Here is a 116380-nt window from a genome sequence, read left to right as displayed (position 1 = left end):
AGAACCTAGATAGAGTAACATTATCTATATATCTATATATCTATATAAGCATAAACCACATGTCTTCACTCTCTAACTATATTTAGGCTGTATCTTACATGTCTGAAGTTGAACATCATCTTTTCCATCTAACATTCGTTTTGGTCAGATTTATTTTAATTTTCCCAGTCAACCAGGTTTGACAATTTAGAATAATTACTGGCTGTTCTTCATTCTCCAAAAATAATGGTCAACATATTGTGTGTTTATTCAGTTCCAAATTATATGTTAAGCCTTTACATAAAATATTTTATAAACTCACAAAAATTATTTTAAGTATGCACTGTTATTCACATTTTATAACTGGGGAAACAGTCTTGTAGGGATTAAGTGACTTACCGAAGGTCACATAGTGGGGGAGCCAGGATAGGAAGCCGGGAATGCAATGCAAGAGCTTATGTGCTTAACTCATTTTTCTATTCTACCTCTCGATAACACCATCATATTGATCTATAGATTCATTTATTCATTCATCCGTTAATTGATTCATTCATTCCACAAACACTTTTTTAAAAAATTTTACTTTCCATTGCAACAAAATCCACATTCGACACAAATGCTTCTTAAGCAATCATTTACAAATCAGAGACTGTAGACAGTGCTAGGAATTGATCAAGACAAGGTCCTTGCTCTAACAATTGAGGTAGCAAATTACATTAACGAAAAATTGAAGCCTGATATAAGTGTTTTAGGAATGTTGTTTCTGTTCCTTTTTCCATAAATTTGGATGCTTTTACCTGCAAATAACTGAAAACCTCACTAATGAAATCTTAAACACTATGGAAATTTAATATCATATAGATAAATTTAGTTTGTTAATTTCAGGACCTCTTCAGGGGCTCAGTGATGTCATTAAAAATTGGAACACTTTTAGTTCTTCTGTTTCACTATCCATAGCATATCAGAGAGATCTGTCCTCATGCTCACAAAATGGCTGCTGTGGTAGCAACCAGCAAGTTCTCACATTACAGCATTTATCACATTACAGCATTTAAAACAGAAAGGAAAGAGATAAACACAAAAGAGTGCTCTTTTTATATCTGCTTTCTCTTTTATTAGGGAAATTTTTTTTTCACCAGAAGCATCCAACAGACTGCTCCTTATGTCTCAGTGGACAAAACTTGAGTCACATGCCCACCTCCATAGCAATTTCTGACAAAAGGGAACAGTACTTGGCACAATGCCTTCTAAACAAAATCAGAGTTCTGTTAGCAATGAAAAGTGTGGAAGGATGCCTAGCAGGTAGGCAACAATGGCCCTATCCCTCTTCCAATATGAGTGCCAAAACAGAGGTATATAGAAAGTGCTGTGAAAGCGTAAAGAAATGTTATACTCTGCCTAGGATAACCAGAGATAGCATTTTAGAGAATGTGACATTTAAGCTGGGGCCTTAAAGGATAGGTAAGAGTTTATCAGGTAAAGGACAAATATCTCAGAAATCAGGGCTGAGTGGACCTTAAAAAGTGTTTAGTACAAATTCCATTCAACACTTGCATTTCCTTCATAGTCATTTCCAAATCTGACATATTCCTTTCTATGGCCTCCAGCCAACTCAGAGCCATTTAATGCCTAGTCTCCTTGCTTTGACCAACAGTGATTAGACATGCTTAGGAGATCCAAGATAATATAAATACAAGAACCACATTTTTGCTAGCTGATTAAATGCTCTTTTGATCAAAAGAGATAACAAAAGACATAATAGAAACACTGCATAGGGCCTCAAATATCTTTTCCTTTTCCAGATACCTTTCTCCCTCTTCTCATCCTTCTCTTTTATTAACTATGTTATTCTTTTATTTTAGGGAATGCCAACACTGAAAAACTACAACTTACTTTGATTTTTCTGGTAGCACTGTAATAAAAATGTAGGACACCATGTGATAGAGACAAGAGCTCCACTTGCTCTTTATTCAGTATTAAAACTGTATTCATTATTCTTTTTTGTGTAACAAATTATCCCAAAACTTGGTAGCTTAAAACAAAAATAGTCCAGGCACGATGGCTCATGCCTGTAATCCCAGCACTTTGGGAGGCTGATGGGGGTGGATTACCTGAGGTCAGGAGTTTAAGACCAGCCTGGTCAACATGGTTAAACACTGTCTCTACCAAAAATACAAAAATTAGCCGGGTGTGGTGGCACGTGCTTGTAGTCCCAGCTACTCTGGAGACTGAGGCAGGAGAATTGCTTGAACCTGGGAGGCGGAGGTTGCAGTGAGCTGAGATTGTGCCATTGCACTCCAGCTTGGGCAACAGAGTGAGACTCCATCTCAAAAAAACAAAAACAAAAACAAACCAAAAAACCAAAAATAAACATTTATTGGCTGGGCACGGTAGCTCATACCTGCAATCCCGGCACTTTGGGAGGCCAAGGCGAGTGGATCACCTGAGGTCAGGAGTTCAAGACCAGCCTCGCCAACATGGTGAAACCTTGTCTGTACTAGAAATACAAAAATTAGCCAGGTGTGGTAGTGCAAGCCTATAATCCCACCTACTTGGGAGGCTGAGGCAGGAGAATCACTTGAACCCAGGAGGCAGAGGTTGCAGTGAGCTGAGATTGCGCCACTGCACTCCAGCCTGGGTGACAGAGTGCGACTCTGACTCAATAAAATAAAATAGGCTGGGCGTGGTGGCTCACACCTGTAATCCCAGCACTTTGGGAGTCCAAAGTGGGCGGATCATCTGAGATCAGGAGTTGGAGACCAGTCTGGCCAACATGGTGAAACTCTGTCTCCATTAAAAATACAAAAATTAGCATGTGTGGTGGTGGGTGCCTGTAATCCCAGCTACTTGGGAGGCTGAGGCAGGAGAATCACTTGAACCTGGTTCACTGCAACCAAGATCACGCCATTGAACTCCAGCCTGGGCAACACAGCATGACTCTGTCTCAAAAAATAAAAAAGAATGACAATAAAATAAAATAAAATAAACATTTATCATCTCATACAGTTTCTGTAATTCAGGAATTCAGGAGTAGCTTAGCTGGGTGGCTTTGGCTCAGGGTTTCTCATAAGGTTGTAATTAAGATGTCCGCTGGCCTTCCATGACCTGCAGGCATGACTGGGGCTAGAGTATCTGCGTCCAATATGATCACTCTGATGGCTGTTGGCAGAGGCTGCCGTCCTCTCCATGTGACCTCTTTATAGGGTACCTGAGGTATTCTAAACAGGCAGGTTAAAGTAGCAGAGAAAACATGGATTGTTAGAGGCTGGTAGGATAACTAGATCGCTATATAAAATGAACTTGGATCCCAATTTTGTATCATATATAAAGGAAAACAGAATATAGATTAAAGATCTAAACATAAAAGGTAAAATTATAGAAGTAATAGAAAAAATATTAAAGAATGTCTTTGAGAACTTGGCATGGGAAAGGATTTCTTAAACAAGATCCTAAAAGCACAAAATATAAGGTGAAAAAATGATGAATTTGACCACATTAAGAATTTCTGTACAACAGAGGATATCAAAAACATGTTAACAGATGGGTCACAGACAAGAAGATATTTGCAATGTTTGAATATCTGTAATAAATAAGAGACTCTTGCAAATCAACATATAAAAAGCAGGAAACACAAAAATTAAATTGTATGTGATTTGAATGTAAGTAAACATCACAGATAGGGAAAGCTAAAAGACTAAGTTTGTTTTATTTTATTATTTTTGTTTTGAGACAGGGTCTCACTGTTACTCAGGCTGTAGTGCGTTGGCTTGATTTTGGCTCACTGCAACTTCCGCCTCCTGGGCTCAAGGGATCCTACCACCTCAGCCTCCCGAGTAGCTGGGACTACAGGCTCGCCACCACGCCCGGCTATTTTTCTTTTATTTATTTATTTATTTATTTATTTATTTTTGGTATTTGTTGTATAGCTGGAGTTTCACCATCTTGTCCAGCCTGGTCTCGAACTCCGACTTCAAGGAATCTACCCGCCCTGGCCTCTCAAAGTGCTGGGATTACAGGCATGGGCAGCAGCACCCAGCCTAAAAGACTAAGTTTATGAAGAGGTGCTCAACCTATCCAATCATCAGAGAAGTGCAAATTATTAAAAAAAAAACACCAGACACTTCTATGTACCAATAAGATTGGCAAAACTTAATTGAGTTAAACCACGTGCTGGTATGGGAGTGGGAAAAGGCAAATCCTCCTGTGCTGCTATTAGGAATCTAAAGAAGAATAGCCATGTAGCAGTGAATCTGTCCTGTAGTGAAAGTGTATGTGCATGCCCATGACACAGCAATCCCACTCGTAGGTAGATCTCCTGAGAAACTGTCAAACAAGTTTATAGGGCACATGTCCTTGACAATGCTGCTTCTAGTAAGAGCTCACTGGAGGCACCCTAGGGATCCATTATTAGAGGAAAGGAGAAGTAAAAATTGAGCTTCATAAAGACAGAAAGCACTACTCAGGAGGACGAGGCAGAAGAATCGCTTGAGCCCGGGAGGCGGAGGTTGCAGTGAGCTGAGATTACGCCACTGCACTCCAGCCTGTGTGACAGAGTGAGCATCTGTATCAAAAAAATAAAAATAAAAAAAGAAAGCAGATTAGTGATTTCTAGGGACACGGGTGGGGTGAGGAGTAAGGAGGAATGAGGACTACTAATGGATTTGAGGTTTCCTCTTGGGATCGTGAAATGCTCTGGAATCAGATAGTGGTGATTGTTTGACAATGCTGTAAACATACAAAAAACCACTAACTTGTACAATTAAAAACAAAGCTAGGCCTGCTGTGGTGGCTTATGTGTGTAATCCCAGCACTTTGGGAGGCCGAGGCAGGTGGATCACCTGAGGTCAGGAGTTTGAGACCAGCCTGGCCAACATGGCAAAACCCAGTCTCTACTAAAAATATAAAAAATTAGCTGGGCCTGGTAGAGGGCTCCTATAATCCTAGCTACTCAGGAGGCTGAGGCAGGAGAACGCTTGAACCCGGGAGGCAGAGGTTGCAGTGAGCCGAGATCGCGCCACTATACTCCAGCCTGGGCCACAGAGTGAGACTCTATCTCAAAAAACAAAAAAATAAATAAAATAAATAAATAAACTAAAAAAAAGTAATGAACATACCCACTGTAGAAAAATACAGATAAGAAAAAAAAATGTGGAAAAGATAAGAAACAGATTGTATACATCTAAGAGGATATGGGTAAATTAAAACACAAATACATACATCCACCAAATACTGTATTCACTCAGTGATACATATGTAACTGACACATATTAAGCATATTAAAATGGGTGCCTGGAGCATGAGGGTGAGGGAGAGTAGAATTAGAATAGGAACAGAAATGGTAAATGGAGGGAAAAATCATAAAATAAAATAATAAAATAAAACAGGAATGGGGATTGTAAAGCACAACAATGGTTCATCCAAAGATATCCATATACTAATGCTAGGAAGGTGTGAATACATTACCTTACTAGCAAAAGGGATTCCACAGCTGGGATTAAGATAAGGATTTTAAGATAGGAGGGCTATTGTGGATTATCTTGGTGGGTCTAATACAGTCACAATTGCCTTAAAAGGTGGAAAATGGAAATAGATGGGCCAAAGCAGGAAATGCAGGGATGGAAACAGGGGTCAGTCAGAGTGATGAAATTGTTGGCTTTGAAGAAGCAAAAGGTCCATGAGCCACGCAGCCTCTAGAAACTAAAAGTCAAGGAACAGATTGTTCCCTCGAGCCTCTAGAGGGTAAGTTGTCTTGTGGATACCTTGGTTTTAGATCCATAAAGACCATTTCGAACGTCTCACCTTCAGAACTGTAAGATAATACATTTGTGGTATTCTAAGCCACTACATTTTGGTAATTTGCCACAATAGCAATAAGAAACTAGTACAAGAACTTGTGCAGACCAAAGAAAATGCTCTGTTGAAACTGTTGAAAATGATTAACTCAATTCTCTGCACCGGAAGTCCAAAAAGAAAAAAAAAAGTCCCTCTACCCTCGAAAATTAGCCTTAGGGAGAATTAGCCCTTCCCCACCACACACACACACAAATTAGAATTGATTAATACCTCGTTTGTTCTAAGAATTAGCACGTAGTGGCAATTATAACCCCAAATTTCTTAAATATAACTTTAATTAAATTAATTTCATAATGTTTTAAGGATACAAAATATCCCTTTTCCACCAATTACTCTGAATTGGTTCCTATTTGTATTCATCTTCATGAGCTGCTATACGGAAATACTGCAGGCGGGGTGGTTTAAACAACAGAAATTAATTTTTTCACTGAAGGTCTGGCAGGATTGGTTTCTAAAGAGGGCTCCCTTTCTGGTTTTTAGATGTCTGCCTTCTCACAGTGTCTTCACATGGCCTTTCCTTGGTGCATATTGGGGTTGCGGGGAGGAGAGCTGGAGTTTCATTTTAAAAGACACGAATCCTATCAGGGCCCTATCCTTATGACCTCATTTTAACCTTAATTATTTCCTTCGAGGTCTCATCTCCAAATACAGCCACACTGGGGGTTAGGGTTTCAGCATATGAATTTTGGGAGGAAACATTCAGTCCATAACGCTGATTTAATAAGATCACATTAAGAACCTTCTTAGGAGACGTTGTTGTGACTTTGGACAGTTTTCATATGAATTTAAGATTTCTTTGTAAAAAGGTAAGTTGTATAAGAGAAGAAGCCTCATTTGTCCTAGTCACTGTTGTATTCTTAGAGCCTAATACAGGGCTTGACACATTCTAGGGGTTCAGTAAACATTAACTGAATGAATAAATGAATAAATCAGTGAATGGAAACTCTCTTCCCGGCCTTAGTAATTGAGATTGTGCAGTCATAAGAAAGAACTAATCCCAGAATTCTTTGCTGCACATTTCTATTAAGAAAGAGAAAGAAGAAAACAGAATGTATTAGTTTCCTAGGGCTTCTGTAACAAAGTACCAGAAACTGGGTGGCTTAAAATGACAGAAATTCACTCTCCCAGAGTTCTGGAGATCAGCAGTTTGAAATCAAGGTGTAGACAGGCTGGCTCTTTCCGGAGGCTCTGAGGAAAAGTGCATTCAATGCCTCTTTCCTAACTTCTGGTGGCTCCTGGCAATTCTTGGCATTCTTTGGCTCATAGTAGATACATCACTCCAATCTCTGCTTCCATCTTTACATGACCTTTTCTGCTGTATCCTCTCTTCTTCTTATAAGGACACCAAACATTGGCTTTAGTGTCCACTCAAATCCAGTATAAGCCCATCTGGATTCTTAAATAATTACATCTCCAGAGACCCTATTTCAAATAAGGTCATATTCTAATCTTCTGGGTATGAATTTCTGGGGATGGTACTCAACCCACTACAAGGAATCAGATGAAAATGATTATTGCAGGTAGGTTTCCATCTTAACTACAGAAATAAATGAATAATAACTCCTGCTATAACTTATGTAAATCACCAAGGAAGCCTTTACTGAAGTATATACCTTATGTTATTGAACAATTATTATTGATGCCCTTCCATGAAGGATGAGAGAAGACAGCAAAAATCTGGTCGGGCGTGGTGGCTCACACCTGTAATCCCAGCACTTTGGGAGGCCGAGGCAAGCGGATCATGAGGTCAGGAGTATGAGACCAGCCTGGCCAATATGGTGAAACCCGGTCTCTACTAAAAATACAAAAATTATCCAGATGTGGTGGCATTTGCCTGTAATTCCAGCTACTTGGGAGGCTGAGGCAGGAGAATCACTGGTACATGGTAAGCGGAGGCTGCAGTGAGCAGAGATCGTGCCACTGCACTCCAGCCTGGGCCACAGAGCAAGACTCTGTCTCAAATAAATAAATAAATAAATCAAATAAAAATTAGAAAGGAAGACTTTGATAAACTAAAAAAATTAATTAAGTTTCCACTTTAAGAAATGACAAAAAGAAGAGACAAAGTAGAATGAAGAACTAAAGACCACAGCAGAAATCAACAAAAAAAAAACCGCAAAACAATAGAGAAAAGTAGTGGAATTTATAGTTGATTCCTTGAAAAGATCTATGAAATTGATAACATTTTAGCCAAATGACCAAGAAAAAAAGAGAGAAGACAGAAATTGCCAAAATTGGGAATAAAAGAGGAGGCATTCTGAACCCTACAGAAATTAAACGGCTTATAAAGGAATATTTTGAACAACCTTATGCCAACAATTTGTCACCTTAGATGAAAGGGGCAAATTCATAAACAGAAATGATCAAAGTAGACTCAAAAAGAAATTATAAAATTTGCATAGATATATATCAGTGAAAAATGTTAAAATATTTACTAAATTATTTTAAAATTTTCTACAAAGAAAAATCTAGGCCTGGATGGTTTTACTGGGAACAGTATCAACATCTAAATAATTAGTAATACCAATCTAATGCAAATCTTTTCAAAAATAGAATAGAAGGGGACACCTTACAGTTCATTTTGCCCTGATACTGGAAGCCACAGACAAAGATATCACAAGAAAAATATAGACCAATACTGCCCATGAATGTAAATGCTAAAATTCTTTAAATAACAGCAGATTAGATCCAATAATGTACACACTATTACCAAGTGCCGTCAGTTTATTACAGGAAGACACTTTAACTTATCTGAATATCAATTAGTGTAATACACATATTAATAGAATAAAGCAGTGGTCAGCAAACTATAGTCCCTAGGCCAAATCTGGCATGACTTTTCTTTTTGCAAATACAATTTTACTGGAACAAAGCCAAGCCCCTTCATTTACAAATTGTTTATGATTGCTTTCTGCTACAAAAGCAGAGTTGATTGGTTACAACAGAGATCATATGGCTCAAAACCAAAACTATTTACTATATAGCCTTTTCTGGAAAATGTTGCTGACCCTTAAAAGAAAAAGCCATATAGTCTTCTCAATAGACACAGACAAAGCATTTGATAAAATTGAACTACTATTCATGGTAGAATTCTCAATAAACTAGGAATAGAAGGAAACTTTCTTACTTTGATAAAAGGCAGCTACATAAACCTGTGTCTAACAACACGCTTAAAGGTGAATGACTGAATGCTTTCTTCCTAAGATTGGGTACAAGGCAAAAGGATGTACACTCTCACCACTTCTATTTAACCTTGGACTGAAGGTTCCAGCCAGTGCAATAAGGAAAGAAAATAAAAATACAAAAATCAACATACAACCAACTAAAAAGGAAATTTAGAAAACAATTACATTCACAATAGTATAAAGAGAATAAAGCATTCAGAAATAAAGTTAATGAAAGAAGTACAGGACAGTACACTGAAAATTACAAAACATTGTCAAAGGAAATTAAGACCTAAATAAATCAAGGTATGTTCCATGTTTGCGAATAGATTCAGTATCTTCAAGGTGTCAGTTTTCCCAAAATTGATCCATAGATTCAATGCAATTCCTATCTAAATATCATTAGGGTTAGCTTTTCTAAAGAAAGAAAAATTGGTAAGACGATCCTAAAATTTATCTTTTGAATCCAAAGGACCAAGAATAGCCAATACAATTTTGTAAAAGAACAAAGTTCAAGGACTTACACGATTTCAAAATTTCAAAATTTACCATAAAGCTACAGTAATCAAGACTGTGGTACTGACATAAAGATAGGTATATAGCTGGGCATGGTGGCTCATGCTTTTAATTCACCCTGGGCAACACTTTAAGACCCCATCTGGAAGAAAAGGAAAAAAATAGATATTGTAAACCAAAAATAAAATTCTAAGTTCCCCAACCAAAGGACTGGACCTCTCCTCAGGGGCAAGGGCATTTTATTTTATTTATTTTTTTGAGACAGGGTATCACTCTGTTGCCCAGGCTGGAGTGCAATGGCACAACTTCAGCTCACTGAAACCACTGCTTCCTGGACTCAAGTGATTCTCCAGCCTCAGCCTCCTGAATAGTTAGGATTACAGACACAGGCCACCACACCTTGCTAATTTTTTTTTTTTCCTGAGATGGAGTCTCACTCTGTCATCCAGGCTGGAGTGCAGTGGCACTATCTTGGCTCACTACAACCTCTGCCTCTTGGGCTTGAGCAATTCTCCTGCCTCAGTCTCTCAGGTAGCTGGAATAACAGGAGTGTGCCACCACACTCAGCTAATTTTTGTATTTTTAGTAGAGATGGGGTTTCACCATGTTGGCCAGGCTGGTCTCAAACTCCTGACCTCAGGTGAATTGCCCACCTCTGCCTCCCAAAGGGTTGGGATTACAGACATGAGCCATGGCACTCAGCCATGCAATGATTTTCAAAGTACCAAAAAAATGGTTTTGCACCTCAGCCCAACACCTTCCTCAAAGTTTTCTTTTTTCTCTTTCTCTTTTTTTTTTTTCTCCCCCAGATGGAGTTTTGCTCTTGTTGCCCAGGCTGGAGTGCAAAGATGCAATCCTAGCTCACTGCAACCTCTGCCTCCTGGGTTCAAGCAATTCTGCCTCAGCCTCCCAAGTAGCTGTGATTACAGGCACATGCCACCACACCTGGCTAATTTTTGTACTTTTTTTTTAGTAGAGATGTGGTTTCATCATGTTGGTCAGGCTGGTCTCAAACTCTGGACCTCAAGTGATCCACCTGCCTTGGCCTCCCAAAGTACTGGGATTACAGGTGTAAGCCACCATGCCCTGCCCCTCAAGGTTCTCAAAGAGTTGGTGAAAGAGAAAATTTTCTTTGGGGAGGTGCTCAAGTGCTTTGCAATTTCCACCTTTCTCCCTCACAAAGGGATGCTCCCCACTTCAATATAAGCTCGAGAGCCGAACTATGTCCTCTGGAGTCTCTGAGGCCCAAAGTTCTATATCAAATACAAACCAGAAATAAATGAAAGTTGAGACTAGCCAACTAACTGCCTGTCTGATAAAGAGGTGTCTACCTAGGGACAGCTTACACTACCTGGATCTGTGAAGGCACAGTATGCACATTTCATAGAGAACTGGCCTGTTGTCTTTTTTTTTTTTCCTTTTTTTTTTTTTTTTTGAGAAACAGTCTCGCTTTGTCACCTAGGCTGAAGTGCAGTGGCACAATCTCGGCTCACTGCAACCTCTGTCTCCCAAGTTCAAATGATTATCCTGCCTCAGCCTCCCAAGTATATGGGATTACAGGTGCCCACCACAAGTCCTGGCTAATTTTTGTATTTTTGGTAGAGACACAATGTTAGCCAGCCTGGTCTTGAACTCCTGACCTCAAATGATCTACCCTGTGCCCCCCAAGTGCTGGGATTACAGGCATAAGCCAAGGTACCCAGCCAGTTTTTGAAACGTAAGTTCTCTCTCCAGCTTCCCATTTGTACTAAAGACAAATCACGGTAAGACTGATTTGCTTTATTATGCTTGGCCTGATTATTTGTATAAAGTGCAGCAAAAATAATTATTTTTTACATAATCTCTTTTTAAATTGGCTTTGATGGAACTCTGTTCCATAGAAGGTATCTCAGATAAGACTTTTTTAGAGCTGAGCTCTGCCATGGGTTTGTACCCTCAAATACCTATGAGTTGAGCAAATTCCTCTCCTCTTGTGGTCCCAAGATAACTTGGGGACCAGTCAGAAAGTGACTGGTCAGAAACTTTCTGGACCAGTCAGAAAGTGACAGTTTTTTACTTACCATAGGTCAGAAACGCTATACAGGGACTGTTGTAGACAAGGTCTGAGGCCAGTTCCCCCAGGGGCTTTTATTGGCTTTACAAGTCAAGTTTGATTCCTTAAAGGAAAACACACCATTCCAGTCAAAGCCTTGGTAAAATAATCAGTGTTTCCAATTGTGTCTTGTTGCAAAAGAAAACAGATTCTTATTGCACTTATGCAAATAACTATATTGCCATAATGTAAGAATACTCACAAATAATTTCCAAATTCTGGAGAAATTAGGTAGAGAGAAACAAATATGCTTCAAATGTTATTCACAGCAATATACTTTACTCAATTGCTACAAGCTCCAAGTAGCTCAAAAGAAAAGTTTCTTTGACTCTGAAAAACAAAACAAAGGATCAGCAGCATTTTAAGCAAAGTTAAAAAGATTATTCCTCTATTGGTTCAGTCAATTCAGTTAACTCCTGTTCTGCTTGATATTCAGGAACATTTCAGCTCTCCATGAGAGTTCTGAAATTGTTTTATTTTACTGTCACAATTTCCAAAGTTATCAGAAACCTGCATTTAAGAACACTTGTTAGAGTTCTATAGTCGATAACACACCATCTTTTGAAGAGGATTAAAAGAAGACAACAATTGTGTGTGGATGACAAAAAGTCTTAGGACAGCCACTATTAAAGTCACATTTGATAAGGAAATTTGGTTCCTTCTGTGGCATATAATGATTTTTTGTAACAATTATTATTATTCATAACATACACTAAGTCATATCAGAATTATGAGGTTTTTTATAATTGTGGAAGACACACCAATAACACATTTATACAAATACAGCCTAAAGAAATCCAAACACCATTTTACACTTGATAATGCTTCCTGAATGATTTTTGTGTCAAATAAGCCAAATGTCACTGTTGCATTAGAGCATTATTGATGACAAACCCAATTCTTTATAAAACCTTATAGGCAAATGTATTCAATCTTAATCAGTTTGACCACAAAGTAAAATTTTCACAAACCTTTTATAACCCTTTACAAATTTTTGTTAAAGAGCAGATCATAAGCAGATTTTTGCTCTAAGAACATGGTGAAACCCCGGCTCTACTAAAAATACAAAAAAATTAGCTGGGCGTGGTGGCAAGAGCCTGTAGTCCCAGCTACTTGGGAGGCTGAGGCAGAAGAATCGCTTGAACCCAGGAGGTGGAGGTTGCAGTGAGCCAAGATCACACCACTGCACTCCAGCCTGGTGACAGAGCCAGGGTCTGTCTCAAAAAAAAGAAAAAACAACAACAAAAAACCCCACAACCTGTTGTGCTTTTATTCCAATGTTTAATTTGCAGGAAAATTAAATACCCCTTTAACTTTAGCCAATATGTACGCACACAGAATTTCTTACAATTAATTTTCCACAACTTTCCATAACTTGCTTAAACCTTCAGCTTTATTCTACCTAACTTAAAACAATCCTTTAACCCTTTAATCTAGGCAAGAAAATTTACAGTCACATGACTTTTTATAATCTTGTACCAAAAAAACACATTTCACTTTCCCTACACACCTTACATGTAGAACTACTTCTTCAGTAGTCTCAATTACATGTTACAATGATAACTTCCAGCAATTTTGACTTTTGGTGAAAACCCTGGTTAGTAAGCAATTTTAACTATGTACTAGGTGTGGAGCCTAGGACCTCAACAGAAGTGCAGATAAGGCCTGACTTTTTCTAGCATTGCTAGGGGGTATGGCTAACACCCCATATCCCTAGACCTTATCTGGAATTTAATGTCTTCAAGGTAGGTAAATTGAACAATTTTCAAAAGTCAAAGAAGCAGTTTATGACCTTAAAGTATTTAGCAAACCTAATATCTGCCCTGCATAATTTAGGACAAATGTTTACATTTTTAAAGATATTTTTATTTTACTAATAATCTTTAAAACCGTATTTATTTCCCTAAGGTTACTTAAGTCACATGAACTAAATAAAGGGCATTACACTTTTTACTTTTCTCACAAAACATTTGATTTAAGCACTTAATTATTATAATTTTTTTTTTTTTAGATGGAGTCTTGCTCTGTCACCCATGTTGGAGTGCAATGGCACAATCTGTGCTCACTGCAACCTCCACCTCCTGAGTAGCTGAGATTACAGTACGTGCCACCACACCCGGCTAATTTTTGGTATTTTTAGTAGAGACAGGGTTTCACCATGTTGTCCAGGCTGGTCTCAAACTCCTGACCTCGTGATCCACCCACCTCATCCTCCCAAAGTGCTGGGATTACAGGTGTTAGCCACCATGTCTGGCGCACTTAATTATTTTTAAGCCAATTAATCAAAGCTCTTTCATATGTAACCATCACACACATAATACATACAAATACATAGACAAGTCTGGGTGCGGTGGCTCACGCCTGTAATCCCAGCACTTTGGGAGGCCGAGGCGGGTGGGTCACCTGAGGTCAGGAGTTTGAGACCAGCCTGGCCAATACAGTGAAATTCCACCTCTACTAAAAATACAAAAATGAGCTGGGTGTGGTGGTAGGCACCTGTAATCCCAGCTACTTGGGAGGCTGAGGCAGGAGAATCGCTTGAACCCGGGAGGCAGAGGTTGCAGTGAGCCGAGATTGCACCATTGCACTCCAGCCTGGGCAACAAGAGTGAAACTCCACCTCAAAAAAAAAAAAAATGTATAGACAGATAGATGATAAACAACTCTTTCCCTAAGCTGTGAATTGAACCCTGAACCTGGGCCACCACTGTGAAAAGAGAAAGCACAGCCACATGGTTAGCTTACAAGGTCAAGCTCCCAAGGACATACAAGACAAGAGGGAAACCTCACCCAGTTTTTTTCAGGGACCTGCAGCAAAGTTCATAACTGACCAGTTTGATGGGCCATCTTGAACAGCAGGCTTATAGGTGTCCTAAGCCCATGTTCTATCCTAAGGTACCCCTGTTTATGACAGAACAATACAGAACGACACACACAATGCACCCGATTTGACTACAGCTTAAGACTAGCCTCACAAATCTTTTCTTCCATTAATCAAAACTTTGCAGGAAATAGTGATTTTTACCATTCTTACAACCAATTTGCAGAGAGAGAGAGAGAGGAAAGCATTGCTTGAGGCAAGGTGGGGAAGGTGAGGCGCTCAGGCAAGCCAGAGAAAGACCCCACCCATTGCAGCAACTGAAGTTCAGGCGGCCTCTTCTCGGTACGGAAGGGATCTTTTCCAGCAGTCCCATCAGCTCTCAAGTGTCCCCTTTAGGGGAGGAAAAAGCTCCCTGTGTCCCACGATCCTGTACATGCCTAACCCTGTCACCTACAGCTGTCAGCAAAGAGTACAAGGCAGAGTATTTCAAAGAGAATAGCAGTTAACATCCCGTAGTGCCAAACCTGTTCTCAGCCAAAAGGGACTTTAATGAAAGGGGCCTCTAACACTCTAAATCTTAGAAGGGACTCTAACCCTCCTAAGTCGGGCCTCTAACCCAAGGATGGTCAAGCGTCCTTGCCTTTTATTAAGAGGGGCCTCTAACCCACTCTGTCTTAGGAGAGGCTCTAATTCTTCCAAGTTGGGCCTCTAACCCAATTCCATTCTTTATCTGGGTACCCTACCACTTACCCAAAATCGTCCAATCAGTGCTGCAGTCTATTTCCTTTGGGATGGGAGTCTCCTCAGTATCATGCCTTCAGGGTTCACCAGAAAGATGTTACTAAACCCTACCACATACCCAAAGTTAGCCTTTGGGTTGGGGTTTTCCACAGTATAGTCCATTCTGTGTCAAGAAAAAGATGTTACAGGACCCCACCGCTTACCCAGGGTTTCCGCACTAAATTCCCATCTGGGTCACCAGAAAGATGTTACAGGAAAGGGGTCCAGATCCAGACCCCAAAAGAGGGTTCTTGGATCTCCCACAAGAAAGAATTCAGGGCGAGTCCATAAAGTGAAAGCAAGTTTATTAAGAAAGTAAAGGAATAAAATAATGGCTACTCCATAGACAGAGCAGCCCCAAGGGCTGCTGGTTGCCCATTTTTATGGTTATTTCCTTTTTAGACCATATAGGGTAACTTCCTGACATTGCCATGGCATCTGTAAACTGTCATGGCACTGGTGGGAGTGTAGCAGTGAGGATGACAATAGGTCATTCTGGTTGCCATCTTGGTTTTGGTGGGTTTTAGCAGGCTTCTTTATTGCAATCTGTTTTGTCAGCAAGGTCTTTATGACCTGTATTTTGTGCCAGCCCCCTATCTCATCCTGTGACTTAGAATACCTTAACCATCTGAGAGTGCAGCCCAGTAGGTTTCAGCCTCATTTTACCCAGCACCTACTCAAGATGGCGTTGCTCTGGTTCACACACCTCTGACAACTTGATTTATTTGTCTGCCTCTTTTATTAGCTTTTTCTCATGCACACAGTTGACTCTCCCATTTAAACCTTAGTACCGTGGTTCTCAAAGCGGGGTATGGGGATGGACACTCTTAGAGAGTCGGCTAGATTAAAACTATTTTCATAATAATTAATCCTAATGCAATATTTGCTCTTTTCACCTCATTCTCTTGTGAGTGTAATGTGGGGGAAAATATCATTTTTTTCCCCATGAAAATGTGTTAGCATTATTATTGTTTTAAATGAGTTGATAGCTATTTTTAAAATTTCAGTTTTTATAACATAGTAAATATTGATAGATAAAATCCAAATGAACAAACGCTCTTTGGGGATCTTCAGTAGTTTTTACGGGTATAAAGAGTTTTTGAGATTAAAAAAAGTTTGAAAATCATTGCCCTTGTCTATCTGCCAGGTATAAGAACTCCTGTTGACCACATTTGATACCACAGGATTAGACAATGAATTGGAGTTGGTCTTCTTTGAGTGATAACTTGCCTTGATTGCAAAAATCATCTATGTCAAGATAAACTATAGCTTTTGGCCAGAATGTCATTTGGAAATGCAGCAAATGTTAATACAGGATTTCTTTTTGTTCTTCTTGGTGATGTTTAATGGAAACAAACACAATCCTAGTAAAAGGAGAAGCATAAACATGGAAAGGATTTGGAAGAGTGTCTAGCATAAGAGTAAGCCCTTAACACAGGTAGTGATTATTACTGTTTTATTATTACCCTATCACAGTCGCTATTCATTTATTTATTCAACAAGTATTTATTGAGTACTACATGCCAGGCTCAATGGTCTGCATTGCGGATTCAGTGATGGACAAAACACAAACAGTTCTGCCTTCAAGGACTTTATAGTCAAGTGGGAGAGGCAGTGGAATAATCACATTAAAAATTCTAATTACAAATTGTGGTAAGAAAACGAAGTGACAGAAGCATAAGTAGACCAAGATTTGATCTGATTTTCAGAGTCAGTAAAAGCTTCTCTGAAGAAGTCCCAGTTGAGCTGCATTGAAAAATGTGCAGGAGGAATTAAGGAGACACAAAAGAAAGAGTAGCACGCTGAGCATGTTTAAAGACCCTTCAGTAGAAAGAGAATGATGAGGGGGCGAATGTGGCTTAAACCCAAAGACTCAGGGCTAGAGTGGTAACTGTTTAATGGCAAAAACCACAATTATGTTTGCACCAACCTAGTAGTAGTAGTAGTAGGTTAGATCCCAAGCCATTTGGGGATTTTAAGGCTTTGCCAAGGATTTTAGACTTTTATCACATATCAGTGGGCAGCCATGGAAAGCTTTAGGAAAAGTGTGACAACCTTAGATTTGTATTTGCAAGAGACAGCTGTGTAGTGTAGTGGGGCAAGGCTGACAAACAGGGAGATTACTTACAGGGCTTCGGCAGTATCCAGGTGAGTGATGGTGGGATCCTGGAACAGGGTAATGGCAGTAGAGACCCAAAAGAGTGGATAAATTTTGGATGTATAATATTTTGGAAGTGGGGCCACAGGGCCTGGCGATTAATCGAAAGCTTAACTAGCACAAGAACCGCACAAAGTCGAAGACTCTTCCCAGCAAGATCAGCTAATGGGTTATTGATAAGTTGCAAAACCTCCCCCATTCTCCCTTGGCAAAGATTCAAAAGTCCTGGTGATACTCAGGGCCCACAGATTACTGAGGCCGCACAAAGCCCGCGCACAAGGCCGTGCGCATCTTGAGACCCAAGACTTTATTCCCTGGAGGTCAGCGGCCTGGAAGCACAGCGTTTCTTGGGCAACACCATTGTCGCAGCTCAGGGCGGGGAAAGGATGACTAAAGACAACGGCCAGGAGAGAACTCCACAAGAGAGGGAGAGTCAGAGTGAAAACTGGCAACGCATCCTGAGGCTCCCGCCATCACGGGTGATTTGAGGACTCAGCATGACGGAAGAGTATGGGCCGGAAGAGCCACAAAACCCGCCTGTGATTGGTCGGACGGGGGTATCGGTCGCTTGTGATTGGGTGAGGCCGAGACATAGAGCTGAGTTTTGAACCACGTAGGATTCTGGGTAGCAAAGGCCTTGCAAGTGTCTTAACCGAAAGGGGGAGGGGGAAGGTCGCCAACAAACGGCTGAGCTCATAATCCGGGCCGGGGCGTCCCCCAACCGCCATGGAGAGAGCTAGGCGGGAGCCGCCGCCTCAGCCGCACCCTTTGAGTCCCGCTCCGTCCCTGCTGCCGGTGGAGGGCACCTCCTTTTGGGCAGCAGCCGTGGAGACCCCTCCGTCGCCGCCCACGCTGTGCGCGGCCGCCATGGCGACCGTGGCCTCCTGGTGTAGGGAGGCTTTGGTGCCGTGTGCGGCGCAGCGGCTGCTGGAGGTGAAGCCGGAGCAGGTGTTGCTGCTACCACAACCCCACGCTCCGGGCAAGGGCGCCGCTTCCTCTCCCAGCTGCAGTTCAGGCCCGACCTGCGGCTCCTGCCGCCGCCAGCCTCTTCCGAGGGCGCCCCCTGTAGGCCCGAGTTACACCCGGTACAGCCCCGGGCGCTGCACGTCAAGGCCAAGAAGCAGGAGCTAGGGCCTTGCCTGGACGCGTCGGTGAGGCCTCGGGAGGCTGTGGAGACCGGTCGTAGAGCCTCCAGAGCGGTCAAGTTGGAAGGCCTCGGGCCGGCCCTTGACTACTTCCGAGGGAACGAGAAGGGCAAGCTGGAGGCGGAGGAGATCATGAAAGACGCGATGCAAGGCGGGGAAGGCAGAAGCTCGGCGGCCATCCGAGAAGGTGTGATCAAAATGGAGGAACCCGAGAGACTCCTCGAGGACTGCAGGCTCGGCACGGAGCCCGCATCCAATGACCTGGTTCATGGCAGCGCGGAGGTCATCTTGGCTCCAACGTCGGGTGCCTTTGGGCCGCACCAGCAAGACCTCAGGATTCCTTTGGACTCTCCACACTGTTTCCCCTGGGGCCCGGATCCAGTTTCAGAGAGCTCCGCCTTCAGAGTTGATAAGATTGACCAAGGTCCCCCTGACACCAGTGCCTATTAAAATGCAGTCCCTACTGGAGACTTCTGTAAAAATTGAAACCAAAGATGGCCCCTCACTGTGCTGCCCTCAGATGCAGGTATTAGACAGCAGGGGAGTCTGGTTTTCAAAACTGCGCCTGTGTTGCCCCATAGGGTATATCAGCAGTTCCCAAGTCTAAACTACAAAAGTAAAGTAATGGAACTGATTCTTTTCAGGGCAGAGTCTGCACAGGTATCACTTCTGATCGACTTGTACATATAGCAATAAAATACACGAACGACTTCAAAATTCTCAAGTATTTTTTTAAAAATCGATTTTAAGGCCTACTATTTAGATAGGACTAATTTTTGTGCACAAAAATAGAAGTATTCTTGATAGACATTTTCCTGGTCCTCTAGCTAGAAATTGGGGTCTTTAGTCTCCTTGCTCTGTTACGTGGCTTCATGGCGAGGTGTACTCTTGGGCCAAGTGACAGGATGAGGAGAGAAAAAAGGCAATGGAGATTTTCCTCTTCCACTTTTCAGAACGCAGATCCTTTGGTCAGATAAAAGGATTCTGCTCTGTCAGAGTTTTAGGTGCTTTTCTGGCCACCATTGATACTGCTGCTACCAAAAAAAAATTATTTTTTCTTTTTTTTTTTTCTTGAAACGGAGTCTCACTCCGTCGCCAGGCTGGAGCGGCGCTCGGCTCACTGCAACCTCCAACTCCCTGATTCAAGCGATTCTCCTGCTTCAGCCTCCCGAGTAGCTGGGATTACAGAAACGTGCCTCCAACCCCAGCTAATTTTTGTATTTTTAGTAGAGACAGAGTTTCACTGTGTTGGCCAGGATGGTCTCAATCTCCTGACCTCCTGATCTGCCTGCCTCGGCCTCCCAAAGTGCTGGGATTTCAGGTGTGAGCCACTGAGCCTGGCCAAAAAACATTATTTTTTTCTAGAGACAGAGTCTCACTTTGTTCCCTAGGCTGGTCTCAAACCTCTGACCTCAAGTGATCCTCCTGCTTCAGCCTCCCGAAGTGCTGGGATTACAGGCATGAGCAACCACACCAGCCTTGTTAATATTTCAGAGTCCTCAGATGGCTGCTTCATGCATCCTGTCCAGGGCCTTTTAGTTTCAGCCAGTGGGAGAGACAGACTATGCTTACTCTATCTTACTTAGAACTGGAACCCCAAGAAATTTATTTATTTATTTATTCATTTATTTTTTGAGACGGAGTTTCTCTCTTTTTGCCCAGGCTGGAGTGCAATGGCACAATCTTGGCTTACTTCAACCTCTGCCTCCTGGGTTCAAGTGATTCTCCCGCCTTAGCCTCCCATGTGGCTGGGATTACAGGCACATGCCACCATACCTGGCTAATTTTGTGTTTTTAGTAGAGACAGGGTTTCACCATGTTACCCAGGCTGGTCTTGAAGTCCTGACATCAGGTGATCCGCCTGCCTCTGCCTCCCAAAGTGCTGGGATTACAGGCACGAGTCACCGTGCCCAGCTGAAAGTTATTTATTTATTTAGAGATGGTCTCACTCTCTTGTCCTGGCTAGAATCCTGTAGTGTGATCACCGCCCACTGCAGCCTCAACCTCTCAGGCTCAAGTGATCCTCCCACCTCAGCCTCCTGAGTAGCTGGAACTTAAAGGCACTGGCCACCATGCTCAGCTAATTATTATTTTTTATATCTTTTTACATTTTTTGTAGAGACAGGGTCTCACCATGTTGCCCAGGCTGGTCTCAAATTCGTGGGCTCAAGTGCTCTGCCTGCCTTGGCCTCCCAAAGTGCTGGGATTATAGGCATGACCTACCACACCTGGTCAGAAATTTATTTTACATGCTGATTTGTAGAAAAGGGAAAACAAATATAGTCCAACCACAATATCCCCATCCTCCTAACCTAGTCAACATCTTAGTACTGTGATATATTTCCTTCCTCCTGAGCATTTTTTTCATAGTTGAGAAAACATAATTTTCATTCCTTCTTTTCGAAGTTTTAATTACTTTTTTTTTTTTTTTTTAGATTTTTATACAAAATAGAGATCAGGTTTTGCTATGTTGGCCAGACTCGTCTCGAACTCCTGGGCTCAAGTGATCCTTCTGCCTCGGCCTCCAAATGTGCTGGGATTACAGGCCTGAGCCACTGGGCCCAGCCATTGCTCCTTGCTCCTTTTTAAATCTTTTTTTTTTTTTTTTTGAGACGGAGTCTGGCTCTGTCCCTCAGGCTGGAGTGCAGTGGCGCAATTTCTGCTCACTGCAAGCTCTGCCTCCTGGGTTCATGCCATTCTCCTGCCTCAGCCTCCCGAGTAGCTGGGACTACAGGCGCCCGCCACCATGCCCAGCTAATTTTTTGTATTTTTAGTAGAGACGGGGTTTCACCGTGTTAGCCAGGATGGTCTCGATCTCCTGACTTCATGATACGTCCGCCTCAGCCTCCCAAAGGCTGGGACTACAGGCTTGAGCCACCGCGCCTGTCCTAAATCTCTTTTTAAATATTCAGAATTGGACATGGTGTGACCAGGATTTCATATCCTAAGTGGGAGAAGTTAAGGTTGAGGGCTTTTGAGAGTGTCCACATCCTTTTCCTAAACAGTTCACTCTGTTCTTTTGGACTCAGAGTAGAGCAGCCTTTTACTCAGACAACCCAGGAAGAAGGTCATGTTGAGGTTTGAATGCAGTCCTATAGTAAGGGAGAATGAAATGGCCCCATCGCCTAATAGCCTGGCTTGGAACAGGGATTCTAGGCCTCTGATTTCATGAACCTTTAACTTTTCAACTCCAAAAGTGAGGAATCACTTTCTTTCCAAAGTCAATTAAATTTGGTTTGAGAAGTTTCTGTGAAGTTTATAATACCCTGTCAGATAAACTGGGACATGCTGTTGGCCCTGAGGATTTCTCAGAATGACCTCTATTGAAATGGTGATCTCGTTACAAATCCCAGGGGCAGGTAACTCTTGACCTTGAAGCACACAGCCCTGCTTTCCTATCCTGGAATGTTAAATCCAAATGCCCTTAGAGGCCAAGCGCAGTGGCTCATTTCTGTAATCTCAGCACTTTGTGTGGCTGAGGTGGGAGAATCACTTGAGCCTAGGAATTTGAGACCAGCCTAGGTGTAGGGAAAAGAAAGAGAGATCAGACTGTTACTGTGTCTATGTAGAAAAGGAAGACGTAAGAAACTCCATTTTGATCTGTACTAAGAATATTGTTTTGCCTTGAGATGCTGTTAATCTGTAACTTTAGCCCCAACCCTGTGCTCATAGAAACATATGCTGTATGGGATCAAAGTTTAAGGGATCTAGGGCTGTGCAGGATGTGCCTTGTTAACAATATGTTTACAGGCAGTTTGCTTGTTAAAAGTCATCACCATTCTCCAGTCTCGATTAACCAGAGGCACAATGCACTGCGGAAAGCTGCAGGGACCTCTGCCTGAGAAAGCCTGGGTTTTGTCCAAGATTTTCCCCCGCTGAGACAGCCTGAGATATGGCCTCATGAGAAGGGAAAGACCTGACCGTCCCCCAGCCCGACACCCGTAAAGAGTCTGTGCTGAGGAGGATTAGTATAAGAGGAAGGCCTCTGTCTCCTGCACGTCCCTGGGAACGGAATGTCTCGGTGTAAAACTTGATCGTACATTCGTTCTATTCTGAGATGGGAGAAAACCGCCCTGTGGCTGGAGGCGAGATATGCTGGCAGCAATGCTGCTCTGTTACTCTTTGCTACACTGAGATGTTTGGGTGGAGAGAACTATAAATCTGGCCTAGGTGCACATCCAGGCATAGTACCTTCCCTTGAACTTATTTGTGACACAGATTCCTTTGCTCATATGTTTTCCTGCTGACCTTCTCCCCACTATCACCCTGTTCTCCTGCCGCATTCCCCTTGCCAAGATAGTGAAAATAGTAATCAATAAATACTGAGGGAACTCAGAGACCAGTGCTGGTGTGGGTCCTCCGTATGCTGAGCGCCGGTCCCCTAGGCCACTGTTCTTTCTCTATACTTTGTCTCTGTGTCTTATTTCTTTTCTCAGTCTCTCGTTCCACACCTGATGAGAAATACCTACAGGTGTGGAGGGGCTGGCCCCCTTCACCTGGGCAACACAGGGAGACTCCTTCTCTACAAAAAGTTAAAAAAAAAAAAAGCCCAGAGTGGTGGTGCACACCTGTAGTCCCAGCTACTTGGGAGACTGAGGTGGGAAGATCACTTGAGCCCAAGGAGGTTGAAGCTGCAGTAAGCTATGATGGCACCACTGCACTGCATCCTGGGCAACAGGGTCTCACTCTGTTGCCAAGGACACAGTGCAGTGGTGCCTCAACGAATAAATAAAAATAGGAAAAAAAAAAAAGTCCTAGGAATCCATTGCCCTCCACCTCTGAATTGTGGCCCAGGATCACCTAGGAAGGAGCTTGGGATGAATACTGAGAGCTGTGGATTCTCATCCTGACTCATCCACCAATTGGCCTTTTTTTTTTTTTTTTTTTAGACAGAGTTTCACTCTTGTTGCCCAGGCTGGAGTGCAATGTCGCGATCTCAGCTCACTGCGACCTCCGCCTCCCAGGTTCAAGTGATTCTCCTGCCTCAGCCTCCCGAGTAGCTGGGATTAGAGGCATGCGCCACCATTCCTGGCTAATTTTATATTTTTTACTAAAGACGGGGTTTCTCCATGTTGGTCAGGCTGGTCTCGAACTCCTGACCTCAAGTGATCCACTCGCCTCGGCCTCCCAAAGTGCTGGGATTACAGGCATGAGCCCCGCGCCCGGCTCCACCACTTGGCTTTGACTTTAGGCAGACCCTGGAATTTTTCTGAAATTCTGCCTACTCTGTAAAATGGGAATCACAATGCTGTCTGTGCACAGGAATGCACCCCACAGACCTCTAATTACAGAAAGCAAATTGACTACGGGCTCCCAACTGTTGCACTGTGAAATCCATCATCATGTTTATACTGAGACCAGATTTCCTTCAAGCTTTTTCTAGCTAGTTCCTGGGTATAGAAGGGATACTAAGGCAGGCCCATTTCTGGGAGACATGCTAGACCTGCCCTTGGCCAAACATTTGTAATGACTTTTCCCGAAAAAAAAAAAAAAAAAAAAAGGGTGTTTTGTTGACTGAGCTGGGCAATGCCAGGCTGGTTGCTTCTTTTTTTCTGTTTCTGTTTTTTTTTTTTTTTTAGATAGGACCTCACTCTGTTACCTAGACTGGAGTGCAGTGGTGCAGTCACAGCTGCCACCTCAGCCTCCCAAGTAGCTGGGACTACAAGCATGTGCCACCACACTTGGCTAAATTTTTTTTTTTTTTTTTGAGTGACAAGAGCGAAACTCTATCTCAAATAAATAAATACATAAAAATAAAGTTTTGCACATAATTTATGAAGCCCATAAAGGGCATCTTAAGGGCCTACGCTCTTAGAACATTTCTGGAAGGATACACAGAAATGGTTATTGCTGTGGCCCTGGAGAGGAGGAGGGGAATTTTCCTTTATTGAATACCCTTTAAATGGAATTTTATATATAGTGCTTGTATTACGATTTTAAAGTTTTTAAAACTTGTTAGTTATTTTAAAGGAACTGCTGTTCTAACACTTTGGAGTGATCACAAACTCACATACCTTCAGGAGCCAGGGAGATTAAGTGCACTTGGGTTTAGGGAGATGGCAGTGGTGGGAGCTGCAGCTAACTGCAGCTTCCATACCACACCCAAAGTACTTAAATTCAATACCATGAGAAGCATAGTGTTTGATCAAATCAATGCCCCGCTATTGGTCCCAGGAGGACTATTAATTAGCGACTTCTGCTTAGAGTGATAGTGACAGATTTTATCTGAAAACCTTTCAGAGGAGTCAATGATTCCTTAGTGAAGTATGCAGAATCTCTAAAGCAATGAGGGGTTGGGGGGACCACCATGGAAATTACCTGAGAGCTCCGGAGAATATGGCTGCTTCTGCATATGCAATTTTTACAAAGAAAGGGTTATCCATCCAAGCCTCTGTTTTCCTGACGTGTCCAGCCCCTGCCTGGTGGAAACTCCTAGTCTGATGGGAGATGGACAGAGTCTAGTCTTGGAAGGCAGAGCTCATGTCAGGGCAGGCCCTGAAAGGTCTGAGCTGAATTTCCTCAGGTAGAAATGAGGGGAAATCTATATTCCTTTCAGGGTGAACAGTAGAATGAAAAGTTCTGAGGTGGGCCAGGCATAGTGGCTCACACCTGTATTCCCAACACTTTGGGAGGCCCAGGCAGGAGGATCACTTGAGGCCAGGAGTTCAAGACCAGCCTGGGCAACGCAGTGAGACCCCTGTCTCTACAAGAAGTAAAAAAAATTAGTGGGGCATGGTGGCACATGCCTATAGTCCTAGTTACTCAAGAGGCTGAGGTGGGAGGATCACTTGAGGCCAAGACTTCAAGACTGTGATGAGCTATGATCATGCCACTGTACTCCAGCCTAGGCAATGAGAGGAAGAGGAGGGGAGGGAAGGGTGGGGGGAAGTGAGGAGGGGAGAGGAGGAGGGAGGGGTGGTGGGAAAGAAAGGAGGGAAGAAAAAATGGAAGAAAGGAAGAACAAAAGGAAGAAAGCAAGGAAGGGAGGGAGGGAGGAAGGGAGGAAGAAAGTGAGTTCCAAGGTGGAAAATCAAGGGGCCTGTTTGGAGAAGTGAGAGAATTCATGGGATTTGGCTCATGGGAAGAAGTATGGGAAGTCAGGTTGAAAAGGCAGGTTCCAGGGAATCAGGCCCTCCCAGCCCTCTAATATGACAAAGCTAAGGAAGAATTCTTCCTGGTGACCATTTCATTCTTGTGGAACGAGTGCACTCAGCCCTCAAGAAGTAACTGTGGAGGGCTTGGTTGGAACCCCAGTGACCAACCATTGCTCCTGACCAGGTTCCCAACAGGCACATGCTGGCTTGGGATGCTCCAAGGCCCCCTGGAGGATATGGATGTATCTCAACCCAATCTCCTCCTCCTAGGGGATTAACTGAATATGAGGGAAGAGAGTAGGTCAGTGCTCGGAAAGGGAATGTATGTTGCTCAGGGTCTCAGAGGAAATTGAGGAGTCATAGAAGCTGAACTCCCACCTCTAGATTCTTATTCCAAGGCTCACTCCCCAGCACCAGGCTGCCTCTTGAAGTGTATGTGTCAACTCCAGGTACAACGCAACAATTACAATTCCCAACAAAACCCCCTTCCCATTCACCTACAAGATGCTAGGCCTTGGGCTAGGTTCTTGTCAAGCTAACTGGGTTCTCAGAACAAGCCTATAAGATAGGTACTACAATTATTCCCAGTTTCCAGATGAGGAAGGTGAAGCTCCAAGGGGCAAAATGACATTCTTCTGCAAGGCAGAGCCGAGATTCCAAATCAGAGCCATTTGACTGCAAAGATCATGCACATCAGATAAAGGAAATCTCACTGAAGCAGGGAGGGACACACACAGCCTTCCAGGCTTGTGAACAGCATTTCCAGACACCAAAGGATTGCACAGAGAAAATACTGTGCAAACCAGATTCTCCCCGTAAAGCCCAAAGGAGGCATCCTGCCTTCAGCCAGAGGCACCAGAGTCCAGCAGCTGATTCCTGTTTCATCTGATTTCTGTTCTTCCTACTCCCCTCTCCACCACCCCGAGACTATTCAAATATAAGCTTTGGCTGGGTGCAGTTGTTCACACCTGTAATCCCAGTACTTTGCGAGGCTGAGGCGGGCAGGTCACCTGAGGTCAGGAGTTCAAGACCGGCCTGGCCAACATGGTGAAACCCTGTCTCTACACAAATACAAAAAAAAAAAAGCTGGGCATGATGGTGAGTACCTGTAATCCCAGCTATTGGGGGGCTGAGGCAGGAGAATCGCTTGAACCCAGGAGGCAGAGGTTGCAGTGAGCTAAGGATCGTGCCTTCATGAAAGCAGAGGATTTGAGTCCGTTTTGTTCACTAATGATTTCCAGCACCTACAAGAGTGCCTGGTACATATATGCAGCTATTAATAAATAAACATGTGTTGGATGATGTGGAAGGTGAATGCTTTTTAACTATAGGGAGTTTTTTTTGTTTTTTGAGATAGGGTTTCCGCTCTCTCACCCAGGTTGAAGTGCAGTGGTGCAATCTTGGCTCACTGCAGCTTTGACCTCCTGGACTCAAGTAATCCTCCCACTTCAGGTCCCCAAGTAGCTGGGAGTACAGGCACATGCCACCACATCAGGCTGATTTTTCATTTTATTTTTTATTTTTTGTAGAGACAGGGTCTCACTATGTTGCCCAGGTTGGTCCCAAACTCCTGGCCTCAAGTAATCCTCCCACCTAGACCTCCCAAAGTGCTTGGATTACAGGCATGAACCACTGCGCCTGGCCAAACTTAGACGATCACACAAAGCTCCTGTATAGGGAGGGGTACTTCCATTAGCTGGGAGACCCAACTTGAATGACAGTGGCTTGGTGACAGAAGCTTTGAAAATGCTCCTGGATGAGCAGACTGGGTAAGGAATACCACTGGGAATCACTTTGTAAAGTGATTAGTCAAGTTAAACTCTCCCTGAGTGATCATTTTGGATAAGCCTGGACTTTCTTGCTTTGCTTAGAGCAGGATTTGTTTCCTTCCACTCAGCAGACATTCATGAAGCATTATGTGTGCAAAGCTCTGTGCCACATCTCAGGATCTGAGAAATGGAAGGAAGTGCAGAAACCACCCACCAGCCCCACCATTCCTGAAGAGCAAGTGGGAGAGCTGAAACCCAGAGAGAGATTACTGAGGGAGGCAGGAGGTCCAAGTCCAAGGCCTGCCCCTGGCTCTGTCCCCTTGGCCCTTATAGGTCTGCAGACTTTCAAAGTCAGCAGCTGCAGACTTTCAAAGTCAGCAGCTGGACCAGGCCCAGAATTCTAATAGGCAGAGTAACACTTCTGACTTAACAAAGGGCTGGGCTGGAAAGTGTTCCTGCTAGGGGTCTCCAGGAATTAAATGACTTTGGTGGCCATGCATGGTGGCTCATGCCTGTAATACCAGCACTTTGGAAGGTCAAGAAGGGAGGATCACCTGAGGTCAGGAGTTCGAGACCAGCCTGGCCAACATGGCGAAAACCCTTCTCTACTAAAAATACATAAGTTAGCCAGGTGTGGAGGTGCATGCCTTTAATCCTAGCTACTCAGGAAGCTGAGGCACAAAAATCACTCGAACCTGGAAGGCGGAGGTTGCAGTGAGCCGAGATTGCGCCACTGCACTCCAGCCTAGGCGACAGAGTGAGACTCCATCTCAAAAAAAAAAAAGAAAGAAAAGAAAAAAATGCCATGTAGGAAGTGACATACAGATAAGCCTTGAAGGATGAAGAGAGAGCTAAAGGGGCGTTCCAGATGAAGGATCTTCGCAAATAAAGCTACAGTGTGGGGACTATCCGGGTGTGGTGTGGAGAGTACAGAGTGGGGACTACTGGAAGGCTACTGGAGCCATCATGGCGAGAACCACTGGAAATGATCAGCCCTGGGCTCAGCACTTTACATCCTCATGCTAGACCTTGGAGGTAGGTTCCCTTACTATTACCACATTCTTTCAAATAAGGAAATGGAGGTCCAAGGAGGTGACAAGGTCACAAGGCTGACTGGTGGTAGAAATAGCACTTAAGCCAGGTCCTTCTGATGCCTCCCCCTGACCTCCTTACCACTGGAATGCCAGGCAGTGGCATTACTGAGGCCTTCCATCTAAGGTACCACTGTCCCAGCACACTTGGTCTGGCATGTCACCTCAGACATGTGGGCACCGAGAGGTCAATCTTCGCCTTAAGCATGGAAGCTAGCTTGATCCTACCTTTTTGAGTTGAGCGTCTACGAGACTATCAGACCTCCTTCACCAGAATAGAGGGGATGCATGGGCAAGGAATATGAGGATTGCTGAGGATTTGTTGTGCTCCGCTGTCTGCTGGTCTCTGTTTATTGTTCTACAGTTGTGTAGGTTGTAGTTACTGGTTCTCCTCGGGTCACACTGGTGTCATCGTGACCCTGGGGCAGATCCCTTTGCCAGAACTAGGGTGGTTGGCCTTTCTTGGGAGATTGGAGTTTAAACTGGTCGTGGTATACCGAAGGTTAAGTACCGGTCGATGTTCACGGATTCCTCTCTCCATCGCCCCAGCTTTCTGAGCTGCTCTGTCATGAACTTTTTTTTCAGGTGTTCATAGTAGTGGCTGATCTTTTTCTTGGTCTTCTCTAAAGCGCTCACCTTACAAAAAACAGAGGTGAGGTTAGGATCAAGATCCTCAAGAGGTGAGACTAGGATTACTTCACAGCAGGGCAGGCATCTGTGCTACTGACGTGGGAGTGGGAAAAGTGTCAGCTGGACCCTATGTACATTCCATATGCTTTGACTCACAGGGAGCCTATTTCTCTATTTGTAAAAAGCGTGCATTAAGCTAGATAACTCCAAGGCCTGGCGCAGTGGCTCACGCCTGTAATCCCAACACTCTGGGAGGCCAAGGAGGGTGGATCACTTGAAGTCAGGAGTTTGAGAGCAGCCTGGCCAACATGGTGAAACCCTGTCTCCACTGAAAATACAAAGATTAGCCAAGCATGGTGGTAGGCACCTGTAATCCCAGCTACTTGGGAGGCTGAGGCAGGAGAGTTGCTTGAACCCAGGAGGTGTGAGACCGCACCACAGCACTATAGCCTGGACAACAGAGTGAGACTCTGTCTCAAAAAAAAAAAAAAAAAAAAAAGGCTAGATAACTCCTATGATACCTTCTGACAGTTTGCAGCCTGGGAGCCTGACTTTGACCTTAAAAACATCTCTATCTGGCCAGGCGCGGTGGCTCACACCTGTAATCCCAGCACTTTGGGAGGCAATGGCAGGCAGAGGTCAAAAGATCAAGACCATCCCAACCAACATGGTTAAACCCACTCTCTACTAAAAACACAAAAATTAGCTGGGCGTGGTGGTGGGTGCCTATAGTCCCAGGTACTCCCGGAGGCTGAGGCAGAATTGCTTGAACCCGGGAGGCAGAGGTTGCAGTGAGCCGAGGTTGTGCCACTGCATTCTAGCCTGGTGACAGCGGAAGACTCTGTCTCAAGAAAAAAAAAAAAATCCCTATCTGAAGACTGGTCAGAAAAAAGATGGTGGGCCGGGGGTGGGGGGTGGGGGGCGCGGTTAGGAGGGGTACATCTTGTCTCTCCATAACTCCTATTGCCCTGTCCCTATTAATCATTTGGTGCTTCCCACATATTGTCTGTGACATCTCCTATATCACACTAAATTCTACTTATTTCTTCTATTGTATAACTTCTGTCCTGTCCCCCAAAAGACGGTAAGGTGTGGGAAGCCAACATCCTATGTCTTATTCATTTACTCCAATGAGCTAGCTACAGGAGAGGATACTAAGAAAAACTGCCACAGGTCTTCATAGTAACTACAATGTAGTCAGGAGGTAAGACACATGCCCAAATATTTCTTTTTTTTTTTTTTTTTTTTTGAGATGGAGTTGCGCACTGTCACCCAGGCTGGAGTGCAGTGGTGCAATCTCGGCTCACTGCAAGCTCCACCTCCTGGGTTCATGCCATTCTCCTGCCTCAGCCTCCTGAGTAGCTGGGACTACATGCGCCCGCCACCAACCCGGCTAATTTTTTGCATTTTTAGTAGAGACGGGGTTTCACAGTGTTAGCCAGGATAATCTCGATCTCCTGACTATCCGCCAGCTTCACGGCGGATTACAGGAAATCTCAGCAAAGTGCTGAGATTACAGGCGTGAGCCACTGTGCCCAGCCCACATGCCCAAATATTTCTAGGAGAGAAAGTGATCCACTTCCAAAAGAAGCACAGAGTTCAAGGAAGGGAGATACCACGACAAGTTTCACTTGGCTGGGTGCTGTGGCTCACGTCTGTAATCCCAGCACTTTGGGGGGCCGAGGCAGGTGGCTCACCTGAGGCCAGGAGTTTGAGATCAGCCTGGCCAACATGGGGAAACCCCATCTCTACTCAAAATACAAAAAAAAACCTAGCTGGGTGTGGTGGCATACGCCTGTAATCCCAGCTACTCAGGAGGCTAAGGCACAAGAATCGCTTGAACCCAGGAGGCAGAGGTTGCATTGAGCTGAGATTGTGCCACTGCACTCCAGCCTGGGTGACAGAGTGAGACTCTGTCTGGGAAAAGAAAAGAAAAGCTACCCAGAGAAGTTAGCATATAAACTGAGGCTAGGTTTTGAAGGATGGGGAGGTTTGGGGCATGTAGAAACAATGTGGTGGGTGGTGATCCTGGGAATGTACGTTTTTAACAAGCCCTCCAGGGGATTCTGATAAGCACTAACATTATCTGAAGACCTAGCACAAGGTTAAGCAAAGGACTTCTTCATAAAGGCCAGCCAATATTGACATGATTACTTGACCTGAGGAAATAAAGAGGGAGGGTGGGTACTAAATGACATAGTTCAAGTCCGTGTTCTCCAAACCTGGCTGAACATCAGAAGCGTTTCAGTTGCTTGATACAAACGTAGGCCCCAAGGATTCTTGCTTAATAGGGTTTGGATAGGGGCCAGCAATCTCCACTTTTGTCATGCACCTGAGATTATTCTGATCCAGCCATTACCAAGTGGCTGCTATTACCACCATTTTCTTTTTCTTGAGACAGGGTCTCACTCTATTGCCCAGGCTAGAGAGAGTGCAGTGGCACAATCTTGGTTAACTGCAACCTCCACATCTTGGGTTCAAGTGATTCTTGTGCCTCAGCCTTCCAAGTGTCTGAGATTACAGGCTCAAGCCACCACACCAGGTTAATTTTTGTATTTTTAGTAGAGACAGTTTCACCATGTTGGCCAGGCTGGTCTCGAACTCCTGACCTCAAGTGAGGCACCTGCCTCAGCCTCCCGAAGTGCTGGGCTTACAGGTGTGAGCCACTGCGCCCAACCTTATTACCACCATTTTCTTTTCTTTTTCTTTCTTTTTTTTTTTTTTGAGAGGGAGTTTCACTCTTGTTGCCCAGGCTGGAGTGCAATTATGCGATCTTGGCTCATCACAACCTCAGCCTCCTGGGGTCAAGCAATTCTCCTGCCTCAGCCTCCAAAGTAGCTGGGATTACAGGCATGTGCCACCACACCCGGCCAGTTTTCTATTTTTAGTAGAGAGGGGTTTCTCCATGTTGGTCAGGCTGGTCTCGAACTCCCGACCTCAGGTGATCCACCTGCCTCGGCCTTCCAAAGTGCATGAGCCACCGCCCTGGCTTACCACCATTTTCTAGTCCACCCCATGACAGTAGGCTTTTTGGCCTCTCTCAACTAGTGATTTTACCTTGAGCATGACTCTTACCAATCAGGGTTTCTCAACCTTGACACTACTGACATTTTGAGCTAGGCAGTGTGTGGTGGAGGGCTGTCCCATACATTGCGGGATATTCAGCAGCATCCCTGGCCTCTATCTACTAAATGATAGTAGCACCACTATCATCGTTAATATAAAAAATGTAATAATCAAAATGTCTCCAGACATTGCCAATATCCCCTGAGGGGCAAAACCTCTTGAGGACTGCAGCCATAGATGAAGGAATAGCAGCCACCATTCACTGTTCTCAGAGCATACTCAGGGGATGCCTAGGATGCTAGAACCTAGCTGTCCTCCTTGAAATCCATGGTTAGCCAAAGACACCTCTTCCCCTAATGTGATCACACTTTTAGAGAGACAGAAACACTACCACATTGTCACAGAGGCCTTCAAAGCCTCTGAGTTCCTACAAGCTGGCCTCTCTGCTAGTTACTAGGTCTATAAACTGGAGAAGCCAATGTCTGTCCTTAGGGAGAATATCCTGCATGATGGTTAGTCAGACTGGGGTTTGCAACTCTGCAGTGACTCACTGTGTGATCTTAGTGAAGTTCCTCCATCTCTTTTGAGCCTCAGTTTTTGAACTATTAAATGGGGGTAATAATATATAATAGATGTCAGGTTACCTAAAACCTATAAGTGCTCCATAATAGCTTTTAAAAGGAAGCTTCTGAGACCAGGTGCAGTGGCTCATGCCTGTAATCCGAGAACTCTGGGAGGCTGAGGCGGGCAGATGACCTAAGGTCAGGAGTTCGAGACCAGCCTGGCTAACATGGTGAAATCCTGTCTCTACTAAAAATACAAAAATTAGCCAGGTGTGCTGGCACATGCCTGTAGTCCCAGCTACTTGGGAGGCTTAGGTGGAACAATCGCTTGAGCCCGGGAGGTGGAGGTTGCAGTGAGCTGAGATGGTGCCACCAAGCTCCAGCCTGGTGACAGAGGGAGACTCCATCTCAAGAAAAAAAAAAAAAAAGGGCCGGGTGCGGTGGCTCATGCCTGTAATCTCAGCACTTTGGGGAGGCCGAGGTGGGTGGATCATGAGGTCAGGAGTTCTAGATCAGCCTGGCCAACATGGTGAAACCCTATCTCTACTAAAAATACAAAAATTAGCTAGGTGTGGCGGCTGCAATCTCGACTACTTGGGAGGCTGATGCAGGAGAATCGCTTGAAACTGGAAGGTGGAGGTTGCAGTAGGCTGAGATGGAGCCACCGCACTCCAGCCTGAGCAACAAGAATGAAACTCTGTCTCAAAAACATAAATAAATAAAAATGAAAAAAAAAAAAGGAAGCTTCTGGGCAGCTGAAAGTTGGCACAGCCCTCAAGTATACATAAAGCCAACTCAGGAGCTTCCAGTTAAGAGAATTTCAGAGTTCCTCGCCTCACCTAAGGTGTACAACATTCCCCACTCACTGAGTTGGCCCCCAACTTATCATAGGCCTCTCAAAATACTCCACACCACCTGACCACAATGATTGCAACAGGGATGGGCCCATGAACCAAGTGGGGCCAACTGGATTCCTGCTCCAGGATTTGTCTAACTGGAGCAGCAGTGGAAGCACTCCTTGTGGTCTACAGGCCAGGGTTTCCTGTGGCTTTGCTCCCCAGGTTCAACCAGTCTGATAATGATAATGATACCACTGCTCAGAGAGCTGCAAAGGGTTGGGCACAGTGGAGCATGCCTATAATGCCAGCACTTTGGGAAGCAGAGACGGGCAGATCACTTGAGCCCAGGAGTTTGAGGCCAGCCTGGGCAATACGGTGAAACCCTGTTTCTATTAAAAGTGCAAAACATTAGCTGGGCATGATGGCACATGCCTGTAATCCTAGCAACCTGGGAGGCTGAGGTGGGAGGATTGCTTGAACTCAGGAGGTTGAGGCTACAGTGAGCTGTGATCATGCCTCTGCCCTCTGGCCTGAGCAAAAGAGTGAGACCCTGTCTCAAAAAAAAAAAAAAGAAAAAAAAGAGGATACAAAAATGATGAGAGAGAACGGAAGACATATCTGGTGGTAGTACAGCCCCTGGCTACTTTCCCCAAAAACACTGGTGACTCTGCCCTGTCCATCCTTGATTATGTAAACCCAACTTCTCTATTTTGCTTGAACTAGTTCAAGTTCAGTTTATATTACCTGCAACTGAGAGGATCTTAATAGATCCTATTTTACAAATGAGAAAGCAGAGTCTGGAGGAAGTGTGATTCACCCAGGGTCACACAAAGCTGGCTTGCCCATCTATGTCCACTACACCACACCCATGGAAGTGTAGCAGAAAGAGAAATGCCCAGATCCCTACTCTTCTTTTGGTGTTTGTGACCTTCAAGAGGATCTGGCACCATCTCTTAAGGATCTCCAATTGTTTTTAAAGTTAGAATCCTGTGGGCCCATCCAGACTTGACCCTGGAACATGGAGGGAAGCTCAAAAGAGTCAAGAAGTGGGCAGTGGCTGGGTGTGGTGGCTCACTCCTGTAATCCCAGCACTTTGGGAGTCTGAGGTGGGTGGATCACCTGAGGTCAGGAGCTCGAGACCAGCCTGGCCAACATGGTGAAACCCCGTCTCTACTAATAACACAAAAATTAGACGGGCGTAGTGGTGCATGCCTGTAATTCCAGCTACTTGGGAGGGTGAGGCAGAAGGATTGCTTAACCCGGGAGGTAGAGGTTGCAGTGCGTTGAGATAGCGCCACTGCACTCCAGCCTGGACAACAGGAGTGAAACTCTGTCTCAAAAAAGAAAAGAAGGTGGCAGCATCTCAACCCTGGGCACCCTGCTCTGCTTGAAAGAATGAGTGTATTCCTGGAGTCCATCTTGTTCACTTGTCTCTTCCTAGCACCCAACACAGTACCTGTCCCAAGCAGGCCCTAAGGACAGGCTTAATGAAGTCATCAATCAGGGTCTATGGGAACAGTGGGGTGACAGCACTCAGGATTTCGAGTAAGCAGGTCAAACTCTACCTGTCCATAGCAAAAAGTGGGAGAAGAGCCTCAGTTCTCATCTGGAAAATGGGGATAATCCCCAAAGGAAAAAATTGACAAGATGGTGTTGAGGCCCATTCAAACTCTAGGACCCAAGACTTTGGTTTTCTGTTTGTTTGTTTGTTTGTTTTTTGAGATGGAGTCTTGCTCTGTTGCCACACACCTGGCTGCCACCACACCTGGCTAATTTTTGTATTTTTAGTAGAGACAGGATTTCACCATGTTGGCCAGGCTGGTCTCGAACTCCTGACCTCAAGTGATCCTCCTGCCTCAGCCTCCCAAAGTTCTGGGATTAGAGGTATGAGCCATTGCATGTGGCCTAGGACCCAAGACTTTGTATGGGAGAAAATAAGAATCCATTCATGGGTTCCCTAAATAGACAAAAAATATGCTTTCAGAAAAAAAGACCCAAGAGACATGGAGTCTTTCTCTCTGGCTCCCTTAGCCCAGGAACAGGTGTGACACCTTGCGCAGGTCAGTAACCCCGAGTATCAATTGCCTCCTCTGTAAAATGGGGCCTGCCTTAGAGCACCTGGATGACTCCCTATCACCTCTATGATCCCCCAGCATATGGAGAGAATGAAATGAATATGGGTCAAGCCACTAACATCCTCTAATGCAAAAGCTTGTGGCTACTTTACCTCCATCTCATAGATTCGTTGTGCGATGCGGTTATCATGAATAATCACCCGAGATAAATGACTCTTGGGTAAAGATTTTTTCATCGCTGCTTCACTGGAATTCATTAAGCTGGAGCAGGGAGGAAATGGTGAGACAGGTTACAGACGGCTGGGGCCTGGGCCAGAGCACATTTGATGGGGTCCTGAGGGAGAGGCTGAGGCTTCCCCAGGTTTCTTAGGATAAGTGCAGCTCTGCCATAATTCTCAGAAGAACAGGGGAGTAACCACAGTTTCTTGTTGTGGAAAAGGTATGCTAAAGGGGTATTTCATGGATACCCAGAAGAAAAGCCATTCTGAGGATGTAAAATGGCCCAGTGCAGTCCACAAGAGAAGGGTTATCAGGAACTCAGAACCATCCTCAGAAGCAGTCATCCTTTTTGTGTTTTTTGTTTTTTTGAGATGGAGTTTCACTCTGTCTCCCAGGCTGGAGTGTGGTGGTGCAATCTTGGCTTACTGCAAACTCCACTTCCAGTTCAAGCAATTCTCCTGTCTCGGCCTCCTGAGTAGCTGGGACTACAGGCACTCGCCACCATGCCTGGCTAATTTTTGCATTTTTAGTAGAGATGGGGTTTCACCATGTTGGACAGGCTGGGTTCGAACTCCTGACCTCAAGAGATACACCCACCTCAGCCTCCCAAAGTGCTGGGATTACAGGCAAGTGCCACCACGCCCACCCAGCCAAAAGCAGTCATCTTGATGATCCTTCTTAAGGATGAAATGGTGAGAGGAGTCTTAGAGCAGAGGAGTAAAGTTGTAGGGTAGGATTCAGAAGGATGAATCTGAGAGGTGTTTAGCTTGGGGGGCACTTGCTCTAGAGCACATGCCTCAAGGGGATCTGGGAGGTGGGGGGTTGGGGGAGTATAAATCAGAGCAGGGAGAAATGAAAATGAAAAGCTTGGACAGGTGTTAGGCTGGTTAACAGGGAAATTCTGGAAGAAAGTTTGGGGAGTTTAGAAAAGTGAGGGAGGTATGGGGTGGCTAGGGGTTTTAGGAGACTCTGAAAGGTGAGAGGTAAAAGATGGGGTGGGGTGGGGTAGAATGGAGCCAAGTACTCCAGGTGAAAATACAACAATTTGGTCAAAATGAGAAAATGGTGAAAGGTGGATACACTTCCAGGCACTGAGTTTTCACTTTTTGATAATTTGGTTACACCACGAGGTAGTCTTATGAACACATACCTTTAAATGGTTTTGTCCATTTAAAAATAATTGTTCAGGACCGGGCATGTTGGCTCACGCCTGTAGTCCCGGCACTTTGGGAGGCTGAAGCAGGCGAATCACTTGGAAGTCAGGAGCTCCAGAACAGCCTGGCAAACCTAGTGAAACCCCGTCTCTGCTAAAAATACAAAAATTAGCTGGGCATGGTGGTGAGCGCCTGTAATCCCAGCTACTTGGGAGGCTGGGGCAGGAGAATCACATGAACCCAGGAGGCGGAGGTTGCAGTGAACTACCGTACCATTGTACTCCAGCCTGGGCGACAGCGTGAGACTCCGTCTCAAAAAAAAAAGTTGTTCATATTTTCTTTCTAAAATGTGGAAACAAAATGTACAATATTGAATAAATTTTGGTATGTCATAAAATAAAATACATGTAATTGTATATGAAACATAGACACGGGTGGTGTATTAGATGGGAGAAGAAAGCAGGTTACTAGAAACTGAACTTTTTGTGATGTATTGTTTTTTAAGTATGTTGTCATATACATATATATATATTATATGAATGAAGCCTGAACAAAATGCACCAAAATGTTAACAGTGATTGTCCCTAGCCAATCATGCTGCTAGTCTGTCTTATTTTTCTTATTTTATTTTATTTTTATTTCTTTGAGATGGGATCTCACTCTGTCGCCCAGGTTGGAGTGCAGTGGTGCAATCTCCGCTCACTGCAACCTCTGCCTCCCAGGCTCAAGCAATCCTCCCACCTCAGGCTCCCGAGTAACTGGGACCACAGGCCAGCCACCATGCCCGGCTAATTTTTTGCATTTTTGGTAGAGACAGGGTTTCGTCATGTTGACCTGGCTGGTCTCAAACTCCTGAGCTCAGGCGATCCACCCTCCTCAGCCTCCCAAAGTGGTGGGATAACAGGCATAAGCCACTGCACCTGGCCTTATTTATCCATAAGTGTATGCTACTTTTATAATTAGGACAAAAAAGACAACTGTGGAAGGGTAAAACATTTTGAAGGACTAGAATTTTTTTCTAACTGATGCCGGGTGCAGTGGCTCACACCTGTAATCCCAGCACTTTGGGAGGCAGAGGCAGGCAGATCACCTGAGGTCAGGAGTTCCAGACCAGGCTGGCCAACATGGTGAAACCCCGTCTCTACTAATGCAAAAATTAGCCGAGCATGGTGGTGCACGCCTGTAATCCCAGCTACTCAGGAGGCTGAGGCAGGAGAATCGCAATTAATTTTCAGCCAATTTGGAACTGGAGTGTCGTGTATGTTTTTAGATTTATAAACTAATATGAACCATCCAATTTCCCAGTCTCCCATTTACATTTTTCTGACCTCTATGCACAGCCTAGGTATGAGGTGATGGAAAAGGCTGGTTTAGAGATCAAGATGCTCAAACACAAAAGTCCCCCAAATCCTGGTTTTTTGTTGTTGCTGTTTAAAAAAAAAATCCCTAAAACATTTAAGGACACATAAAATCTTCACCCACTCAGTGGGTGCACCAAATTTACCAATACTAGAAGGGGAAGAGGGTGGCAACGACTGGAAATATTCCTTTTCAAGTAATAAAGGTCATTTTGAAGCAAACTGCTTTCCACCTCAAGTTCCCCATGGACAGGAGCCTGAAGGATGCAGTGAGGGAGGTTTGTGGAATGGAAAGGAGCGCGGGTAATTGGGGTTTGTGAGGATCCGGGCCAGGCAGAGGGAACTGGGGTTTTTTCCAGGACCACTGGGAAACAGAGAGGCTGAGAAGGGGCGTATGAGACGGATTCGAACTTGGGAGGACCTGGGTCTCGCCAGGCTCTAAGAGTCAGGGCTCACCCCCTAGGGCGCTGCGGCCACACGATGTCATGCCTGTGGGACTGACGGGCCGGGACCGATTCTGAGAAAATGTCGACTGGAGATGGGGATTCCAGGTTCTCCTGGGATTCCGGGGCGAGGGAGTTCGGGCTCCAGGGAATCCGAAGAGCTAGACTGGAAAGAAAGGAGCTTGGGGCCCGGGTCTACGAGAAATCGACTATCCTGGGGTGTGAAAAAGGGCCGGGGTCCGGCTGAGGGGAGCACGAGTCTCAAAGAGTTAGGGTTCTCTCGCGGGTCCGAGGGTCTGACGAACGCTCTGGGCATGCGGACCACACCTGAACAGCACCGGCTGCTGCGCGGACGTCGGCCGCGGAAAGTAGATCTGCGGCTGACCCCCTACGCCGATTTCTGGGCGGTGGCCGAATCTATCGCGCCGGTCTTTCGAATCCGAGGTGGCGCCGGAACTGGTGGTCGCCTGGGCGGCGGTCCCGTAGATCTTGGAGGATCCCAGGTCACAGGTGACCAAGGGCCTAGTCGGCTGTGTCATTGCGGCTTCCCTGTTGGAGAAAGAGTTGGAAACTGGAGGCTGGTTGCCAGCCCAATTAGGTGGGCGCGCGCTGACGCGGAGTGAGTCCCTGGACGGAGCCCTGAACCGAGCGCGGCGCGTTGCCTGGGAGACACATATTGGCTGCGGGGAAGGGGACGGGGGCTGTTGGACATGCGCGCAGAGCCCGGAGGCCACGGACGCGGTAATATTGTCCCTCGGCGTCCGCCGTGGTGAGACCCGGCGCGTTCCTGTGAAGACGGACGGGTCTGGAAGAAGTGGGGTGCGGTGAGCTGAGTAGACCCTTTCCGCTTCGACGCGGGGACTGCAGTGACCCCGGCTTGCTGGCGGTGCCGGTAACGGGTTGAGCCAGTGTGGGGCTGCTCAGGGGCGTGGAGCTGAGGTCTGAAGACCCAGCACAGGCGATTCCTTTCTGCGACGAGACAATTGCTATGGAAATCAAAGTGCTAGGCCAGCGGGGACTGAGGCTCCAGGATCAAGACTGGTGTCTTTCCGGAAGACCCTTGCCTGAGGCTTCGCGGAGCGACTGCTTCCTGAATGAATCTGCCACTCTCCTGCAGGGTCTTGACACCGAGCAGGCGAAGAAGCCTATTCCAATGCCAGCTCCCCCGGGAAACCTGCCTGACTCACCCCTATAAGTGGTGCCTCGCTCTCGTTAACTCTGAGACTTTGTTCCACGTTTGTAACCTAGTATTTCGGTAACGCCCCGCGGTGTTTGTTCACTTTTCCCACACATAATAGACCAGAAAGACTTGCTTCCGGACTTTGCTTTATGACTCTGAACAAGTCATTTTTCCCACTGGGTCTCACTTTCCTCTTGTGTAAAATGGAAATATTAACTCTAGATGCCGGTCTGGTTAGGTTTGAAGATCGAACCAGATGAGGGAAGCCAAAGACTTCATAGGCTGTAAAGTGGTGAAACTGAACTGCTACCGGGTTGCTATTTTTTTTCTCCCCTCCCTCTCCCTCAAGCTAAAAGTTCTTCAGATCTCTTGTGATTTCTTCAGGCGGTCTTGGGACTCCCTAGCCTCCGACCTGGAATAGATCTCTCTTTACACTTCACTTCCACAGAGCCCTTCATTTTAACTTCGCTATCCAAAGCAAGAAAAATAGTTATCATTTTTAGAGGGTTTACTCTGTGCCAAGCCCTGATAAAACTCTTTACCTGGATTATCTCATTAAATTTCACAATATCCTTTTAAGGTAGCCACTGTTACCCTCTTTTTAAGCTCTGTCTGCCGGTAATTGCCAACTTAATGTCTGTTTCCCCCTCTAGACTTTGAGCTCTGAGAAAAGGGGCCATGACTGTCTTGTACATTTCAGTATCTCCAACACCTAATACAGTGCCTGATAAATATTTCTTAACTAGCATGAAAATGACTGACCCTCCTCCCATCACTACCCTTGCCCTCAAGAGCATTGTCTCTCCTGCAGACTTTTAGTTGCTGTGATGGACAGTACATTCCTTTATTCCCATTACTGACTGGTTTGAGGGGCCATCAGTTCGCTTCTTTCTGGATTATCTAATGATGAGGATCCAGAACATCCCTTAGCATTTAGGCTTCCACCTGGGTTCAGGAGGCTTTTTCCTTGCCGTTCATATCGTCTCTAGAACAAGGCAGCCCTAGCTGCCCTTCCTGGGGTGAGCCTGATGCATTTGAGTCTAGGGCATTGGAAGGTAGGATTTACCTATACAATCTTTGGCTATTCTCTTTAGTAGCCTTGGAACCACCCCCATCCCCACTCAGCCTGTTCCTGGAATTCTAGAGAAAAATGGCCAGGCCGGGTGCCATGGCTCATGCCTGTAATCCCTCTACTTTGTGAGGCTAAGGCAGGCGGATCACTTGAGGTCAGGGGTTTTCGAGACCAACCTGGTCAGCATAATGAAACCCTGTTTATACTAAAAATAAAAAAATTAGTCGGGCTTGGTAGCGCCCACCTGTAATGCCAGCCACTAAGGAGGCTGAGGCACAAGAATCAGTCAAACCCGGGAGGCGGAAGTTGCAGTGAGCCAAGATCGTGCCACTGCACTTTCAGCCTGGGCGACAGAGAAATACTTTGTCTCAGATAAATAAATAAATAAATAAAATTGATGGGTGCAGTGGCTCACACCTGTAATCCCAACTCTTTGGGAGGTCGGGGAGAGCAGATCACTAGAGGTCAGGAGTTTAAGACCAGCCTGGCCAAAATGGTGAAACCCCATCTCTACAAAAATTAGCCTAGTGTGGTGGTGCCTGCCTACAATCCCAGCTACTCAGGAGGCAGAGGCAGGAGAATCGCTTGAATCCAGGAGGCAGAGGTTGCAGTGAGCCGAGATAGTGCCACTGCACTCTAGCCAGGACTACAGAGCAAGACTGTGTCTCAAAAAATAAATTAATTAAATGGCTTTGCCTCCCTCCCCAATCCCAGCACCCAGGCATTGTGCCTTGCAGCAGATCCTAGCTGAGCATTTAAGCACAAGCCTCTGCTGACTCCTTTTCGTCTCTGTGGGATCTGCCCTAGTCTAGCAGCCAGAGCCGCAGGTGCACATTTGGCACCTTTTGGCCTCGTGACCTCACCTGTCAAAATGCTTTCCCACCACTTATCTCATGGGGTCCTCTCTACAATCCTGGGAAGTGAGGAGAGCCGGGATTCCCATTCTCACTTTACAAATGAGCAGCAGGATCCTGGGATCCAGTACCAAATCTACCACTAATTCCTTACCTGACCTTGGCAAGTCACCTTCCTACTCCCAGGCTCAGTCACCCATCGATGAAATAGGAGAGGCAATCTGCACAAGACAGCTATATGCTCTCTTCCACCTCCCCAACCTCTCAGAGTGCAGAGGTGACTTGCCCAAGATCAGAGTGAACCAGAGCTGAAGCACTCCCAGTCTGCAGGTCCCCATCACTGATCAGGAAAAGCCAGAGGTGTCACAGCAAAGAAGAAAACCCATTCTTCCACCTTTATGTTCTGATTGTGTGTTCAAGGGCCACATAGATATGTGAGTGGATGGATGGATGGATGGATGGATGAGTGGTTGGATGGATGAGTGGAGGGATGGATGAGTGGATGGATGGATGAGTGGATGGATGGATGGATGAGTGGATGAATGGATGGATTGGTGAGTGAATGGATGAATGGATGGATGGATGAGACAGATATGTCAGAACTTTGGGATCACTCTTAGCAGCAACTTCAGCAGCTACCTACCTCCTCCTGCTCCCTAACAAGTTACCCCTCTGATTTCAGCTGGCTAACCCTTTGGCAGGATCCTCTGGACCCACCAAATTCTGAATCCTTCACATTCTGAAATCACTGCCCCTGCCTGAAAGCCTGGAGCTAGGACCTGCAGTGTGGGGAATACTCTTCATCCCAGGCTTCCTTCTTGACATGTTATCAACCACTGTGCTCAACAGCTACAGCCGTAGGAGGAGAGTCAGTGGCCAGGGACCATAATGAAGGCTCCAAACATGGGCATCCATCACAGAGCAGTTCCTTTGGCCAATAATGGCTGAAATAAACTCTGTGCTCATAATGAAGCTGAGAATCACTGGGGCAGCAGCCTGGCATGGGAAAAGCACACCCTGTGCATCGTGTGGCCTGGTTCACATCTGACATTAAGTTCCTCCACCTCTCTGTGCCTTGGTTTTCTTGCCTGTAAGATAGGTGTGATGCCTGACAAGTGTCGTTGTGGGGAATGAATGAGGTAAGATATAAAATGCCTTGCAGTTCATAGGTGCTCAGTAAACAGAAGTTCCCTTCTTTTTGTTCCAGGTCATGGAGAAATGCTGTAGAGGGAAGGAACAAAGTCTACTGTGCATCCAGCAAGGTTTGTATGTGTGTACGCATGTATGTATGTATGTATTTATTTATTCTGAGATGGAGTCTCGCTCTGTTGCCCAGGCTGGAGGGCAGTGGCACGATATCAGGTCACTGCAGCCTCTGTGACCTGGGTTCAAGTAGTTCTCCTGCCTCAGCCTCCTGAGTAAAGTAGCTGGGATTACAGGGGCCTGCCACCACACCCAGCTAATTTTTGTATTTTTAGAAGAGACAGGGTTTCACCATGTTGGCCAGGCTGTTCTCAAATTCCTGACCTCAGGTGATTCCACCCACCTTAGCCTCCCAAAGTGCTGGGATTACAGGAGTGAACCACTGTAGCCAGCCTCAAGGTTTTTAAACTGGTTTTTCCAAGTACTCCAAAGCAGTGAAATGCATTTGGTGGGGGAATGAAGGGAGGGGAAATGAAATGTATTTTCAACAAGAAATGAAGTTGTGTTCAAACATACTTAATCTTTTTAAGAGATAGTACTTTTCATCTGTCCACTGCCATCATCATAGAACTTCAGGCACAAGGAATACTCCACAGAGATTTTCCAGTGACAAGCTGAGCTCATCTCTTTATTTCATAGAAGTCTGGGGCAGCAGTCAGGACTCCTATGTCCCATCCCTCCGCTTCTTGGGTGAGCCTCTCCCGCATCCACATCTCCCTAACCCAGCCTAACTCTCCCTAATGGCCTATCCATCCGAGAGTGGGTGACAAGTTCTTCAGATACCTGGTGGAAGAGACACCTGGGTTGGAGTCCAGCTTTAATGTTAAAGAGCTGACCTTGGCCAGGCATGGTGGCTCACGCCTGTAATCCCAGCACTTTGGGAGGCCAAGGCAGGTGGATTACCTGAGGTCAGAAGTTGGAGACTAGCCTGGCCAACATGATGAAACCCCGTCTCTACTGAAAACACAAAAATTAGCCAGGTGTGGTGGTGCATGCCTGTAATCCCAACTATTTAGGAGGCTGAAGCAGGAGAATTGCTTGAACCCAGGAGGTGGAGGTTGCAGTCAGCTGAGAGTGTGCCACTGCACTCCAGCCTGGGCGCCAGAGCCAGACTTCATCTCAAAACAAAACAAAACAAAAAACCTCATCCATAAAATGGGGCTAATAAAATTACCCATTCTGCTGTTGGGAGGATTCAATGAGATCATGTTTGAAAAGAGCTGGGCCTTATACCTGGCACATGAGTGCTCAATAAATGTTAATATGCTAATGATTTTGATGACCTGAATGGGATCCCAGGTGAGATTTCATTTGAACTAAGGGGTGTGTGTGTGTGTGTGTGTGTGTGTGTGTGTGTGTGTGTCTACTGGACTAAAGAATCTTTCAGCTGGGCATAGTGGCTCACACCAATCCCAGCACTTTGGGAGGCTGAGATGGGAGGATCTCTTGAGCCCAGGAGTTTGAGACCAGCTTGGGCAACAGCAAGACCCTGTCTCTACAAAAATACAAAAATTAGCCAGGCATGGTGGCATGTGCCTGTGGTCCCAGCTACTCTGGAGGCTGAGGTGGAGGTGGGAGGATCACTTGTGCCCAGGAAGTCGAGAATACAGCGAGCCATGATTGTTCCACTGTGCTCCAGCCTGAGTGATAGAGTGAGACCCTGTCTCAAAAAAAAACAAAAAAACAAAAAAAAAAACAAAACAAAAAACCTTTGGCCAATCTCCTTAGCTTCAAGATTCCATTTCTCCCACAATATCTTCCCATCCAGTACCTCTCCATTCTTCACTCACTAATTTTTCTTTCTTTTAATCTTCTTCTCTCCCAATAACTAAGTGGCTTTCAAGAATTTCATTGCTTTGAAATTTGAGCCGAGATCGCATCACTGCACTCCAGCCTGTGTGACAGAGTGAGACTCCATCTAAGAAAAAAAAAAAAGGGAATATCCTGCAAGATGGTCAGTCAGACCAGGTTGTGCAACTTTGCAGTGACTCACTGTGTGATCTTAGTGAAGTTCCTCCATCTCTTTGAGTCTCAGTTTCCTGAACTATTAAATGGGGGTAATAATGCATAATAGATGTCAAGTACCTAAAACACCTAAGGGCTCCATATAGTTTTATTTTTATTTATTTATTTATTATAAATAAATTATACATTATAATTATATTAGAGATAAATTTATACATAAATTATAATTATTTATATTTATTTAAATACTTATTTATATATTTATTTAAGGTAAATTATATATTTAAAATAAATATATTTTTTTATTTTATTTTATTTTTATTATACTTTAAGTTTTAGGGTACATGTGCACAACGTGCAGGTTTGTTACATATGTATGCATGTGCCATGTTGGTGTGCTGCACCCATTAACTCGTCATTTAACATAAGGTATATCTCCTAAAGCTATCCCTCCCCGCTCCCCCAACCCCACGACAGACTCTGGTGTGTGATGTTCCCCTTCCTGTGTCCATGTGTTCTCATTGTTCATTTCCCACCTATGAGTGAGAACATGTGGTGTTTGGTTATTTGTCCTTGACATAGTTTGCTCAGAATGATGGTTTCCAGCTTCACGCATGTCCCTACAAAGGACATGAACTCATCATTTTTTATGACTGCATAGTATTCCATGGTGTATATGTGCCACATTTTCTTAATCCAGTCTATCATTGATGGACATTTGGGTTGGTTCCAAGTCTTTGCTATTGTGAATAGTGCCACAATAAACATACGTGTGCATGTGTCTTTATAGCAGCATGATTTATAATCCTTTGGGTATATACCCAGTAATGGGATGTCTGGGTCAAATGGTATTTAGTTCTAGATCCCTGAGGAATTGCCACACTGTCTTCCACAATGGTTGAACTAGTTTACAGTCCCACCAACAGTGTAAAAGTGTTCCTATTTCTCCACATCCTCTCCAGCACCTGTTGTTTCCTGACTTTATAATGATTGCCATTCTAACTGGTGTGAGATGGTATCTCATTGTGGTTTTGATTTTCATTTCTCTGATGGCCAGTGATGATGAGCATTTTTTCATGTGTCTTTTGGCTGCATAAATGTCTTCTTTTGAGACGTGTCTGTTCATATCCTTTGCCCACTTGTTGATGGGGTTGTTTTTTTCTTAGCCCTTTGTCAGATGAGTAGATTGCAAAAATTTTCTCCCATTTTGTAGGTTGCCTGTTCACTCTAATGGTAGTTTCTTTTGCTGTGCAGAAGCTCTTTAGTTTAATTAGATCCCATTTGTCAATTTTGGCTTTTGTTGCCATTGCTTTAGACATGAAGTCCTTGCCCATGCCTGTGTCCTGAATGGTATTGCCTAGGTTTTCTTCTAGGGTTTTTATGGTTTTCAGTCTAACATTTAAGTCTTTAATCCATCTTGAATTAATTTTTGTATAAGGTGTAAGGAAGGGATCCAGTTTCAGCTTTCTACCTATGGCTAGCCAGTTTTCCCAGCACCATTTATTAAATAGGGAATCCTTTCCCCATTTCTTGTTTTTGTCAGGTTTGTCAAAGATCAGATGGTTGTAGATATGCAACATTATTTCTGAGGGCTCTGTTCTGTTCCATTGGTCTATATCTCTGTTTTGGTACCTATACCATGCTGTTTTGGCTACTGTAGCCTTGTAGTATAGTTTGAAGTCAGGTAGCCTGATGCTTCCAGCTTTGTTCTTTTGGCTTAGGATTGACTTGGCAATGCAGGCTCTTTTTTGGTTCCATATGAAGTTTAAAGTAGTTTTTTCCAATTCTGTGAAGAAAGTCTTTGGTAGCTTGATGGGGATGGCATTGAATCTATAAATTACCTTGGGTAGTATGGCCATTTTCACAATATTGATTCTTCCTACCCATGAGCATGGAATGTTCTTCCATTTGTTTGTATCCTCTTTTATTTTGTTGAGCAGGTTTGTAGTTCTCCTTGAAGAGGTCCTTCACATCCCTTGTAAGTTGGATTCCTAGGTATTTTATTCTCTTTGAAGCAAATGTGAATGGGAGTTCATTCATGATTTGGCTCTCTGTTTGTCTGTTATTGGTGTATAAGAATGCTTGTGATTTTTGCACATTGATTTTGTATCCTGAGACTGTGCTGAAGTTGCTTATCAGCTTAAGGAGATTTTGGGCTGAGACAATGGGGTTTTCTAGATATACAATCATGTCATCTGCAAACAGGGACAATTTGACTTCCTGTTTTCCTAATTGAATACCCTTGATTTCCTTCTCCTGCCTGATTGCCCTGGCCAGAACTTCCAACACTATGTTGAATAGGAGTGGTAAGAGAGGGCATCCCTGTCTTGTGCCAGTTTTCAAAGGGAATGCTTCCAGCTTTTGCCCATTCAGTATGATATTGGCTGTGGGTTTGTCATAGATAGCTCTTATTATTTTGAGATATGTCCCATCAATACCTAATTTATTGAGAGTTTTTAGAACGAAGCGTTGTCGAATTTTGTCAAAGGCCTTTTCTGCATCTATTGAGATAATCATATGGTTTTTGTCGTTGGTTCTGTTTATATGCTGGATTACATTTATTGATTTGTGTATGTTGAACCAGCCTTGCATCCCAGGGATGAAGCCCACTTGATCATGGTGGATAAGCTTTTTGATGTGCTGCTGGATTCGGTTTGCGAGTATTTTACTGAGGATTTTTGCATCAATGTTCATCAGGGATATTGGTCTAAAATTCTCTTTTTTTGTTGTGTCTCTGCTAGGCTTCGGTATCAGGATGATGCTGGCCTATATTTAAAATATATATTTATTTGAAATATATTTAAGATAATATATATTTATTATAATATATATTTCAAATATATATTTATTTAAAATAAATAAACAAAAATAAAGCTATATAGAGCCCCTAGGTGTTTTACGCACTTGACATCTATTATGTATTATTACCCCCATTTAATATTTCAGGAAACTGAGATTCAAAGAGACTCAGAGTGAGAGATGGAGTCTTGCTCTGTGTCCCAGGCTGGAGTAGAGTGGTACAATCTCAGCTTACAACAACCTCCGCTTCCCGGGTTCAAGGGATTTTTCTGCCTCGGCTTCCCAAGTAGCTGGGAATACAGGCGTGCATCACCACACCCAGCTAAGTTTTGTATTTTGTAGTGGAGATGGGGTTTCACTATATGTTGGCCAGTCGGGTCTCAAACTCCTGACCTCAGGTGATCCGCCCACCTTGGCCTCTCAAAGTGCTGGGATCACAGGCGTGAGCCACTGTGCCCAGCACTTCATACAGCTTTAAAAGGAAGCTTCTGGACAGCTGAAAGATGGCACAGCCCTCAGGTATACATAAAGCCAACTCAGGAGCTTCCAGTTAAGAGTATTTCAGAGTTCTTCACCCCAACTAAGGTGTAAACATTCTCCACTCACTGAGTTGGCCCCCAGTCTATCCTGGGCTACTCAGAATACTCCACCCCACCTGGCCACAATGATTGGAACAGGGATAGGTCCATGAACCAAGTGGGGCCAGCTGGATTCCTGCTCCGGGATTTGTCTAACTGGAGCAGCAGTGGAAGCGCTCCTTGTGGTCTACAGGCCAGGGTTTCCTGTGGCTTTGCTCCCCAGGTTCAGCCAGTCTGATAATGATATCAGTGTTCAGAAAGCGACAGAGGGCTGGGCATGGTGTTGCATGCCTATAATGCCAGCACTTTGGGAAGCAGAGGCAGGCAGATCACTTGATCCCAGGAGTTTGAGACCAGCCTGGGCAATATGGTGAAACCCCATCTCTACTAAAACTACAAAAATTACCTGGGCTTGGTGGCACATGCCTATAGTACCAGAAACCTGGGAAGCTGAGGTGGGAGGATTGCTTGAACCCAGGAGGTTGAGGCTACAGTAAGCTGTGATCATGCCACTGCCCTCTAGCCTGAGCAACAGAGTGAGACCCTGTCTCAAAAAAAAAAAAAAGAAAAAGAAAAAGAGAAGGATACAAAAACAATGAGAGAGAATGGAAGACATACCTCGTGGTAGTACAGGCCCTGGCTACTTTCCCCCAAAATGTTGGCGACTCTGCCCTGTCCGTCCTTGATTGCGTAAACCCAACTTCTCTATTTTGCTTGAACTAGTTCAAGTTCAGTTAATATTACATGCAACCGAGAGGATCTTAATAGATCCTATTTTACAAATGAGAAAGCAGAGTCTGGAGGAAGTGTGATTCACCCAGGGTCACACAAAGCTGGCTTGCCCATCTATTTCCACTACACCACATGCATGGAAGTGTAGCAGAGAAATGTCCAGGTCCTTACTCTTCTTTTGGTGTTTGTGATCTTCAAGAGGATCTGGCACCATCTCTTAAAGAACTCCAACTGTTTCCTTTTTCTTTTAACGGAGTCTCACTCTGTCACCCAGGCTGGTCTCGAACTCCTGACCTCAAGTGATCAGCCCGCATCAGCCTTCCAAAGCACTGGGATTACAGGTGTGAGCCACCACGCCTGGCCTCCAACTGTTTTCGACTTGGGCTCAACCCTGGGCTCCCTGCTCTGCTTGAAACAACGTGTATGTTCTTGGAGTCCATCTTGTTCACTTGTCTCTTCCTAGTGCCCAACACAGTACCTGTCCCAAGCAAAAAGTGGGAGAAGAGCCTCAGTTCTCATCTGGAAAATGGGGATACTCCTGGAAGGAAAAAACTGACAGGAATGTGTTGATGCCAATTCAAACTCTAGGACCCAAGACTTTGGTTTGGTTGTTTTTGTTTGTTTGTTTGTTTTTGCTACAGAGTCTTGCTCTGTTGCCCAGGCTGGAGTGCAGTGGCATGATCTTGGCTCACTGCAATCTCTGCCACTTAGGTTCAAGCAATTCTCGTGCCTCAGCCTCTCATGTGGCTGTGATTATAGGTGCGCACCTCCACACCTGGCTAATTTTTGTATTTTTAATAGAGACGGGGTTTTGCCATGTTGGCCAGGCTGGTCTTGAACTCCTGGCCTCAAGTGATCCGCCTGCATCAGCCTCCAGAAGTGCTGGGATTAAAGGCATGAGCCACTGTGCCCGGCCTAAGACCCAAGACTTTGTATGGGAGAAAATAAGAATCCATTCATGGATTCCCTAAATAGATAATGTGCCTTCAGAAAAAAGACCCAAGAGAATGGAGTCTTCCTCTCTGCCTTTCTCAGACACCCTGGGCAAGTCAGTAACCCTGAGTATCAGTTGCTTCCTCTGTAAATGGGGCCTGCCTTAGAGCACCTTGATGACTCCCTATCACCTTTATGATCCCCCAGCATATAGGGAGAACAAAGTGAATATGGGTCTAGCCAGTAACACCCTCTAATGCAAAAGCTTGTGGCTACTTTACCTCCATCTCATAGATTCATTGTGCGATGTGGTTATCATGAATAATCACCCGAGATAAATGGCTCTTGGGTAAATTTTTTTTTTTTGAGACGGAGTCTCGCTCTGTTGCCCAGGCTGGTGTGATCTCGGCTCACTGCAACCTCCGCCTCCTGGTTCAAGTGATTCCCCTGCCTCAGCCTCCCAAGTAGCTGGAACTACAGGCACGTGCCACCACGCCTGGCTAATTTTTTGTATTTTAGTAGAGATGGGATTTCAGCCTATTGGTCAGGATGGTCTCGATCTCCAGATCTCATCATTCACCTGCCTCAGCCTCCCAAAGTGCTGGGATTACAGGCATGAGCCACCGCGCCCAGCCGGGTAAAAATTTTTTCACTGCTGCTTCACTGGAATTCATTAAGCTGGAGCAGGGAGGGAAAGGTGATACAGGTTACAGATGGCTGGGGCCAGGGCCAGAGCAGAGTTGATGGGGTCCTCCGGGAGTGACTGAGGCTTCCCCAGGTTTCTTAGGACAAGTGCAGCTCTGTCATAATTTTCAGATAAGCAAGGGCATAACCACAGTTTCTTGTTGTGGAAAAGGTATGCTAAAAGGGTATTACCCAGAAGAAAAGCCATTCTAAGGTTGTAAAAGGGCCCAGTGCAGTCCACAAGAGAAGGGTTATCAGGAACTCAGAACCATCCTCAGAAGTAGTCTTTTTTTTTTTTTGAGATGGACTTTTGCTCTTGTGGTCCAGGCTGGAGTGCAATGGTGCAATCTCAGCTCACTGCAACCTCCACCTCCCAGGCTCAAGCCATCCTCCCATCTCAGCCGCTTGAGCAGGTGGGACCACAGGTGAACCACCATGCCTGGCTAATTCTCTGGTTTTTTTGGTAAAGACAAGGTTTTCCCATGTTACCCAGGCTGGTCTCGAACTCCTGAGCTCAGGCGATCCATCTGCCTCAGCCTCCCAAAGTGATGGGATTGCAGGCATGAGCCACTGTGCCCTGCTGGCCACAGCGTGCTTGACCTACCTTGCCTTCTTTTTTTTTTTTTTTTTTTTTTTTGAGACGGAGTCTTGCTCTGTCGCCAGGCTGGAGTGCAGTGGCCCAGTCTCAGCTCACTGCAACCTCTGCCTCCCAGGTTCAAGTGATTCTCCTGCCTCAGCCTCCTGAGTAGCTGGGACTGCAGGTGTGTGCCAACAGCTAATTTTTGTATTTTTAGTAGAGACGGGGTTTGACCATGTTGGCCAGGATGGTCTCGATCTCTTGACCTCGTGATGCGCCCACCTTGACCTCCCAAAGTGCTGGGATTGCAGGCGTGAGCCACCGCACATAGCCCTACCTTGCCTCTTATGGAGAACTACAGTTAACCCTCAGTTGATGAAGGGAAGTCTTTACGTAAGAATGTTGGCTAGTTTAAAATGCAGAATGATAGACTTAGAAAGTCAGCTTTTTGTAAATATTTATGAAATAATCGATTCAAGCAAGGATCACTAATGGATGCCAAAAGCAGTACTTATAAGATTTCTGGGAACCAGGATAGTCCCAAAATGTTATGACATTGCCCCACAGATTATTTGCTGATATACAGAGAGAAATTTACAGTTACAAGGAGACCTTTGTCACCACTTTCAGCTAGTCATCAAATTTAGTATCACGAATAGTGATTTAACCTAAATCTACAGAGCACCTGATGTCCTGCAGTGTGGCATGTACAGAATCATGGGTTAAGACTGATCTAACCATTAGACCAATGAGTCACAACCTTCCCCACACGTTAAAATCAACTCAGGGCATTTTAAAGCTCCCCATTCCCAGGCTGCACCCAAGCTAATTATATCAGAACCTCTGCAGGTGGGATCTAGGCATTAGTGTTTTGTTCAAGCTCCCAAAGTGATGTCAAGGTGCAACCAAGATCGAGAGGTACTGGCTTAGAAGAAGATGTTAAAACACATCAAAAGAACATAATCAGACATATTCAGAATGTGGGATATTATGTAAGATTACTGACTTGGCTTCTTCAAAAAGTAAATTTTTTCAAGAAGAACAGTGTCTTTGAACATGTGTCCTAGGAGAAAAAATGAAGAAAAAGGAGGAGAAACAAGGAAGGAAAAAAAAGGTAAGTAGGGACTGTTCCAGAATAAGAGATTTAGGAGACATAATAACCAAATACAATGCAAAACTCTTGACTGGATACTGGCCTAAAAACCATTAAGAACAGCTCTAAATTCACTGGGGAAATCTGCAATTACAAACAACCCTAGATTTTAGTGGTTTGTGAAACAAAAGTTTATTTCAAGTCACTTGTACTACCAGTTGACTATGGGTATATTTTTGATAGCTGTTTTGATCCCTGTGTCTTATTCCAAAACCCGGGAAATGATTAGAAATGCTTCTGTACTGTGCAGTGTGCATCTCGCTGCTCACAATATGTTTGCCGAAGCAATATGGTCAAGCGCTAAGATTATAGGGCAGGAGTGTATCATCTTCCTATAGGGAAGAGGGAAATGAATAATTTTGAGTAATGATACAATCTACTGCAACTATTAGTGGATACTAGGGAATTGTTAATTTTACAGGTATGATAATGTTAATGTGGTGTGTAAAAGACTGATCTTAGGAGATACATTAAGAAGTATTTAGGGATGAGATAGTAACAGTAAAAAAATAGATTGATAGTAAAAGCAAAAGTGGCAAAATATTAACAACTACTGAATCTAGTGGTGGTTTTATGGGTATTTATTATGATTTTTTAACTTTTCTACATGTTTTGCATGGAATTGTGCCTCCCCTAAAATATGTTGAAGTCCTAACTCATATACCTGTGGATGTAACTTTATGTGGAAGTAGAGTCTTTGCCCTATTGGCTACTGTAAGCAATTAAAATGGGGTCATTAGGGTGGGCCTTTAGTCCAATATGACTGGTTTTCTTATAAGAAAACAGAGACACACAGAGAGGAAGAATGGCACCTGAAGAAGGAAGCAGAGTTTGGAGTGATGCATCTACAAGCCAAGAAAAGTCAAGGATTGTCCTCCATCATCAGAAGCTAGGAGAGAGGCATGGAAATCGATGCCATCATTACTCTCATTTTACAGTTGTGGAAACTGAGTGGAGAGAGGTTAAGTGACTTGCCTAATGTCACAGTGCCAGCAGGTGGTGGTGCAAAGATTCCAATCCAGGCATGTTAACTGCAGAGCTTGAACTCTTAGCCACTGCCTGGCACCACCTCCTCTTCTCTCCATGTTTTCATTCACCAGCTCTACAATAGTTGCTGTCAGTGCTAATCATTTTAGCACCCTGAATCCAAAGAGGGATGTGAGTCATCCAATCCTTTAACTCATCCAATTCTTTAATTCCTGAACATAGTTTATTCATGTGTAGCCATTATGAATTTTGTCATGTCCATGTACTACTTTTTAAATTAATATTATCCTATTTGTCAACTCTCTTCTTTTTAAATCTTTTCATTGAAAAGAAGCATATGTATACAGAAAAGTGTATAGTGTTCCATTTTCTGACTATACCACAGTTTATCCATCACATTGCTGAATAGACATTTGGGTTGTTTCCAGTTTGGGGTGGTTATGAGTAAAGCTGCTATGAACATTTTTGTGCATGTGTGGTGTACACATGCATGCGTTTATGTTGGATGTATACCTGATTGGAATTTCTGGGTCATGGGAAAATGCATTTGTTCACTTTTATTTATTTATTTTTATTTTTTGAGATGGAGTTTCACTCTTGTCCCCCAGGCTGGAGTGCAATGGCGTGATCTCGGCTCACTGCAACCTCCGCCTCCCAGGTTCAAGTGATTCTCCTGCCTCAGCCTCTGAAGTAGCTGGGATCACAGGCGCCCACCACCACACTCAGCTAATTTTTTGTATCTTTAGTAAAGACTGGGTTTCACCATGTTGGTCAGGCTGGTGTGGAACTCCTGACCTCAGGTGATCCATCCGCCTCAGCCTCCCAAAGTGCTGGGATTACAGGCATAAGCCACCGCGCCCGGCTGCATTTGTTCACTTTTAATAGATAATTTCATACTTTCTCCAAAGTGTTTTTTGCCAGTTTACATTCCCAACGACAGGGTATTAGGGTTCTTGTTGCTCCACATCCTCACCAACAACTGATACTATTAGTCCTTTAAAAAATTGTGTTGCATCATTCTGGCCTGCATGTAATGGATCTTTTGTGGTATGCATTTTCATGATGATGAATACTACTGAACTTTTTAACATTTTTATGTTATTGAGACAGGATCTTGCTCTGTCACCAAGGCTAGAGTGCAGTGATGTGATCATGGCTCACTGCAGCCTCAACCTCCTGAGCTCAAGTGATCCTCACTATTCAGCCTCCCGAGTAGCTGGGACTACACGCTTGCACCACCACAACAGGATAATTTTTGTATTTTTTTGTAGAGATGGGGTTTTGCCATGTTGTTGCCCACACTGGTCTTGAACTCCTGGGCTCAAATGATCTGCCTGCCTTGGCCTCCCAAAGTCTTGGGATTACAGTAGCCACCGTGCTTGGCCATCTTTTCTTATTCTTTTTGGCCAGTTGGATAGCTTTTATTGAAGAACATGTTCACATCCCTTGTCCATTTTTTTCAACTCTTTTTTTACACTTGAATTTATTTGAAAGAAAAACTTTGTCGTTACTATAAGTGGAAAATCAGTATCACAGGCCAAAAATAGTGACTATTAAAATAAATGAAATTCTAGTATGCTCATTCTTTGTGATAGGAGAGTTTTTGTTTTCTTTTTCACCTTGCCAACAAGGAGAAAGAAGTTCTTAACATTACCAGGCACATTCAAACTCATGTAGGCAGTCAGTAGCAGAACTAGACGTGGCTCAGAATTTCCTCCCTCTTCCAGTGACTTATGAAAATGTTGGAGAGGAGGCACGGATTAAAACCCAGACAGAACTCTCTTGAGCTCTGCCTTAGGGTTAGCATTAATACCAGAGGCCATTTGTTAGGCATGTGCTCTGTGGCAGACACTGTACTAGTCACATTTCCTAGGCTATCTCATTTATTCTGCACACTGCCCTTAGAGGTTGGGTTCTGCAACTTTGGTGTGTGGCTTCTATGTTTGATAGCCAGAGCTCCAGCCATTGCATCTATATTCCAGGCAGGAGGAAGAAAGAGGAAGGGAGCAGAGGGTCATATCTCCCACATGAACCATCTCTCTGTGGGGTTTTTAGTGATATTAGCTGCACAAGTTCTGCTTACGTATTTTTGGTCTTTCTTATCTAAAAGGGAGGCTGGGAAATGTAGTTCTTTTAGCTGGGTGCTTGGCCACCTCCAACAATATAGGCTTTTTTTTTTCTTTTTTGAGACAAGTCTCAGTCTGTCGCCCAGGCTGGAGTGCAGTGGCACGATCTCGGCTCACTGCAAGTTCCGCCTGCCGGGCTCACGCCATTCTCCTGTCTCAGCCTCCCAAGTAGCTGGTGCCCACCACCATGCCTGGCTTATTTTTTGTATTTTTAGTAGAGATGGGTTTTATCATGTTAGCCAGGATGGTCTCGATCTCCTGACCTCGTGATCCACCCACCTCGGCCTTCCAAAGTGCTGGGATTATGGGCGTGAGCCACCATGCCCGGCTGGCTTTTTTTTTTTTTTTTTCTTTTTTTTTTGAGACGGAGTCTCGCTCTGTCACCCAGGCTGGAGTGCAGTGGCGCGATCGCGGCTCACTGCAAGCTCCGCCTCCCAGGTTCACACCATTCTCCTGTCTCAGCCTCCCGAGCAGCTGGGACTACAGGCACCCGCTACCATGCCCGGCTAATTTTTTGTGTTTTTAGTAGAGACGGGGTTTCACCGTGTTAGCTAGGATGGTCTCGATCTCCTGACCTCGTGATCCACCCGCCTCGGCCTCCCAACGTGCTGGTGGGTTTGTTTTGTGTTTTTTTTTTTTTTTTAAAGAAAGATGGGGAAAATGATATTAGATGGGTGACTGGAAGCTTCTGCCACAGAAGCCAACAGGAGTTTTAAAGGGGCAGTCAAACAAACCCTGCTAGCCTGAACCATCACCCCTGAACTCTCCCAGTCCCACAATAGACAGTCTATAGAAGCAGAAGATAGAGAGGGAAAGGAAAGGACAGGAAGATTGGCTGGAAATTCTTAGTGAGATGTTACTCCCTTCCCTCTCTATACTTGTCTTCACTACCATCTGCCTCACCCCCAGCTCCCAGTGCAAAGAAAGTAGTGGGAGGGGGCAGGAAGGGGGGTTTCTACGGCAGGAAAAAGGAGGACTGCTTCCTCCCTGTCCATGGATTCTGGGAGGATGGGACCTGCAGTTTTCCTGCAGCTGCCAGTGTAGAAAGGTACCAGCAGGGTCACTGGGAAATCCCAAATCCTGATAGATGTCACTCTGCCACGCCTCACACCCTCCCAAGTTTGGGAATGTATGTGAATGCAGAGACCAGTGACTGCATCACAATTTGAGGTTTCTGGAGTGGCCTGGGCCAATAGATGACAAGGAACAGTGATGAGGTGTGACTGACAAAAGATGGGAATACCTGAGTCCCTTTCAGCCTTTGGTGCCTGGAAAAAGTCATCACAGGCCTTACAAGTAGGAGCTCAGAGGTTAGAGCTGGAGGAGTTCAGAGTTTTGTATAAGGTCACTGGGCAAGTAAAGTCATCCCTGCTAGAGAGGGCTTGAAGACAGAGAAAGCCGGTTGGGCAGAAGGGGGCTAAAGGTGCTCCTCTGCAAGGGATCATCAGGAACAACGGAGGATCAGGATGGTGTAAAAATGGCTCAGGAGCACCATGCACCATGTGAAGCAGGAAGACAGAGCACTTCGCAGCACCAGGCTGAAGGTCACTCACATGAGGAGCCTCTGCCTTCCCTACACTACAGCCTGGCCCTCAACAGGAATGAAGCCTTGAAGAGAGGCCCATGGTACAGAGGAACTCAGAACCAGACCATGCCTCCCATTTGCATCCTGGCTGTTGAATGGGAGCCGAGTGAATGAGCAGACTCGGGGTCTCCCACTCTAAGCCCCTTCAGTAACAGGCCTGGCCTGTGCCCGGGTTGAGTAGGGGGAAAGGGAGGAAGAAATAGGGCTTACATAGAATTCAGATTACGGGGCCAGGCACCGTGGCTCACGCCTGTAATCCCAGCATTTTGGGAGGCAGAGGCGGGCAGATCACCTGTGGTCAAGAGTTCGAGACCAGCCTGGGCAACATGGTGAAACCCCATCTCTACTAAAAATACAAAACTTATCTGGGCGTGGTGGTGCATGACTGTAGTCCTGGCTACTTGGGAGGCTGAGGCACGAGAATTGCTTTAACCTGGGAGGCAGAGGCTGCAGTGAGCTGAGATCGTGCCACTGCACTCTAGCCTGGGCGACAGAGGGAGACCCTGTCTCAAAAAAAAAAAAAAAAAAAAAAATTAGCTGGGCGTGGTGGCGAACACTTGTAATCCCAGCTACTCTGGAGGCTGAGGCACAAGAATTGCTTCAGCCTGGGAGGCGGAGGTTGCAGTGAGCTGAGATATTGCCCCTGCACTCCAGACTGGGTGGCAGGGCAAGAATCTGACTGAAAAAAAAAAAAATTGAGATCATAGATTTGGACTGCAGAAACAGCTTTAAATTATCAAAGTGACAGGAAGATTAGGAAATCTGCCCAAAATGTTGGTAAGAAATGAACCAGAATGATTTGACAGGGCATATTTAAATGTACTGATAGAAGAAACATAATAGATCAATATAGAATAAGATGAATCAAGAAACAGGTTATAATAAAAATAACTGGCTGAGTGCAGTGGCTCATGTCTGTAATCCCAGCACTTTGGGAGGCCGAGGTGGGCGGATCACGAGGTCAGGAATTCGAGACCAGCCTGGCCAATATGGTGAAACCCCGTATATACTAAAAATACAAAAATTAGCCAGGCATGGTGGCGTGTGCCTGTAGTCCCATCTACTTGGGAGGGTGAAGCAGAAGAATCGCTTGAACCCAGGAGGCGGTGGTTGCAGTGAGCCGAGATCATACAACTGCACTCCAGCCTGGGCAACAGAGCGAGACTCTGGCTCAAAAATAAATAAATAAATAAATAAATAAATAAATAAATAATAAAACTAACTGCTGTTTTTTTGAGCACTTGCCAATTGCTTTGTGACACTGTGTAAACCTCTTACAGGTCATCCCTTTTCATCTTCAGAATAATCCAATTTACAAATGAGAAAACAAACAGAGGCTTATAGGGATTAAAAGTCTGCACTTTTAGCCACAACACTCTCCTGCTTCATAAAATAATTAGCACATACCATGTCCTTGGTGCTGTGCTAAGCACTCAGGATACATTATCTAGACCCATCCTCTCAGCCATCTTGTTGAGAGGCATTATTCTCCTTACTTATCAGATACCTACAAGAGATACAATAACTTCCTGCAATACTATATACAGGGAACCAGGGAAGCTGGGAGACTCATCCAGGTCACTGTCTTTAGAGGTGAATTCTACCTAGATCCTACCTACTCTCAGGGTCCTGACAGGTGGGGAAGATAAGACGACTATACTGCAAGGGAAAATGTGGTGGGTGTCATAGAGTTCCCACAGACAAAGCACCATGAGAATCTCTAAGAAGAATATTACTGAGGGCGGAAAGTAAACCCTAAATTTCTTTGAAACTCACAGTTTTGTAAAATTCTGTACACAGGAATGTAAAATGGTGTAGCTGCTATGGAAAACAGTATAGCAACTCATCAAAAAATTAAATATAGGGCTGATCATGGTGGCTCACACTTGTAATTCTAGTGCTTTGGGAGGCTCAGTGTGGAGGATCGCTTGAGCCCAGGAATTCGAGACCAGCCTGGGCAACATAGCAAAACCCTATCTTTACAAAAAAATTAAAAAATGAAAATCGAATTACCATTGATCCTGCAATTTCACTTCTGGGTACATAGCCAAAAGAATTGAAAACAGAGTCTCAAAGAGATATTTGTACAGCCATGTTCATAGCAGCTTTATTCACAATAGCTAAAATGAGGAAGCAGTGTAAGTGTCCATTAATGAATGAGTGGAGAAACAGGATGTGGTATGTCTACACAGTGGAATATTATTCAGCCTTAACAAGGGATGAAATTCTGACACATGCTACAACATGAATAAATCTTGAGGACATTATGCTCTATGAAATGAGCCAGTCACAAAAAGACAAATGCTGTGTGATTGCACTCATATGAGGTGCCTACAGTAGTCAAATTCATAGAGGCAGAAAGTACAATGGTGGTTGCCAGGGGCCTGGGGAGAAGGTATGGAGTTGTTACTTGATGGGTACAGAGTTTCTATTTTATAAGGTGAAAAGGGTTCTGCAGATTGGTTCATAACAATGTGAATGTAGTTAACACTACTGGATTGTATACCTAAAATGGTTAAGATGGTAAATTTTATATTCTGTGTATCTTAGCATAGTTAAAAATAAATTAAAAATTCTGCACACAACCGGTATTTATGACCTAACTGGACACTGGCCTCTATTTTTATTTCTTAAATTTTCTGTTACTTAGAAGATCTCTCGCTCACTGTAGGCTGACACAAAGAAAAATAGTTGCCTTTGGTATGAAAGTCATATTTCACTTTGTCTTCCCTGGTGCTGACTCATTTCATTTGTGCTAAAAGCTGCATTATGTAAATGAAATTTGCAGAATGGACAGTGGGGAGGGGAAAGAAGAACGAATAATTTGTGTCTAAAATCTCCTTTCTCCTCTGAACCACTCTAATCTAATTTCTGGCTTGGAGTAATGTATATGATTCCAGGAATGACTGCCTAGGTCTGTCTTGGTTTTGAGGCAGATATAAGCATTAGGACATACCAGGATATACAAGCGTATACAATTTAGAACTATTATTCCAGAATAAGTTTATGATTACAGGGAGTTATAATTATTATATTTGTCCTGCATTTTTTAGGCATGGCTTACATAGGTCAGGGTGAATGGATTTTATTTCTAAAGAGTCATTGATTGTGTGTCCTTAAAAGGACACGTTCAAGTTAACTTCTCCTTCTTTCTCTACTTAACAGGGGTTCCAGAAGTCGTGAGGATGTGGTTGACGGAGGGCTTGGAAAAAGATGTTAGGAAAAGAGAAAGAGGAAATTAAATGTAAGTTGCCTAGTCCCACTTGACCTTGTTCCATTTAATTCCACAAATGTACTCATTCATTTAACAAGTATTTCTTGATTTATTTCTATGTACCACGCACCAAGGCTATCACGCAACAGCAAACAAGACAGCCATGCTGCCTGCCCAGTGGGGTTCGCGGTCAGTTGGGAAAGACAGATCTGATGACAAACAATTGTGTGAAGTGTTGTGAATCAGGCTGGAGGCCCTGCCCTGACTGGGGGGGCTGGGGATAGTCCATGAAGTTTCCCCTGAGGAAGCAGTACTTAAACTGAGACCCAATAATGAGATCACAAGACAGCATGCTTACAGGTTTCTGGAATCTTTGAATTGTAATGTTGGGTGAACGTTTTGCCACAACATTCTGCTTGTATACGATTTTGGAAAGGAACCCTGAGTAGTGTGAATTTCTATATCATGGGTCAGCCAATTAATAAACACTGATTGAGCACCTTCAATGTGTGAGGGCACTGGATGATGTGTGAGGTGTCTGGGCCAACTGAGAATCATTTTGATATTTCAGATATCCAGGACTGATTAAATGGAAGAGATAGACAAAAGAAAAAAAAAAGAACTTTGTGTCCATAGGTACTGACTAGGAGGATATCATCGATAATAATAATACCTTCTGGGTATAAGAAACTTATTCCAAACCATATTCTCATATGTTATTCATTTTTTTCCTCTTTCAGTGAATCTGTAGGGGAGGTAGGACAATAATATTCTCCATTTTATAAGAAAGGAAACAAATGTTGTGGGGATTAGTTAAGTGTTTTGCCCAATGTCCCAGAACTTTCCAAACTAGGATTAGAACCCAGGCCTTTTGACACCAAGTCCAAGGTCCCCTCTACTCTGCCACCTTGCCTTTCCATGCGTGTGAGGAATGAAGTAGATAGCTGTTGTCTTTGCCTGCCCAGAATTTCATTTTTCTGACTTTGTACCAGGAAGCACAACTGTCCTTTCCCCACCTTCAGGTCATGTAGTCCAGGTGGAGATAATCCCTCCTCACCTATTGCTCCCGGGTGAGCACACGGCCAAGACCACTGTCATGTCCTAGTGTGAACTGGATAAAGATCCCTCTCTCCTGTCACACACAGTCCTGCACCAGGATAAAGGCTTGGCGAATGCAGCCCTCGCTGGATTTCAACCCCTGCTTGTCCTTTTTTGCAATGAACAACCTGCACAAATATTTGTGGCCTTCCTAATGACTGAGACCTAGCCAGTAAGGTTCTGAGATGTGGATCTGACCCAAGGCAGGTCAATGAAACAGTCTGGCCCTTTGCTAGGATGACCAGGAAAGACAGGCTCTCTTCCCATTTGAATTGTTACACTGGTGGCCATGTTGCCTTCAAGAGGGAAGAGACCACCCAAGATTTCAGTTCACAGGAAGGAAAGAAAATATGACAGATGGAGAAAAAAAACTGTGATAACATTGAGCACCATGCTTGGAGCCAGTGCTACCCTTCGACTCATAAGTTCCTGGAGGGGACGACATTGCTTAATATTTTTCAAAGCCTAGAAGAGTGCCTGGTACAAGGGAAGCAATCAACAAGTATTTGTTGAACAATTGAGCTGATAAATTCCTTTTTTTGTTTTTGTTTTCTGTATATGTAACTGGTTTGTTAGAAGTCTCAATTCACTGGGGAGTATAAATAAAAAGTAACTTTATTTTTTCCAGTAACTATTCTCTCATGTTCTCCTTTCTTACTGGTTAGCAATTTCCTTGGAGCATGGCTGGGTGCAGTGGCTCACACCTGTAATCCCAACACTTTGGGAGGTTGAGGTGGACAGATTGCTTGAGCCCAAGAGTTCTAGACCAGCCTGGACGACGTGGCGAAATCCCGTCTCTACCAAAACAAACAAACAAAAAACCAGAATCTTGAGCAGATCCCACAACTTCCCAGGTAGAAAACTGTTCTAGTATTTGTATTCAAGATTGGCTAGCCAGGCATGGTGGCTCACGTCTGTAATCTCAGCACTTTGGGAGGCTGAGGCAGGTGGATCACTTGAGGTCAGGAGTTCAAGACCAGACTGGTCAACATGGCGAAACCCCATGTCTACTAAAAATACACAAGTTAGCCGGATGTGGTGGGCACCTGTAATCCTAGCTACTCAGGAGGCTGAGGCAGAGAATTGCTTGAACCTGGGAGGTAGAGGCTGCAGTGAGCCGAGATCACACCACTGCACTCCAGCCCGAGACTCCATCTCAAAAAAAAGATTGGTTACAAGCACTGTGCACCCCTAACACAAGTGTCTTTCTCCCTCTCAGTCCTATTTATTCTTCTATCAACGCAGGATGGGGAGGTTATTGATGTGGCACCTCTGGTTCTTGGTTCTTTCAGAAACCCTTTCTTTCAAGGAGGTAGCTGGCCCCAAACTACTAGTGGTCTCTTATCTGCGGAGTTGACTCCCTTATATTTTATGTTTTGAGCTTTGGGCCTTTGGTATAAATTCAGAACAATAGTAGAAATCCCACTCACCAATTTGTTTATTAGGTTTGAGTTGAATCAAAAGCAATTCATATAGATGGGATGAACTTGAAAGAAATAGAATGGCTTTTTGGATATGGAGGGTGAATAATACATGCAAGATTGATTAAGGGAAACGCGGAGACCCCAAAAGAGAAGGAAAGCTGGGAGCAGGAAAGCTGGGAGCAGGAAGTCACAAAAGACAAAATCAGACTTAAGGATACTAAGTAAAAGCTAAGAATTTCTATCTTAATCCAATGGTGCTTTTAAAAAAATGAATCTAGCTGTGGTTTGAATGATAAACAAAGATGAAGAAAACCTGGAGGTGGCTAGGCTACTGAGAATCTATTTTGATATTTCAGATACAATGCTGATTAAAAGGAAGAGATGGATAAACAAGAAAGAAAGAAAGAAAGAATTTGTTGTCCATAAAATGTTTTGAAGTCCTAAATCACAAAGAGCTTTAACACGTTTTAGAAAAGACAAGGCATTAAGACATCTTGATATAATATAAAGATATTATTATTGATAACAGAGGCAGAGTCATATTCACTGAAGTGTAAATTTCACCACATAGCTACAAGGTACAGGGCTGCATATAGAGGGGCCCATAATCATTCAGCTCTGAAAGGGTCATACGTTGGTAGAGAGATTGACGCAGGCAGATGTTTCAATTTAATCTTTTCCTGTGACTAGGCCGGCTTATCGAATAAAATAATTTGAAATCTTCATGCCCATGTAAAAATGGAATCTGGAATGTGAATTGACTTTCCAATTTGGCTTATACTATTACTCATTCCCATGCATTAGAAATTAAAGGTAGAAGAAAATCCAATAAATAATTCATGAGTTTTTTGCTTGGGAAGAATTATTTCCTAATCTGAGTTCAATGATATCTTTCATTGTATTTTTAATTTTAATTTTTTTTTGAGATGGAGCCTCACCCTGTCACCCAGGGTGGAGTGCAGTGGCACAATCTCTGATCACTGCAACCTCCACTTCCTGGGTTCAAGCGATTCTCCTGCCTCAGTCTCCCAAGTAGGTGGGATTACAGGTGCCCGCCACCACGCCTGGCTAATTTTTGTATTTTTAGAAGATACAGGGTTTCACCAGGTTGACCAGGCTGGTCTTGAACTCCTGACCTCAGGTGATCCACCTGCCTTGGCCTCCCAAAGTGCTGGGATTACAGGCGTGAGCCACCGCACCTGGCGATAGCTTTCATTTTAGCAATCGGAAAAAAAGTGCATGACAAACACTACTACTTATGCTTGATTATTATTACTCATTCTGGTTACTTGAGGAACAAAAGTGGTTCCTTAAACACAAATACACGTAATTTCCCCTGTAGATACTTCAGGCATAGTTTTCTTCTGTTGCATAGTAGTCTTTGAAGAAGCATTACATTAGGAAGAGAATTCAAAGGATATCAAAGACTGAACTACATCACATCACTGACACTGCACACATTTACACCATTTAAGGAAACTTTTTTCTTCTTCCTGTTTTCAATCTGCTTTCTTAGGTTGAAAAAGAAATCTTTTTTATCTATGATATTTTGTTTTTGAAGATTACTACCTAAGGACACATTTTTAGGCAAAATCTCAGTGACTCCTGCCCTATTGGATTTGACTCATTATGGATATAATACAAAAGTTACCTTCATTTTTAACTTATTACATTTGTAAAGAACAGTTCTGTAGTTACAGAATCTCAGGATGAGTAAATGTAATATAAATCAGAACCTAAGTAGAGTAACTTTATATATCTGTATAAGCATAACCAGTATATCTTCACTCTCTAACTATATTTAGGCTTTATTTTACATGTCTGAAGTTGAACATCATCTTTGTCATCTACACATTGAATTTGGGTCAGATTTATCTTCATTTTCCGAGTCAACCAGGTTTGACAATTTAGAATAATTGCTGCCCGTTCTTTATTCTTCAGAAATAATGGTCACCATATTGAGTGTTTATTCGTGCCAAATTATATGTTAAGTCCTTTACGTAGAATATTTTATATCCTCACAATAATTATTTTAAGTATGTACTGTTATTATTCACATTTTATAACTGGGGAAACAGTCTTACAGGGATTAACTGACTTACCCAAGGTCACATAGTTAGTGGTGGAGCCAGGATAGGAAGCCAGGAATGCAATGCAAGAGCTTATGTTCTTTTTTTTTAGAAGGTATCTCACCTTACTACCCAGGCTGAAGTGCAGTGTTGCGATCTCGGCTCACAGCAACCTCTGTCTCCCTGGTTCAAGCAATTCTCCTCCCTCAGCCTCCCAAGGAGTGGGGATTACAGGCATGCACTGCCACCTCCAGTTAATTTTTAGATTTTTAGTAGAGACGGGGTTTCACCATGTTAGCCAGGCAGGTCTCAAACTCCTGACCTCAGGTGATCCACCCGCCTCAGCCTCCCAAAGTGCTGGGATTACAGGCGTGAGCCACCACACCAGGCTAAACTTTGTATTTTTTATAGAGATGGGGGTTTCGCCATGTTGGCCAGGCTGGTCTGGAACTCCTGATCTCTAGTGATCTGCCCGCCTCAGCCTCCCAAAGTGCTGGGATTACAGGTGTGAGCCACCATGCCTGGCTGGCAGGATTGGTTTCTAAGGAGGACTCCCTTCCTGGTTTTTGGATGTCTGCCTTCTCACAGTGTCTTCACATGGCCTTTCCTTGGTGCATATTGGGGTTGCGGGGAGGAGAGCTGGAGTTTCATTTTATAAAGACACGAATCCTATCAGGGCCCTATCCTTATGGCCTCATTTTAACCTTAATTATTTCCTTCGAGGTCTCATCTCCAAATACAGCCACAATGGGGGTTAAGGCTTCAGCATATGAATTTTGGGAGGAAACATTCAGTCCACAACACTGATTTAATAAGATCACATTAAGTAACCTTCTTTGGAGACATTGTTGTGACTTTGGACAGTTTTTGTATGAATTTAAGATTTCTTTGTGAAAAGGTAAATTGTATAAGAAAAGAGGCCTCATTTGTCCTATTCACTGTTGTATTCTTAGAGCCTAATACAGGGCTTGACACATTCTAGGGGTTCAGTAAACATTTACTGAATGAATAAATGAGTAAATCAGTGAATGGAAACTCTCTTCCCAGCCTTAGTAATTGACATTGTGCAGTCATAAGAAAGAACTAATCCCAGAATTCTTTGCTGCACATTTCTATTAAGAAAGAGAAAGAAGAAAACAGAATGTATTTGTTTCCTAGGGCTTCTGTAACAAAGTACCAGAAACTGGGTGGCTTAAAATGACAGAAATTCACTCTCCCAGAGTTCTGGAGACCAGCAGTTTGAAATCAAGGTGTAGGCACGTTGGCTCTTTCCAGAGGCTTTGAGGAAAAATGCCTTCGATGCCTCTTTCCTAACTTCTGGTGGCTCCTGGCAATTCTTGGCATTCCTTGACTCATAGTAGATACATCACTCCAATCTCTGCTTCCATCGTTACATGATCTTTTCTGCTGTATCCTCTCATCTTCTTATAAGGACACCAATCATTGGCTTTAGTGTCCACTCAAATCCAGTATCATCCCATCTGAATTCTTAATTGATTACATCTCCAGAGACTCTATTTCAATATAAGGTTATATTCAAATGTTCTGGGTCTGAATTTCTGGGGACACTACCCAACCCACTACAAGGAATCTGATGAAAATGATGAATGCAGGTAGGTTTCCATCTTAACTACAGAAACAAATTAATAACACCTCCTGCTATATCTTATGTAAATCACCAAGGAAGCAATTACTGAAATTTATACCTTATGTTATTCAACAATTATTATTGATGTCTTCTATGAGGGATGAGAGAAGAGAGCAAAAATTTATCAAGCCCATGATGAAATTAAAAGATAGAGCCTTCTGTGAATAGAAATGTATGCTGACTGAGTCTCAGATTTAGAATGCAAAAACTTTAAGAATCTATTATAAGTATTTTCAAAGAGTTAAAGAAAATATAACAATAGAAAATAAAATACTAAATCTTAAGTAGAAATATTCAAAGTTGAAATTCTAGAGTTGAAAAGTATAACAATTGAAATGAAAATTTCACTAGATAAGCTCAATAGCAGAATTGAGATGGTGGGAGAATCAGCAAGCTTGAAGTTTAATAAGTAGAAAATTATCCAATCCAAAGAGCAGAGGAAAAAAGGTCAAAGAAAAATAAACAGAGTGTCCAACACTTGCTAAGACAAGGATTCCAGCACATGTTAATGGGAGTCCCGTAAGAAGTGAAAGAAAATAGGTGGAAAAAATATTTGAAGACATAATGGTCAAAAAATCTTTCAAAAGTGATCTAAAAACCACAAAGTGGCCAGGCACAGTGGCTCATGCCTGTAATCCCAGCACTTTGGGAGGCTGAGGTGGGCTAATTGCTTGAGCCCAGAAGTTCAAGACCAGCCTGGACAATATAGGGATAACCTGTCTCTACAAAAAATGGTGGCATCTGCCTGTGGTCCCAGCTGCTCAGGGGGCTGAGGTGGGAGGATCGCTTGAGCCCAGGAGATTGAGGTTTCATCAAGATGTGATTATGCTACTAAACTCCAGCCTGAGCAACAGAGCAAGACCCTTTCTCTCTCTGTCTCATACACACACACACACACATAAACACATACACACACACACAAACAAAACAAAAAACATAAAGCAAAACAATCAAGCTAAAGAACAATTTACAAATCCAAGAACCTCAACAAACCCCTAGTAGGATAAGCATAATGAGATTTACACCTAGACACATAACCAAACTGCTAAAAAACAAAAACAAAGAGAAAATTTGGAAGGCTGTAAGATAAAAATGACTTATCATGTATACAGGAAATAAGAGTACAATTATGGCTGAGGTTTCCTCAGAAAAGAGGGTAGTGGAGTAACACAGTCAACATGCCGAAAGAAAAAGAAAAACAAGAGAAAGTTTCCAAAATGGCTGAATGGGAACAGCTGCAGTCTATAGCTCCCAGCATGAGTGACGCAGAAGACGGGTGATTTCTGCATTTCCAACTGAGGTACCGGGTTCATCTCACTGGGGCTTGTCAGACAGTGGGTGCAGGACAGTGGGTGCAGCCCACAGAGCATGAGCCGAAGCAAGGTGAGGCATCGTCTCACCTGGGAAGCACAAGGGGTTGGGGAATTCCCTTTCCTAGCCAAGGGAAGCCGTGACAGATGGCATCTGGAAAATTGGGTAACTCCCGCCCTAATACTGTGCTTTTCCAATGGTCTTAGCAAATGGCACACCAAGAGCTTATATCCCGTGCCTGGCTCAGAAGGTTCCATGCTCACGGAGCCTCACTCACTGCTAGTACAGCAATCTGAGATAGAACTGCAAGGCGGCAGCGAGGCTGGGGGAGGGGCACCCACCATTGCTGAGGCTTGAGTAGGTAAACAAAGCAGCTGGGAAGCTCGAACTGGGTGGACCCCACTGTAGCTCAAGAAGGCCTGCCCGCCTCTGTAGACTCCACCTCTGGGGGCAGAGCATAGCCAAACAAAAGGCAGCAGAAACTTCTGCAGACTTAAACGTCCCTGTCTGACAGCTTTGAAGAGAGTAGTAATTCCCCCAGCATGGAGTCTGAGATCTGAGAACGGACAGACTGCCTCCTCAAGTGGGTCCCTGACCCCCAAGTAGCCTAACTGGGAGGCACCTCCCAGTAGGGGCTGACTGACACCTCATATGGCCAGGTGCCCCTCTGAGACAAAGCTTCCAGAGGAATGATCAGGCAGCAACATTTGCTGTTCTGCAAATTTATTGTTCTGCAGCCTCTGCTGGTAATACCCAGGCAAACAGGGTCTGGAGTGGACCTCCAGCAAACTCCAGCAGACCTGCAGCTGAGGATCGTGACTGTTAGAAGGAAAACTAACAAACAGAAGGGACATCCACACCAAAACCCCATCTATATGTCACCATCATCAAAGACCAAAGGTAGATAAAACCACAAAGACGGGGAGAAACAAGAGCAGAAAAACTGAAAATTCTAAAAATCAGAGTGCCTCTTCTCCTCCAAAGGAACACAACTCCTTGCCAGCAATAGAACAAATCTGGATGGAGAATGACTTTGACGAGTTGAGAGAAGGCTTCAGAAGATTGGTAATAACAAACTTCTCTGAGCTAAAGGAGGATGTTTGAACCCATCGCAAAGAAGCTAAAAGCCTTGAGAAAAGATTAGATGAATGGCTAACTAGAATTAACAGCATAGAGAAGACCTTAAATGACCTGATGGAGCTGAAAACCATGGCATGAGAACTAGGTGATGTATGCACAAGCTTCAGTAGCTGATTCGATCAAGTGGAAGAAAGGGTATCAGTGATTGAAGATCAAATGAATGAAATGAAGCAAAAAGAGAAGTTTAGAGAAAAAAGAGTAAAAAGAAACAAACAAACCTCCAAGAAATATGGCACTATCTGAAAAGACCAAATCTACATTTGACTGGTGTACCTGAAAGTGACGGGGAGAATGGAACCAAGTTGGAAAACACTCTGCAGGATATTACCCAGGAGAACTTCCCCAATCTAGCAAGGCAGGCCAACATTTAAATTCAGGAAATACAGAGAACGCCACAAAGATGCTACTCGAGAAGAGAAACTCCAAGAAACATAATTGTCAGATACACCAAAGTTGAAATGAAGGAAAAAATGTTAAGGGCAGCCGGAGAGAAAGGTCGGGTTACCTACAAAGGGAAGCCCATCAGACTAACAGTGGATATCTCGGCAGAAACTCTACAAGCCAGAAGAGAGTAGGGGCCAATATTCAACATTCTTAAAGAAAAGAATTTTCAACCCAGAATTTCATATCCAGCCAAACTAAGCTGCATAAGTGAAGGAGAAATAAAATCCTTTACAGACAGGCAAATACTGACAGATTTTGCCACCACCAGGCCTGCTTTACAAGAGCTCTTGAGGGAAGCAGTAAACGTGGAAAGGAACAACCACTACCAGCCACTGCAAAAACATGCCAAATTGTAAAGACCATTGATGCTAGGAAGAAACTGCATCAACTAAGGTTAAATGTTAGACTGAAAACCATGAAAACCCTAGAAGAAAACCTAGGCAGTACCATTCAGGACATAGGCATGGGCAAGGACTTCATGTCTAAACACCAAAACACCAAAAGCAATGGCAACAAAAGCCAAAATTGGCAAATGGGATCTAATTAAACTAAAGAGCTTCTGCACAGCAAAAGAAACTACCCATCAGAGTGAACAGGCAACCTACAGAATGGGAGAAAATGTTTGCAATCTACCCATCTGACAAAGGCCTAATATCCAGAATCTACAAAGAACTTAAACAAATTTACAAGAAAAAAATCAACTCATCAAAAAGTGGGCAAAGGATATGAACAGACACTTCTCAAAAGAAGACAGTTATGCAGCCAATAGACACATGAAAAAATGCTCATCATCACTAGCCATCAGAGAAATGCAAATCAAAACCACAATGAGATACCATCTCACACCAGTTAGAATGGCAATCATTAAAAAGTCAGGAAATAACAGGTGCTGGAGAGGATGTGGAAAAATAGGAACACTTTTACACTGTTGGTGGGACTGTAAACTAGTTCAACCATTGTGGAAGACAGTGTGGCGATTCCTCAAGGATCTAGAACTAGAAATACCCTTTGACCCAGCCATCCCATTACTGGGTATATACCCAAAGGATTATAAATCATGCTGCTATAAAGACACATGCACACGTATGTTTATTGTGGCACTATTCACAATAGCAAAGACTTGGAACTAACCCAAATGTCCATCAATGATAGACTGGATTAAGAAAATGTGGCACATATATACCATCGAATACTATGCAGCCATAAAAAAGGAGGAGTTCATGTCTTTGGAGGGACATGGTTGAGCTGGAAACCATCATTCTGAGCAAACTATCGCAAGGACAGAAAACCAAACACCATATGTTCTCACTCACAGGTGGGAAATGAACAATGAGAACACTTGGACACAGGAAGGGGAACATCACACACTGGGGCCTGTTGTTGGTTTTGGGGAGAGGGGAGGGATAGCATTAGGAGATATACCTATTGTAAATGATGGGTTAATGGGTGCAGCACACCAACATTGCACATGTATACATAACAAACCTGCACGTTGTGCACATGTGCCCTAGAATTTTAAGTATAACAATAAAGAAAAAGAAAAACAAGCCAACCATGGATTTTATATCCAGTTAGCTAACCTTTCAATAATGAAGGTAAATAAAGACATTTGCGGATAAACAAAAATTGAGAGAATTTGCTGCTAGGAGAACTGTCTTCCAAGAAATATTAAAGGAATGACTCTGGACAATAACTTGGATATGCAGGAAGGAAAGAACTATGTGGGAAATGGTAAATATGTGGCTAATGAGGAATAAACTCTGATTTTTTAATCTTGCCCAAATTCCTATCTGAGAGGTCTCAGGAGTCATGCCCTACAAATCACAAATTCTCATCAGATGGGTTTTATTTAACCCTATATATTGTGACTTACTTTCCAGTCTGACTCTGGCATAACATTACAAGACAAAAAAGAAAATAAAATATTTTACCCCAAAACATGTTTCTTTTCCATACCTTGAAATGGTCCTGAAAAGCTGTCTTTTGTGGGGGAAAAGTTGCATCTGTACAGAATCTCTAGTAACATAGCTAGATCTTTTTCTTCTAGGCCCTCCTAATCCTAAAGAGATTAACTAAAAGTCTAGCACCTTTTAAAGATCTGAACAGGAAACATTTGTCATCTATCATCTCTAAGGGCAGCCACTATAAGTCTTCAAAAGAACCTTGCTCTCCACAATCTTTTATCTTAACCTGAACATTTCCTTTCTATGATCCTAGGTCTTTAGATAAACTCAACAAATTGTCAACCAGAAAATGATTAAATTTACCTATAGCCTGGAGCCCTGACTTTGAGTTGTCTTGCCTTTCTGGACTAAACCAATGTATTTCTTAAATGTATTTGATTGATGTCTCATGCCTGCCTAAAATGTATAAAACCAAGCTGCGCCCCAACCACCTTGGGCACATGTTCTCAGGCCCTCCTGAGGGCTGTGTCATGGGTCATGGTCACTCATATTTGGCTCAGAATAAATCTCTTCAAATATTTTACAGTTTGACTATTTTCATCAACACTAAATTTAAAAAATGATATAATTTTTCTCTCTTAATTTCTTTAAACAATCTGTTTAAAGCAATAAATGTATTACTGTATTACATAGTTTATAATATATATAGGCACCATATATATGTCAATAATAGCATACAGGGAGGAGGAGGAAATGGAGACCTACTGGTGAAATGTAGCTATATTTCACCAGAATTAAGTTAGTATTAACCTGGAGAGGACTGTGATGGGTTAAGGATACATGCAAACACACTTGCACACACTAAACCTCAAAAACTTGCTTAAAAAACACTAACATAGGAATTGAAATGGTAAGCTAAAACATATTTGTATAATCAAAGAAAAGTGATATAAGAGAACCATAGGAACAAACAAGTATATAGAAAACAAGTTCTAAAATGACAAACATAAATCTAAGTATACCAATAATTTTTTACATTAAATTTTACTGGACTAGAAACTCCACTCATAGGCAGTGGTAGTAATATGAGATTGAGTATTTTTTTTCCAAAGAAAAAACTTTATATTTAAAATACAATAGAAAGAAAGTAATTTAATGGTAAAAGATATATGAAGCAAACAGTAACCACAAGAGATCTGGAGAGACTATATTTAAATATATTTTAATACAAGAACTATCGTAGAGACTGAGGAGAACATTTCATAATGATAAAAAGGGTTAATTAATAAAAAAGATACAGCATTACAAATATAATTGCACCTAATTATAGAGCCCCAAAATATGCAGAAGAAAAATCGACAGAATAAAAAAAAAGAAAGACTATCCAGTAATTATATTTGGTTACGTCAATATTTCTTTTCAGTTTTTATTTTATTGTGTTTTATTTTTTTGACATGGAGTCTCGTTCTGTCACCCAGACTGGAGTGCAGTGGTGCAATCTTGGCTCACTGCAACTTCTGCCTCCCAGGTCCCGGTTCAAGCAGTTCTCCTCCCTCAGCCTCCCGAGTAGCTGGGATTACAGGCATGCACCACCATGCCCATCTAATTTTTGTATTTTTAGTAGAGATGGGGTTTCACCATTTTGGCCAGGCTGGTCTTGAACTCCTGACCTCGTGATCCGCCCTCCTTGGCCCCCCAAAGAGCTAGGATTACAGGCCTGAGCCACTGTGCCTGGCGGGTATGTCTATCTATATATATATATATATAAAAAAAATATATATATAAGTATATATATATAAATATATATATAAATATATATATAAAAATATATATATAAATATATATATATAAAAATATATATATAAATATATATATATATAAAAATTATACTTTAAGTTCTAGGGTACATGTGCACAACTTGCAGGTTTGTTACATATGTATACATGTGCCATGTTGGTATGCTGCACTCATTAACTCGTCATTTACATTAGGTATATCTCCTAATGCTATCCCTCCCCCCTCCCCCAACCCAACAACAGGCCCAAGTGTGTGATGTTCCCCTTCCTGTGTCCATGTGTTCTCATTGTTCAATTCCCACCTATGAGTGAGAACACGCGGTGTTTGGTTTTTTGTCCTGGTGATAGTTTGCTGAGAATGATGGTTTCCAGCTTCATCCATGTCCCTACAAAGGACATGAACGCCTCCTTTTTTATGGCCGCATAGTATTCCATGGTATATATGTGCCACATTTTCTTAATCCAGTCTATCATTGATGGACATTTGGGTTGGTTCCAAGTCTTTGCTATTGTGAATAGTGCCACAATAAACATACGTGTGCATGTGTCTTTATAGCAGCATGATTTATAATCCTTTGGGTATATACCCAGTAATGGGATGGCTGGGTCAAAGGGTATTTCTAGTTCTAGATCCTTGAGGAATCACCACACTGTCTTCCACAATGGTTGAACTAGTTTACAGTCCCACCAACAGTGTAAAAATGTTCTTATTTTTCCACATCCTCTCCAGCACCTGTTATTTCCTGACTTTTTAATGATTGCCATTCTAACTGGTGTGAGATGGTATCTCATTGTGGTTTTGATTTGCATTTCTCTGATGGCTAGTGATGATGAGCATTTTTTCATGTGTCTATTGGCTGCATAACTGTCTTCTTTTGAGAAGTGTCTGTTCATATCCTTTGCCCACTTTTTGATGAGTTGATTTTTTTCTTGTAAATTTGTTTAAGTTCTTTGTAGATTCTGGATATTAGGCCTTTGTCAGATAGGTAGATTGCAAACATTTTCTCCCATTCTGTAGGTTGCCTGTTCACTCTGATGGGTAGTTTCTTTTGCTGTGCAGAAGCTCTTTAGTTTAATTAGATCCCATTTGTTAATTTTTTGTTGCCATTGTATTTGGTGTTTTGGTGTTTAGACATGAAGTCCTTGCCCATGCCTATGTCCTGAATGGTACTGCCTAGGTTTTCTTCTAGGGTTTTTATGGTTTTAGGTCTAACATTTAAGTCTTTAATCCATCTTGAATTAATTTTTGGATAAGGTGTAAGGAAGGGATCCAGTTTCAGCTTTCTACCTACGGCTAGCCAGTTTTCCCAGCACCATTTATTAAATAGGGAATCCTTTCCCCATTTCTAGTTTGTGTCAGGTTTATCAAAGATCAGATGGTTGTAGATGTGTGGTATTATTTCTGAGAGCTCTGTTCTGTTCCATTGGTCTATATCTCTGTTTTGGTACCAGTACCATGCTGTTTTGGTTACTGTAGCCTTGTAGTATAGTTTGAAGTCAGGTAGCCTGATGCCTCCAGCTTTGTTCTTTTGACTTAGGATTGTCTTGGCAATGCGGGCTCTTTTTTGGTTCCATATGAAGTTTAAAGTAGTTTTTTCCATTTCTGTGAAGAAAGTCTTTGGTAGCTTGATGGGGATGGCATTGAATCTATAAATTACCTTGGGCAGTATGGCCATTTTCATGGTATTGATTCTTCCTATCCATGAGCATGGAATGTTCTTTCATTTGTTTGTGTCCTCTTTTATTTTGTTGAGCGGTGGTTTGTAGTTCTCCTTGAAGAGGTCCTTCACATCCCTTGTAAGGTGGATCCCTAGGTATTTTATTCTCTTTGAAGCAATTGTGAATGGGAGTTCACTCGTGATTTGGCTCTCTATTTGTCTGTTATTGGTGTATAAGAATGCTCATGATTTTTGCACATTGATTTTGTATCCTGAGACTTTGCTGAAGTTGCTTATCAGCTTAAGGAGATTTTGGGCTGAGATGATGGGGTTTTCTAAATATACAATCATGTCATCTGCAAACAGGGGCAATTTGACTTCCTCTTTTCCTAACTGAATACCCTTTATTTCTTTCTCCTGCCTGATTTCCCTGGCCAGAACTTCCAACACTATGTTGAATAGGAGTGGTGAGAGAGGGCATCCCTGTCTTGTGCCAGTTTTCAAAGGGAATTCTTCCAGTGTTTGCCCATTCAGTATGATATTGGCTGTGGGTTTGTCATAAATAGCTCTTACTATTTTGAGGTACGTCCCATCAATACTAAATTTATTGAGAGATTTTAGCATGAAGGGCTGTTGAATTTTGTCAAAGGCCTTTTCTGCATCTATTGAGATAATCATGTGGTTTTTGTCTTTGGTTCTGTTTATATGCTGGATTACATTTATTGATTTGCATATGTTGAACCAGCCTTGCATCCCAGGGATGAAGCCCACTTGATCATGGTGGATAAGCTTTTTGATGTGCTGCTGGATTCATTTTGCCAGTATTTTATTGAGGATTTTTGCATTGATGTTCATCATGGATATTGGTCTAAAATTCTCTTTTTTTGTTGTGTCTCTGCCAGGCTTTGGTATCAGGATGATGCTGGCCTCATAAAATGAGTTAGGGAGGATTTCCTCTTTTTCTATTGATTGGAATAGTTTCAGAAGGAATGGTACCAGCTCCTCCTTGTACCTCTGGTAGAATTCGGCTGTGAATCCGTCTGGTCCTACTTGGTTGGTAGGTTATTAATTATTGCCTCAATTTCAGAGCCTGTTATTGGTCTATTCAGGGATTCAACTTCTTCCTAAACATATTCTGATGGCAATTGATTGAAAAAGTTATTATCAGTAGAAAGGAATGTCTGAGTTATGATAAAGGTTTGTGAAGACCTAGGTTTTATCATGCAGACAAAGCCTCCAGCAGGCACTAGAGAGAAGACTCTCAATGTTTCTTATCAGATATAAGGTTTGTGTTGGTTAATGCTGGAGGAGTATAATGAGGCATGTCCAACCCCTACTTCCTTTCATGGCCTGAACCAGTCTTTCAGGTTAAATTTTAGAGTTCCCTGGCTGAGGAGAAAGTCCAATCAGATTTTTGTGGGGGAGGCTTTTGAATTTTATTTTTGGTTTACACGTCAAAGAAAAAACCTCTGGGGAAATTATAAAATATTTTCTACTGAATGACTGTAAAATCAGAGCATATCAAAATTAATGCAGGTAAAGCAATATTTAGAGAGAAATTTATTTAAAAATTTCTTTAAAAATTAGAAAGGAAGGCTTTAATAACCTAGAAAAATTAATTAAGCTTCCACCTTAAGAAACTACAAAAAGAAAAGCCAAAGTAGAATGAAGGACTAAAGACCACAGCAGAAATCAATAAAAAGAAAACAGCAAAACAATAGAGAAAATTAGTGAAACTTACAGTTAATTCCTTGAAAAGATCTGCAAAATTGATAACTTTTTAGTCAAATGACCAAGAAAAAAAGAGAGAAGACAGAAATTACCAAAATTGGGATTAAAAGAGGAAGCATTCTGAACCCTATGGAAATTAAAAGGCTTATAAAGGAATATTTTGAACAACCTTATGCCAAAAATTTGTCAACTTAGATGAAATGGGCAACTTCATTAACAGAAATGATCAAAGTAGACTCAAAAAGAAATTATAAAATTTGCATAGATATATACCAGTGAAAATCATTAAAGTATTTAATTAAATTATTTTAGAATCTTCTTCAAAGGAAAGTCCAGGCCTGCATGGTTTTACTGGGAACTCTATTAACATTTAAATAATTAATAATACCAATCCAATGGAAATCTTTTCAAGAACTGAAGAAAAGGGGACACTTTACAGCTTATTTTACCCTGATACTAAAAGCCACAAAGATATCACAAGAAAATTATAGAACAACACTCCTCATGAATGTAAATGCTAAAATTGTTTAAATAACAACAAATTAGATCCAGTAATGTACAAAAACAATTATACACTATTACCAAGTGTGGTTGATTTATTACAGGAATGTTCTTTAGCTTAACATCTGAATATCAATTCATGTAATACATATATTAATAGAATAAATCAGTGGTCAGCAAACTATAGCCCCTGGCCAAATCTGGCATGACATTTGTTTTTGCAAATAAAGTTTACTGAAACAAAGCCAAGCCCCTTCATTTGCATATTGTCTATGGTTGCTTTCTGCTACAAAAGCAGAGTTGATTGGTTGCAACAGAGTTGATTGGTCATCATATGGCTCACAAAACCAAAAATATTTACTATATAGCCTTTTCTGGAAAATTTTGCTGACCCTTAAAGGAAAAAGCCATATAATCGTCTAAATAGACACAGACAAACTATTTGATAAAATTGAACTACTATTCATGGTAGAATTCTCAATAAACTAGGAATAGAAGGAAACTTTCTTACTTTGATAAAAGGCAGCTACATAAACCTATGACTAAAAACATGCTTAAAGGTGAATGACTGAATGCTTTCTTCCTAAGATTGGGTACAAGGCAAAAGGATGTACACTCTCACCACTTCTATTTAACCTTGGACTAAAAGTTCCAGCCAGTGCAATAAGGTAAGAAAATAAAAATACAAAAATCAACATACAACCAACTGCAAAGGAAGTTTTAAAAAATTACATTCACAATAGCATAAAAAGACTAAAGTATTCAGAAATAAAGTTAATGAAAGAAGTACAGGACAGTACACTGAAAAGTATAAAACATTGTCAAAGGAAATTAAGACCTAAATAAATGGAGATATGTCCCATGTTTGCAAACAGGAAAATACAGTATCGTCAAGGTATCAGTTTTCCCAAAATTGATCCATAGATTCAATACAATTTCTATCTAAATACCATTAGGGTTTGCTTCAAAAGAAATTGATAAGATGAACCTAAAATTTATCTTTTAAATCCAAAGGACCAAGAAAAGCCAATATGATTTTATGAAAGAATAAAGTTCAAGGACTTACATGATTTCAAAATTTCAAAATTTACCATAAAACTAGAGTAATCAAGACTGTGGTATTGGCATAAAAATAAGTATATAGCTTGGTATGGTGACTCATGTATATAATCCAGCCTGGGTAACAGAGTAAGAACCCCATTTGTAACAAAAGAAAAAAAAATAGATACTGTAAACCAAAAATAAAATTCTAAATTCCCCAACCAATGGAATGGACCCCTCCTTTTGGCCAAGGTCATTTTATTTTATTTTATTTTTTTGAGACTGGGTCTCACTCTGTTGCCCAGCCTGGAGTGCACTGGTGCAGTCTCAGCTCACTGCAACCTCTGCTTCCTGAACTCAAGCAATTCTCCAGCCTCAGCCTCCTGGGTAGCTAGGACTACAGGTACACGTCATCACGCCTGACTAATTTTTGTATTTTTTTGTAGAGACGAGATTTTGCCACGTTGCCCAGGCTGGTCTAAAATTCCTGGACTCAAGCAATACTTTTGTCTCAGCCTTCCAAAGTGCTGGAATACAGGCATGAACAACTGCACTGGGCTAGGGCATTTTAAAGTAAACCTAAAACACTAGCTCAGGCTACAATGGGAATGGGTGGTCAGACATGTCTCATTAAACATTCCTCCCTTTGGAATTCAGGCACAGCTGACCAGCATCCACATAGAAACAGTGACGTTCAGACTGACAGAATAGACTTTTTATGTCTGATATTCTCTGAAGCCTACTATCTGGAGGCTTTATCTGCATAATAAGAACCTTGGTATCCACAACCCCATAACTTAACCCAGACACTCCCTTCAGTTGATTCTAGGTCTTTAGATAAATCTTTCAACCAATTGCCAATCAGAAAATCTTTGAATCCACCTGTGATCTGGAAGCCCTGATTTGAGTTGTCACCCCTCTCTGGACTGAAGCTATGTACATCTTACAGTATTGAATGATGTCCTATGTCTCCCTAAAATGTATAAAAGCAAGTTGTAGCCCGACCACCTTGGTGACATGTTGTCAGGACTTCTTGAGGCTATGTCATGGGCATGTCCTTAACCTTGGCAAAATAACTTCTAAATTGATTGAGGCTTGTCTCAGATACTTTTGGTTTACAGTACATAGATGGAAGGAATGGAAGGAACAGAACAGAGAGTTCAGAAATACACCCATGCATCTATTGTCAATTACACTTTGATAATTGAAATCAGAATATGAACTGAAATCTTGCACAAAATTAACACCAGCTTTCTTATTGGACCCCACCACTTAACCAAAGTTAGCCTTTGGGTTGGGGGTTTCCACAGTAGAGTGGGACCATTCCATGGTCACCAGAAAGATGTTACCAGATCCTAGCACTTACTTGGAATATCTGCACTATAGGCTCATCTGGGTCTCCAGAAAGATGTTATAGGAAAGGGGTCCAGGTCCAGAACCTAAGAGAAGATTCTTGGATCTCACACAAGAAAGAATTCAGGGTGAGTCCACAGAGTAAAGTGAAAGCAAGTTTAAGAAAGTAAAGGAATAAAAGAATGGCTACTCCATAGACAGAGCGCTGGTTGCCCATTTTTATGGTTAGTACTTGATGATATGCTAAACAAGGGGTGAATTATTCATGCATCCCTTTTTAGACCCTATAGGGTAATGTCCTGATGTTGCCATGGCATCTGTAAACTATCATGGCACTGGTGGGAGTGTAGCAGTGAGGATGATAAGAAGTGACTCTTGTTGCCATCTAGGTTTTGGTGGGTTTTAGCCAGCTTCTTTACTGCAACCTGTTTTATCTGCAAGCTGTTTATGACCTGTATTTTATGCCAGCCTCCTATCTCACACTGTGACTTAGAATGCCTTAACTGTCTGGGAATGCAGCCTAGTACGTTTCAGCCTCATTTTACACAGCTTCTACTCAAAATGGAGTTGCTCTGATTCACACGCCTGACATTACCCCCTCCCTTTTATAATCCTAAGGGTTTGTATAATTTTAATCCTAAGGGTTGCAGAGGGTTGAAAATCCATTTTCTGTAACTTCTTCATGCTGAATAGGAGCAATGATATTCCTGCCTAACTATGAGCGTCTCTTGTATTCAGGGTAGAAAGGAGCTCAGTCAGAAAGCATCAGTATGGTGAGGGCAATTCATAACTCCAAGTTTTGACAAAAGGTGATATCTGGAAGATTCATAAGTGTGCTCAGAATTAGAATACTGATTTAGATTTTTACATTATCCATCCCTCTTGTTTCCTCTGAGCAGCAGTCAGATGTCACTAGTTGGTTCAGAGGAATAAGCAGGGTTAGCCTAAATTGCAGAAACAGACTTAAAAACAACTGATGAGACTAGAGTTTAATAACAAGTGTACCACAGTTTCTGAAACATAATTTCTCTCTCCAGTTTCCCATTTTTACTAAAGTCAAATCATGGTAAGACTGATTTGCTTTATTATACTTGGCCTGATTATTTGTATAAAGTGCAATAAGAATAATTATTTTTTACATAACCGCTTTTTAAATTGGCTTTGATGCAACTTTATTCCATAGAAGGACTCTCAGATAAGACTTTTTTAGAGCTGAGCCCTGCCATAGGTTTGTACCCTCAAATACCTATGAGGTGAGTAAATTCCCCTCCTCTTGGGGTCCCAAGATAACCTGGGGATCCTGGACCTGTTAGAAAGTGACATTCTTTATTTACCACAGGTCAGAAACCCTGTACAGGGGCTGTTGTAGACAAGGTCTGAGGCCAATTCCCCAAGGGGCTTTTATTGGCTTTACAAGTCAAGTTTGATTCCTTAAAGGGAAACATGCCATTCCAGTCAAAGCATTGGTAAAATAATCAGTGTTTCCAATTGTGTCCTGTTGCAAAAGAAAAGAGGTTCTTATTGCACTTATGCAAATAACTATATTGCCATAATGTAAGAATACTCACAAATAGTTTCCACATTCTGGAGAAATTAGGTAGCGAGAACCAAATATGCTTCAAATGTTATTCACAGCAATATACTTTACTCAATTGCTACAAGCTGCAAATAGCTCAAAAGATAAGTTTCCTTGACTCTGAAAAACAAAACAAAGGATCAGCAGCATTTTAAGCAAAGTTAAAATGATTACTTTAGTCTTCTATTAGTTCAGTCAATGCAGTTAACTTCTGTTCTGCTTGATATTCCTGAACATTTCAGCTCTCCATGAGTATTCTGAAAGTGTTTTCCTTTATTTTAATATCACAATTTCCAAAGTTATCAGAAACCTGCATTTAAGAACACCTGTTAGAGTTCTACAGTTGATTATAAACCAACTTTTGAAGAGGATTAAAAGACAACAATTGTGTGTGGATGACAAAAAGTCTTAGTACAGCCACTATTAAAGTCACAATTGATAAGGAAATTTGCTTCCTTCTGTGGTATACAATGATTTTATGTAACAATTATAATTATTCACAATATACACCAAGTCATATCAGAATTATAAGACTTTTAAAAATAATTTTCAATATATACCAACAATACATTTATACAATTACAGCCCCCCAAAATCCAAACACCATTTTACATTTGATAATGTTTCCTGTATGGTTTTTGTACCAAATAAACCAAATGTGACTCTTGCATTAGTGCATTATTGATGACAAACCCAATTCTTTATAAAACTTTATAGACAAATGTATTCAATCTTAATCAGTTTGACTATAAGATAAGATTTTCACAAACCTTTTATAACCCTTTACATATTTTTGCTAAAGAGCAAATCATAGCAGGTTTTTGCTCTAAAAAAAACTTGCGCTTTTATTCCAATGTTTAATTTATAGAAAAACTGAATACCCCTTTAACTTTAACCAATATATTCACACACAGAATGTCTTACAATTAATTTTTCACGAACTTTCCAAAACTTGTTTAAACATTCAGCTTCATTCTATCTAACTTAAAACAATAATTTAACCATTTAATCTAAGGAAGAAAATTTACATTCTCATGACTTCTAATGATCTTTTACCAAAAACACATTTCACTTTCCTTACACACCTTATGTGTAGAACTATTCTTCAGTAGTCTCAACTACATGTTACAATGTTAACTTTCAGCGATTTTTACTTTTAGTGAAAACCCTGGTTGGTAAGCATTTTAATTATGTACTAGGTGTGCAGCCTAGGATACAGACAGAAGTGCAGATAAGGTCTGACTTTTTCTAGCATTGCTTGGGGTATGGCTAACATCACATGTCCTCAGGCCTTATCTAGACTCTAATATGGTCAAAGTAGGTAAATTAAACAATTTTCAAAAGTGAAAGCAGCAGCTTATGACCTTAAAGCATTTAGCAAACCTAATATCTGACCTGCATAATTTAGACCAAATGTTTACATTTTAAGATATTTTTATTTTACCAATAATCTTTAAAACTGTCTTCATTTCCCAAAGATTACTTAAGTCACATGAACTATATAAAAGGCATTATACGTTTAATTTTTCTCACAAAAATATGACTTAAGCACTTATTATTTTTAACCAATTAATCAAAGCTCTGTTATATACAAACACCACACACATGACACACATAAATACACAGACAGACAGAAGATAAAGGACTCATCTCCTAAGATGGGAATTGAACCCTGAACCCGGGCCACCACTGTGAAAGAGAAAGCACAGCCACATGGTTACAAGGTCAAGCTCCCAAGGACATACAAGACAAGAGGGAAACCTCATCCGGTTTTTTTCAGAGACCCGCAGCAAAGTTTGTAACTGACCAGTTTGCTGGGCCATCTTGAACAGCAGGCTTATAGGTGTCCTAAGCCCATGTTCTATCCTAAGGTACCCGTCTTTATGACAGAACAATACAGAATGACACAGGAAACACATCAGATTGGCTACAGCTTAAGACTAGCCTCACAAATCCTTTCTTCCATTAATCAAAACTTTGTAAGAAACAGTGATTTTTACCATTCCTACAACCAGTTTGCACAGAGAGAGACGATAGCATTGCCTGAGGCAAGGTGGGGAAGGCCAGGCATTCAGGGAAGCCAGAGAAAGATCCACCTACTGCAGCGACAGTGAAGAGTTCAGGTGGCCACTTCTCGGTAGTGAAAGGATGTTTTCCAGCAGTCCCATCAGCTCTCAATTTTCTCCTTATGGGAAGAAAAAGCTCCTCATGTCCCATGATCCTGTACCTGCCTAACCCTGTCATCCACATCCGTCAGCAAAGAGTACAAGGCAGATTATTCCAAGGAGAAAAGAAGTTAACAACCCGTAGTGCCAAACCTGTTCTTAGCCAAAAGGGACTTTACCGAGAAGGGCTTCTAGCCCCCTAAATCTTAGAAGGGACTCTAACTCTCCTAAGTTGGGCCTGTAACCCAATCCCATCCTTTATCTGGGTACCCCACCACTTACCCAAAGTTGTCCAATCAGTGCTATAGTCTATTTCCTTTGAGTCAGGAGTCTCCTAAGTATCGTCTCTTTAGGGTTCACCAGAAGGATGTTACCGGACCCCACCACTTACCCAAAGTTAGCCTTTGGGTCAGGGTTTCCATACTGCAGTCCATTCCATAGTTGCCAGAAAGATGTTACAAGACCTCACCACTTACTGGGGGCTTATGCACTATAATCCCACCTGGGTCACCAGAAAGATGTTACAGGAAAGGGGTCCAGATCCAGACCCCAGAAGAGGGTTCTTGGATCTCGCACAAGGAAGAATTCAGAGTGAGTCCATAAAGTGAAAGCGAGTTTATTCAGAAAGTAAAGGAATAAAATAATGGCTACTCCATAGACTGAGCAACCCCAAGGGTTGCTGGTTGCCCATTTTTATGGTTATTTCTTGATGATAAGCTAAACAAGGGGTGGATTATTCATGCCTCCCTTTTTTAGACCATATAGGGTAACTTCCTGACATTGCGGTGGCATCTGTAAGCTGTCATGCTGCCTGTGTGAGTGTAGCAGTGAGGATGACAAGAGGTCATTCTCGTCACCATCTTGGTTTTTGTGGGTTTTAGCCAGCTTCTTTATTGCAAGCCGTTTTATCAGCAAGGTTTTTATGACCTGTACTTTGTGCCAGCCTCCTATCTCATCCTGTGACTTAGAATGCCTTAACTGTCTGGGAATGCGACCCAGTACGTTTCAGATTCATTTTACCCAGCACCTACTCAAGATGGAGGTGCCCTGGTTCACACACCTCTGACAACTTATTTGCCTCTTTTATCAGCTTTTGCTCGTGCATACAGTTGCCTCTCCCATTTAAAACTTAGTACAGTGGTTCTCAAAGTGTGGTATGGGAACTGACACTTTCAGAGTCAGCTAGGTTAAAACTATTTTCATAATAATCCTAATGTAATATTTGCTCTTTTCACTTCATTCTCTTGTGAGTGTAAGGTGGGGAAAATATAATTTTTTCCTGTGAAAATGTGTTACCACAGAACGGTTTTATTGTTGACATTTTAAATGAGTTGCTAACTATCTTTAAAATTTGTTTTTATTTACAACATGGTAAATATTGATAGATAAAATCCACATGAACGAAAGCTTTTTGGGATCTTCAATAGTTTTTTTTTTTTTTTTTGAGACAGAATCTTGCTCTGTTGCCCAGGCTGGAGCACAGTGGCACGATCTCTGCTCACTGCAACCTCTGCCTCCCAGGTTCAAGCGATTCTCCTGCCTCAGCCTCCCGAGTAGCTGGAATTACAGGCACTTGCCACCATGCCCAGCTAATTTTTGTATTTTTAGTAGAGACGAGGTTCCACCATGTTGGCCAGGCTGGTCTCGAACTCCTGACCTCAAGTGATCCGCCTGCCTGAGCCTCCCAAATTGCTGGGATTACAGGCGTGAGCCACCGCGCCCAGCCCAGGATCTTCAATAGTTTTTATGGGAATAATGAGTTCTTGAGATAAAAGTTTGAAAACCATTGCCCTTGTCTATCTGCCAGGTATAAGAACTCCTATTGACCACATTTGTTACCAGAGGATTAGACAATAAATTGGAGTGGTCTTCTTTGAGTGATGACTTGTCTTGATTGCAAAAATCATCTACGTCAAGATAAACTATAGTTTTTGGCCAGAATGTCATTTAGAAATGCAGCAAATATTAATACAGGATTTCCTTTTGTTTTTCTTGGTGATGTTTAATGGAAATAAACACAATACTAGTAAAAGGAGAAACATAAACATGGCAAGGATTTGGAAGAGTGTCTAGCATAAGAGTAAGCTCTTAACACAGGTAGTAATTATTACTATTTTATTATTACCCTATCACAGTCGCTATTCATTTATTTTTTCAACAAGTATTTATTGAGTACTATATGCTAGGCTCAATGGTCTGCATTGCGGATTCAATGATGGGCAAAACACAAACTGTTCTGCCTTCAAGGACTTTATAGTCAAGTGGGAGAGGCAGTGGAATCATCACATAAAAATTCTAATTACAAATTGTGGTAAGCAAACGAAGTGATAGAGGTATAAGTAGACCAAGATTTGATCTGATTTTCAGAGTCAGTAAAAGCTTCTCTGAAGAAGTCGCAGTTGAGCAGCAATTTGAAAAATGTGCAGGAGGAATTAAGGAGACACAAAGGAAAGAGTAGCGCGCTGAGCACGTTTAAACACCCTGCAGTAGAAAGAGAATGATGAGGGGGCCAATGTGGCTGAAACCCAAAGACTCAATAACTATTTAATGGCAAAAACCACAATTACTTTTGCACCAATCTAATAGTAGCAGCAGTAGGAGGTTAGATCCCAAGCCATTGGGGGATTTTTAAGGCTTTGCTAAGAATTTTAGACTTTCATTACATGATCAGTGGGGAGCCACGTAAAGTTTAGGAAAAGCGTGACAACCTTAGATTTGCGTTTTCGAAAGATCACTGGCAGCTGGAGTGTAGTGGGGCAAGGGTGACAAGCAGGGAGACTATTTACAGGGTTACGGCAGTATCCCAGTGAAAGATGCTGGGAGACTGGAACAGGATAATGGCAGGTAGAGACACAAAACAGTGGATGAATTTGGGATGTATAATATTTCGGAAGTAGGGCCACAGGGCCTGGTGATTAATCTAAACTTTAGCACAATAATCACACAAAGTCGAAGATCCTCCCCAGCAAGATTAGCTAATAGGTTATTGATAAGTTGCAAAATCTTCCCCATTCTCCCTTGGCAAAGATTCAAAAGCCCTGGTGATACTCAGGGCCGACAGATTACTCAGGCCTCAAAGAGCGCGTGCACAAGGCCGTCGCTCGCCTTGTGACGCAAGACTTCATTCCCTGGATGTCAGTGGCCTGGAAGCGCAACGTTTCCTGGGCAACGCCATTGTCGCAGCTCCGGGCGGGGGAGGGATGACTAAAGACAACGGCCGGCCGTAAGAGAACTCCACAAGAGAGAGTCAGAGCGAAAATGTGCAACAAGTGCGGCGGCTCCTGCCATGGCAGGTGATTCGAGGACTCAGCACGAGGCGAGAGTAGGAACCGGGAAGAGCCGGAAAACCCGCCTGTGATTGGCCGTCCACGGGTATCAGTCGCTTGTCATTGGGTGAGGCCCAGACAGACAGCTGCGCTTTGAAACGCGTAGGGTTCTGGGTAGCAAAGGCCTTGCAAGGCTCTTAACCGAAAGGGGGAGGGGGAAGGTCGCCAACAAACGGCTGAGCTCACAATCCAGGCCGGGGTGTCCCCCTCCCCCATGGAGAGAGCCAGACCGGAGCCGCCGCCTTAGCCGCGCCCGTTGCGTCCCGCTCCGCCCCCGCTGCCGATCGAGGGCACCTCCTTTTGGGCAGCAGCCATGGAGCCCCCTCCGTCGTCTCCCACATTGAGCGCGGCCGCCAGTGCGACCTTGGCCTCGTCGTGCGGGGAGGCCGTGGCGTCCAGCTTACAGCCCGCGGTGCGGCGGCTGCTGCAGGTGAAGCCAGAGCAGGTGTTGCTGCTACCACAGCCTCAGGCCCGGAACGAGGAAGCCGCTGCCTCGCCCGCGCAGGCCCGGCTGTTGCAGTTCAGGCCGGACCTGCGGCTCCTGCCGCCGCCGGCAGCGTCAGACGGCGCCACCACCAGGCCCGAGTTGCACCCGGTGCAGTCCGGGGCGCTGCATGTCAAGGCCAAGAAGCAGGAGCTGGGGCCCAGCCTGGATCAGTCAGTGGGGCCTCGGGGGGCCGTCGAAACCGGTCCTAGAGCCTCCAGGGTGGTCAAGTTGGAAGGTCCCGGGCCGGCCCTCGGCTACTTCCGAGGGGACGAGAAGGGCAAGCTGGAGGCGGAGGAGATCATGAGAGACGCGATGCAAGGCGGGGAAGGCAAAAGCCCGGCGGCCATCCGAGAAGGTGTGATCAAAACGGAGGAACCCGAGAGACTCCTCGAGGACTGCAGGCTCGGCACGGAGCCCGCATCCAATGACCTGGTTCATGGCAGCGCGGAGGTCATCTTGGCTCCAACGTCCGGTGCCTTTGGGCCGCACCAGCAAGACCTTAGGATCCCTTTGACTCTCCACACGGTCCCCCCTGGGGCCCGGATCCAGTTTCAGGGAGCTCCGCCTTCAGAGCTGATAAGATTGACCAAAGTCCCCCTGACACCAGTGCCTATTAAAATGCAGTCCCTACTGGAGCCTTCTGTAAAAATTGAAACCAAAGATGTCCCGCTCACCGTGTTGCCCTCAGATGCAGGTATTAGACAGCAGGGGAGTCGGGTTTTCAAAACTGCGTCTGTGTTGCCCATAGCTGTTTTGTCAGCAGTTCCCAAGTCTAAACTACAAAAGTAAAGTAATGGAACTGATTGTTTTCAGGGCAGAGTCTGCACAGGTATCACTTCTGATCGACTTGTACATATAGCAGTAAAATACATGAATGTCTTCAAGATTCTCAAGTATTTTTTTAAAAATCGATTTTAAGGCCCGGTATTTAGATAGGACTAATTTTTGTACACAAAAATAGAAGTATTCTTGCTAGACAGCGCAGAGCCCTCAGTTTATATACTACAAATAATCAAGATTAAACATATTGTAGTATAACAGCTCAGTACTTTTATATGTATCAAGAAATAGAATAAATAATGGTGTTTAATGAAAAAAGTGATTATAATTAAACAGGAAAGTTTATACCGATTATAGAGGCTACCTTTAAAAATGAACAATAAACATTCTTCTAGCAGAAAACAATACGTGATTCAATGTAATATTTTAGTGTTTATTCCTCTGAAAGGTAATGACTTATAGAAATATTGAAAAGAATACAGTAGAATGAGCCATAAATATTGTTTTTAAAGAAATGACTAGTTGCAGCAGTAACAAGTACAAATACATGTTTTTATTTCTATTCAGTATTTCCAGATATATAGTTAGCAAATTCTTATTTTAAGATTTAGTTCGCACAGAACACTTTGCCAATGAACATCTTGGAAAGTCATATTAATCTTTGGTTCATATTTTCATTATGTTTATTGTTTTTTTAAATTTTCTGTGTTGATTCTTCCTCTCCACTCCACCCTGTTGCTTTTATCTTTAATGGTTTTTAGATTTTATCTTTGTTTTCTAAAGGAAAGAAAGGGAAAGCTTTCTTTATACTACTTATTTCATCCTTAGTGTTTTTAAGAAATTTTTAATATATGAAGTAATCCTAAAATAATATAATAAATTTATGGATAGTTATTTTTGATAAAATACATGAGAGATGTGAATTTAGATAACTTCCTTTGTTGAAATTTCAACTGGCTCTGTGACTTTCTTTTTTTAAATTTTATTTTATGAAAAAGAGATGCTAGTCTCGAACTCCTGGGCTGAAGCAATCCTCTGCCTCGGCCTCCCAAAGTACTGAGGTTACAGGTGTGAGCCATTGTGCCTGCCTTCTCTGACTTTCAAAAAAATTACTTTTATTATTTTCTCTCATTTTTTTTCTGAGATATTGGCAGAGAGGTTCTAGGAATGAAGGTCAGAAGCAAGTGTGAGCCATTGCACCTCCCTTCTGTGACTTTCAAAAAATTATTTTTTTGAGACTGAGTCTCACTCTGTTGCCCAGTCTGGAGTACTGTGGCATGATCTCAGCTCGCTGCAACCTCCACTTCCTGGGTTCAAGCGATTCTCCTGCCTCAGCCTCCCAGGTAGCTGGGACTACAGGCATGAGCCACCACACCCCGCTAATTTTTGTATTTTTCAGTAGAGATGGAGTTTCACCATGTTGGCCAGGCTGGTCTCAAACTCCTGACCTCACGTGATCCACCTGCCTTGGCCTCCCAAAGTGCTGGGATTACAGGCGTGAGCCACCGTGCCCGGCCCAAAAAATTATTTTTATTGTTTTCTCTAATTTTTCTCCCAGGACACAGGACTAGTGTTGATGATTCCACTTGGTAGGAGCTTCACCTTCATAGTGAAATACAACCAATACAGTATTATAATATAAATAGTTTTGCTTGAAAGGACACAAGAGCAGCATGTAGATGAGTTCCTGTGAATGTTTAGAGAACCTCTACCTAAGATTATAGTCATGAGTAAGTCATGCATGGTTCCTGTTCCTTAATGATAGAATATTTTTATTGGTAAATAAACTAAATGTTAATTATTGTTAGAGGTACTAATAATACAGATCAAAGAAGTAATAAGCCAACAATTTACTCTCTTCAACATGATTATTTCCACAGTATCTTCAACAATATTATTCTCTTTGAGGAAAAGGAGTCATTCTAAACTACAGTTCAGAATGGCGAGTTCAGGGGATGTAAGGAATTGTGGAATACTGGCAGGTTTTTTTGGTTATATTGAAGTGTGTATTTCCTCCAGATATTTCAAAAATAAGTATAGATGGAGGTGCACTTTACCTTAAAATTGTGTGTGTGTGTGTCACATTAATTTAGCCTCTTAATTTTTGTCATGTAGGCATACCAGATACTCCCTTCAGTAAGGACAGAAATGGTCATGTGAAGCGACCCATGAACGCATTTATGGTTTGGGCAAGGATCCACCGACCAGCACTAGCCAAAGCTAACCCAGCAGCCAACAATGCAGAAATCAGTGTCCAGCTTGGGTTAGAGTGGAACAAACTTAGTGAAGAACAAAAGAAACCCTATTACGATGAAGCACAAAAGATTAAAGAAAAGCACAGAGAGGAATTTCCTGGTAATCAAATTAAATAATGCCTCTTACTTCTTTTAAATGAATTTATTTAGTTAAAGATTAGGGTAGATTGAGATTGAAAGACAAAATATATAATTTTTTTCTGATATGTACAATAAAGAGAATAATGACTAATATTATAACAATGATTGAAATGACACTGGGCATGAGTTTCCTTAAATAGAACCAAGCAAAGGGATATCTGATTTCATATTCACCAACCCATACAAATCAGAGGACACGCAGTTTTATTGTGGTTTTGATTTAGATAGATATAAATTTAATGAGAGTACATCTCGAAAGCTTTAGGCTATAATTTTGCAAGTAAACTATAGAAGTGTTAAAATGATAGCAACAGAAAAAAAATGCAGTCTATGCTTAATGAGAATTCAGGGATTGTCACCATATTCCATTTTAACATATGATTGTCAGAATATAGTCCTGCCTTCTGATTGATAGATTTAGCCCTGTCATGATATAGTGTGAAATGAGTCCGATTTCTCCCTAGCAGTGGGAACATTGGGATTAAGCTTGGAAAATGCACAGTGTATGGCCAGCATGTCTGTGCAAGGTGGGACAAAACTTATTTTCTGAAATATTGGCAGAGAGGTTCTAGGAATGAAGGTCAGAGGCAGCAACTACAGGGAACCAGTGATTGTTCTGATTACACAGTGGCTGCAAATGCCATAGTTCCACTGTTCTGACTTTGGAAGAAATTAAGTTATTTGTGGACTTCGAGATTGCTGAGTTTAGGAGACTCTTCTTGAACTAGGCATAAAAATAGTGACCAGCCAGGCGCGGTGACTCACACCTGTAATCCCAGCACTTTGGGAGGCCGAGGCGGGTGGATCACGAGGTCAGGAGATCAAGACCATCCTGGCTAACACAGTGAAACTCCATCTCTACTAAAAAAAAAAAAAATTAGCTGGGCGTGGTGGTTGGCGCCTGTAGTCCCAGCTACTTGGGAGGCTGAGGCAGGAGAATGGCGTGAACCCAAGAGGTGGAGCTTGCAGTGAGCCGAGATCGTGCAGTGCAGCCTGGGCGACAGAGTGAGACTCTGTCTCAAAAAAAATAGTGACTGATCATTAGTGACTATTGCATTGTAAGATATAGACTATTGTAACTTACAGAAAGTGAGGAAATGAGATGAATAATTTCATAGTGAGGCATTATTTGATAAGGTGGAGGAAAGGCTTTGGGATTCAAATACAGCGGTTTTGATGTTGACTCTACTACAGATTCATTCTGTGTCATTGGTTATAAAACATTTGACCCTTGGCCAGGCACAGTGGCTCACGCCTGTAATCCCAGCCTTTGGGAAGCTGAGACGGGCGGATCATGAGGTCAGGAGTTCAAGACCAGTCTGGCCAACACGGAGAAACCCTGTCTCTACTAAAAATACAAAAAATTAGCTGGGTGTGGTGGCATGCACCTGTAATCCCAGCTGCTCAGGAGGCTGAGGCAGGAGAATCACATGAACCTGGGAGGCGGAGGTTGCAGTGAGCTGAGATTGTGCCATGACACTCCAGCCCAGGCAACAGTGCAAGACTCCGTCTCAAAAAAAAAAAAAAAATTGACCCTCTTCTTTCCAATGATGAGTTATAACATTGGCCACTAGTCAGGAGCTATTTGGATATGTATGTTAAAATACACAGTGGAGAAGTCATTCGCTGAAATAATATCCCGGAGCTGGAAAAGATACTTTAGACAATAATTTGTTTTTAAAACACTTTAAAGTGCTTTGCATTTTAGTATGAAAAAAATTATTTGAAGGCTAAATGGAGTCTACACATTTAAACATATTTTGTCTTCTATAGGTTGGGTTTATCAGCCTCGTCCAGGGAAGCGAAAACGATTCCCTCTAAGTGCTTCCAATGTATTTTCTGGTACCACACAGAATATCATCTCTACAAATCCTACAACAGTTTATCCTTACCGCTCACCTACGTACTCTGTGGTAATTCCCAGCCTACAGAATCCCATCACTCATCCAGTTGGTGAGTTAGTTTTATTGTAGATTACTATTTTTTAAATAGCTGCAAGAAAATTTTACCTCAAGTTTGAAGTGTTCTTTCTATTAGTCTTAAGAATTTGGAACAACAATATTAAGAAAAAAGAAGAGGGAAAGTGAGGACATTAAATAGGAAAAGGAAAAATTTCAGTAGAGATCAAAACACTTGGTTTGCCAGAGTAGCAGATAATCCATGTGTAAAACCTCAGACCTTTTAAGCAAATCAGGATGAGCCCATAGATTAGGCAGATAATGCAGGAAATGACTGAGGTAATTCAATAGGAAAAAGGAGAGTCTTTTTACTAACAGCATAAAAGAATGCCTTGCTAATGGGGTATGAGGCATCCTGTCCTGGAACTTAGTAATGATACTGATTTGTTGAGACCATTCTCTCATTGCTCTAGAAAAGCAGTGGAAGTAATCTATTTTCTACCAAATATTTGTTTGGTTCATTATATTAATCTCTCTAAATGTCTCCTCTGAGTTCTTTACATTCCTGTTATTGATTTTAAGAACAAAAATTGAGAACCTAATATCTTAATAACTTGTTATAGGGCTATCCATCATTGGTTTGTTTTTCCAGAACAGTTTTTTTTGAGATGGAGTTTTTGCTCTTGTTGACCAGGCTGGAGTGCAATGGTGCAATCTCAGCTCACCACAACCTCCGCCTCCTGGGTTCAAGCAATTCTCCTGCCTCAGCCTCCCAAGTAGCTGGGATTACAGGCATGCACCACTACACCCGGCTAATTTTGTATTTTTAGGAGAGATGGGGTTTCTCCATGTTGGTCAGGCTGGTCTGGAACTCCCGACCTCAGGTGATCTGCCCGCCCTGGCCTCCCAAAGTGATGGGATTACAGGTGTAAGCCACCACGCCTGGCCCCCAGAACATGTTTTAACCATCTTTAAGGGAGAGCTTTATACATTCACTACTTGCTGTCACTTTTTTTTTTTTTTTTCAGACAGGGTCTCACTCTGTTGCCCAGGCTGGAGTGCAGTGGCGGGATCACAGGTCACTGCAGCCTTGTCCTCCTGGGCTCAAGCGATTCTCCCACCTCAGGCTCCCTAGTAGCTGGGACTATAAGTGCACACCACCATGCCTGGCTAATTTTTGTATTTTTTTAGAGATGGGGTTTTGCCATGTTGCCCAGGCTGGTGTCGAATCCTGGGCTCAAATGATCCACCCACCTTGACCTCTCAAAGTGCCAGGATTATAAGTGTGAGCCACCACACCTGGCCCACTTTCTTAAAACTACTAAGACTGCTTAAACCTGCTTTTTCTATTTTTTTTTTAATCTGTTTAAATCCTTCCCATATGAGCTTCCCATAAAGCCACCCATATGAGCTGAGAGTTTTAGATACCTTGGAAACTGACTTATTAGAATCTTAGGCATTTTCAGTGTTGTTGTTGTTGTTTCTTTTTTAATGTATCATTTTAGCAATTGATAGCAACAAGCTACATTCCAGATGTCTAGACTCAAGAGAGAGATGCAGAAAGCTGATCCTATAGCCCTGTTCTGTCCTAGCAGAGTCAGGCACTCTCAGTCTTCACTGTTTGGTAGTGACTTCTTTAATCTTGTATTTCAACCCAGGCTTAATTATGACTTTGTTCGCGTACGTTGTTTTTCTGTCATGTTATTTGTTTATTTTTTGAGACAGAGTCTTGCTCCGTTACCGAAGATGGAGTGTAGTGGTGCAATCTCGGCTCACTGCAGCCTCTGACGCCTGGGTTCAAGCAGTTCTCCCACCTCAGCCTCCCGAGTAGCTGAGACTACAGGTGCACATCACCATGCCCATCTAATTTTTGTATTTTTAGTAGAGATGGGGTTTCACCATGTTAGCCAGGCTTGTCTCGAACTCCTGGCCTCAAGTGATCCACCCATCTTGGCTTCCCAAAGTGCTGGGATTACAGGGTGAGCCACCATGCCCAGCCTGTGTTATGTTATGATTTCTGTTTTCATAATATCAGTTCCTTCTTTTTATCCCTTTTTCCAAGACCTCACTTACATCTACTTCTACCCACTGTTAAATGCTGTATATTTTCTCTTCCCAGAAACAGAATTAACAATGTTCTTATTTGAAGCAGTTGACATTTGATACATTAATTTTATGTGATTCTGAGCAAAGATAAGGGTTGAGTAGAAACTGGAAGATTTCTTCTAATGTTGGTAGGGTTCTTTCTCCATGATGTTGTATTTAAGTATGGTAGGCAGAATTATAGGAAGCACTTCAGAGCTATGCACAACAGTAATCAAATCTAAGACAAGAATGATTTTTTTGTTTGTGCTTAGTTTTTTGTTTTGTTTTGTTTTTTACAATATCCCTTATTTCTGGTAGCATATAGTGTCAGTAAAGATTTATTTCTTGGGCCAGCTGTGGTGACTCATGCCTGTAATCCTGGTGCTTTGGGAGCCTAGGAGTTTGAGACTAGCCTGGGCAACATAGCAAGACGCTGTCTCTAAAAACAAACAAACAAAATTGTTTCTTGCATCTCAAAAGATAAACAGAGAACATTATCTTATAAGCATAATTTGGGAATTATTAAGATATACACCTTAATAGTAAATCATGAAATTTATCTGCTATTTTGTTCCCCAATCATATAGCTTTCAAATATATTCTTATAGATTGTTCTCATCAACTTGGCGTTATATTATTTAGAGAAGTCAGTATCACTGGCAAATTTAGAAATTTCACTGTATATTTAATATTCTAAATCATTTGTGAAGTTTAAGTTAGAACAGATTATAGCACGCATCTCTTGTGTGCTATAATCTTGGGGAATCATAATTTTAATATCTTGTCATATACAGTTTTAATATCTTGTCATATACAGTTGTTAATTTATATACTTTTTTGTTGTTTCAAGTAATTTCATATTCTAAATATGAAGTTACGGTAATTTTGTTTTTCAAGCATGTTTGCTTTATTTCCATGGAAGAAAGATATCAAGATAGTGAGATATATGATTTTTCTTATATAGAAACAATTTGCTCTTTTTCTGTAGCAAGCTTTGTGCATTAATATCATACTGTATACATTTCACCACCATTTCAGGTGTAGATAATAGACTCACCAAGCTAGAGTTCTCAAGGTCATCAGTTTCAATAGCTGGAAGCATGTTAACTTTCTAAAAATCTCTGGCAGAAGCCATTTGTACCTACTTTGTCTAAAATTTTCTCAGTTCCACCCTTGAGGTTTTTTAAAAAAAATTTTTAATGTTTATATTTATATATATTTTTGAGATGAAGTCTCACTCTGTCGCCCACGCTGGAGTGCAGTGGCGCGATCTCAGCTCACTGCAACCTCCACCTCCCGGGTTCAAGTGATTTTCCTGCCTGAGCCTCCCAAGTAGCTGGGATTACAGGCATGCACCACCATGCCTGGCTAATTTTTGTATTTTTAGTAGAGTTTCACCATGATAGCCAGGCTGGTTTTTCAAACTCCTGACCTCAGGTGATCTGCCCACCTCTGCCTCCCAAAGTGCTGAGATTACAGGTGTGAGCCACCATGCCTGGACAGAGGTTTTTGTTGTTGTTGTTGTTGTTGTTTTTTTTGTTTTTTGGTTTTTTTTTCCGTTTTCTTCTTTAAAAAAAAAAAAATTTTTTAGGTGAATGCCATCTAAGATCTATTTATATTCCTTTTGTCAATTGGATTAGAACATTCTTTGAACTTGTCATTATACTGTAGTTGATCTAATATTTTTAACCTATTTACTTTGAAAATTAGGATTCAGAAATCTTCTTAAGGTCTTCTTTGGTAGAAAGGATTTATTGAGTCTCTCTGTTCTCTGTCAGTTGCTGTTTATACCATAATGACTAAATAATTCCACTGATTCTCTCCTTTTCGTAAAAATATTTGGAGTCAATTAGTATTGACTTTGAGGTCTCTCAGATGTGGCTCCTTCAATTTTCCTTTGGACTGCCTAATTTTTTTGCATTTGCCTCACTGCAGTTGGGCTCATTTGTACATTTGGACAAGCTTTTGAAGGTTTTTTATTGTTGTTATTTTTGTTATTTTTAATTAATTTATTTTTTTGCCAGTTAGCCATAGTAACTGTGACTTTGAGGCACATTTCTTTCTTCTGTGTTTTTAGCATTGTCATGTAAAATAATCTCCATTTTTCTATAAACTTTTTATTTTAATCTCTGTCAGCCTTTTTCCCTAGCCAATATCAATATTCCAAAAATTGAATAACACCAGGGTAGATTTTTTTGACTTTCTCTTTAGCCAGGATCATAAATTTAAATCTGTTGTGATTACTACCGCATAATATTTCACACACTGAATTCATGGATTTTCTAGTAATATTTCTCCATTATTTGGCTCTCAATCAAGCTGCTGCTGCTTCTTTTTTTTTTTTTTTTTTTTTTTGAGAGGGAATCTTGCTCTGTCTCCCAGGCTGGAGTGCAGTGGCGTGATCTTGGTTCCCTGCAACCTCCACCTCCCAGGTTCAAGCGATTCTCCTGCCTCAGCCTCCTGAATAGCTGGGACTACAGGCAAGTGCCACCATGCCTGGCTAATTTTTTGTATTTTTAGTAGAGACAGGGTTTCGCAACATTGGCCAGGCTGGTCTTGAACTCCTGGACTCAAGTAATCCGCCCGTCTCAGCCTCCCAAAGTGCAGGGATTACAGGCATGAGCCACTGCACCCGGCCCTCAAGCTGATTTCATTTTACTGTGTATTTTACCAAACCTTTTTGTTCTAATCAATCACTTGTCTTGTACTGGATCTTCCCAGTACACTTTTATCCCATTAAGATATTCAGTAAATATATTCAAAATCTGGCAGTTTAATTTGGTATTCTCCTCTGTAACAGTGAGTTTTATCTCAGATATCTTCTGAGTAAATTCCAGTGGCACATTTGTATGCCTGCTTACCTGCCACCTTCACTACTAGGGTTTCTTAAATCCTATTATGGGACAAACTCTGCTAGGAACAATATATAAAGTTTTTTTTATAGTCTCTGCTGTCAAAGAGTTCGTTAGGTAGTCGTAGCAAGTATAGATATAAATACAACTACTTTTACTATTTCTTTGATAGAATCTACTTTCTTGTCTGGTATTATTATTATTATTTTTTGAGGTAGAGTCTTGCTCTGTCACCCAGGTTGGAGTGCAGTGGCGTGATCTCAGCTCACTGCAACCTCCACCTACTAGGTTTAAGCGATTCTCCTGCCTCAGCCTCTGGAGTAGCTGGGATTACAGGTGCATGCCACCATGCCCGGCTAATTTTTGTATTTTTAGTAGAGATGGGGGTTTTACCATGTTGGCCAGGCTGGTTTTGAACCTCTGACCTCAGTCAATCTACCTGCCTCGGCCTCCCAAAGTGCTGGGATTACAGGCATGAGCCACCACGCCCAGCCGTTGTCTGGTATTATTTTTATGTCTGGTGCATTGTTTACTCTGTCACTCATATTTAGTACTATCTCCCAAGCTCCTCTTCTCTTTCTAGTTCTTTTTTTTTTCTGTAGAGATGGGGTCTTGCTAGGTTGCCCAGTCTAGTCTCAAACTCCTGGACTCAAGTGATTCTCACGTCTTGGCCTTCCAAAGTGTTGGGATTACAAATGTGAGCCATGGCACCCAAACTGTTTCTAGTTTCTGAAAGTGCTTATGTTACTGGCACAAGGTTCTTGGCTCTCAGTGTAATAGAAATTAACAAGAGGCCAGGCAAACTTTTCCTAGACAGGGGTTGTTAGGGCTTCTTCCTGGAAAGATTGGGTATTAAGTGAGACAGCGCAGGAGAAAGGGTTCTCTGGCTGGCTCTCCAAGGGGAGTGCATTATGGTGTCTTCAGGAGGGTGATATGCATAATTCATGAGGTAGGTGAGTGTCATTACATATGCGAGGTGAAGTGCAGGGTGTGCAGACAAGTAAGGAATCATGCTAACTCATATGTTGATCATGATCAGAAAATCTCCCTGGGTGGAGATTTTAGTATTTCACTCCTAGAGATTTTAGTATTACAATCCTAGGGGTTAGGGTCGTCATTCTAATTCTAGATCGTCATTCTAGAATTTGCCGGGAGGCCATTCTCACATGCAGCCCTTGTGCACATGCAGGCGATAGAGTTAATTCCTTTGAGTAAGATTTATGGCGGAATGCTGCTTATCTTAGTTTTTTCAGACAGCTTGCAAGGTCTGGTCAATGGGTATGGTGTCAGTGGGGGTGGTGCTGCAAGGTGTGGTGGTCAGTGGGCATGTATGGAAAAATATGTGAGTGAAGGTGAGATGATCCCCCCCACCCCACTACCCTGTCTCACTTATAGCATGGTAGTCTGGAATTCTCTTCAGATCTTTGATTACATGTCTTTGATGCAAGTTATGCCAGCATCCTCCTATTATATGAGTATTCTTATTCATTTAAAGGCTTTGGAACTTTTATAAAAGCTGTGTCCATTCATACTTTTCTTAACTATTTTTTATTAACCAGGTTCTGGCTAGATACTGGGATACGAATAGAAATTGAGAGTTCCTGCTCTCAATCTCCCAGTTTGGTGATCATGGTTGGGGTGGCAGACATGCAAATAATCACAAAGATTTACACTATTTCCTAATAGGTGATAGGTTTACAAGGTTTGGAGGGAACGTGGACAAGGGAAATTAATGAGGAACGGCCTGAGTAGGGCCTGTGCCTCACAGATAGGAGGGCTAGTCCATATAACCTCATCAGGTGAGAATCAGGGCAGCATCATTACATCCTGTTTCTCTACTTCACTGGGTCAGAGCCCATCTTCAGACAGGTGGCTATGTCCCTTAATTCCCTACTTCCTGCTTTAAGAGGGGCATTATCTGCTTTATCTGGAGAAAAGAAAGGAGAGGGAAGTCACCTGAATGAGGCTGGAAAAAGATCCACATTTCTTTTAGTCTATGACAGAGACATGTCCAACCGCAGAATTTCTTGGACTGCATCTTCTTTATTAATGGATTCGGAGCTGTATTGCAATACATTAGATCATGACTCTCTTGCTGTGGCATCCATCTGTATTTCTTCAGGAAAGTTGAATTAAATTTAGGCTAGGTGTGTCATTTGGGTCACTTAGCAGCTCAATCAGTAGTCCTGTCTTCTTCAGGAACAGAAAGCTAAAACACATTAATTGTTTCACCTACCTTTAAAAATTTTGCCATATCTTTCATGCTCTGCTGCAATAGTATTCCTTTTATATCTGTCACCAATGGTTGACATTTGGCAAGTCCTGTTCTCACTTGGAAACTTCCTTTCATATTCATATTGAATACAATAGAGTGAAATAATTTTGTTAAGTTTTTTTCAACTAAAAAAATTAAATGTCATTTATAATTTAGTTTAATATAGAGAAGTTTATAAAAGAAAAGAAAAATGACCGATACTGCTACTCTGAAACCCCTAGTAATATTAAAAATAAGATTAATATATTTAGGTAAACAGAACATTCAAATAGTACCAGTAGGTATAAAATGAAAGTCTAGCTTTTCCTCCTGCCCCACTGCCCTGTCCCCTCTCTTAGATCATGGCTCCTTAAAGGTAACTAGTGTCAATAGCTTCATGTTAGTATTATTTTTCAATGTATATATGCATACCAGCATTTATGTGTTTTCAATGTATATATGCATACCAGCATTTATGTGTTTTCAATGTATATATGCATACCAGCATTTATGTGTTTTTGGTCTTTTATCTATCAATAATTTATCTATCGATAATTTTATTCATTTGTTTATTCATCTAAAAAATATTTGTTGAGGCTCTCTTCTGCCCCAGACAGAATGTTTCGCCCTGGGGATACAGCAGCAAACAAAACAGAAAAGGTTGCTCTTCTCATGGCACTTAGAGTCTAGTTGAGAGAGGCAGACAAAAAATGTAAATAAATAAGAAAACAAGATAACTTCAGTTTGTTCAAAATGCTGCAAATGAAAGAGTGGTTTGATATGATGATGCAGTTAGGTAAGGTGATTGATGAAGGCCTCTGCTTATACAATTTATTAAACTTTACTGAAAGAAGAAAAACATGGAATGACTCAGTTAATTCTTGATTTATGCTATTTTTGTTTCTAAAGGTGAAACCTCACCTGCTATCCAGCTGCCCACACCTACAGTCCAGCGCCCAAGCCCTGTCACACTTTTCCAGCCCAGCGTCTCCAGTGCTGCTCAGGTGGCTGTCCAGGATCCAAGTCTACCTCTCTATCCAGCACTCCCACCCCAACACTTTGCTGGGCCTTCCCAAACAGACACTCATCAGCTGCATTCTGAAGCCACTCACACTGTGAAGCAACCCACCCCTGTCTCTCTAGAGAGCGCCAACAGGATTTCAAGTAGTGCAAGTAATGCCCATGCCAGATTTGCAACTTCGACCATCCAACCTCCTAAGGAGTATTCCAGCATTTCCCCTTGTCCCAGAAGTGCTCCAATCCCCCAGGCTTCTCCCATTCCACACCCACATGTTTACCAGCCCCCTCCCCTTGGCCATCCAGCCACACTGTTTGGCACACCACCAAGATTCTCTTTTCATCACCCTTACTTCCTACCCGGACCTCACTACTTCCCATCAAGGTAAATTAACATTTTTTTTCCTTTTACCTAAACATTCAGCTAATGAATTTTTACCTGTGACAACATTTTTTTGTTTGTTTGTTTTTAAATACTGAAAAGCAGACTTCTTCAATTCTGCTGACTAGGAGCCAATCAGTTAACATAAATAGATGGAGAGGGCCAGGTGAGGACTGGGGGAGCTAGAGAGAGTGCATCTCTAACTCAGCTCCAGCTGACTCTTGTTACATGAGAATATAGTAACAATATAGTGGCTCACGCCTGTAATTCCAGCACTTTGGGAGGCCAAGGTGGGTGGGTAACTTGAGGTCAGGAGTTTGAGACCAGCCTGGCCAACACGGTAAAACTCTGTCTCTACTAAAAATACAAAAATTAGCCAGGCGTGGTGGCACGTGCCTGTGATCCTAGCTACTCAGGAGGCTGAAGCAGGAGAATCACTTGAACCTGGGAGGCAGAGGTTGCAGTGAGCTATCACACCACTGCACTCCAGCCTGGGTGACCATCTCAAAAAAAAAGAACAAGAATATAGGCTTTAATGTTGTCGGATATAATTTTTCATGCAAAATAACTATAAGGGACCTTAAGATCATTTAGTCAAATGTATTGAGGTGTGCTTATTGTATAGAGGGGTTGCTTCTCAAACTTTAATGTGTATATAAATCATATGGTATTTTGTTAAAATGCAGATTCTGATTCATTGGGTCTGGGGTATAGTAGTATCCTATATGGGGGTATAGTATGTCTGATATTTGGCATTTCTAGCAAGCTCCCAAGTGATTGCCAATTCTGCTGGTTTATGGACCACACTTTGAATAGCAAGGGTATAGAGGAGGGCACTTGGTCTAAGTGAAAAATTGTTTATTTACCTAGGTTAAATGACTAGACCAAAGTTATACTACCTCTTTGTGCCCTTTTTACCAAATTAGAAAATTTCCCATGTAAATTACCAATAAAGGAATTCATTTTCATAGGGAAGTATCTAGGGAAAACAAATGTGTAACTTCATTTTGGAATGATAGAAATTTAACTCCCTTGGAAGTATTTTTATGATAGAGTGGTATTAGCCTCTACTTTCCTTTTTTTTTTTTTTTTTTTTTTTGAGACAGAGTTTTGCTCTTGTTGCCCAGGCTGGAGTGCAATGGCGCAATCTTGGCTCACCACAACCTCTGCCTCCCGGGTTCAAGCGATTCTCCTGCCTCAGCCTCCTGAGTAGTTGGGATTACAGGCATGCATCACCACGCCTGGCTAATTTTTTTTTGTATTTTTAATAGAGACGGGGTTTCTCCATGTTGGTCAGGCTGGTCTTGAAGTCCCGACCTCAGATAATCTGCCCACCTCGGCCTCCCAAAGTGTTGGGATTACAGGTGTGAACCACTATGCCCGGCCTAGTCTTTACTTTTTAATTACTGTTAAATGTGTAGACAAAGATGGTTTCTGTTGAGACGGGAGTATTAAAGTGTCTAACACCAATCTTTTATTGTTTCTTACTTAGAAAGTAAATTTACTTCCCACTAGGGTATACCTACACCTCAATAGAAACAACTTTTGAGGTATATATTATGTTGCTTCAATTTATTATCGATTGCTTGCTTTTGGGTCCTTAGCTCAGGACTGGAAGAAAGTGGAACCAGAGGATTAGATCAGGAGAAAGGAAGATTTTTGTCATCTAGGGTTTGTTTTGTTTTATGTAGAATCTTTTTATCTTTTGTAGCCTTAATAAGTATTTTAGTTCAAGGGATCAAACCTCAAGAGACTTTTAATTTAAGGCCAGGGAGGTTGATAATCTCTTTTCATTGCTATCTGCTAGGATCTAGGATTTTACAGGAATTTTGGAGAATTTTACAAAATGTTTCCTCCATATAAGAAGAATATGGAAGATGTAGATTGAATTTAATAAACGAGTAAATTTGGGAACACTTGGCCTTAGTTAGAATCTTGAGGCCTATAACAAAAATTGTGGAAATTGTATCTGCTACATAATTAATTTTGTAATATGGGAAATGCTTGGACCCTATTTACTCACAGGATAGGCGAAGAAGAGTCAATTACAATGGGCTATGTACCACAGTCTCACTCTAGCTGTTACTACTTTTTTGTTTGTTGTATTTTTCTTCTTTTTAGTGTTTTGAGAGCTAAGAATTCTTACACGTAGTTTTTATAACAATCCTTTGACTTGGGTGTAATATTCACCTACTTTTTCAGTTAAATAAGTGGATTACTAAATAGCCTTATCAAGGTTATACAGTGGTGGAGCTAATAGTCAAATTAAGGTTTGATTGATTTTGAATTTCATATTTGTCTTTTTTACTATATCGGTAAGACTTCTTTTATGACAGCTCCTCTTGATTGACAGCTGTTAGTTGCTAGCAGAGAATCATATGGAAAAAATATATTTTGAATAAAAACCTCACATAGTCAAGTGGACATTGGGGCAGGTAATGTTTCCTTACATGTTACATAGATTAAATCATAGAAGTCTATCTTACTCATTCAGGACAAGGCTTGTAGGATTTGGCTGTTAATGTATAAATTATCTGACACCTTAAGGAATATTTTAAAAGGAAGCTCTTGAAAGTAAGTTCTTTTTTTTTTTTTTTTTTTTTTTTTTTTTTTTGAGACAGAGTCTTGCTCTGTCGCCCAGGCTGGAGTGCAGTGGCGCAATCTTGGCTCACTGCAACCTCTGCCTTCTGGGTATAAGCAATTCTCCTATCTCAGCCTCCCGAGTAGCTGGGACTACAGGTGCCTGTCACCACACCCGGCTAATTTTTGTATTTTTAGTAGAGATGGGGTTTCACCATATTGGTCAGGCTGGTCTCGAACTCCTGACCTCAGGTGATCCACCTGCCTCATCCTCCCAAACTGCTGGGATTATAGGCATGAGCCACTGCTCCCACCCGAAAGTAAGTTCTTAGAAGACAGAAACTACCTTTTTTGTTAATACTATTATTGCTAATTAATAATAATGCTATTGGAAGAACCAAATGAAGTGACTAGCTATTATACTGAATTTTATTTCATTTAAGAATGTCAGAGCAGTATGTCAACTATAAACATTAAGCTATGCATAGTTTTTTAGAAGACTAGCCTTATCAATTATAATATTTTTCAGTTGTTTTTCTGACTCTACCTGTATGTGTCTGATGATAATTTTCCCAAGGAAATAGATAATCTATTTATGACTGTTTAGATAGTATATTTCAGTAAACTCTAAATGCCAAAATTAATTGATTCTCTCTCAATTTTTCTCTTCTCCCAACTGATAATGGAATCTTCTGTAAGGAATATTTCTGGGCAGATGCAGTGGCTGACGCCTGTAATCCCAGCACTTTGGGAGGCCGAGGCGGGCAGATCACCTGAGGTCAGGTGTTTGAGACCAGCCTGGTGAACATGATGAAACTCTGTCTCTACTAAAAATACAAAAATTAACCAAGTGTGGTGGTGGGCACCTGTAATCCCAGCTACTCGGGAGGTTGAGGCAGGAGAATTCCTTGAACCTGGGAGGCAGAGGTTGCAGTGAACCAAGATCACACCCCTGCACTCCAGCCTGGGCAGCAAGAGTGAAACTATATATATATTTCCTTCCTACTCTAGTTATTTATATGTGGAATTTTCCAACTATTTCAATGTTAGAATTGTAATGGACATTTGAGATATACTTATATATACATATTTTGTGTATATATGTATATATTTATGATTATTCATTATTAAAAAATTTTGGCTGGGTGTGGTGGCTCACGCCTGTAATCCCAACACTTTGGGAGGCCAAGGAGAGAGAATCTGTTGGGCCCAGGAGTTTGAGACCAGCCTGGGCAATTTAGTGAGACCTTGTCTTTACCCCCAAAATTTTTTTTAATTAGCTGGGCGTGGTGGCATGTGCCTGTAGTCCCAGCTACTCAGGAAGCCAAGGTGGGAGGATCACTTGAGCCTGGGAGGTGAAGGCTGCAGTGAGCTAAGATCATGCCACTGCACTCCAGCCTAGGCACCAGAGTGAGACCATGTCTCAAAAAACCAAAAAATGTTTCTTTTCGCTAAACAATTCACTTTGCCCTGTGTATATAGAGTAAAAATCAAGTAGGCTAGGTGGTTTAATCAAGGAGTCATTTTACAAAACAGATGGACACTCAGAAGTGCTGCTTCCCATCTCTGGGGCTAACATGTTATTCCTGCCTTCAGATCTTAACCATCATCATACTGTGTTTGTCAAAATGCTTTTGAAAAACTATGTACTACATTAATTCTTCAGACTAGTTCTTTTCTCCCTACCCCTTCCTCTTCCTTCTTCTTGCAGTATATTGGGCTTTCACATTCAAGGGAGATACATAGGATCTTCATTCTGTTGGCCATTCAGTAAAAAATATGTTTAAAATCTATGTAATTAGGGATAAAGAAAAGATATGAAGACAAATGGGGATTTACTAGCTTGAAATATATGGAAAATACACTCAGATATATGGTAGGGAAAGTAAGTTCAAAGAATTCCTGGATTTGTAGAAATAGCATCTAAATTGTAAAATTTTAGGCAAATGAATCAAAGGTTAAAAGCAATTCTCTTTAACCTTTGTTTGGGTCAGAGACCCATTTGAGAATTTGATTGAAGTTATGGACTTCTTCCATAATAATGCATATCTACGTACATATACAAACTTTTGCCTAAACTTTTATGGAGGAGGGAAACTTACAGTCCCAAAACATGATAGACTTCGTTAACATAGAATACCTTCTGCCGTAACTAGCTAGAAATGTTGAATTTAAATATGAACAATTTAATACCTACCTGAACTCACCAGCAAGGAACTCACCATGTGCCAAAATGATCAACAAGTTGAAAACTAGTTAGAGTGGTCCTGGAGATGGTTTTCAGATACAGAAATAGTTTCATTGGTTATAAACTTGCGTTCTAAGCTGGATGTGCTGTCATGCACCTGTAGTCCCAGCTACTTGGGAGGCTGAGATGGAGTTCGAGGCCAGTCTTGGCAACAAATTGTGATCCTGTCTCAAAAACAAAAACAGAAAAAAACCTAAACTTGAGTTTTAATGTCTGTGAAGGGAAAAAAGATGAGGTCTTGACCCTGCTCTGCTCCCCTGTTCAAGGTGGGGATAGGTACTGAAACTAAAACCTCTCTATAAAGCCAAGACCCTGGAAGGAATATTTCTTTTTTTGTTTTTTTGACAGAGTCTTGCTCTGTCTGCCAGACTGGAGTGCAGTGGTGTGATCTCGACTCACTGCAGCCTCTGCCTCCAGGGTTCAAGAGATTCTCGTGCCTCAGCCTCCTGTGTAGCTAGGATTACAGGTACATGCTACCATGCCTGGCTAATTTTTGTATTTTTAGTGGAGACTGAGTTTTGCCAAGTTAGTCAGGCTGGTCTTGAACTCCTGGCCTTAAGTGATCTGCCCGCCTTGGCCTCCCAGAATGTTGGGATTACAGGCATGAGCCACCACACCTGGCTGGAAGGACTTCTTAACCTTGATAAAAGGAATATAAAATTTTTGTCATTGATCCAGGTAAAGCACAGAAAGAATCTTGTTTTTACTCCGGGCTCTATGTGATTTTCATTAGAAATAAAATTCCCAAGATGTTTCACACATTGGTTCAGAGTCTAAAATCGCCCTGTCCACTGGATGCAGACATTTCTTTTTCTTTTTCTTTTTGAGATGGAGTTTCGCTCTTTTTGCCCAGGCTGGAGTGTAATGCCACGATCTCAGCTCACTGCACTGCCTCCAGGGTTCAAGTGATTCTCCTGCCTCAGCCTCCCGAGTAGCTGGGATTACAGGTGCCCACTGCCACGTCCAGCTAATTTTATATTTTTAGTAGAGATGGGGTTTCACCCATCTCTACTGGAAGTCCAGTGAGACCTAATTAGCTAGACTTTTCAGGATAGAGTACCAGAGAAAAGAGAGCTACACACAGAGGGAACTCCAGATGACTGTGTAGGGTCCCTCTTGAGTATTCAGTGAAGTACTAATTAGTGCATGCTTGTGAAGAAACAACCCAAGGCAGTGAAAGAACCACCTGAAAGGATGAGAGGAAACAGTATCTGGCAATCATGCACTAACACAGTGCTGTGAATAGTCCCACCAACTAGATTGGAAAGCTTTTATGGGGCACAGAACATTGGGTACTCAGAAGGGTCTTGCTTCAGATAGCCTTAGCCTAAATGTTGCTATGGTCACAACTAAAAATTTTTTTTTTCTTTTTTTTTAGTTATGGGGTGGGTCTTGCTATGTCACCCAGGCTGGAGTGCAGTGGCATGATCATAGCTCATTGCAGCCTCGAACTCCTGGGCCTAAGTGATCCTTCTTCCTCAGCCTCCTGAATAACTGGGACTACAGGTGTGCACCACCATGCCCAGCTAATATTCTCATTTTTTTGTAGAGACAGGGCCTCACTTTGTTGCCCAGGCTGGTTTCAAACTCCTGGCCTCCCAAAGTGCTGGAATTAACAGGCATGAGCCATTGTGCTCTAATTTTTTTTTTTTTTTTTTTTTGAGATGAATTCTCACTCTGTTACCCAGGCTGGAGTGCAGTGGCACGATCTTGGCTCACTGCAACCTCAGCCTCCCGGGTTCGAGCAAGCAATTCTCCTGCTTCAGCCTCCGGAGTAGCTGGGACTACAGGCCGCACCACCATGCCCGGCTTATTTTTGTATTTTTAGTAGAGATGGGGTGTCACCATGTTGACCAGGGTGGTCTCAAACTCCTGACCTCAGGTGATCCACACGCCTCGGCCTCCCAAGGTGCTGGGATTACAGGCGTGAGCCACCGCGCCCAGCTCAAAATTCTTAAAAGCAAGACCTGAAAGGACCAACTTGTTTTTAAGTAATTTAACTGCACCCAAGAGCAAAGCTCAAGAATAGAAATAGAATCAAATAATTAAAAAGGTAAGTGAGAGTATGGTTCATTTTTGAGATGGCAGCACAGGGAGCTCTGTGGACCCAGTCTCTAGCAAACAAGTGTGAGTGGTGAAAACTATTTTTAAAAACCAATCATTCAAGTCTCTGGAAGTTGCTGGGTGTGGTGGTGTACCTGTAGTCTCAGCTGCTTGGGAGGCTGAGGCAGGAAGATGCTTGAGCCCAGGAATTTGAGACTGTAGTGAGCTATGATCATGCCACTGCATTCTGGCCTGGGTGACAGAGCAAAACCCCATCTCTTAAGTTATATATATAAAACTATATATATATATAAGTAATGATAATATTTATTTTTTATACATATATATAAATGGGAAATCCAGAAGGCCACACACATATCCAGAGCTAGACCCATGTTCAGAAAATACACAAAAAGACCCCAAGCTTTTAACTCTGACTGATCTGTAGGCTCTGTATAAGCAGGAAGTAAAGACTAAGGCAGAATTGAAAATAACCTGGCTAAGTATTTAAGGAGTGCCCCAATTCAAAGCCAATCTGTAAAGACCAGGAAAATATATTTTGTTTTATTTTTGTTTCTAGGTTTTTAAGGAAATCTCTATCAAATTTCTGACCGCTAAGCTAATTGAACAGAGATTTCAATGACCATGCATAACAAAGAATACAGTCTTTACAAAAATACTCTAGAAAACCAAATAAACAACTACAACCCCAGACAAGCAACAACAACAAACCTTGGATAAGGGAAAGAATTTGATTTCTAGTGGCATCACATTATAATATTCAAAACATCCAGTTTTCAACAAAAAAGTTACAAGATAGGCAAAGAAACAGGAAAGTAGGGCATTCACAAGGAAATAATAGTAACTATCCCCAAGGAAGCTGAGACATTGGGCTTAATAGACAGTTTAAATCAGCTGTTTTAAATATGCTCAAGGAACTAAAGGAAACCATGGACAAAGAACTAAAGGAAACCAGGAGAACAATGTTTCACCAAATAGATCATATCAATAAGGAGATAGAAATAAAAAAAGAACCAAATACAAATCCTCAAGCTAAAAATTGCAGTAACTTCTTATAAGACTTACCAATCATACATTGAAATAGTGTTTCTAGTTTCCATTACTTATATTCTCCTGTTCCTTATGACAGACCTTTTAGGTTGACAGAACAGGCATTGCTATCCCTATTTTATATAAGAAGGATACAAGGATCAGAGAAAGTAAGATTTACTTAAGTTTACCAGGTTCTTACGTGGCATAGCTAGAACTAGAGCCTGGGTAGGGCGGCATGGTAGTTAGGAGAACAAGTTCTGGAGTCAAATTGCCTGATTCTGTCTACCACTTACTAATTATATCACTTTGAGCAAGTTACTTAACCTTTTTAAAGCTCCATTTCCTCATCTGTGCAGTGGAGATATTTATAGTGTCTATGTCTTAGGGTCATCCTGAGTGTTGTTCAGTGTTATATTGAAATAACATATACACTCCTTGGCCAATGCCCTAAAAAATAGTAAATGCTTACATATTGGATAATATTATTATTTGGACTATTCTAATTAATGTTTTCCCCCTACACCATGTTGCTTTTATAGTTTTTTACTTTCACTCATGTAACCTTCTAGGATTGCCTTTGTCTTAATTGATCTTTTTGTTCTCTGAATATAACACTAACTCGTCTTTACCACACCAAAATAGTCACTATAATGCTGGCATTATAGACTTTAGCACATGTCTAATATATACCTAGATTTTATGTTTTTTAAAAAATTATCTACCAAGCCTTACATAGCATCTTGCCTGCATTGAGTCCTGAAAAAGATAGTTATTGGGTGAATTATTTCTAGCTGAAATGAAGGCTTTGTGGAAGGGATAGATTTTTGTTTTATTGATATATAACATTTTACATATTTATGGGGTACATGTCATAAATATGTATAAAATGTGTAATGATCAAGTCAGGGCATTTGGGTTATCTGTCACCTTGATTATTTATCATTTCTGTATATTGGGAACATTTTTAGTCCTCTCTTATAGCTACTTTGAAATACACAAGACATTGTTGCTAACTACAGGCACCCTACTGTGCTACTGAACATTAGAACTTACATCTTCTATCTATCTAACTGTATGTTTGTACCCATAGTCAGCCTCTTTTCATCCCTGAATTATCTGTGGAATTCAATGGATAGAGAGACCTGCTATATGATCAAAGTTGTGCTAGCCAGAAGCACAGTGTATTTGGCCGTGCGCGGTGGCTCACACCCATAATCCCAGCACTTTGGGAGGCTGAGGCGGGCGGATCACCTGAGGTCAGAAGTTCGAGACCAGACTGGCCAACATGCTGAAACCCCATCTCTACTAAAATACAAAAATTAGCCGGACATGGTGGTGGGCACCTGTAATCCTAGCTACTCGGTAGGCTGAGGCAGGAGAATTGCTTGAACCTGGGAGGCGGAGGTTGCAGTGAGCCAAATTCATGCCACTGTACTCCAGCCTGGTGACAGAGCGAGACTCTGTCTCAAAAAAAAAAAAAAAAAAAAAAAAAAAAAAAGAAGCACAGCGTATTCAGGACATGTGTCTTAAATTTAAAATGCCTGAACTAAGAGTGGCAGTAGGTATGGAAACCTGAAAAATTTTAGAAACTTTACCTCATTTGTTATAATTAACATGAGCAAAGTACCTAGCACTTGAGGTTTTGGGGGTAGGGCATAGTTTCAGAGTTTGAGATAATAGTCTAGTATGTCTGTCATACTTAGGTTTTTAAAAGTAAGGTAACAAAGTTGACTCTGTGTGTGTGTGTGTGTGTGTGTGTGTGTGTGTGTGTGTGTGAAGGCCAGAAATGAAACACTTAACTTGCCATGGGTTTTGCTGATGAGTATGGTCATTATGTTTTATGTTATCTGTCACTAGATGGTTGGACTCTACCTCTTCCTATAATTCCTGCTCTATGCCTTTGAAAGAGAGAATAATACTTAAAAAAAATTGACAAATGGGTTTGAGTAGCAGAATTTTTGAGATATAATCTTTAAAAAAAATTTTTTTTTTTTTTGAGATGGAGTCTCACTATATTGCCCAGGCTGGCTTCAAACTCCTGGGCTCAAGTGATCCTCCTGCCTCAGCCTCCTGAGTAGCTGGGACTACAGGCATGCACTACTGTGCCCAGCAAGTAGCAGAAATTTTGGATTTGCCTTTTTTTTTTTTTTTTTTGAGATGGAGTCTCACTCTGTCGCCCAGGCTGGAGTGTGGTGGCGTGATCTCGGCTCACTGCAAGCTCTGCCTTCCGGGTTCATGCCATTCTCCTGCCTCAGCCTCCTGAGTAGCTGGGACTACAGGCGTCCGCCACCATGCCTGGCTAATTTTTTGTATTTTTAGTAGAGACGGGGTTTCACCGTGTTAGCCAGGATGGTCTCGATCTCCTGACCTTGTGATCTGCCCGCCTCTGCCTCTCAGAGTGCTGGGATTACAGGTGTGAGCCACCACACCCGGCCAAAAAACCATAATTTGTAAAACTGCAAAATGTCTTTTTGATTCTTCACATTTCTGCCCTCCAAAAAATGTTTTGGAAAAGACCTTTAAGACCATAGTTTACTATCAGTTTTAAATCTTTCTAGTAGTAACAGTGTTTTAAATTTATTTTATTATTGAATGTCAATGAAAAAATTTAAGTTGTCTTCTGTTCCAGTGCCTCAATATTCTGGATCTCTTGATTTCAATCTAGTTATACATTTCCCCCCCCCACCATGAGCTTCCTTACAAACACCAGTAAAAACAACTATTGCACTATTGCATTGTTTACGAAGTGTCAATTCGGTGGTTTTTTGTTTGTTTGTTTTTGTTTTTTTTGAGACGGAGTCTCACTCTGTCACCAGGCTGGAGTGCAGTGGCACAGTCTCAGCTCACTGCAACCTCTACCTCCTGGGTTCAAGCGATCCTCCTGCCTCAGCCTCCTGAGTAGCTGGGACTACAGGCATGCACCACCATGCCCAGCTAATTTTTTGTATTTTTAGTAGAGATGGGGTTTCACTATGTTGGCCAGGATGATCTCTTATCTCTTGACCTTATGTTCCGCCTGCCTCGGCCTCCCAAAGTGTTGGGATTACAGGCGTGAGCCACCGTGCCCAACCACTAAGTGTCAATTCTTAGCATAGCTCAACACACATCTGCATTTCCAAAACCTTATGTGGTATGAGGCATCATGAGAGAAAGACCAGAATAAGCAATTTTGTTATCATGGTTGTCAAAGGTAAGAAGCCTGAGGCTGACGATAGATAATAGTGCTGGTGAGTGTTCCAGTCACAAGCTCCCTTTCCTGTTTCTTGTGGGTGGGGACTGGGCAATGGGAAAAGAGCAGAGGAATACATGAAGTGTTTGCAGAAAGGAACTTTCCAAACCCCAAAGAGGATGCATTAACTTGCTCTGTTAGTCTGTATGCAAGGCAATATGTGGGCAAGATCTAATTCCTTGTTTGTGTTTTTCTGCTGCAGTACATGCCCTTACAGCCGGCCTCCCTTTGGCTATGGAAATTTTCCGAGTTCAATGCCAGAATGCCTTAGTTATTATGAAGACAGGTACCCAAAACATGAGGGTATATTTTCAGCTTTAAGTAGAGACTATTCTTTTAGAGACTACTCAAGTGAATGCGCACACAGCGAAAATTCTCGGAGTTGTGAGAACATGAATGGAACTTCTTACTATAACAGTCATAGCCACAGTGGGGAAGAAGACTTAAACCCTGTGCCTCAGCTGGACATTGGAACCTTGGAGAATGTCTTCACAGCCCCGACATCAACTCCTTCTAGCATCCAGCAAGTCAATGTCACTGACAGTGATGAGGAGGAAGAAGAAAAAGTGCTCAGGGATTTATAATTTTAAAACAAATATGCACAGAAAATAAACATTTCTTAAAATATATTCTGGGTCAGTTGGTATGAGAAAAAAAAAGGCTAGAATTCTTTGTTGAAAGTTTTCAGTCATGATTTGAGGAGTTAAAACCAAATGCAATTTATGTCTTCATAAAATTTTGATTAGTGAAACTAGAGTCTGGATGTTTCATTGTAGGAATATTTATGTTATTAAGTAATTTATTTTTAATGGCTGAAATTTGCATCAACATGTATTATTATTACTTTATCCTGGAACATGCAAAATACTGAAGCCTCACAGTTGTATGTGAGGGGAAAGGGGGTATAAATCTAGCATAGTGTGATTTTTATTTTATCTCAGGATACATTTTTTTAAATGATTTTTTGTTTGCTTTTTATGTAATATTTATGGATGTCAATTTTTGATGTAACATTTTGAAAGTATTTTGACAACTCTTAGTGAACTTGGATTCGGTTGCTAAATTTCACTTACACTAATAACCAATTATAAGTTCCAAATGTGTTTTAATGGCACCTGGGTGATTCTTCAGCTAAATTTAGTCATTTCTGTTTCTAAATATTTTATCATTTTAAAATATTTTTTTCCATTTGGCATACATTGTTCTTTGTTTTAATTAAATAAACATAGATAAAATTGTTCTTGTTGGATGTTTTCTGTTTGGGGGATAGAAATAAGCAAACAGTATTGTTCATAGAAGATTGTTTTCTATACCATATACAGATATTCATTTTTACCTGATAGTCTCCAGAATTGCATAGATTCTGTTAGCTCACGTGAGACTTAAACATCAACAAAGTTGCACACACATTCTGATGCCATTTCCAAACTCTTTACACATATGTACACGTGACTTAAGCATATCCCAGAATGGAAGAGCTCTTCCAGATTTGGCTCAAGCAGCTGTCTTGAAAACCATGAAGTTTATTTAAGAGCATGTGGAATTTATTTAATTCACGATGAACAAAAAAAACCCTACCTGTGACATAAGCTCCTGGTAAGTACCCAGTTAGGGATTGAGAAGGCCTTTTTAGAACAGTATCAGGACTATGAAAGTTGAGATCATGGTAAAAGATCTCTAAGGTACAAACTGAATTGATGATGGGAAATAGTCACCAACCAATACACTTTTCCCTCAGTGATCTATATAATTTATGCAAATTGAGATCTTGTTACTTAAAACTGTGTGGAAATTGTGTATGGAAATCTCTTCTAAGCTTCCACATTCTTCCTTTACTAAACCTGTATTTGTTTCTTAAAATTTGTTAATGTAATACATTTCATCAGACTTACATTTATTGTACATGACATTTTCTTTCCCAATACAAATTTTGTTTTCATGGTTTTATATTCTTTATTACTATGCCCATTGCCATTTTGATGTCGTTAAAGAGTAAAACTTTAATTTCTTCGTGATAGAAAGCAAACATTATGTCACCTCACATCTGAACTAAAGTAACATTTGATTGTCTACACATTTGATATCTATGCCATTAAGGAGAAATGTATGCAACAATTTGACCCATTTTACCTCATCTCATTTAATAGCACCTTTGTGACTAACTGGATTTTTACCATAGACCTTATTCTTATAGACAAATTGGTTGATGAAATCACTGTGTAAAGCAGTGAATAAGATAGAGCACAGGTCGGTATATCCTAACTGCCTGTCTGTAGGGTAGCCTTGCCCCTCTCCGATTCTTTCCTTAAACTTTTCTTTTAATGGCTAACGCTGGGCAATTCTTTTACTCTTCCTCCTTTTCCTCAGTGCTGGGATCAGAAGCCAGGAGTTTGGATTGTTTATAGATCCACAGTACAATTTGGGCTGGGAAATACGAGTATTTCATTTAGAAAGTACCCAATTGCAGATAAGCATTCCCAACTACAAACACCCATATCTGATCATTTACAGCTTTTCAAACCACCGACTAGAGATCTACAGTCCAAACAAAGCCCTACGCCACTGGCAGTAATTCATCTGTCTTTCTAAGTCATCAAAGTGAAATTCTCCAAGTTCAAAGCCACAAGTACTTTCTAGTAGGTCTCATTGCCTTGTTTGTTACGTAGTGACATTTGTTATAAGAATAGTCTCAAAATATGTTGAAATCTCAATATGTTTAGAACGTCACTCAAACTGTTCTATGCTTTGGGCAAAGCTGCTCTGGCTATTTGCAAATAAAAACTAGTTTCACTGCAAAGTGACCAAAAATAGAGTTAGTCTGAACTTTTAAGGAGCCGAGTTACCAAATTTAGGAGGACAAGAGCAGTATTTCTCTACATTCGTCAGTGAGAATCCAAGCCTTTTAGATATTCTGACAAAATTTGGTCAAATAAGTTTGGAAAAAACATGTCACACCCCACCTTGAAGAGTGTCAGTGTCCATTATCATTGTTATGTCTCAAAAGTCTTACAGTAAAGAAACATGTTAAACTCTATTTCAGCGTTTCCCAATCTTATTTGGTGTGAACTCCCCCCAACTTTTTGTGTTAACATATTACCTACTAACATCTCACAGAGCACCCTTCAGAAAAAAATAATAGCTGGTGGCTTTGGTTTAAAAATTGTTGACTTCTCACATGGTTTTCTGCATTGGGCAGTTCAAATTCCTTAGTGAAAGCACTGGCTGAATAAACTTTTCTTCATTGTATCTTAATGGTCTTAAAAGATTGAAAAACTGAAACTTATAATTGTTAATTTACTGGCTATTAAACTGGCTTTTAAAATTATACTTTAAGTTCTGCGGTACATGTGCAGAACGTGCAGGTTTGTTACATAGGTATACACGTGCCATGGTGGTTTGCTGCACCCATCAACCTATCATCAACATTAGGTATTTCTCCTAATGCTATCCCTCCCCTAGACCCCCACCCCCCGACAAGCCCCGGTGTGTAATGTTCCCTTCCCTGTGTCCGTGTGTCCTCATTGTTCAACTCCCACTTATGAGTGAGAACATGCGATGTTTGGTTTTCTGTTCCTGTGTTAGTTTGCTGAGAATGATGGTTTTCAGCTTCATCCATGTCCTTGCAAAGAACGTGAACTCATCCTTTTTTATGGCTGCATATTATTCCATGGTGTATATGTGCCACATTTTCTTTATCCAGTCTATCACTGATGGGCATTTGGGTTGGTTCCAAGTCTTTGCTATTGTGAATAGTGCTGCAATAAACATACGTGTGCATGTGTCTTTATAGTAGAATGATTTATAATCCTTTGGGTATATACCCAGTAATGGGATTGCTGGGTCAAATGGTATTCCTGGCTCTAGATCCCTGAGGAATCGCCACACTGTCTTCTACAATGGTTGAACTAATTTACACTCCCACCAACAGTGTAAAAGCATTCCTATTTTTCCACATCTTCTCCAGCATCTGTTTTCTGACTTTTTAGTGATTGCCATTCTAAATGGCGTGAGATGGTATCTCACTGCATTTTTGATTTGCATTTCTGTAATGACCAGTGATGATGAGATTTTTTTGATATGTTTGTTGGCTGCATGCATGTCTTCTTTTGAGAAGTGTCTGTTCATATCCTTTGCCCACTTTTTGATGGGGGTTTTTTTTTTCTTGTAAATTTGTTTAAGTTCCTTATAGATCCTGGATATTAGCTCTTTGTTAGATGGCTAGATTGCAAAAATTTTCTCCCATTCTGTAGGTTGCCTGTTCACTCTGATGGTAGTTTCTTTTGCTGTGCAGAAGCTCTTTAGTTCAATCAGATCCCATTTGTCGATTTTGGTTCTTGTTGCCATTGCTTTTGGTGTTTTAGTCATGAAGTCTTTGCCCATGCCTATGTCCTGAATGGTATTGCCTAGGTTTTCTTCTAGGGTTTTTATGGTTTTAGGTCTA

General features: G+C 42.1%; 2 protein-coding genes, 2 long non-coding RNA genes and 1 pseudogene across 12 annotated transcripts; 3 read left to right on the top strand and 2 right to left on the bottom strand.

The window, feature by feature from the left end:
* Positions 1 to 6206: 6206 nt before the first annotated feature.
* Positions 6207 to 14493, bottom strand: LOC129059591 (uncharacterized). Its single transcript, XR_008525584.1, has 4 exons — positions 14394 to 14493; positions 11807 to 11934; positions 11573 to 11668; positions 6207 to 7319 (listed from the first exon to the last, which is right to left on the bottom strand). It is a non-coding gene; the product is annotated as an uncharacterized LOC129059591 (long non-coding RNA).
* A 3125-nt stretch (positions 14494 to 17618) lies between these two features.
* LOC100432869 (transcription factor SOX-30-like) lies at positions 17619 to 19224 on the top strand (annotated as a pseudogene).
* A 9555-nt stretch (positions 19225 to 28779) lies between these two features.
* C4H5orf52 (chromosome 4 C5orf52 homolog) lies at positions 28780 to 83021 on the bottom strand. 7 transcript variants are annotated; one of them, XM_054556145.1, is made up of 7 exons: positions 82952 to 83019; positions 81137 to 81264; positions 49078 to 49669; positions 39136 to 39357; positions 38822 to 38974; positions 35787 to 35895; positions 28780 to 29097 (listed from the first exon to the last, which is right to left on the bottom strand). In XM_054556145.1, the coding sequence occupies exons 4-7, from the start codon at positions 39345 to 39347 to the stop codon at positions 28939 to 28941; spliced, it is 633 nt and encodes a 210-aa protein (XP_054412120.1). In that variant the 5' UTR covers positions 39348 to 39357; positions 49078 to 49669; positions 81137 to 81264; positions 82952 to 83019; the 3' UTR covers positions 28780 to 28938. The 7 variants fall into 7 exon arrangements, with proteins under 7 accessions (XP_054412120.1, XP_054412124.1, XP_054412119.1 ...); XM_054556149.1 differs by lacking the exon at positions 38822 to 38974; XM_054556144.1 differs by lacking the exon at positions 49078 to 49669.
* LOC129059589 (uncharacterized) lies at positions 39149 to 61094 on the top strand. Of its 2 annotated transcripts, none has more exons than XR_008525582.2 (3): positions 39149 to 40568; positions 43122 to 43176; positions 60402 to 61094. It is a non-coding gene; the product is annotated as an uncharacterized LOC129059589 (long non-coding RNA). The 2 variants fall into 2 exon arrangements; XR_008525581.2 differs by lacking the exon at positions 60402 to 61094 and adding an exon at positions 53318 to 53954.
* A 90-nt stretch (positions 83022 to 83111) lies between the features above and the next one.
* Positions 83112 to 112566, top strand: SOX30 (SRY-box transcription factor 30). Of its 2 annotated transcripts, none has more exons than XM_054556143.1 (5): positions 83112 to 83900; positions 90018 to 90257; positions 92072 to 92251; positions 100297 to 100789; positions 112142 to 112566. In XM_054556143.1, exons 1-5 carry the CDS (start codon positions 83762 to 83764, stop codon positions 112521 to 112523), a joined length of 1434 nt encoding a protein of 477 aa, XP_054412118.1. In that variant the 5' UTR covers positions 83112 to 83761; the 3' UTR covers positions 112524 to 112566. The 2 variants fall into 2 exon arrangements, with proteins under 2 accessions (XP_054412118.1, XP_002816179.3); XM_002816133.5 differs by lacking the exon at positions 83112 to 83900 and adding an exon at positions 86035 to 87816.
* Positions 112567 to 116380: the final 3814 nt, after the last annotated feature.

The sequence above is a fragment of the Pongo abelii genome, chromosome 4 (genome assembly GCF_028885655.2).
Source record: "Pongo abelii isolate AG06213 chromosome 4, NHGRI_mPonAbe1-v2.0_pri, whole genome shotgun sequence".
Lineage (NCBI taxonomy): Eukaryota > Metazoa > Chordata > Mammalia > Primates > Hominidae > Pongo > Pongo abelii.
Note: the sequence above shows the minus strand (reverse complement) of the source record. Positions and strands in the feature narration are given on the sequence as shown.

What these genes read in the sequence shown, in the direction of transcription:
- C4H5orf52 (XM_054556145.1), bottom strand. Translation starts at nt 39,347, where the DNA reads ATGACACAGCCGACTAGGCCCTTGGTCACCTGTGACCTGGGATCCTCC. An exon ending in CAGCAGCCGGTGCTGTTCAG is followed by an intron (nt 38,975 to 39,135) that starts GTGTGGTCCGCA and finishes CTTTCTTTCCAG; the next exon opens with TCTAGCTCTTCGGATTCCCT. An exon ending in TGGCCGCAGCGCCCTAGGGG is followed by an intron (nt 35,896 to 38,821) that starts GTGAGCCCTGAC and finishes TCCCTGCTCCAG; the next exon opens with CTTAATGAATTCCAGTGAAG.
- SOX30 (XM_002816133.5), top strand. Translation starts at nt 86,949, where the DNA reads ATGGAGCCCCCTCCGTCGTCTCCCACATTGAGCGCGGCCGCCAGTGCG. An exon ending in CGTGTTGCCCTCAGATGCAG is followed by an intron (nt 87,817 to 90,017) that starts GTATTAGACAGC and finishes TTTGTCATGTAG; the next exon opens with GCATACCAGATACTCCCTTC. An exon ending in GCACAGAGAGGAATTTCCTG is followed by an intron (nt 90,258 to 92,071) that starts GTAATCAAATTA and finishes TGTCTTCTATAG; the next exon opens with GTTGGGTTTATCAGCCTCGT.